This window comes from Thermobia domestica, chromosome 9, assembly GCF_964235325.1.
Source record: "Thermobia domestica chromosome 9, izTheDome1.hap1.1, whole genome shotgun sequence".
In the NCBI taxonomy this organism is placed as follows: domain Eukaryota; kingdom Metazoa; phylum Arthropoda; class Insecta; order Zygentoma; family Lepismatidae; genus Thermobia; species Thermobia domestica.
The window spans coordinates 14,211,440-14,345,413 of NC_137462.1; the positions used below are offsets into that span (position 1 = coordinate 14,211,440).

The window sequence follows — 133,974 nt, forward strand, 5'->3', positions numbered from 1 at the left end:
ATAACCATCCGTTAGTCAACCCTGTAGTATGGTGTTAATCAGACGTCAAAACGACTCTGCATAAGGCCCAATGTCTCTAACAGTGCAGTAACAAAAACAATGATATTAAATAAACAATTCAGGAAGAGAAATTGGATAATTTATACGGTTTGCTAAGGTTCATTAAGTATAGGGGAGTCAGTTAGGCAGGTCAGGATGCCAGAATGGAAGACAGTAGGAATGTTCTCAAGATTTAGCTGGAAACCAATCGGAAAAGGACAAGTACGAAGATCTAGGTGCAGATGAGAGGACAATATTAAGATGGATCTCGCATGAATAAGAATGCAAAGTAGATAGTGGATGAAGTTGGCTAATAAGAACAGAAGCCAATAGCGAAGTTTTATGAATCTTGAGTCTTCGTGTTTAGAAAATGAGAAAATGAAATGAAATCTTTGAGTTTTACGTCCCACGGTTAAGCCGGTTAGGCTAAAGGAGATGGTGATGATGAGTAATGAATGAAATGGTGGAATGAAGAAAGTGGGAGGAAACGGGAGAACCCCGAGAAAACCCACGCACACGGTCTTCGTGTTTAGAGTTAGCTAAATAATTTTGAGAATAGGAATGAATGGCTCTAAACTTTAAATTACGGAGCTCTTCAGTTAATGATTGTATGTATATCTTTATTTTCCAGAAAAAAATTCTTCCTGTATGTTTGCTTGTATTTACGTTTCAAGGGAGATGAGGGCTTAGCATTACTCCTACTTCTGGCAGTAATAAATGTAAATACGCAATTGTATGTTCTATATTGTAAAACATCTGTTACTTAAATATAGTTTTGCAATAAAAACTACTTCAAAAATATCATTTTTCGTTTTCCCCTAGTTTCTCTGTTTCTCACCTGGCCTTGAAAATATAATATTAATATTTTTTCTTCAAAATTTCTGATTTTTTTTGATTCTTCACAATAACTCTGTCTATAGCGGATACCTTTCATTTACGGAGAAATAATCATATGTTATCGATGTCCATTATTCAGAGGTTTTATTGAAACTTCGTATAATAAAACATGAAATAAATGACGATATACGAAGAAACTAATATACGTTACGTTCCTCAAATTATTTTCTAAATTCGTCCCTGTATGATACATAAATCCAACATTGGGAGGGCAAAAATTCAGTTCATTTAGTTACCGAGTTAATACACTTTAAGATCACAAACACAATAGTTTCACTATCTTTTAACTACCAGGTTCATTTGTGTAAATTACTAGATACATATGTGTTAATTGGTTTGCTAATTGTCAAGCTCATTGTTATGATAGACACTTAGAGACATAGTTTATCAGAGGCAGTACTATCCTGCACTAAAACCGAAACAGTTAAGTTCTTTGAAGATATTTGGCTTTCTTTGGATAGTATAATATGATCTTTTGATGAACTGCAATATATTACTTAGTTAAGATGGCTTTCCGAGCTGAAATCTCCGTTTTAGTTCTTCTGTTCGTTTCTGGGTGCTGTATTCTGCTTGAAAATAACAACTCACAAAATGTACCACCATTAGAAGCGATGTCCACTACGGCTCCAATAGGTAAGAATTGTTTTTGTTAAATTATTTTAATATTAGTTCCTCAATTACTTGTAGACCCAAGCTGAACTTAAAAATGATTGCCAATTCAACCGTAAGATATTGTTTACCATACGACGTTTGTTTATAATAGTTTTATTATGCATAATACATCTATTATCAAAGTTGTGCAAGACAGTAGTTGTTATTTTGGCAGTATTATTAATGAAAACATGAAGTGTGTAAGTGAAATAAAATTTGGGATGCGAATGGCGAAAGAGATACTTTGGAAGAAGTTTTGAGCACAAAGTAAGGGAAGAGGTTCATTAAATCCTTAGTGGTATTGTGCAGTGAGGGATAGAAAGGTTGGTCACTACGCGAAAGTGTCTAAACACGATTAAATGCATTCAAAAATGTTGGTGTGAACAGGAATAGACAAAAGTAGTAGGGTCGAAAGGGAAATAGGGAAAAAGAACAAAGATGTAATTTATGCACGTAACAGTGTCATGTGCACACCAAGTAAAGGAGTTTGGTTTGTATTATGAAATATCTTCTTGAATAGTATTGAAACCGGGAAGAATAGATTTCTAATGTTGTTTTTAGTAGAAAAGTTAGAAGAGATGTTATTCTTTGCACGCGTAATTCGTTACAGAAAACAACTATTCGCTATCCGTTACCGCTTTACATTATAGTGATCAAAGTTTTATACCGGAAATAGTTAATTTCTTCTATTTCCGATTTAAATAAAGGGTTAAAAAGGACGATGGTGCTTATTCTTAAAATGCTGAATACATTTAAAGCAATAAATTACTAAATAACAAATAAAATGAAATGAACTCTCCTCATTGTCTCTGATTATGTTTGCTCTATGTTGATAAATTTTGAAATTGGAAGTTACAATGAATTTCTATCACTTTCGATTTTAGTAGAGAGTTAAGGATGGAGATGAAATATATTCTTCGGACTGTAGGAAACAGCTTCTCATACCTATTGCAATTCTGGATGTATACTGATGAATTGAAACCGGAAATGGTTGATTTCTAACACTTCCGCTTGCTTATCACCTTCTTCAAGAAATGCTTTTCCGAACTTCTGTCCTTCCACATTCTGGCCTAACTGACGATGATCCATGAAGTATTCTTAAAGTTTTTCTGACTCGCAAACGGATGGACAGAGATGGTAAATATACAGGGTGTTTCAAAATAACACCGACAACATTTGGGAGGTGATTCCTGACACCAAGATAGGATAAAAACTATAGACCGATCTGGGTGCACAAATGCTTCTTTTCGGAGTTATAGGTTGCCGAAAACATAAAAACGGGAAACTTTAAAGGTCCATAGCTCCAAAACTATGAGATCTATCGTAGTCGGGTCAAGACTTCATTTAGGAACTAATATGTGCAATATCTCAATATTCAAGTTTCAGAATCCTGCGGTACTTCCACTAGAATTTTTATAGAGGTAGTTGGTGGGTACTTCAAATTATATGGCCGTAGCTAAACTTCCTCTATAAAAATTGTTGCTCGAATACCTTTGGACTCTGAAATATGTATTTTTGGATAACGCACATATTAGTTCCTAAGTGAAGTTTTGCCCCGACTATGGTAGGTCCCATGGTTTTGGAGCTATGAACCTTTAAAAGTTCATTTTTTCATGCTTTTGGCAGCTTAAAACTCCGAAATGAAGCATTTGTGCACCCAGGTAGGTCTATAATTTTTTTGTCTTATTGTGGTGTCAGGAAACACCCAAACGTTGTCGGTATTGTTTTGAAACACCCTGTATAAAGATAAATGTTGCTAAACCAAACTCTTTGGAAGAAAAGAGGAACAAACAATAGAAGTTGAGAATAAGGAAAAAGAGGTAAGGGCCGAAGGGAATGTATTTGAGGAGCGGAATTAAATGGAAAAACAGTAGCATGTAAATGATGGGGTTGGATGAGGACCATAGTCCATGAAGGTTTTATGTTTTCATCCAGCGTTATATCTGAAATGGAGGAAACCTATAGAAATGATTAGTTCTTTTATATGATTTTACAACGATATTGTATATCTGACATATTGTATATCCAACATCTGTGAATTATTTTCATTTCTAATTGTAGCTATTTTGGACAACGGTGCTTTAAAGTGCACATCACAATATGTTATGATGAAGAAGAAGAAGAAGAAAAAAATGTAGAATATATGTTGAGATAGATTGATGTTCATGTAATGATAGTGGCTATAACTAGAGATAATTGTTTGTTTCGTGTTGCTATGACAACAAAAAGATTATTCATGAAATTTTGAAAATAAAAAGTTAGTTGTGCTATGCATTTGATGTGCCGAATTTTCAAGGTAGTTGGGCGGTGTTCTAACAAAAGAAGTGGCCTTCCTACAGTGAGTGAGGAGACCGTTGACCGTGGGAGAGAGTCATCAGTAAGAAGTTCGAAAAAGTCGTCGTTCTCATATGGAGGTCTGGAGCGACATAGATACTCATACATTAAAAAAAAAATCAGATATTCTTTCATATACATATCACATATACGCGACAGCTATATCACTTGTAGTTTTTGTGTGATAAATTAAGAAAAGTGTTACCGGACTTTTGGGACACGATGTATATACACCAATTAACATGTAACAAAGATAACTCTACGTTATTGAAACTGCTACGACTTACTTCAATGTCAGAAAAAAATATTAATTATTTAAGCATCCAGAGTCAAGATAGAAGTTACTTGTTAATTTTAATATTTCAATAAAAAACTACCAAGTATTGTTACAATTGACGCTTTCGTAGATATTTATACATATATGAATAATAACATTATTTGATTGCATCTTATTGAAACATAAACTAAAAATGTAACAAAAATTAAACAGGACGTAAAATAAATAAAACTTGAAACGAGCACCAAAAGTTAAATTGTTTTAATTACGGATAAGTTATTATTGTAGATATAAGGGATGTTTGAAAACTAATGATCCTATGTGTGAATACCTATCTTATGCGAAAAGGGCCTCTAAATAGTCGGGAGGGGAACAGGGAGAATCATTATTCATATTTAATTCAAGGTAAGTATCACGGCTGGGAATTAACCCGAGACCGAAGGGGCAGTTCTCTTAAATGGCGTTCTGTGCTATTTATTAAATGCATCTCACTTAGAACACTAAAAATAATGAAATAAATCAAAAGAGTGTTATACAAAAGACACAATGTTGTCAGTAGCTTAGCGTGGTATTCCTAAATGGGGATGCTGAAGTTAGTCAGTTGTGTGATACAATACTACTGCAATCAGCAATACGTAGGTATTCCGAGGGGAAACAGGGTTATAAAAAATTATTAGGCCAGCCCCTCCTAATTCCCGGCCTAGTAGGGCATGTGGAAGCAAATGTGTGGATTACATTAGAAGCCAATAAGCAAATGTCTCAGCTCCTTCTTGCCACTACCGTTTGTGACAAGAAAACTCGGCGCTACTGATGTATGGATACTGTTTTCAGTATACTTCCCTTCATTTCTTTCTCGTGAGCAGCTTATTTTTCCACATGCTATACTTCAATCTCGTTCTTTATATATATATATATATATATATATATATATATATATATATATATATATATATATTATTTGAAGATGCAAATATAAAACACTTAAAACAACTCTGTTTCTGTCTGTTTCGTTGTCAGATATCCAGATACTGAAGGACCCAAGCAATCTTTGCGAGACTTGGGGGGTGCTGGCTTTCTTGCCCTCCAGATCGGTGACCGTGATTCTACAGATGCTTTATATTTATGTTTATGTGTGTGAGCCCCTTCAAAGATTTTCTGGCTACGCCATTGGGCATACTATGTATTTATGATGATTATTGTTTTGCCTTTAATTACGATTACAATTACGATGCATTTAATTACGATTAAAGCAAAACTATTTTTATACTATCATTTTACATAAGCGACATGTGGAAAAAGGCGTTGAACTAATCATTTCTGTTTTGTTTTATTTCTTTGACGTTAGCGCTCGTACGTTCTGTACTGAAACTATAGCTTAGTTCAAACTAAACGGCATGACAAACATCTTGGCATTTGAAGGCGGCGCACCAAGTTCCCTTTAAATGTTGCTAGCAAATGCGAGGCCAGCGGTATTGCCAGGTTTATTTTGTACACATCCATGTCTATCCCCTATCACCTGATCACGCTCTAGTTTGTCAACTTAGCCATAGCCACGCCCCTTTACCATTTGGCAACATCGCGCCATAGCTTGCGTTTTATTCGTTTAGCTGAAATGCCAAGATGTTTGTCACATGCTTTAGATAGAGTTGGTAATACCTGCGAATACCCTAGCTTATATTTAAAGCAAATGTATGGTTGAAAGGAGGAGAAGTAATATACAAATAGGGTTGGTCATGCGTATTCGACAGAAAGCAGACGAAAACCTCGATGCTTGCAGTAGGTCTGGAAGCCCAAGGAACATAGCATACACGAGGAAAGACAGGTACATTTGAGTAACGAGCATGCGTAGGTTCCGCTTGCCAAAGCAAGGCGAGAGAGAGAGATTGCATCCAGAAAATTGCATTGGAAATAATTGTGATAATTACAAGCAAACAATATATATATGTAAACTTATATACGTACTTTTTTTTATAAACAGGGAATGCCGGGCATACCGGCGTTCCCTTATGCTACGCCGCTAAATATTATACTATATGTATAATCTTCATCGAATATTCTATTAAAAATGTAATACTTCTGTTATTGCTCCAGTTTGCGACAAAACCGAATTTGGTCCAATGCTGCTTCCGCCCGAGAAATGTGACCTAACATGTGAGAAGTTTCAAATGTTATTGAATAACCAAACCATACCTCCTTGCCATGAGGCAAAAGTTCTACGTTGTGGTTGTGAATTTTATCATGTAAGAAATTTCAAGAGTGGAAAATGTGTTCCAGCATATGAATGTGATTTACATTTAGGTAAGTAATATTTTTAATAAACAAACCAACTCAGTCTATGCTTAGGATTAGAGACGGAACAAGCAAACAAACAGAAACATAACAGCTTTATACAGGGTGTTTCAAAAGAAGACCGACAACATTTGGGAGATGATTTCTAGGTGCACAAATGCTTCTTTTTGGAGTTAAAGGCTACCGAAAACATGAAGAAATGAAATTTAAAGGTCCATAGCTCGAAAACTATGAGACTTGCCGTAGTCGGATCAAGACTTCAGTTAGGAACTAATATGTGCGCTATCCAAAAATACTTGTTTCGGAATTCTAAGGTACTCACGCAACAACTTTTATAGAGGTTGTTTGGCTACGGTCACATAACTTGAAGTACTCATCAACTACCTGTACTAGAGAAATTTTTTCGGAAGTATCGCAGTATTCTGAAACATGGAAATTTGGATAGGGCACATACTAGTTCGTAAGTGAAGTCTTGGCCCGACTACGATATGTCCCATACTTTTAGAACTATAGACCTTTAAATTTCATTTTTTCATGTTTTCGGCACCCTATAACTCCGAAAGTAAATATTTGTGCACCAAGGTTGGTCTATAATTTTTGTCTTAACTTGTTGTCAGGAATCACCTTCCAAACGTTGTCAGTGTTGTTTTAAAACACCCTGTATACTAAAACTGAAGTACTTTTTCCTGGAAAATTTTGGGCTTTGTGAATATTTCAATTTTAATGGAAAGATAACGATAAGTTGTAGCTTTATTTTCCTATTATAACACGAAACAAACATTTAATTACTGCATTCTGAATAGAGAATCCTGTCAAGATTCAAACGAAATTGGCCCTTCCATAGGAAAGGCAAGTGCAAACAGTTGGACGCAGTCGGTTCCAAGGGATTTCTTATAGAGCCAGTTTTTTAAAGTTCAACAAACAAAAAAAAATGATTCACTAAAAAGTATAGTTGTTAAGAACTGCTCTGGTTTTCAAACAAAAATTCATTCAAACAAAAATGTTTTTGAATCTTTTTTTTTTCAAATTTATTGTCAACCTGTGTTGTTACTTCTTTAAAATTTACTTTTTAATGTACTGTCTGACTCAAATATCTTGACGTTTAGGAGTATCCTCGTTTTTGCAATACCCAGTGAAACTTACGCGAGTTTATCTAATGCTTGGAAGAAATATTATTTGCACTCAGAATATCTTTGTTAATGGAAAATGAAATGAAATCTTTAAGTTTTTTACGTCCCACGGTTATGCTAAAGGAGACGGTGATGATGAATAATGAATGAAACGGTGGAATGAAGAAAGTGGGAGGAAACGGGAGAAACCCGAGAAAACCCACGAGCACGGTGTTTGTCCACCACAAAGTTCACACGGCGCGAGCTGAGATCGAACCAGGGACCCCAAGCACCGGAGGTGAACGCTCTACCTCTGAGTCACCGCGCCCCCCTCTTTGTTAAAGAATGTTACTGCATTTGTAAGAAAAAAGAAAATCGTTTCTAAATAATTAGGAGAGAAAAGCCTGATTCTACGTACAGTGGTTCATTATTTTATTGTAAGATTTTTTTTTATATACAAGTCAATTTAAATCAGTGTTTATTCTCCCATCTGTGTTTCACGAAAGAAACGTTTCACGCTGTAATATGTCCGACAGCGTCGCTCTTACGCGCAATTGGCTTTCGCAAAACGTCAAGAGGATTGAGCCGGACAGTAGCATTTCTATTAGTAGAGCACTTTAAGTAGACAGATGGTAGCATTAGCTTAAGGTACATGTTAATTGCCCATATTGCTAATGTTAAAATGAACGCACCTATAATGTGCTATTGAGACACTGTTGGGAATCTCCACCGCTGTTTTGATATGGCAAAACATAACCGTGTGTGTAAAATAAACACAAATTCAAAGCAGTAGTTAACATGTATTTTATCTCGTACTTAATGTGTCTAAGTCTGTGCTAGTGTAGCAAATGTCGGTTATGTACTCTAAAGTGTTTGACAATTCTCAGGATAGAAGAGAAGTTAACTGGATTATACGTGACGTAGATGATGGTTCCGATCAAATTCAAGAAATCCACTAGTTGTGTGCAACTATCTCTGAGGTACACCAGTCAGTCTATTCGAATAACTTTAAGAAATGCTTGATTCTAAATCTCTATGACTGATAATGACTGAGATTCACAGTGTACTAATAACTATCGTTGATAATAGACATATCTCTTGTCTGTCCAAAGTAGTGTAGTTAAATTTTTGTGACATTTGCGGATTTCGGTTTTTGAGAAATCCGGTTTACTGAAAACCGAAAACCACAAATGCGTTTTTTAAAACCGAAACCGCAAATGCGGTTTCTAAAACCAAAACTACAAAAGCAGATTTCCAAACGGAAACCACAAAAGCTCTTTTTGAAAGCGAAAGCCGCCCGAAACCGTGTTTGCAGTTTTATAAACGAAACCATGTTTGTGCTTTTCAAAGCAGAAGCAATGTTTGCTGTTTTTAATTACACCTTTTAACAATTGTGAAAGCATCTATCAACCGAGACAATTGTTTGATTTATATGTGTGTTTTAACTTTTTTATCTGCTCCAAGACTATTATGGTAATATGTGCAGCACTGTGCAAAAAGGATAGTTCGTTGGTTGTACAAGTCACGGCTAAATAGAAAATAAGATATATCGGTATTTAAGATCACTACACATGCAACTCATGAAATTCAATTTGAAATTTCGTCCACTTAGACTGTGATCTTTTATATTTGTATCGCTATCTGTATGAATTAGTGCTATCGAATTTTTGTGATATTTGCGGTTTTCGGTTTTTGGGAAAACCAGTTTTCAGAAAACCGAAAACCGCAAATGTGGTTTTGGAAACCGAAGTCGCAAAAGCGGTTTTCAAAACCGGAACCGGACATTTCAGTTTTATGAAATTTCACTTTTTTGAAAAAAACGGTTTTCGGTTTTTCCAGAAAACCGATTTCGACAGCACTAGTCCGAAGCTGACTCCAATTCTTACTTCAGTCAAGACCGACTGTGACGCAATAAACTGAAGTACTTCTACAACAAAAATGCTTAAATTGCAGTTCGTGGCTCCCAAATTCAAGTGAATATCATCATACGTATGTATGAGATTTCTCTGAAGAAATCTTAATTAACAAGTACTTCTTAAAGACTGAGCATCGTATCAACACTCAGAATTTTACATAACTTACATAACGCCGTCCGATACAATATGTTTGTGTTAAAAATAAAATATACAATTAGAAAAATGTTTGCATTTACAGAAAACCTTTCAGAAAAATGTTTACATTTACAGAAAACCTTTCAGACAATTTACAGAGAAACCTTTCAGAAAAATGTTTATATTTACAGAAAACCTTTCAGACAATTTACAGAAAACCTTTCAGACAATTTGCAGAAAACCTTTCAGAAAAATGTTTACATTTACAGAAAAACTTTCAGACAATTTACAGAAAACCTTTCAGAAAATTTTTTACATTTACAGAAAACTTTTCAGACAATTTACAGAAAACCTTTCAGACAATTTACAAGATTAACAACATTCATAGATTGTGCTTTTATGAAACTGAGATACCAAAACTAAAAAACAAACTTTGATAATCTTTCAAAATTTAAAATTAACATACACTGTATTTCCAATATTGTTATTTTCAAATATTAAATTACTAACACGGGACGCATGCGAACCATGACAGTTAGATATTTATGAAAATTGGTACTCTGAGTAATTGGTGATCGCTAATCATCGTGGTAATAGTCATTCGGTGCGGAAATACCTTGTTTACCCGCTATGCATGCCAAGTAGTGACTGGGAAAGGCTGTGTCCATTTATGCCCCAAAAACGCCGGAAAAAAGACAGAAAATGAAAAATGTATATAAGTAACCTGATACATACGGAAGGGAAACACGTGACCAAGAACACGACAGTAGTGCCATACAAGCAGTGTTGCCATCCCGACACAAATTTATAGTTTTTCAAATAGAACTATACCATCTTATGGCGTTAAAATAATTGGCATAAAACGTAAAAGAAAATAAGCAAAAGATGGGTTATCGGTGTTGCCAAATAAGGGAGATATGAGGCTCTTAAAAGCTGAGAAATTATGGGGTCCGTACAGAGAAACGAACAAATGTACAACAACAGAAAATGACGGCAGGAGGAATAAATGTACAGTAGGGAGTAAACCACAGTATGTACAGCATCCAGTGACTAACGGGCTTGATACGTCATATCGAGTGTGCGACTAGGGCGAGAAATGTACGTATTTCGCTGTTTCAAATATGCACATACAAAAGACATGCTATTTAATGTAATAGAAAATAGTTTTTCTCAGTTATGTCGAAAATTATGTATGAGAATTTATTGTCAAACATACAATATTCTGTCGATTGATGTATGTTTGATCTAAGCTAATAATAATAACTTTCGGGCATTTCTCATTAGTCGTTGTGTGCTATCGACTTTTTCTTGCTATTACCGTGCTCGTGGGTTTTCTCGGGGTTCTCCCGTTTCCTCCCACTTTCTTCATTCCACCATTTCACTCATCTCTCATAATCACCGTCTCCTTTAGCCTAACCGGCATAAGTGTGGGACGTAAAACTTAAAGATTTCATTTTTTTTCTTGCTATTCTCGGAAACCTCTCAAGAAGATTTACCTTGATCCCTTATCTCTTTGTTCAGCCCAATCAACATGTCGATTGGTGTGTATCAACTTTGAGTAATATTTTTTCGTTCTTCTTGCGCTAACAAAATTAATACTTTAAAATCTGTAATTATTTGCAAATAATTTATTAGAAAGAATTACCTGGGGGTAAACAAAATGCTAACATTTGTTTGTTTACTGTCCTTAGGATAACATTCTCGTTGTATTCTTTGTTATTCATTTCTTTCTTTCCTTCTTTCTTTCTTGCTCCAGAATGTCTTCCGAATGAGATTGCACGCTGGGGTTTCATGACAACATGTGACCCTACATGCTCTGACCTAAGGGCTGGAGATCTACATGGAATATGTCTTACTCCGCCAGTTTACGCTTGTCGCTGTCGGGAAGGTTATGTTAGAGAAACAATTGGAGGAAGATGTATTCCAACAATACAGTGTAAGTAATATATACATTCATGTTCATTAAAATTTTGTCATTCAAAAGTCATCTATTATTTAAACGTCTTCTAGTGACAAATGTGGTGGAGATACTTTAATACTTTCAGTTGTAGCAAACAGTTCTATTAGCCAAAGTAGAAGGGTCGTTCAAGGTTGACCGGAACTTTTATTTCTTTAGAGGAAACAGATAACACAAGAAGCACCAAACTATGTCAGCTTCACAAAGTATTCTCTGTGCGCGTCGAGGCATCGTTGCCATCGTTGTGGCAGCTCCCTGATTAGGCATGGGCGCGAGACCAAACGAGACGAGAACTGAAACAAGTCTCGTCTCGTCTCGCAAAATCAAAAGCTGTTCTCGTCTCGCGTCTCGTCTCGTCTCGCAGACCTAAGTTCTCGTCTCGCGTCTCGCAAAATTTTGGAAGTCTCGTCTCGCGGTATCGCGCGAGACTTCTCGCGTTGGTCTCGCGGTCTCGCAAATCAATACTGGAATAATGTAGTCTTCATTCGACCCTTTTAAAATAATGTATACTCAAAGTTTACATAGTTTTGTTTCATAGTTGCATCGTTACACAATGCTTATCCACTCATTCCGATTCACAATGTTTGATTTTACACTCCACATTCTCGGTATTAAAAAATGCCGGTTTTCTGTAGTCTGTCTATGTGAAGTATGAATGAAATTGGCATGTTACATTTGAGTAATCTTACTTGCAAGATAAAAGCTTTCAAATAACTTGATAAGAACGGTAACTCAAATAGCCGTATTTATAGTAAACATGCAGCGTTAGTATTATATATTTCACAACTTAAATGCACTTTCATCTAAACGTTTTCTTAACAATTGAGACTTAAGAGATTAATCTTTAATAACTATAAGAAAGACTACAATGAGCTTAAATAAAAATTTATTATTATTATTATTATTATTATTATTATTTTATTATTATTATTATTATTATTATTATTATTATTATTATTATTATTATTATTATTATTATTATTATTATTATTATTCTGAAATAATATTTCAAACTGTTTGCAATCTGAAACACTAGTTTTTTCCTCAAAATCAAAACAAAACCATAAAAAAGTAGTGGAGTACCGACAGCATTTTTCTCCCCCTCCTTTTCTGACGAATAAAAGCTAAGCAGATATCAGTTCTGGTTTTGGTGAGAGGATCCGTCTTGCAGCCATAAATCCATTTATCCTAAATTTATGTTTACGGAAAGAAACAACTGCTTTATTTTGACTAAAAAATTTTTCTTCTTAAACAAGACAATGGGTCCTTTTTCTGCCTTCATAAAACAAGTTACCGTAAGAAAACAATTTGGTGGGCAGGGGGAACAAATCTGTTCTAAACCCAGAGGCTTTACATCACATTGGAACTAAACACGTGTCTTTTTCCCTGTGTGTGGGTGTGTGTGTGTATATATATATAATGCATTGAAAATAGGAAGAAGAAAGTCAGAGTGTCAGAGAGACAGAAACAGAGAGAGAGAGAGAGAGAAGATATGGTATCCTCTGACCGACGCATCGAATTTCTGCACTGAAGGAAAAATCAAAGCGAGCCGTGTATTTTTGAACTAGGATATTTTTACCGAGGGTGCAATAACAGAAGACCGGAAACCGCAGCCGCGAATATGCAATGTTACCTAAGTTCATTGTTTCCGTCTACAAAATTTTCCGAAAAGACAGCTTTCAAATATGTCCTCAATAAAGAAATAAAAAAAAGTGTATTGTACTGGTGTTTGCTATCCTACTTTTATGATTTGTCAAGATGTTGTCTCATCATCAGGAGGAGGGTGAATACACAAGACAAAACGTGTTTTTTTTCCTATTTGCCTCCCCCTCCTCAAGAACTTTATGACCAAAGATCTTGGCTCACGACCCCAAAGAGAAAATAAAGAAAACAGTGTAGATAATGGAAGAATCTATTTTATTGCATTTTGGGGGAGTAGTGACAAAGAAAAACTAACACTATCTTTATTTCTTGAATTTTTTGTTATGAGGAAATCTCCTAAAATAACTAGATTTTGATTAACCTTGTTAACTTAAACCTATCATGAAATCAGTAATTGTGACAACCTGACCAAACCATTTCAAGAAACAAGAACAGCTAACTAAGCAACTATCAGTGTTGCCGAAAAGTCACAACACTTATCTCGTTAACTAGATACTTTGAAACTACCAAAATGACAGTAAAACATTAAAAAATCAATACAAATTTCATAATACAAAGGAAAATTGTATTTTTTTTATTTCCACTAGTCGACATAATTTATAGTAAATGTTCAAATAAATGCTAGCCCAAAAGTTTAGAAATAAACTATTAGTTACTGACTTGCCTTCGTCTGCGATTGACTCTACGATTTCAGGTGATGATGTTGTGTGGAAGGGATGTTTCGATAAGAACCATGCACTTCTAAGGTATCAATTTTGTAGAACATTAACATCTTTGGGGAGTTCATAATTATGACAGCATTGTTCCTTACTGCAAAGTACAGCACGAACGCACAATATTGATTTACCTTTTCTGGACCCATTCTGTTCGAGGGTTGGGGGCGAGCAAGTTCAAACAAATTTTCTTTAAATTTGGCTTCACTCGAAATAAAAATATTTTATACCCACTCGAGAACTCGGTTCAAAAAATCTCCAATTCGACTCGATATTTGCTCAAGTTTCGAGTAGTGTCGGGTCCAAACTAGTTTAATTCTATAGTATTAGTAGTTTTTATATTAACTAGTGATGCTCACGAGATGCGACAAGAGGAAAAATTAGTCTATCTTGAGATGTCGTTAATGTATTATCTCGAAACAAATGTGAACTGTTTCTTGAATATCACCAGTCCTGGTCACGAGGCGAGACAGATTTGATTTTGTCTCGCCCAGTCTCTATCTCTCGCCTCAAAAACAAGATTAAACAAAACAAAATACGGAAATTTAGCTGTTTGTTTAGGCAAATAGTAAACATTTTCACTTTCGGTTTGACCAGGCCTGAATTCAATTCATTTTTTGTGTTTATTTAGCGTGGTAATGGTACAGGAGGAGTTATATAAAGAATAAACATTCGAAATCAATGGACAATTTACTGAAGATATTTTCAGCAAAATAATTGTTGTTGTTCACCTTCTTTTGCGAAAGCTTCATCCTCAACCATATAAGTGTCTACACGTTCAGCCGAATCTTTATCGAATTCATCGTCTGAACCGTCTGAGTTCTTGTCAGCTTGTCAGAATTTCTCTCGAAACTGTTTTCGTATTGAAAACATGGATGATAAGTTCCGAAGGCTTTTGGCAACAACAGATCCTTTCATTTCTTCTTTGGGCAAATCATTTCATAAGAAAATGAAGACTTTGTCATCTGAAGCTGTAAACCTTTTAACTATTTCCAACACGGAAGCTGACAAAAATTTAGACGACTCAAACGAAGGTGATGAAGGGAATAACTTCCATGGAGATTCGGCTGAACATGTAGACAATACCTATAGAGTTATTCCATGTGGAAACGACAAATTATGCCAAAATCTTCGTGCGGTCGCATTCGAGATTTGAGTGTTTGTCTGAACACTTATCAATATGTGATAGGAAGGAAAATGGAATGGTTTGTAATGCACGCCATTCATGTTGAAGATACGGCCATAGTTGAATCTTAAGTTATGTTCATTTTCTTGGAGCTCTATCGAAAATGAAAATAAATAAATAAATAAATTGAAAATTGCACTATAGATATGTGGACAGTCCTTTTTTTTTTTTTTTTTTTTTTTTACGTAGTAGTGACGCAAATACACATTTTGGGTTACGAAATATTTGGATCTTTTTAGTCCAAGTCGATGAATTAAACCAAAATTATATTTTCGGAAGAAATATTGAAAAATTTGTTGTGTCAAAGGGAACGTAATTTTGAGAGAATAATAAGTATCATCTGTACTTTCTATAGAAAAGAAAATCATCTTTTGTGTTTCTAATTCCTATTAGTGCTAGTGGTATAAAGTATATAGAGCATAGAGAAAGGATGCTGAGCTATGCCCCCTCTAACTTCTGATCGGAAATGACTAAAACGCTCAAATTTGTGTTTCTGAGCCTCACTAAAGTATCTGTTTTCATGTTGTCACTTTATATTGTTGTTGTTGCTCCAAAATTCAAAAAAGAAGAAGAAGAAGAAGAAGAAGAAAGAAAGAAAGAAAGAAAGAAAGAAAGAAACAAACAAACAAAGAAAGAAAAGAAAGCAATACATATCAATCTCCAAAACAGATGTGACCATTACAGCCTTTTGAAGCTCCAACGCTACATCAAGATTGTTGTGTTGTCTGCATCCCAGGGTCTGAAACCGCTACAAACAAAATCAAATTTTGCAAGCAGTTACAAACAATCGTGAACTGAGTCTACTAAAAGGAGTGAAAACAGAAAAACACAACTCTCGTTTGTGATTGCATTCCTTTTTACACCCGGACTTTGTTTACAAGAATGTTTTTGTGGAATTTTAGAGTTGCTAATGAACGTGAAGCAGCAAGGAACGTGCAGCCACGTAAACACATGCCGGGACAGAAGTAAATCGAAATACAAATTGAAATTTTCACCACTTGTGGAGGAAGCATATATCTTGCTGGAATCAAAATATTGTTGGTATTCCTCTGTGCCTTTTTGTTCCACACAGTTTAGAACTTTATATATATTTCTGGTTATTATCATTCACATAATCGACCGTCTTGCTCGATTTTTCGCTTTCAGGTGGAATGACTCTATATGGTTGAGGACTAAGCTTTCGAAAAATAAGGGGGAGAAGAACAATTGTTTAACTGAAAAATTAAAATGACTTCATTAAGTTATATTTTAATTAAATGACTGGTAGATTGACTCTGTCCTAGCTATTGAAGTAGACAAAGTATCTTTCCTTCTCGAATCTCAAACTTTTTCAGACACAGTCCGCTATATGGATCCGCCATTTTGTATTTTTAAATTTTAATGTCAAATTAGTAAGTTTGTAATCAACAAAGTCAAATGCACCAATTTACCAAGTCCAGTTCGCCAATTTTACTTTTTCCAAATTTGATCCTCCATTTTTTTTATTTGATGTAAAATTGATAATTAACAAGACCAAAGCCTCATTATAGCAACTTTTTGTCCATTTTTACTGATTTTGAATTATGACCACGTTATAAGCATTTGATCCATAGTGTATCGATCTCTGTGCGTCGCCCTTTTGGTCCGTCGCTTTCCTGGCTGTCGCTTTCTTTGTGCGTCGCCTTTTGGCCCGTCGATCTCTTGGCTATCGCTCTCCTGGTCGTCGCTCTTTTGCCATCACTCTCTTTGCTGGCGCTCTACTGTCGGTACACCGATGTTTATTACAAAACTCGATCCTGACATTATTAACTATCTTCTCTTCAATAGGTATGATGGTACTTGCAAAAGAATACCATATCAATATCACAAATGTAAATTATGCGAGACCGCGAGAAGTCTCGCGAGATTTTTCGCGCGAGACTTGCTGAAGTCTCGTCTCGCGTTCTCGTCTCGCAAAATATATCAGGTCTCGTCTCGCGTTCTCGTCTCGCAAAATATTATAAGTCTCGTCTCGCGTTCTCGTCTCGTTTGCGAGACGAGACGAGACGAGACTTCTCGCGTTCTCGCGTCTCGCGCCCATGCCTATCCCTGATCCCTTTGGCGTAGAAAGAACTTGCTTGTTGTTGTAGCCACTGGAGGACATCGTTCCGCAGTGCATCGTTCCGCATCGTGAATTTCTTCCCTCCCAGGTGGTGCAAACAAATGATAATCACTGGGGGCTAAAACTGGACTGTAGGAGGATGGGACGAAACTTCCCAGCGCATTTCGGCCAGAGTTGTTGTTGTCACATTGACAGTGTGAGGGCAGGCATTGTCATGGAGAAGAATGAAATTTCGAGACAACATCCCAGGTTTTTCTTGTGAATGGATTTTTGTACATCACCACTCAACAATGTGGAGTAATAATGGGCATTAATTGTGCTCCCTTTGTTCAGAAAATCCACATGGATAACACCCTTCATATCCCAGAAGGCAACCTTCATTTGTCATCATTTCCCGCCCTTCGCGACTGTTCACATCATTCGTACACTCTTGTCCGTGACATCGTTTGTTTACCATACTGTGCTTGTAATCTTCTGAAAATCTCAGCTGGTTTAACTTTCTCCTTCACAAGAAATTTGATTACACATCTCTGCTCCACAGCCACAGACACACTGCTTGCGCCATGTTTGCTGCAACTGCTGCGCATGCGCCAAATACGTCATGCCGGGCGCTAGTTATTCGAGAAGGAATACATTACGTCACCCGCAAGTTTCATCATGATCTGGCTATTCATCGATTATTTATGTACGAAAATCCCGATCAATCTTCTACGACCCTTGTGTATTTAGCTTTTGTTTGTTTCTTTGCTTTTTTTTTTTTTTTTTTTTTTACCGTAGCATTCTGCTTGGAATTATGTGTTTGTTTCCATTTTACAAACTCTTCTGTTTATTTATCCTGAATTAGGAGTACCTAAAAATTAAATTAAATTAAATTAAAAGTAAGGGATGGTATGGAAACGAGACGAGACGAGACTTTGTACAGTCTCGGTCTCGTCCCGGTTGATAAATAGCGGTATTTGTCTCGATCTCGTCTCGGTTTCAGTCTAGTCTCGGTCAACAAAAGCTTATCTCAGTTTCAATCTCGGTCATGATTGCCAAGTCTCGGTCTCGTCTCGAAAGTCTCGAAATAAATAGTGTGAAATTAAAATTGTGAAGGTATTAGTATCGTACAGTCTGTCGTTTCCGCTTCTTATTTTTTTGCCTTTATTCTTGACTTAGAATTATGGTATGGTGTACCTCTTCATAGCTAATTTGCTGGCACTAATGCTTTCCATGCGTGTGTTCCAGCTTCAATCATCAGTGGCCATATCATACCTGGGATAAAACCCCAATAGTAATCCATTCTAACTTTCAGCAATAGACTTTATCGTATGTAGCCTCAGTACTGCCTATATAATTAAAGTCTATTAAATTAACTCCAGCACTATATAGTAGTTTATTTCCTTCCTTTGAATAAGAATTGATCAATACCTCTTAACGGAGAACGCAACACATAGCAGCACGAATGTGTTTAATCTTACCGAAATTGAAATTTTACAATTGAGCGCAACAGTGGTGTAATCCACATTTTTAAAAATGGAGAAAAATTAAGTTAAATATAAACACATGTGGTTTTTTGTACAATATACCGAAAGTAAGCACAAGTGGTTGAATATGTCATACATTGTACAGTCCGCGGCAAAAAACCTGCAACATGAGGATGTAAGTTTATTGTGAAACTACGCCTAACAGCACAGGGAATGAACATAACGTCTAAGTGGAACGAATCACGCCAGGATAATCCTCGTCCTCCTCCCGTGCACACTTATTTTGGAGCAAAAGACTTCGTTATTTCACAATAAACTTATATGTTCATGTTGCAGTTTTTTTTTGCCGCGGATTGTACATACATATATAGTACAAAAAGCCACATGGGTTTAAATTTAACTTGATTTTTCTCCATCTTTAAAAATGTGGATTAGACCACTGTTGCGTTCACCCCCTCAATTTCTCATTTACTATCCAATAATTCCACTTTGGCTGTCATTTTTAAAACAAGATATAACGTTCATTATCTTAACAAATATGATAAATTATTACTACAATATAATTTTGTTTGTAGTGTCAACGTTTCACATCGTGTTTAATTAACATTTTATAACACGAACTTCCTGAAGCTTGTGGTGGAAGCTACAACACTCATTTTTGCTATGTGTGGTCTTAGGTTGGATCAAGTTAGATTCAAAGTTCGCATAGTTCGCGTCTTATTTTGCTTTACATAAGCATCATATCCATTTACCAGTTACATTTAATTTCAGTTACAATTTGCATTTATATGTATTGCTGGAACGAAAACTTTGACATTAACATTATAAGTAGCCCAAAAACTATGAAAAACGCAGTCTTTCGAAAACATTCTTGGACCATAAGACAAATTACGAGTAATTTAAAAATATTTTACAGTTTAGCTACTTTTTTGCACTACATTTAAAATAATATTTAGCAATTTATTTAAGTTGGCAACACTGCTTAAAATAATGTAACTTTGACTTGTAATTAAAAATCACCAAAAAGCTATCGTTGTAATGTAGAAGCAAAGGAAAGCAACAATCATTATAAAAATGTAACACAAATACGTCATTTTAATCAGTATATCAATTGGTATTGGAAAGTGTCTAGAAGAATTTCAGACAGCAAAGAAGAGACAGCAAAGGAACAGAGGTGTCTGATCGTGTTGCCTTCTGGTCCGGAGTCAAATCATGTGGGACCCATCGACCCAACTTGTAGTGTTTCCCATGTTGATGGAGTTGCTGCCGAATGGTTTTCTGCACTCACACTGAATTGTAGTCCCAGTCTCTCAAATATGTGGCCACTGTTCGCCTCAATTGCTGCTTGAAGATCTCAATTTTGTACATGTGTTGGTCTTCCCGCACGTAGTGCGTCTTCGAATGTTTCATCACCGTCCTTAAACTTGTTAAGCTACCGCTGCACTGTTCGCGTAGTCACGATACCCTCACCAACGGCCTAGCATATATTCCGCCGCGCTGCATCGGCGTTTGACCCTAGTTTGAACTCATACACCATGCACTACCTTATGAATATCCTTCTGTGCTTAAGGAAGTGTTCATGGTGTAACTGAACTGCCACAACAACTAGGTATTATGTTGGATATACTCGCACCAACAACTGACCTTCGCCTTATCTCTATTTTCATTAAACGCACAGTGTGAGGGCCAGTGAAATACAGACATTCACCAAAAGCGTCAGAATGTTCTTAATTAGCTTTATATGCAGCGTTTTTCGTGTTGTATAGGCTTGTATGTGTCAGATTGTATTGGAAAGTTTCAAAAATCGCGATTTTTTAAAAAATTTTTAATGTGTTTGTTAGGTATTTATTTACTCTTAACGATCGAGTTTAGGATTTAACGCTAGTATCTTAAAATAAACAGATATTACGGTATATTCGTACAAGATTAACTTATTATACAATCTATTATTATTATTATTATTATTATTATTATTATTATTATTATTATTATTATTATTATTATTATAAAAACAAGCTGATGTTTTTTTCTACTTTTATAGGTTTTGATGCAAATCATCTCCTGTTACCTTAACATATTTTATTCTTGTTGGAACAAATATTATTCTCCTCCGAATAATAGAAAAGCTTTTCTTGATTTACTAATGTCAATATTAAACAAGTATTAGTTGTATAAAAATTGGGCAATAAAGAAATTTTAAAATATTTCTGTATGTTTATTTAAAATCCAAACTTATACACGTCAGTCTGAACGGCTTAAAACCACAGAACTAAATAAAACCACGTTGATAAGATCTAATTGGGAGGGTAAGCCGATCGGATTAACGAATGTTGTAATTAACTTAAGGTTGGTTTAAAGGGACAAGTTTTGTCGATAGATGGCAGTACAATCTTCGTATCTCTTCCATGTATTTTTTACCTTTCACGAAAATTCACGATTTTTGTTACAAATTTCAACCTACAGACTTCAAATGTTTAGAAAAGTAACTTCACAATCTATCGATGGCAATAATCCGTGCCGATTTTTTATTTAGAATTTTCTTCATTATTGAAATGGCTTGATTGTTGAAATAGATATCCAAACCTCTAACAATGGAACTGTTTCAACAATGAAGAAAATTCTAAATAAAAAATCGGCACGGATTGTTCCCTTTAATAGGTTATGAAGTTCCTTCTCTAAAACTTTGAAGTCTCTACGTTGAAATTTGTAAAAGAAATTGTAAATTTTCGTGAAAGGTAAAAAATACATGGGAAAGATACGAAGACTGTAGTGACATCTATCGGCAAAACCTGTCCCTTTACACTAACCTTAAATAACCTAAGAGAATTGCAAAATTTGTGTTAAAACTCTGTTTATAGAAACAAAAAATACTTATTACGATGCTGTTAAGGGTCATAGGCCTAAATGGACTATAATATAAAGCAATACAATATACACACTTTATGATTTGTATTATGGTAATGTGTCCGAAGGGCATGGCTTTGACAGACTCGAAACGGCGCATTTATTCTCACAAAATGTTATAAAGTGAGTCCTAACAGACTCGTAGCTTCTACGCACTGACTGATCAAGAGAAGCCTCTGCCACAATTCGGCGAGCGCTTCCACTGTGGCCCATGTGTCTCACAACTCAACTACTTCTTTCGAAAACTAGCTAGTGACAATGTTTTGGCTGGTCAGTATACAGTGTGTTTGAAGAAGAACTCCCTTGTTTTAATGTATCATAGAATCTGTACAAAGTGACATACACTATTGTAGTTTGTGGTGTTTGATTCATCAACTCTCCAAGTTTGGCTCCACTGCAGTTGGCAGGTGTGCTTGACCTTGAGACGGCACCAGTACTGTTTTTTAGACGTCAGTATGGTGGTGAACCACCTACAGCAAAAACTATTGCCTAAAGTCTTTCAAGGAAAGAAGTCTTTCAAGTGGAATGTTGTCTCGACGTGTGCAGGGCCACAAATGGATCCCACGTTGAAGTCTATCGACATTAAACAAAACTTGAATTCTCTTTCATGATATGTACTCATTAATGCAAGTTTTCATTTCTTTCCCAATTAAATTTATACTTACAACTAGGGAGTTCTTTTTCAAACACCCTGTACTATAGTGGTTGTAGTTTTCTAGTTTTCCAACCCTTATCAAAACAGTAAAATTTACGAATATTTTGGTGATTCTTTTACTTGTCTCCAAATCTGGTCCATAGCAGACGATAATAGCAGATTATAATTTACAACCTCGGCTGGTGGCACCATGTGGCATGTCCAGACGAAAAACAAAATCTAAGAATGGTGGGTATGTATGTGTGCGAATGGAAAAAATAATATTCTGATAAATGGTTGGATGAAAGGTTGGGTTTCTTGAGAAATTAATAACAAATACTGTATATTGGAAAAATATTCGGGAAATTTTCCTCTCAATAAATTACGAAATTCTTCGAGAACAATTATGATTGGAACAGAAAATTATAGTTGACATGATAGAAAGTGTGTGTTAATTGATAGTTCGATTTTCGTTACCTAAGAATATTTTAAAGTGAATTATGAATCACTAATTCCAGAATATACAACTTACTTCGAGTGAAGTGAATTGTGATATTTTTATAAACCGGACAAATATTAAAAGTTTCCATAAACTGTTCTCGTACCGTCATTCACTCGAATCGCGCATTTACGTTAGTGGGGCAAAAACGAAACTTAAAAAAATAATAATACGAACAATGTCAAATATTTTTTTTTGTAAAAACAAATATCTTATTAATTAAATAAATATGTGATACAAAGTTATTGCTGTCATGCCTTTCTCGTAAGCATTCAGTAAAATCCACTTTGAAGCAAAATTCTATGTTGCACAATCGTTCCTCCCTTAGATATTGAAATTGCGTGGGGTGGAATATCCCCCCAATCCCTTGAATGAGTACACTCAGAAACAAAACGTATGTGGTGTACGGTACGTAAAAACGTTGCTTACATGTGTAAATCTTATAGTTTTTGGACTTAACGTAAGGCAACTATATTTTATATGTAAAATAAATGAAATCTTTGAATTTTACGTCCCACGGTTATGCCGGTTAGGCTAAAGGAGACGGTGATTATGAGTAATGAATGAAATGGTGGAATGAAGAAGGTGGGAGGAAACGGGAGAACCCCGAGAAAACCCACGCACACGGTGTTTGTCCACCACAAAATTCACTTGGCGGGGGCTCGGATCGAACCCGGGACCCCAAGCACCAGAGGTGAACGCTCTACCACTGAGCCACCGCGGCCCCAATAGTAAACATAAGGATACCATATATCTATACAATATACCACTGTCTGGATAAAGGATTTTTCTCAGTGTATGTTGAGTAATTGTGACACATGTAACTAAACTTTGAGGGTGTCTCCACTTTTGTATCATGGCGTTCCCGGTATGTAATATTGATAACATTATTTCGTGGATGCAGCCGGAGAAGATTGCCCTGTAAAGAGTGACTGAGGGCTAGGCTCAAACCAATGTCTTTCCGAACATAAATGAAACTACGAAAACGGTTGTTTATGGAAATTTTAATAGATATACAAAATTCTCCAACCAATGATGATCTTGGACAACTTCGGAGAATGGCAGTTTTAACTTTACATATCCTTTTGTCATCTATCCTAATAGAAGACGAGCATACTAAGCTTCAAAAGGTCGAAAAAAAATTGCTTATTGAACATGCATGTCTTAATAAATATTACCTACTTGGTCCACAAAACCAGAGTTAGAAGGACCGATTTGTCCGAAATTGCTGGCGAAATCATTGTCAAAATATTTGACGGCGAAAAAACTATTCCTGTGATACATTCTTTATGGGTGCACGTCTTAATTGTGAGTGTTTATCTCCTGGCTTGCAGTGTGTATTTTACAAACAGAACGTTTATTTATTTATTTATTTATTTATTTATTTATTTATTTATTTATTTCTAGACACAACAGGCTATATAACCTAATTAAAGTGTCCGTTACATGTATTTTTACTCCTTCAGAAGCACATATGTTCTTCTCAAACTGATTTATAACACAATAATCGGTCGACTGTGTTCTCATCTCAATAAGACAGATTCTGCATCTCGAAGGTAAACATCAAGTAGCTGAAAAAAACCTGAGGCGGCAACCTGTGTCGAGTTTACAGACACATCGCTTCAGGGCTATTTAATTATGTCTTTCCATAAAGAGATCTGCCAATTCGTGTTAACGAAGATAGTCCTCCATTCTTTTTACAATAGACTAGCTGAACCTGCGCTCTCTATACAGCGCATCATTCGCATATGAGCATAAATATCCTTCTCATTTCTCACATCTGTACATGTCCGTTTACAGACACAAGTGAATGAAGTCTTGAAAAAAAAATCGGCAAGTCGTATCATAAAGGGGAGATTTTACCGATTATTTTTTTCTCAATAACTCGCACCGTTTGCAAGATTTGAGCCTACTTCCGGTTGGAGTTTCTAATTCGTGCATGACCAATGTTTTCTTTCTTCTTGCATGCAGTATGCAATAATCAAATACATTACATACACAGTTAATTATAATGGCAGTTATATACAGTGTTCATTGGGTTAAACACTGCAAAAATATTCACCTTACTGCTTAGGCTGGAGAAGTGGTTATCGTTCCTTTTTCATTATTACAGTATTTGGCCATGAATCAAACGCCTGATGCATATGCAACCCCCATATACAACATTGTGGTGTTGGAATGTATAAAGCGTAGGATATGGCGCTTTAGTTATTTTTTTAAAAAAATTCAACGTTTCCAGTGTACCATAAAAATGTAATAAAGAAATAATGGCCATGTTTCTTAAATATTCAGTTAGAACTGGACAATCTACTCAAAATTTCGAATCGATCAGTGAAAACGTCATCTTTCTAGAGCCTGTGGTTTCCGAGATCTCGTTGTCGAAAGGATTGACCACAAACATATAAACGTACACAACATATAGTTTAGATCATTAGCGTAAAACTCAAAAACATATAGTTTAAAAGAACTCGGAAGATGGAAGCTCAATTCACATGCATTGATTTTAGAGAAGGCTTATTAAAATACAAAGGCTTTGAACAATAATTTTACATCATAAACTTTATGAAAAAGATCTAGTTAACTGATTTGTTTAAAGTACTCGTACTTAAAATGTTTGTCTCTGTTAAACGTGAAATCACACATAACCGTAAATGAAAGATTTGAAAGCCAAAATTATAGGTTGGAGCTCGGGTGCTTTTAATTGCTATTGTAGCATTTAATAGATAGATATGCGTATTTTTACATAAGATCCAGTATGCATGACACTACCACAATTAATAAAGGTTCACTATCCACCTTCCAGATAAACACCACCTTCACGAAGACATTTTATACGTATGGTGGAAAAGATTGCGTACTACAGTGATATTAAGAGCTTGTCGTAGGTAGTTAACTACCAGAAGAGCCACCAGTACCGAATTGGCCTAAATAAAGTTGCAAGACGAAAAGTGGCAGTGAACAGCAGTTCTCCAATAGCCAAGTTGGCGGAAATCATAGTAATTGATACAGCAACTTGGACATTAGTTCCAGCCGTGGCCAGAATGATTATAACGGCTGGGATACTGCATGGCGAAAGGCAACGGAGACCACTATTCTACATTTTCCCAGTTTGCTGAAAACAGAAAAAGAACGTACGTACAATGGTCTTTCGCAGGTCAAAATATAGTTCCAGAGGTCAAGTATAACCATATTCGGATCTGCGGGAGAAGAATGTTTTGGGAAGGAGTCTTGCATGAGAAAGTAACAATGTAATGGAAGATAGATAGAGGAAGAAAGAAAACAAGAACAAAAGGTTTAAGATAAGGACATGAAAAGTACTACCATATTACAGCAAAGGAAGCTGAAAAATCTTAAAGAAGGAATGAACAAATAAAATAGATTTGGTAGTAGTTTGTGAAGTTAGATGGGAAGTTGAACAGCTTAGGATATAAAATGTGAGGTAATGAAAATGGAGGTTGTAGTGGCCTAGAAACAATTATAATTATTCGTAAGTGTTTGAAAGACAAGGTAGTGAAAGTAGAATTTGTTTATGATAGACTTATGATCTTAAGACTTGAAAGAAAAAATGAGAATATAATATTAATACAGATATACGCACCGACGACTTCCCTTACAACTGAAGAAATAGAGGAAAATTATGAGAAAATAGAAGAAATTATAAACAGGAAGAAGAGCGTTGCATGTGTAATTGTAATGGGAGATTTCAATGCAGTTGTGGGAGAAAACAGGAAGATAGTGTCGTATCAAATGTAGTTTAGGGAAAATAAATGAAAGAGGAGAGAGATTGCTCAGTTTCTGTAGACAGAATTTACTAGTAATTGGGAACTCGTGATTCAATCAACACATGGACGAGAAAATATACAATGGAAATCCATATAGACGGCCGAAGATATCAGAAAAATTATGTTATGATTCAGATTAGGTATCAGAATGAATTGAAAAACCCAAAGACCCTTCCCGGGGCTGATTGTTTCTCTGATCATAATCTTATGCTGGCCGAAGTAGATATTCAACTGAAAAATGTAGGCAGAAGAAAAGTAGACAACTAGACGTTGAATACTAAAAAATTGAAAAACGATGAAGTAAGAAATCTTTTAGTTGAAAAGTTCGAAAGAAAATACTAAAAACCGGGAAGGGATAGGTCAGGTAGTAACTGACGGTGGGGGAAAAATTAAATTTTGCATATCACAGACTGCAGAAGGAGTAGTAGGTTACCGCGAATACCAAATGGTTAAGAACCCTTGAGTTACTGTGAAGATGTTGCAGAAAATGAGGAAAAGGAAGGCGTGGAAACAAATTGATAGAGAAGAGGGTAGAAAGATGTGCAGGAAGGTAAACCATGAGTTACGAAGGAAACCAGACAGAATGAGGGAATGGTTTTACAAAACAAAATGCGAGGAGATAGAAAAATTAGAAAGAGTTGGAAAATATGAAGAAATGTAAAAAATGGTGAAATGTATGTAACTTCGGAGGAAACAATGGAATATTACAATGGCAGTAGAAAAGAATTATAGGAAAGTAGTCAGCGAGAGAAATTAAGTCTTAGGAAGATGGAAAGAATAATTTTGGGACTGATATGAGAGGAGAGATAGACCATGTGGCTTAGATAATGAAGTATGTAACGAAATACGTCAGAATGATAAAGAGTTTAGTATTCTTCGAGCTGAGTTTGAAAAGTTATACCCGAAATTAGGAATGCAAATACTAAATGAATTAGATAATATACCAAATTAATTCATTAAGAAAATAGGAGACAAGGTCAAGAGAAAATTATTCTTACTCTGGAATGAAATATATGAAATAGGAACGACTCCTTAAGACAATCGTGATACTGATGACTAACAAATCGAACCCAGATATGAGAACGTTACTAACTACATTATGCGAGGCCAAGATGACTTACAATAAAGTGTTACTTAGTTGTAGATATGTTTCATACATATAAATAATAGCAGTCAAGGAGTACCATCTATGAATAAACGTTACTACATAGGTAACAAAATAAATAGTAGTGATATATACGCACATCCCGCTTGGTAAACAGAGGATTAAGAATATTATACTGTATTTGCTAGCCAATGGGGAAACTACATCCCAAACGGTTCCAGAGACGTGTACTTCTATCCAAGTTCCACAGCAAGAGTTTCGACTGTATTAAAGCTAAGGAAGTCGGGGTTACCATCATAATACAAATCACAAAATATGTGTATTTTATTACTTTAGGTTTTAATGCATTTAGGCTTATGACCTTGAATAGCCTCGTAGAAAACATGTTTTGTTTCTATAAAGGTAACCAAGAAAGTTCTGTCCCTTTTTCTGGTGGTCTGTGCTCAATTGGCCCTCACACCATGAGTTGAATGCGAATGGAGATCAGGCGAAGATAAGTTTTTGCTGTGAATATATCCAATGTATTACCTGGCTGTGGCAGTTTAGTTACACTGTCAACTTGAGTAAGAACAGAGTGAACTTGGGACCTTTACAGAGTGTCATAAGGGCGTGTATGCTGTACGAGTTCAGACGGGTCAAACGCCGCAGTAGCCGGGTGGAAGATATGCTAGGCCTTTGGTGAGTGTGTCGTGACCACGCGGACACTGTAGCGGTGGTTTAACAAGTGTAAGGACGGTTACGAAATACTCGAAGACACAGCACGTGTCGGAATACCAACACATGTACAATCCGCGGGAAAAAACCTGCAACATGAGGATGTAAGTTTATTGTAAAACTACGCCTAACAGCACAGGGAATGAACATAACGTCTAAGTGGAACGAATCACGCCAGGATAAACCTCGGCCTCCTCCCGTGCACACTTATTTTGGAGCAAGAGACTTCGTCATTTCACAATAAACTTATATGCTCATGTTGCAGGTTTTTTGCCGCGGATTGTACAAAAAGGAAGATCTCCAAGCAGCAATTGAGGCGAACAGTGGCCAGAGATGTGAGAAACTGGGACTACAATTCAGTGTTAGTAGAGAAACCATTCGGCAACACCATCTACTTGAGAAGCACTACAAGTTGGGTCGACGAATCCCATATGATTTGACTCTGGGCCGGAAGGAAACGCGAGCAGACACCTGTGTTTCTTTGCTATCTCGTCTGAGGAAGAAGGGATTTCTGGACAGGGTATTGGCATGTTATTACACAAGGGTCCTGTACGAAGCTCCATGGCGGCAACATCGTTTGTTACCATTCCATGAACCAATTCCAAAACATCAGAAACCAGCACTGCACCAGAAGAAGGTCCTCCAGTGTGTTTGGTGGACTGCTCGCAGTATCGTACATCGGGAACTGCCATTATTCCCAGTTCAGCGTAAGCTCTAAACTCCGGTAAACAAAATATTTGTATTCTTCCGCTTGTCACAAATACGATTGGCTAGTGATGTATCACTTCCACTCCCGACGGGGAGGAGCAAATTATACACATGCATTTTGACAATACTATCTCGTGTTGTCCAGATACTTGCAGCAGCAGCAGAAAAAAAGAAAAAAAACTCGAAAGATTAAAAAAAATTGAATTTTACTGGTAAACAATTGTTGCTTAGTGAGTAAAGGTTTGCCTTGTTGGTGTTTCACAACAACACTCGCGGAACCGGGATTCATGCCAGCCGTCTTTCAGGCTTGAAAGCAGAACACGCGTCCGTCCACAGTTGAATTGGCGCCATAATTACTGCGCATGCTTAATGTTTATTTCTATTGTTTCATTAGCCATACTCGATTGCAGCATTATTAGTTAATCCTATTATATTTTAGTCATGTACTAGTTATAATAATGTAGCAGTTTATATGGAGCTTCATAGTAAAAGTAATAATCAAATCACATGAACTCTTTTGCGGAGGAGTACAAGCGTCGGTAGGCCAACAGCAAATCAACGAGATTTACTTTCACGTGGCTTTGTTTACCGCAGTTTAGAGCTTAGGTCGAACAGGGTTTAGTTGGTCAGAGCATTAATTGAACTGTGTACTGTCAGTAGTTGAGCCGTGTTCAAGAAAAAAACTGAAAACTCTAAAGCCAGCACTTGTGAATCGCAAAGGGGTCCTCCTGTTACAGAACAACGCTAAACTCCACGTGGCTAGGATGACCCGGGACACCATTCTACGTCTTGCACGGGAAAGACTATTACATCCACCAACTCTCGATAAATTACACAGTCCGATTTTCACATATTCCATCCCTTGGACAATCACCTTAACTAACTAACTAACTAACTAACTCTATGGCCTATGGAACCCGGAGGTTCAGTGCCGCGTTCACAAAAGCTCTCCACTGACTTCTATCCTTAGCTAATTGCATCCAGTTTTTACTTTGTATTCCTATCTCTGCGAGATCCATCTTAATATTATCCTCCCATCTGCGCCTAGGTCTTCCTAATGGTCGTTTTCCTATGGGTCTACCAGTCAAGACTTTGAAAGCGTTTCTACTTTCTTCCATTCTAGCTACATGACCTGACCACCTAAGCCTCCTAGACTTGACGACCCTAACAATGTTGGGTAAACCGTATAAACTATGTAGTTCCTCGTTATGAAGCTTCCGCCATTCCCCATTCTCGTTCCTCTTGGGTCCGAATATTCTTCTCAGGATCCTGTTCTCAAATACTTTCAGTCTATGTTCTTCCCTCAGAGTAAGCGACCATGTTTCGCAACCATACAGAACAACAGGCATGATTATCGTATTATATATTTTAAGCTTCAAATTCCTCCCTTACACACCTTAAAGGACGCCAATTCAAATCCCTAGTAGAGGTGTAAAATGCACTTTATATTTTTTTCGCTTTACGGCCTATCAAATTCTACCGCAGTTGAATCCATGGCCGTCCAGAACGTTGGCAGAAGGTCGTCGATGCTGATGGGGACTATGGTTGATTTTCCACCTACTTCTTCGGTTACATATCGATGTTCGAAGTTGGTGGGTGAAAAAGCGACATAACTTTCTTGGTTACCTCTGCTATTGCATTAGGTTATTTCAGCTAATTCATACTTTTATTAGTCCGGTCCGTTTATCATGCGCAATTAGTCCGTACTAATGATGTTTTTCTTAGTTCTGTAGTTGTCCAATCGTTCACACTGACGCTTATAAGTTTGAATTAAAGAAACCACACACATACATATATATTTTAATAGATATTTTACTTTATTGCTTAATTTGTGTATAATTCATACAAATCTACTTTTACATAGGTTTCACTAAATCAAGAAAAAGTTTTCTATTATTTGGACTATAATAATTTTTGTTCCAAAAGTCATAAAATATGCTAAAATACCAGGGGACGATTTAAATCAGAACCTGCAGAGTAGAAAAACTAACATCAGCATGTTAATAATAATAATAATAATAATAATAATAATAATAATAATAATAATAATAATAATAATAATAATAATAATAATAATAATAATAATAATAATAATAATAATAATAACAATAATAATAATACTAATAATATATTGCCATTTTATTTAATCTTATATGCCTATTAACACAGCGTAAATAACAAGACAGACAAACAGCCTAACGTTTACGCGATTTAACAAGAGATCGCAGTAATCGAGCACCAGATGGCTCTGGCAGTCTCATTTACGTGAGTAAATATTACAGAATTTTTTATATTTCAGCGTTCGGTCGCAGAGCTTGCTACTTCATTTCCTCATAAGGAAAACAATTAAACAAAAGTCAAGCTCCGCAGAACCGAAATTCCTGAAATAATGAAACATTTCAAAAGACTGCCAGAGCCATCTAGTGCTCGATTACTGCTATGCCTTGGTTACTCGCGTAGACGTTTGTCTGTTTACGTTAGTCCTCTATCTTTTTATTTTCTCTGTGCTATTAATATGCGTTCGTCTTAAGATTCTAGCATTAAGACTCTCAATCTATCGTCGAGAGTAAACAAATAGCTAATTAGCACATAAAAAATTCATAAAACTTTAATAAAAATGAATGTCGATTATTTTTAGGAAAATTTTCAAATCAAACCCTTTTAATTTTTTATACTCACAATATAATAAAAATATTAAACATAAAATGTACTACATAGACCTATAATATAATAATTTAATGTGTATAATACACATATTTTTTTTTGTTAGACTCTCATGTTGTAACCGAAGTTCGGCACCATTATCATTGAAATGTAGACAAATAACAAAATATTTAATAAATACGAGTATGTTTTGTTTCAGAATTAAATAACCAAGAGCATGGAAGGTTTATTTTTTTTTACAGGATATTCAAAAGTGGGTATTTTCTACGGCTTCTATTGTCTGAAGACCTTTTGCAATATTTTCATTTTATTTATAATGCAAAAGTATAGCCAGTCTCTGAGTAATGTTAATCAAAGCATTTAAGAGTTACGGGTTGCATACATATCTAGATGGAAATGTTTATATATTACTAACTCTTTCAAACTCTTTCGTTTCCAGACATTTATGTTATCAGTTGTTATCTCCTAAAACCTAAATGATGGCTTGAAAGTGATTTTTTTTTCAGGGAACAATTTTGGATCTGGTATAGTTTGAATGTATTGCATGGTATAGGCTACTAGTAAGAATAGTTATTTTTCTTGTACATTTACGTTTTATGTATTGTTATATGTCTATGAAATTTCGTATTGTCATATAACATTGTAAAATATTTCTTTCTCTTAACTATTCTAGATATTGCAATTTAATTCGCATTACCTATACCAAATAGTATTTTTCACAGCAGATTTTATGTTTCTGTAGCCGAAGCCACTCCAGAGGACGCGGTTTTTTTTAAAATAAGGTATTTTGGAGAAACATTTACCTTTTTATCTCAAATTCCCTTTCATTCGTATATTATGCACACATGTACATGGTACCATTTGAAAGTTTGTTTCATTCACAAAACATTGACATATGAGCCGTATTACTCGAATGATGAAAACTAAGATTGGAAATGTTTCTTTTATGTGTTACTTTCTTTTTATTTATACCTAGGTATATGGTATTTGGTAATCTCAAACAGGATTGAATAAATATTCTTTCTTGTTCGCAACTATTCTAGATAGTGCAACGGGACTCAAGCATATGCATTTCATATAAAACAGAAGTTTTCATTGCACATATTTGGTTACCTATTGAGGGATTGCTTTATGGGGATAAAAATTTAACAGAGGGATTTGTTTTGTAGAATTTTATTTTCACTTTACCACAAATTTCTCTTGCCTTGTATATCATGCACATATGCACATGACACCAGTTGAAAGCTTGTATCAATCTAAAGAGGAGTGCGAACCATTTACTGAAAAAAGCCCGTTCTCCGGACAGCGGTATATTATACAAATATACGGAATCCTCTTGCTTACTACAAAAATCAGTATTGAGCATTCGTTATCCGTATGCTACATAGACACTGCCCTTAGATGTTATATCATGTCTTTGCAAGACGTCTGATATCTAACAGTCTTCCTTATATTAGAGGAAGTTCGGGTATTATGGAATAGTCGGATAATATGGAATACCTCATTATCTCGCCTGTGATGTGTTGCTTCCAAGCGGAGAGCAAAGAAACGACTACCTCGCGTTCCCATAATGCTCTACAGTCAATCTCCTTGTGATTGTGACATTCGTTGTGTTGCTAGTTATGAAAATCTAATTTCTTATTCGTGAAAACTTTTACAGGTGTTTTACAACCTGTATTTTTTTATTGAAATATAATAGAACAACAATTTTTTGTTTACTATGACTTTAGATATACAAAGCGATAGTTTGATAAGCGCCATTATTCTATACGCCTTCGGATGCATTTAAGAGCTTTTCGTTTCCAAGAAAGCATGGAGGGCAATATGGAATACCCACAAGAAAAGCTTGGTGTTCCATATTCCGTATAGTATTCCGATTACAAAAATATCTATCGGTATTGGGCAATTAAACATACATTTATAATGACAACAATGCTAAGTGTATTTTTTATTACAGTAAATTTTCTGATGATACAAGGGGTGAGCTTGGGTCCAGCGTTCATCATGTTTAATGTGAGCACACAATGACTGTGCCGATCCAGAAGCAGAGTATTATATTTATGACTTTTGAAAGTAATCACATTCAGTTATGGCTTGGCATTCAGAATTTTCATATATTGTCACTGTATTCATTGTATGTTCAACAGAAAACTCATTTCTTTTCTATATAGCATTTGTATTCCATATTACCCGACTATTTCATATTACCCTCCAAAGTGGTTTCTTTACAAATTATAAATTTTGCCCAACCCTGTAACGAAACTTCTTTATCAAGATACCCATAAATAAAGCCAAATATGTAAGGCATATACTTGCTTTCCTTTTTGTTTCAATGTGCAATTATTAACTGAGTTATAAACGAAACAAAAATGGTATTCTATAATACCCGATCTTCCTCTACATACATATATGTAACCTTCGTCAGCTATATGTTATATACATTCATTTGTATGTGAGATCCTGGCCGTCTATATTATTTTATACGGAAAGTACATACAGATGGAACACTTATACAGAAAGTATTATAAAACATGCGCTTTCAGTTATACGTTTGCTGTACGTTAAGTCCAAAACTACAGTATTTACAAATGTAACATACGATTTTACGTAGGCCACATAAATTTTCTTTCTCAGTGTAGCTGTCCAAAGTCGCGAGTCCGACGCTCGCGAGCTCAGCAATGGCGCTCAATCGGGCTTGGGCTCAATGATTGAGCGCGAGCGCGACTGAGTCCAAAGCCTCAATGAAATAAGTGAGCGTGAGTCCAGTCGAGACAAGTTAGCGCTAGCGCTAGCAAGCCCAGTGCAAAATGGTCATGTATGGTATGAACCGTGATACTCAGATGAACAGTACGGAAGTAACAGCTGAACGTCGATATTTTCCTCCAGAACATGCAGGAATTTATAATCGTTAATGCTCATTATACGTAACAGCATGATCCCTTAGCCTCTCATTCATGCCAATTCCTTAAGTTGTCACTAGCTGTCCTGCCTGACCCCAAGAGATGTCGCTAGTGTGCAGTCGAGCCAAAGTCTTGGAGGAACTATAGTTTATGTAAAAGAAGAAAGAAAAAAATGAAATCTTCAAGTTTTATGTTCCATAATTATGCAGGCTAGACTAACGAAGACGGTGATGATGAGAAATGAATGAAATGGTGGAACGAAGAAAGTGGGAGGAAACAGAAAGCCCCAAGAAAACCCACGCTCACGGTGTTTGTCCACCACAAAGCTAACTTGGTGCGAGCTGGGATCAGACCAAGAACCCCATGTACCAGAGGTGAACATTGTACTATAGGCCACCACGGCCTACAAAAAGAAGAAAGAGTATTTCGTTCTAACTCCTTTTTTTCCCACTATATAATAATCCAAAATTCATTTATTAACTGCTATCTGAATGAAAAAAAAAATGAACATTTTGCAAGATCAATAAACTGAACCATTCCGTCTAATCTAATCTAATCTAATATAAATAAAATAAAGAGTTTGCTTGTGTATCAGTCTTTATGCGGCCTGGGGACCAAACGAGTGGATCGAGAGTTACCAAATTTTGGTCACGGGTACCTTATTCTAGGCCCCAGACAAAGACGAAGCGTTTTTTTTTTAACAATCGAATCACATGGGTCTCAGGGGGGGGGGGCGTTTACCGGGACATGTAAAAGTAGTAGAAAATGATCAACATTAGTGTCGAATTCATAGTTTTCGCGGTCGCTGAGATAAATGGTAACACTTCCATTAGTAATGACTCTAAAATTCAGCTAACATTGTATGCAGGTCGGGGTCACCTGCTAGGGGGGAGGGGGTTTACCGAGATATGTAAAAATAGTAGAAAATGACCGTTTTGTATTTCCTTTCGTTGTTCAGTTTCTTTACATAGATATTTCATCTGACCCATGTAAAGAATGTGTATTTCAGCTAGTTGAAAAATAATACTGCTAGCTTGCCAATTTATGATGTGCAATGGTGCTCCGACTCACTGTTCGTGGTATGGTGTCTTGTAAAACTATTATAGTGACAACTATTTACAAATAAACATATTTTAGTAGAAAGATTAATACTCTTACTATAACCTGCAATAAAAGTGAACATCCGCAGCAGTTATTTTGGTGAAAATATTATTCTGAAATGATAGAACTTTATTTAATCCAATAGGCTAATGTCAAAGAATGAAGTAGCAACATAAGGCCTACAAAATTTATCTTCTTCAAATCTTAGGGAAGTTGGCACATTTTACAGAATTTCAAATATAGTGACAAGTCGTCTTAGAAAGCTAACGGAAGGAAGGCGTTACAAACTCTTCATACGTGCGAAGTTTTAAATGAAGCATGAAATAAGTTCATTTCTACAACTTTAAAGATAATGTTTGTTCTTTTAATGCTTTAAAATAAAAGATTATTCAAAAAGCGCGTTGGTTTTGGATCGTCTGGCAAATTGTTGTTTCTCTGTTGCCGAGATTGTTCTGTATTGTTGCTCTACCCACAAATATTCCGATTGTCACCTTAGTCTAAATTTCTCGCATTTCTCTAAAGCGTTTTTCACAGTCCTGTGCACCCTCCAAAAGCAAACCGCGTAACTTGATGTTGTATCATTGCGCGCACGACATTGGATTGCTGATTGGTGAAGAGAAAATTGTTTCGTCTGTTTCTCGCAATATTTCTGCTGCAGCACGTGCGTGTATTTCTTCTACTACGATGTGCATTACTCGTCTTACTTTCACACCATTGCCGTGATATAGAGCAAAATACCCAATACTATATAATCCCCCCCTCCTTTAAGAGCAACTGAACATTGTTATTTTCCACCAAACTGTAATTATAGATGAAATTACAATGAGTTATGTCAACTTATCAAGTGAACAATAAAGAGATGGCGCTGGTATGTAACAGCAAGCATATTTATCATTATGGCAGATTATTTCTTTTTCATCTATTACCTAAATCATTATCCATGAAAAACAGATGGTACTTTTCCCCCTTAAGTTCAATTTATTGATGTACTTTCTTACATTGTATAGCATGCGAACATACAAATAGTAACTTCAGTACTATAAAGTAAGTAAATAAATAATGTATATATACTATTCTATGAGAACATGAAAATTAGGTACTTAAGGTCTTAATTTTCTTCAAGTGAATTAAACAACGTTGATATCGTTTGATAAACTATTTGATTTTCTTCTGCACTTATGGGCAGTGTTGCCACAGTCCTAGCTCTGGAGTGGGCTGAAAAATAGTACCAAATTGAAACAAAAAGGGCTGAATTCGTTATTTTATACCGTTGGGGGTAAAAGTGTCGGGGAATGCGGGGGGACACTTTCAGAAAATATCTGTGGTGTCCCCCACTTCTAAAAAATTACAATGGGCAAAGATAGGCAAGGGGACGGCCTGACGTCATGCATACCCCTACTTTTTCAGATCCATTTTTACCCTTGAGTGTAGGCCTAATACATGAAACATGAAAGTGACAAAGGTGAAGTTCTTTAACATCCCCCCCCCTTTTCCAAGAGTTTAAATCAAGAAAGTGTTTTTTTAATTAATTTTTAAAATCATCCAAATAGGACGACTAAAATTTCTACCACACTGCTTCTTTCTAGTCTCCTTTATGCGCGGCGCGGATGCGCTCATCTAGCGTCATTTGTTTTCCGATATAGTTCGAATTACGAATTTTCTACACAAAGTTCGTAGCGTTATGCAATATAACGTCACAGAAATGAATGTTCAACAGCATTTTTTAAGAGTCCAACACACAATATGAGTAACGTGAGATGTAGGAAAAGTCTTACTGACACTTTTGAAAAGTGTCAAGTATTTGTTAAATGGTGCTAAATTGGGTAGAATTGTACCAACTTTTTCACAAAAGGGGCTGAAAATGCCTGCGTGGTACGAACGGGCCGATGAATGACAAAAAGGGCTGAATTTGGTACAATTGTACCAAGTGTGGCAACACTGCTTACGGGTTTGCCTTGTTTATGTTTAACAGAATAACTCGGAGCAGCAGGTAATCTGCTGGCTTCCTTGGGCGACATCTTTAAACTGTGGCGCGCACTTCGCATGTTTTGTTATTTGTTGTAACAGTTTTCTCTTATAAATTGGATTTTGGTTAAAGATTTCGATCCCATATAGATACATACATTGAGTCGGATCCTATATGTTCTTACTGTACCTTAACAATACATTAATTACCATAATACACTGCATTTGTTGTGTACTATTTGCTCATGGAAGAATAAACTGTTATTAGTCTCATTTTCAATGTTGGTAACTCATAGTTATTTTTCAGTTTTTCACAAAGAATGGTTGTCAAACAGTTGAAGACTACAGGGGGAAAAGGAGGTAAGTCAAGATATGGTCGAAAATGAGTTAACAGCAGAATAATGTAGCCTGAACGGTGTAGTTTGCATGGACTAAATCTCACGGTAAACAGGAAATTAGTCACTAAGAAATTTAAAGCTAAAGACTTCGCCTACAGGGGAAGAAGTAGGTAAGTCAGTGGAAAAAAGTCAATTGTGTAAAATCATAAACAACTGACTTACCTCCCTTTTCCCCTGTAGTCTTCAGTTGTCATTTCATGAAAATGGGCTAAGAAAATGAAAAAGAGAAATCAAGTGAACTCACTGTTCTTATTGAAGATAATAATTTCTTTATAGTATTTTAGATCTTTGTTTCACCTTTCATTAGAGATGAGGAAGTAGTCAATTAAAAAAAAAAAGAAAGAGGGAGAGAGTGTGAGGGGGATAGAGAGATGTTAAAGAGAATAAAACCTGTTTTAGTGATTCATTACGAAGTAATAAGAGGCTAATTTTTTCAGTTATAATTTGTATGTCGCCTTTTTAAAATGCGATCAGAATAAATGACCATTTTTAAAAGATGCAAAAACCGAATATTCGGTGCCAGAAATGAAATAATGTACAAAGGAATCTTCAATATTTAAGAATTTTTATAATATTGGATAGGAATGTTCATAACTTTTGAGTTTTATTTTTTTCTGGCTGCAGTGAAAGAGGAGGTACTATGTGCATGTTAAATAATGTGTCTTTATTCCTATGTAGAATCTAAAAAGTTTCTTGGAATTTGTTGAGTAAGATGTCGATAGAGTCTTCATACTCTCATGACTGATATTAGTTTATGGCGTAACTTTTCTGTTAGATATCAAATGAAAGGATAAGTCACGAGGATTCAAAATATATTTTATAGAAATTTTATTGCATATAACAAAGGAAATAAAATAATAAATTCTCTATTCAATAAATAAGTAAACTCAGTAGTTTTCAAGTTCCTGCAGAATGAACAATTGCTTGTTCCAAACACTCGCTCGCCTGTAATGGAAACGTACAAGGAACTCAATTTTGAAATGAAATGAAATAAAATCTTTTGAGGTTTATGTCCCACGATTATGCAGGCTAGGCTAAAGGAGACGGCGATGATGAAAACATGAACAAAATGGTGGAATGAAGAAAGTGGGAAGAAACTGAAGGACCCAAAGGAAACTCACGCACACGGTGTTTGTCCTCTGCAAGGTTCACTTGGCGCGAGCTGGGATCGAACCAAGAACGCCATGTGCCAGAGGTGAACGCTCTACCATTGAGCCACCGCAGCCCCCCAAGAGCTCAATTTTGAATAAAAGTCGTGAGTACAACTGCACATTTCTAGATCTGATAATTAACTCCTTTATGGCTATATGATCCGCGTATTCGTCGTCGGGCGGGAGACCCGCGTTCGATTTCCGGAGGAAATTCATGTAGTTCGGATCACTCGTTCGGCTGTAGGTCCAAATCTCATAGAACCTTATTGTTGAAGGGGACGGTAAACTTTAATCCACCCATCCAACCATAGATCTGCTAGTAGGAACACTAAGTCATCATGTAATAGAGGCTCTGAATCCTAACATTTTAGGTAGATTCTCAGCTAGAGGAAACGTTAGGAGTGGGGATAGTAAGTTGTAGTTATAATTTACACTGGTAGAAGAAATTCAACGTTCTGCTTTTCTTCCTCCTGGTGCATGTCTGCGTTTACATAGTAGTTCAAAGATTCAGGAGAGCAGTGCGTATGCCACTGCAAACGAGAGAAAATGGTTCCTGATTCTCCTATCACAAACCCATGTCATTTTATTTTTAATCTCATTGTTTTTCCTCTTTTAGTTTGTTTACTCATTTCTTAGCACAAAATTGCATATAACATTGTTTGTTTAATTAGTTGGCAACATTTCTGCACTGCAGTCTGCATTGTTTACAATGGGTGCAAAGCTTCGTGAAAATCAGATTAGTGTGTCTAGCCATGGAAATGGGACACCGAATGAATCAACAGTTCACGTAGTTATGAGAAAGTCCATTGAAACGGGTTCAACAGTGAACATTAAAAGTTCTGGGCGTCGTCGTAGTGGTCGTTCAGAGCAAAACATTACGGTGGTTCGTGACAGTGTGGCTGTTAGTCCAAATAAATGGGTTCCTAGCCGTTCCGAAGAATTGGGCATGCCAGCGCAGTAGAGGCTATCAACCTCGTGCTTATATATTAAAGAAATCTGACGGTACAGTTCTCATTGATACGGATAGCATCTTCAATAGATGGAATGATTTTTTTTGACGATTTGCTTAACACACACCCAAAAACTAATGTGCATGGAGAAACGGAGATAACACCGCAGAACCGTATATTCCAGAACCCAACCGAATAGAAGTAGAAATCGCTATAAAGAAATTAAAGAAACACAATTCTCCGGGTGTAGATGAAATTCCGGCTGAGTTAATTTTAGCTAAAGGGGAAAAATTGTGGAACAAGATACACAAACGTATTCTCCTTATCTGGAACAAGGAAGAATTGCCACAAGAGTGGAAAGAATCAATCATTGTTCCAATTGACAAGAAAGGCGACAAATCTGACTGTAATAATTATCGAGACATTTCTCTTCTATCAACATCCTATAAAATCCTTTCAAATATTCTATTAGCAAGATTAACCCCCTACGTAGATGAAATTATTGGAGATTATCAGTGCGGATTTAGACGAAATCGATCAACTATCGACCAAATATTTACCAGCGCCAAATACTCGAAAAAAGTGGGAATACAATACACATCAACTATTTATTGATTTTAGAAAGGCGTACGACTCGGTTAGGAGAGAAACATTATACAAGGTTCTTACAGAACTTGGGATACCGAGAAAGCTAATTAGATTAATTAAGATATGTGATATGCCGTGTAACGTGGGTTCCTGTCACCACGGCATGGCGCGTCCTCAGGTTGCGGATCGAGGAGAAGGCCTCTAGATATAGAGGTTAGCTGCAAATATACTGAATAAGCAGTCGCGGACAGCCGACTAGGAGTGGTCCTCCAGCTTGGGGGTTTGGGTAAGGTTAACACCCTCATCCTTTAAAAAAAAGCACTTGTTCAGAAATATTCACATAAGCCTCGGACAAGGACTGATAACTTGGCACGACCTCAGCAAAAGAAAATGGACATGAGATTTGGAACATGGAATATTAGGAGTCTTTATAGGGCAGGCGCGGTAAAATCCGTAACTAGTGAGTTAGAGAAATACAAGATGGACGTAGTAGGAGTTCAGGAAGTTAGGTGGGAAGGAAATGAATCTGAGAATTCCGGAAATTTTACGTTCTTTTACGGGGAAGGAAACAAAAATCACCAGTTAGGAACAGGGTTTTTCGTTCATAAACGTATATTACCAGCAATTAAACGGGTTGAATTTGTCACTGACAGACTTTCTTTTATTACTCTTAAGGGACGGTGGTGTGATATTATTGTTTTAAATGTACATGCCCCAACTGAAGATAAGGATGACGATATAAAAGACAGTTTTTACGAAGAAGTGGAACGGATATTTGACCAACTTCCGCGATACCATATGAAAATTCTATTAGGGGATTTCAATGCGAAGGTAGGACGAGAGGATATTTTCAAACCGATTATAGGGAACGAAAGTCTGCATAAATAAAGTAATGACAACGGTGTTAGACTCGTAAATTTTGCAACATCCAAAAACCTAATCGTGAAGAGTACAAAATTCCCACATCGCGACATTCATAAATACACTTGGACATCACCAGACGGGAAAACACATAATCAAATTGATCACGTTTTAGTAGATAGAAGAAGGCAATCTAGCATAATTGATGTCCGGTCGTTTAGAGGGGCTGATTGCGACACCGACCACTACCTGGTAGCAGCGATAATACGAGAGAGGTTATCGTTGAATAAAGGTAATATTCATTGTCCGAAAGCGGAGAGATTCAATTTAAAGAAATTAGAAGAGAGCCAGGTAAGAGAGAAATACCAGATTGAAGTTTCGAATAGATTCTCGGCTTTAGAAGATTCGGAGTGCACTAGTGTTGAGGATGCCTGGATTGAAATTAGAGATAGCATTAAAATTTCAGCAAAAGAAAATTGGGACACGCGGAAATACGTAGGAACAAACCATGGTTCGACCAGGAATGCATAAAACTAGCAGAGAAGAGAAAACAGGCAAAATTACGCTGGCTACAAAATCCGAATGAAATAACTACACAAAATTTCGCAGATATCAGGCGGGAAACTTCCAAAACTTTTAGAACAAAGAAACGCGATTGTCTGAAAGCTAAAATTAAGGAACTTGAAGATAATAGTAAAAATAAAAACATCCGGGACATGTATAAGGGAATCAACGAATTTAAGAAAGGCTATCAACCTCGTGCTTATATATTACGAAATCTGACGGTACAGTTCTCACTGGCACGGATAGCATCTTAAATAGATGGAAAGATTTCTTTGACGATTTGCTTAACACGCAATCGAAAACTAGTGTGCGTGGAGAAAAGGAGATACAGACCACAGAACCGTATATTCCAGAACCCAACCCATTAGAAGTAGAAACTGCTATAAAGAAATTAAAGAAATACAAATCTCCGGGTGTAGATAAAATTCCGGCTGAGTTAATTTTAGCTGGAGGCGAAAAATTGTGGAACAAGATACACAAACTCATTCTCCTTATCTGGAACAAGGAAGAATTGCCACAAGAGTGGAAAGAATCAATCATTGTTCCAATTGACAAGAAAGGCGACAAAACTGACTGTAATAATTATCGAGGCATCTCTCTTCTGTCAACATCCTATAAAATTCTTTCAAATATTCTATTAGCAAGACTGACCCCATACGCAGATGAAATTATTGGAGATTATCAATGCGGATTTAGACGGAATCGATCAACCATCGACCAAATATTTACCATTCGCCAAATACTCGAAAAAAAAGTGGGAATACAATACCCCGGTACATCAACTATTTATTGATTTTAGAAAGGCGTACGACTCGGTTAGGAGAGAAAGATTATACAACGTCCTTACAGAGCTTGGAATACCGAGAAAGCTAATTAGATTAATTAAGATATGTTTAAATGAATCCCAAAGTAAAGTCCGGGTAGGAAAATTTTTGTCCACGAGCTTTCACGTCGAAAATGGCCTGAAACAAGGAGATGCGTTGTCGCCATTATTATTTAACTTCGTTCTGGAATACGCTATAAGGAAACTCAAAGATAGCAACCAGGGCCTAGAATTGAACGGTATTCACCAGATTATGGCATATGCTGATGACATAAATTTAATAGGTGATGATAGGAGAATAATAGAAAGAAATGCAGAGATCTTATTAAACGCTTGCAGGGACATGGGTTTAGAAGTAAATGCAGATAAAATTAAATACATGGAAGTGCGTCGGGACCGGAATACAGCAAATTATGGATGCGTTAAAATATTAAATAATACTGTTGATAAAGTGGATAGTTTCAAATATCTAGGATCAATATTAACAGACGAAAATCATATTCACGAAGAAATTAAATGTAGACTAAAAGCAGGGAATTCGTGTTACTATTCGGTTCAAAATCTCTTGTCGTCGCGAATTCTGTCGAGGAATTTGAAGCTTAAAATATACAAAACGATAATCATGTCTGTGGTTTTATATGGCTGCGAAACATGGTCACTTGCTCTGAGGGAAGAACATAGGCTGAAAGTATTTGAGAACAAGATCCTGAGACGAATATTCGGACCCAAGAGGAACGGGAATGGGGAATGGCGGAAACTTCATAACGAGGAACTACATAATTTATACGGTTTACCAAACATTGTTAGAGTGATCAAGTCTAGGAGGCTTAAGTGGGCAGGCCATTTAGCTAGAATGGAAGAAAGTAGATACGCTTTCAAAGTCTTGACTGGAAGACCAATCGGAAAACGACCATTAGGAAGACCTAGGCGCAGATGGGAGGACAATATTAAGATGGATCTCGCAGAGATTGGAATACAAAGTAGAAACTGGATGCAGTTAGCTAAGGATAGAAGTCAGTGGAGAGCTTTTGTGAACGCGGCATTGAACCTCCGGGTTCCATAGGCCATAGAGTTAGTTAGTTAGCGCAATAGAGGCGGTCATATGCCCAACATCATTCACCATACCTGAAATCGGAATGTGTGATGAACATATTTATGAATTTTGTTAGTGTGTTTTGAAAAAATAAAGTTCATAATTTTATGTAACAAAACCGGCGCACTTTACGAATAACTCTATACTTGTGCATATATACAGGGTGAACCTAAAAGATGTGCACAAAGTCCAGGAGGTGATTCGTGACATCGAAAGTTCTGTTGCATATTGTCGAATCTTGCGTCGTGTAAGAGGGATAATTGTGCCACCTTGGAATCGAAAATCGAATCGTGACAATTGAGACGGAACAGAATAAAAAAATAAAATAAAGAAATAAAACTTAAATATATATTTGTTAATAGAATTGTTTACTTTAAGTGAAAGTTTATTAAAGTTTGTCCACCACATTTATCACTAGAAGACGTTTAGATAATAGGAGACACGTGAATACTAATATTTAAATGAACATGACTATATACGTATTACTTACACTGCTCTCTTCGAATACATCTTCCACCAATTGTTTCCCTGACATAGCCTTCCCGACAGTGACAAGCGTAAACTCGTGGAGTAAGACATTCTCTATGTAGATCTCCAGGTATTATGTCAGAGCATAAAACGTCACATCCTGACATAAAATCCCACCCTGCAACCTCATTCGGAGGACATTCTGTAGAAAGAAACATGGAAGAAAAGAAAATAAAGAATACAGGGTGAATTTTATCCTTAGAGCAGTGAACAAACAAATTTTACCTTTCTTCTTAACTCACAGATAATTGTTTCTATTGTCTGTTTTAAACATTTTGTCCTTTCTGACAGTTGCTTTCCTCTGTTTTTTCCTTCCTACGCATGGCCACAGTGTTGCCACAGTCCTAGCTCTGAAGTGGGCTGAAAAATAGTACCAAATTGAAACAAAAAGGGCTGAATTTTATATCAGGGTAATACACGGCTCTATAACATGAAACTGAGAGATAATGCTCTAGAACAACCCCCCCCTCCTCCTCTTCCAAGGGTACAAATCCACGTATCGATATAGATCTATAAAACACAGAAATGTTCGGATATGTTTACATTTGTGAATATGACGTCACTAGTAAAAAAACTTAGCGCGCTAAGCCAGCAATTATGTCAATGTATTTTTCGTGCTATCATCTTTTGGTGTAGAAATTTGCAATGACATAAATTATATACTTTCTTGAGCACACGCTGGCCTTCTTCAGAATATTCAACACTTGCTTCTACGTTTTTTTTTTTTTTTTTTTTTTTTTAAGGGACTTCAAGATAATATTTCCATTACACTGTTTCCTTCTCGTCTGATTCATGCGCGGTGCTGAAGACCCCATCTAGCGTCATTTTTTTTTTTCAGTATAGTTCGAATTACGAATTTTACACAACAAAGTTCCTAGTGTTAAGCGGTGCAACGCCACAAAATGCAAGTTCAATAGCATTTTTTTAAGAGTCCAGCACACAATATAAGTAACGTGAGATGTAGGAAAATCTTACCAGCACTTTAGAAAATGTGACAAGTAATTGTTAAATGGTGCTGAATTGGGGAGAATTGTACCAACTTTTTCACAAAAGGGGCTGAAAATGCTAGCGTGGTACCAACGGGCCGACGAATAACAAATAGGGCTGAATTTGGTACAATTGTACCAAGTGTGGCAATACTGCGTGGCCATAACAATCACGCAAGAAGAACTGTTTCTATTGCAACAGCACGTTCAGCCAATTACAGTGGCTCATTTCTCTCGCGGTGCAACGGTAAACATTCCACCCTTTCAGCATGTTGCCAATTTGAATCTAAACAAATGCACATTCTTTTAGATTTATGTCAACTTCAGTAGTGGAGCTGCTGGTTATTAAAAGCATTCTTTTTAGTTCTCTTTTGTGTCGTTTAATTTTATAAAACTTAGATTTGCGTGCAGTAAATAATTTCGTGTTTCAATACCCGACGCAAAAGCTGGCAACACAGCATTGAGCACCAAATGTGCGCAATGAGCTGTCAGAAGGGACAAGTAGTATAAATTGCAGTATAATAAATTGTTTGAAAATAATCATAGATTTTAGAGTATTACTATAATTATTAGCATAATAAAAACGAAAGCACATCCAAAGACGTAGCAGTCGATAGATCGATTGAACCGAACGAAGAGATACTGGATGAGCGTAAATCTTCATGAGAAGTTTACCAATCGAGAGAATATCGAGGAAATTCGATAGTACAGAACTTCTAATGAGGAATATCCGAAAATTATTATTAGCTTAGATCAAACACAATCAATCGATAGAAATTGATATGTTTCAGAATAAATTCTCAGGCATGGTTTTCGAGATAATCGAAAGAAGCTCCTTTCCATTACACTGAATACTATGTATTTTGTTCAAATGTTAATTACGGGGCTATTATTCTGCTGTAATGCATTGTTTATTTGTTTGTATCACGCAGATAGGAACTTTAGCACGTTGCTACCCGTTAGTGCTTACTATAACCCTCAAGTGAAAGCAATTTTTAATTTTTTCTCTGGTAATAGATAGCTAGAGCGGTTATCTTGGCCAAATTCGTTAATAGTGTCAATTCTTAAATATCTTGATGAATAAAGGTGATATCCACATCTCATTTTCTACTTGTGGAACAAAGATAGTATAAAATACGTATCTCCATGTTAGGTAGTAGCAATCATCCTCCAGAAGATGATATCTACGTATAAAAATGAAACTTCTAGTAGTTGACCGTATTTAATATGTACAAGAGCTTATGTTCTTTTAAGGAGGGAATTTGATGAAATATCATCCAACAATATATGTGATATAATATGTTGTTATGTGCCCAAAAGAGTAATTTGTTCCTCGAAAGTAATGAAGAACACTTTAAACATTTGATTTAGGCAACCTAACTTAATTTTACGGTAGAATTTGTAATACTCTCCAACTTTCATGATTGACAAATCATTCACTGTAAATATATTTTTGTGAAGTGACTTATCACTTATAACCAATCCCAGTGAAGCCTTTACAGCATTATGATCGCCTGGGCAGATGAGTGTGCTTGGCTCCTAGGATTACATTTTACATTAATAGGTGTAATAAAAGCCATTTTCCTGGCAAGTCACCATTAGCACTATGCATTGAGACCGTCCTGGTCCACGCTATATAATGTTCATGTACCTTAAATACGGACGCCGAAATGATAGGTTTCCCGGGATGGGGGTTTTTAATCATAAAAAGCAGATTGTTTTAAATAAATTAACGGAAATTTCAGCTTGTTTCACTTTTTATGGCGTTTTTGCTCAAGAATCACTTTTGTTTCCTTGTTGTGGATCCTATAATTAAGAAAGTGTATTTTGAACATCCAGTAATTGTGAATACTGCGTTCAGTCCGAAGCTGGCTGTCTTTATTGGTTATCTAGAGCTGACATTGCATTTGTTGCCTGCAACTGTAAATTATGCAACCCACATGTCCCATGTGTCATTTTGGTTCCATGAACACACATCTTCATATACAGTAAGTGTTTTACTGATTGCCTAAGGTGAATCTGGTAAACAAGTAAAATAGAGTACAACCTAAGAAACGATTCAAAAACGTATTTGTTTTGGTATAAATTCTTGCTTACCTTTCGTTTACCGTTCTGGAAGGATTTTATCCTTAGCTTCCAAGTTCAGTTTACAAATTTAAAGCCATAAGCGAGCGACTGAGTATGATGTTAGTTAGCATGATTTCTGACAAAATTTCTTTTTTTCTTTGTCTTTAAATCATATCAAAAATTTTGAATAACATGCTTAAGAGAGCGATTTCTCTATCGTCACCGGCGCCACGACCTCAATAAATGTTGTATATAGTTATAATATAGTTTTAGATTCTTCGTACAGGGTTTCTCCATAAACTAATGAGACAGACCATCGCGCGGCGCTCCAGTCGGTAGTAGCACGCTCCCTGGGGAAGATTGTGATAAGAGGTCCAAGCTAAGCAAGGCACTGGGTAGCAGTCGTGTCCAAGCTCTGACGCAATGAGGATCACGCGTGTCACAAAAGCTGTTTTTGAGGTTTTTGTTACGGCAGAGAATGTGAGAAAGGAAGCGTTCGCTGAAGCAGCGCAACGCGATTAAATTTTGCTTTCACCTGGGCAAAACCGCTTCCCAGGCGCTTGCTTTCGTCAAGGAGGGTTACAGAGACGTCGTCTTGTCATGGTCGGAGCGAGCGGAGTTGAAAACATGGAGCGGACGATGGTCGGAGTAAAGGAGATTTGTCACCTTGGCCAAATTTTTGTCCGAACCACTAATTGAAGGGTGCCCAGAGCAAAATTTAATAACGTAGCGCTTCTCCAACGAATTCGCTCCATTCGCTCCATTTCTCCAACGAATTCGCTCTGCCGTGACAAAGACTCAAAAACAGCTTTTGCGTCACGCGTAATCCTCACTGCGTCAGACCTCGGACGCAACTGCTACCTAATGCGTTGCTTAGCTCGGACCCCCACCATAATGCCATAGGGGAGCGTGCTACTGGCGACTGAAGCGCCGCGCAGCGGCCAGTCCCATTACTTTATGGAAAAACCCTGTATATTTTAAATGATAATTTTGTTGCACGAAATCTATTGTATTTTCAGAAAAGTCACTGCTGACCCTATTAAAGTTTTTAGAAAAGCATATTAATCGGTAAAAGTTACTCTGATAGCTCTATAAACAATTAGTTGAAACCAGAGAACCGACTTCCAACTGTATCCGCCTATTTACCCTTTTCCTTTGCTATATAGTGACCAAATTTATTTTATTCTTGCATTCTTGTCAGCATTTTGTATTCACAATATCTTAGTTAAACGGCTTCTCCGTGATATAATTGGAATACAAAAATACAACATGTCTTTCCATTAAAATTGCAATATTTGCAAAACCAAATCCAAAAATATCCCAGGGGAAAAGAACGCGAAAGAAATACTTCGTTTTTTCTTCATATATTGTATTTTGTTATCTCCAATCCTAATTTATAGACTGAGTTGGTTTGTTTATTGAAAATAGTACTTACCTAAATGTAAATGACATTGATATACCGAATCACATTTTCCAGTGTTGAAATTTCTTACGTAGGACAATCTACAACCACAGCGCAGAACTGGAGGCTCATGACAAGAGGGTATGCTTTCATTATTCAGGAACATTTGAATCTTCTCACATGTTAGGTCACATTTCTCAGGAGGAAGCAGCGCTGGACCAAATTCGTTTTTGTCGCAAACTAGAGCGTTAGCAGAAATAATGCATTCTTAACATATATTCCACACAGCTTATACAATACATATAGTACATTATTATGTTTCTTGTATAACGCTGGTTTTATTTATTTAAATACATTTAAATAAATGTTAAATTAAGCTTAACCTAGTCGTGACATTAAGTTTGTTAATGTTCTAAGTAAGATGCATTTAAGAAATGGCACAGAATTCCATTTACAAAAATTGCCTCTCCGCAGTCAAGCTGTCTCAGGCTCGATTCCCTGGCATGATACTTATCTTGAACACAAGTATAAATACTGATTCTCCCCGTTCCCTCCCGACAACTCAGAGAAACGTTAAGGCACTATTCGCCAATGACATGTATTCACTCGTAGGTACATTAGTTTTCAAACATCCCTCATATCTATAATAATAATTTTATCTATAATGAAAACAATTCAATTACTGGTGTTCCATCCGGATTTCATTTATTTTATGTCGTGTTTTATTTTCTTACATTTCATAAGTGTATGCAATTTGAATAAGAAATAATCGAATATTATTATTATTATTTAGAAATGTATAAACTTGAACGAAAGCGTAAATTGTAACAATGTATGATTGTTTAATATTGAAATATAAAATACACATATGTGACAATTAGAGTTATACAACAATAAATTGTTCAACAATTTTTCCAATTAGTTGCACAATTATGCAAAAATAATTGTTCAACAATTTTTCCAATTAGTTGAACAATTATGCAAAAATAATTGTTCAACAATTCTTCAATTAGTTCAACTTTGATGATGCATACAGTCAGTGTATTTGAAACGTAAGTTGATATATGATGAATAAGGATTTGTAAATTTACCAATAAATCCTACGGTAATAACAGAATAACAATGATAACATGTTATATTAAATATCTAGGGATGGGCATGAGCGAGTTCTCCATTGAAACTCTTCTCGACTCGAAACAGGCATATTTGAGCTCGACTCGAGAACTCGACTCGAAACATTTCCTGCAACTAGACTCGAAACTCGACCCGAGTCGGTGGTTCATCCAAACCAAGCCGGCTCAAGCAATTCGCTCAGTTGAAGCGAACCGAGCCGGTTGACATCTTTACTCGGGTTGGGCGTAAGCTTGGGCTAAAAAATTCGACCGCGCAGGTCTTAGCCTTGATGGTAAGAACTACAATATATACTTATATTGGTGTTCACGACACTTGAAGCTGTCTCGTTATAAAAATCTATTGTCATCTCGTTATCGAGACAAGACGAGACACACTAAAAGTACCTTACAAGGTGCACTAAGAATACGAGACGAGATGCACCCCTGTCGTGAGCAACACTAAAATTATCTCACATTACTGCTTAAATTTCTCATGGTTTTCGCTTTCCAGTCTAATCAGGCCATAATTTCAAAATGAGTTAAAACGAGCTGAACGAGCGAGCAATTTATCAAACTAAACTCGACTCGAAACTGAACCTCAAAACAGTGATTCGACTTTCAACTTGACTCGAGATAATTATTTTTGACTCGACCCAAAACTCGAATCGAATTCAAGTGGAGTTGAGTTTTAGCTCGACTCGTGCGCATCCCTATAAATAGCTCAATAATTAATGATTAATAACCAAATGCAAAACAGTTAACCTTAATTTATCTGTAACTTGATTATATGCTTTTTCTTTAATTAACTTTTGAGATTAATTGACTCAGTCTTCTTAAATTATATATTTCAGTCCCTATTTTCTAAATTTTAACAAAATTACGTGCTGTGTTCGTTTCCTGTAAATTATTGGCTAGTTACAAATAGATTGAGTCATCCCTAAAAAAATGAACTACTTAAATTTCTCATATACACTGCCACTAACACATGTAATAATATTGTAAAACAACGTTTATACCAAACAAAGCAAGAATAAGTATAACGTTTCAGATTGAAACGTAACTCAATCTGAAATATAAAGCCTCCACACGCGCTTAACCTCCATTTATATATTAAAATTCTAGGTTTATATGTTTGTGGTCAAGAAAAGTTTATATGGTTTTGTATGTTTAGATATTTGCGGCCATTTCTTTTGAAATGGTATCTCGGAAATCACAAGCTCTAGAAATGTAGAATTTTCACTGATCGATTGCAAATTTTGTGTAGATTGTTCGGTTCTTATTGAATATTAGAAAATTGCTGTTATTTCTTTATTACATTTTTTAAGGAATATACTGGAAATATTGACGTTTTAAAAAGTAAAGCATTATATCCTACGAGTTATATGTTCAACACCAGGCATTTGTATATACTACGGTGTTGTATATCTCTCCGGTATTTGTTTCATGATCAAATGACAATGAAAAACGAATTATAATAATTTCTTCAGTCGAAGAAGAATCTTTATTGTATGGAGTGTTTTGCCCAATGAACACCATGTATCAATGACATTATAATTAATTGTGTATGTAATGTATTTGCATATTACACACTGCATGCAAGAAGAAAGAAAACACTGGTCATACATGGATTAGAAACTCCAACCACAAGTAGGCTCAAATCTTGCAGACAGTGCAAGATATTGAAAAACTAATCGAGAAAATCTCCCCTTTATGGTACTCCTTGCCGAATTTAATCAAGATGTCTTTCACTTGTGTCTGTAAAGGGACATGTACAGATGTTGTAAGGAATGGCAGGTTCACGCTCATATGTGATGATGCGCTGTGTAGTAAGCACAGGTTCGGTTAGTTGTATAATAGAATTTGCTCCTTCTACTTTAAAATTCATGTGACCAATAAATTCATAAATTTTCATACATTAACTTGTAATTACGAACTTATCCAACCAATCTTAGAATTAAGTATAAGTGGAAGTTTTAGGTTAACCTCACTGATAAGCATCGGCACAAATCTGTCTTCAACATCGTGTGTGTGTGTGGGGGGGGGCGGGTAAGAAGGTTCCCATAATCTTTTTTGTTTTAAAGCGATATTCAAAATATTTATGAAATTGAGAAACAATGCTGTGGAGGATCAGGGGAGCAGAGTTGTCTTCAACATCAGGGCCGTAACTTGTGGGGGCAGAGGGGCAACTGCCTCCCAGGGGAGCTCCCTGCGTTCGAGAGGGGTCATTTTAAGACAAAATTTTCTTTACTCCATATATGATACAAACATGAAATTGTAAATGAAGTATCAAACAGGTTCACTACATTACATAAACAAAACAGCACACAAAAAGTAAAAGAAACAAAAATGAGTCGTGGGCCCATTTTAGTAAACAAAATCTACTATTAGGGGCCATAGAAATAATATTTATTCGTATGGCTTTGAGATTTGTCAATATTGTCCGCTAAATTAATTCGTCATGTATGGAACGGGCCCAGCGGCGTGCGGGAGGGCCTGCAGGCTCCGGGTGTCCACAAAAAGTAAGAGAAAAAAAAGGGAAGAAGGGGCCTGTTTTCGAATTTTGCGGAAGGGCCCAGATATTAATGCTTGGCCCCAGAAATATCAAAATTACGGCACTGTTCAACATTGGAAGCCGGGCAGATTTGAAGCTTTTCTGTTTGAGGGAGAGATAAGTCTCATATTAAGGTAGATGAATCTGATTTCTGAGTTGAACCTGTTGTATCTTATACAGCAAGAGATATCAATTTCATCTCTCTCTGTTTGTGGTAGTCGGACACAAATCATCACATTTCTGGCCAAGAAACACATTTCGAATCGGATTATTGAGAAGGATGTTCCCCTCACCCTCCCTGGATTTGCGCCAGTGCTGTTAAGACATACAAGTTTGCAATGTTCGTTCAACAAAATAGAATAGTAAATACGTAATTAGATATTTCCTTCTTTTCAGATACAACTGAAAGACTTGGATCTAGAGCATTGCAAAGGACTGGAATTAATTTATTTCCCATATATATACAAATCAAAGCCAGACCTCCCGCGTATGTTAACTATAAAGCCACGAATAATATCTATTCTCATGATAGACTTGCCTTATGTGTAATGTAATAGCGGTATTTATATGTCTAGGTTCTTCATATTTCTATTCTGATTTTCAAATTAATTTTTCACGATTATCCTCCGAGGCTAAGGAAAACTGAGATAGCTATAATGAAGGAAATGGAAGGATGAAAGAAGTGGGAGAAAAATGAAGAAACCCCGAGGAAACCCACACACACTGTTTTTCTTTAGCACAAAGCCCACTTGGTGTGAGCTCGAATCGAACTCAGGATGTCTGCTGATACTTGAAACGCTGGAAATTTACTGAAAATTTGTATCGATACTGGAAATACTATAAATGTAGTGGAAACTATTATGTAATACTGGAGGGATGTAAAAATTTCCTTTGAGACCTTTCAAGATGGCAACTCCATCATCTGCGTGTGGTTGATAATAGGAATAATTGGCCAACTACTGAAAAAGTAGTTACTTCGAGAAAGAAAACGGAGAGTCTTTATAGTATAAGAGGATGAGTGTAGGCCAATACAAAAAAAAAAAAAAAAAAAAAAAAAGTGTTTGTAGATTGCAACAAGTATTCTGGAAGATACGATGTTCAGAAAATACTTACGTACTTTTGCTTCTAATCCAGAGCCCTGCACGGGCCGGGCGCGCCCGGCGCCCGGTTTGGCCCGGTAAGTGCCCGGCCCGGCTTGCCCCGGACACTCTGAAAGACGGATCGGAAACTAATGTTAGCCCATACTAATCATAATGTGTTTGGGAAACTGACTCTTTATTCAAAACTGCAAAGTACTGTAATACTACTATTATTACTACTTCTACTACTAATATTACTACTTCTACTATTACTACTACGACCCCTGCTAATACAACTGCTACACTATTACAACTGCTACGATTCGCGTCAGAATTGACATGTCTGGTGGTATCGAATTTACCTTCTAAGTACAGGAAAAAAGAAGAAATAATAGTAACTATGGCCGGTCTGCGTAGAATGTGAACCGATGCTTGATCTACGAGGGACAACGGTGGCTCATTCGGAAAAGCACTCACATCTCGTGCTAGAGGTCGTCGGATCAATCCCTGCTTGTGTTATGTGAGCTCTGTGGTTGACAAACACCGTGTGCGTGGGAGTTCCGGGGTGGTCCCGCTTCCTCCCACTGTTTTCATTCCATCAATTCATCCCATCATCATCATCCATACGCCCTGAGCCGTAGTTACCTAAAGAACGTATGATAAAGTCAAGTACTTGACCTACTAACAAGGGACATCACCCAATTGTCCGGCTCCGATTTCAATGAAATTTTTGTTGCTGATAGAGGACATGTATTCATTACTTGTGATGACAGAAATTTTTGCCATGGTGCATGTTTTCTATTTTTTAATAATTTTTAAAACTTGTGTTGTGGTTAGTAGAGATTACTGCAGAACTCCCTTACTACCTTTTGTAAACGGAGTGTTAATGAAAGAACAACCATGTAGATATGTATAGGGCCTAGGGGGAAGTCGTATGGTACAAATGATCTTGACGGCAGCCATCTTGAAATCCGCCATTTTGAATTAAGGTCAAGTTTTTTAAATGGGAATACAGTAATATGATACACAATTTCGGGCTGGAATTTAATCAGGAAGACAATAGTGAAGTTAGTTTTAAGATTCGCCCATTTGGTGAAAAGTTACAGGCATAATTATTGTTTATACTTACTATGCGTAAGTCCCTTACCTCCGCTTCTAACCCGCGTATTAATGATAATAAGTGGATAAAGGTTTCGGTAATACATATTATGCGTAGAGGGAAGTGATACGATAAGGGTATCATTGACGGCAGCCATCTTGAAATCCGCCATTTTGAATTAAAGTAAAATTTTGAAAACTGAAAACCATAGCATGTGGCACCAAATTTTAATAGTAAATTTTCCCCAAAAACCAATTGTATGCTTATTTTTGTTCCATAGTTAACCAGTATGAATTTATGACTCTTCTAATGTGCACGAAACGTCCATTATTCGATCTTTCAAATTGGCAACACTCCTAATTTTCACCGCATGTTTTAAGATTCCAACTGGCACTTTCCAATTGTTTCCATGGCTCATGTTTTCTAAATTTATTACATTTTTTAAGAGTTACGATTTGTCAGTTCATGAATAGTATTGGGATAAGCATCCAGCAATCTTTCTGATTTTTGAAGACTTGCCATGTAATTAATCATTTCATAGGCAATGTAATTATTTATTTCCTATACCTGCCCTTCATAAACTCGTTTACTGACATGAATCATCGCAGAACGAAAGAACTCCAACTTTGCATTCAGGTAATACCGGAGACGTAGCTTGTAATGGATAGTAGATGAGACGAGGAATAAATTGAAAATTCACTTCAAAAAAGGAAACGAAATATGATTGTTGTGTAAATCAATGGTCTTTTGTTTTGTTTTATATTTATTTGTTTATTGTATATTTATTTATTTAATTATTTTCTATGGCAATATTTTAGCTAGTCAGACAAAAAAGTCATTCGTTTTCTAGTGATTGTTGTCGATGGTTCATGTTTGTAAGATTTATAATCAGTATTGATCGGGAACTCGATTAAGTTACATCTCTTTATAAACTTACTTGTTTTCATATTTTGTTCACGATACAAACAGTGTGTTGGGAACAGTCATATTATGTCTCTTTGATATTTTCTTTCATTGCTGCTGTTCCTTTAAAGTTGTGAAGTTGTATTTATTTTTAAAAAAATACTGTTTGTCGTTTGTGCAACATGTAGGCTACATTTTATGATAATTTTGAGTTCGTGTTACACCAATTTCTTATAATTTCATTTGTATTTCTTTACATCACATAGGTCCATAGGTTCCTCATGTACTCTGGGTTAAAATAAATAATTACACTGTCTAGGAAATTAATAAATAATTACATGGCAAGTCTTCAAAATTCAGAAAGATTGCTGGATGCTTATCCCAATACTATTCATGAACTGACAAATCGCAACTCTTAAAAAATTTAATAAATTTAGAAAACATGAACCATGGAAACAATTGCAAGGTAGCAGTTAGAATCTTAAAACATGCGGTGAAAATTAGGAATGTTGCCAGTTTGAAAGATCGAATAATGGACGTTTCGTGCACATTAGAAGAGTCATAAATTCATACTGGTTAACTATAGAACAAAAATAAGCATACCATTGGCTTTTGGGGAAAATTTACTATTAAAATTTGGTGCCACATGCTATGGTTTTCAGTTTTCAAAATTTTACTTTAATTCAAAATGGCGGATTTCAAGATGGCTGCCGTCAATGATACCCTTATCGTATCACTTCCCTCTACGCATAATATGTATTACCGAAACCTTTATCCACTTATTATCATTAATACGCGGGTTAGAAGCGGAGGTAAGGGACTTACGCATAGTAAGTATAAACAATTAATATGCCTGTAACTTTTCACCAAATGGGCGAATCTTAAAACTAACTTCACCATTGTCTTCCTGATTAAATTCTAGCCCGAAATTATGTATCATATTACTGTATTCCCATTTAAAAAACTTGACCTTAATTCAAAATGGCGGATTTCAAGATGGCTGCCGTCAAGATCATTTGTACCATACGACTTCCCCCTAGGTCCTATACATATCTACATGGTTGTTCTTTCATTAACACTCCGTTTACAAAGGGTAGTAAGGGAGTTCTGCAGTAATCTCTATTAACCACATCACAACTTTTAAAAATTATTAAAAAATAGAAAACATGCACCATGGCAAAAATTTCTGTCATCACAAGTAATGAATACATGTCCTCTATCAGCAACAAAAATTTCATTGAAATCGGAGCCGGACAATTGGGTGATGTCCCTTGTAAGTAGAATTTGGTACGGTACCATTAGACTACGGAGGCCAAAACCGTGAACTGGCGTGCTCATAAGATCAGCGCAATTTGTAGTAATCTTCAATTAGCAAGGGAAATACCAAATGGTGTTACATGTTCCTGTATCGTTTATAGTATGATACTACAAATATAACAAAATATAATGATCAAATAAATCACCAAGACCCCAGGGTCGATTAGGTGTTCCTGGAACGGTGGCCCAGTGGTTGAGCGTTCACCTCTGGTGCATGGGGTCTCTGATTCGATCCCAGCTCTCGCCAAGTGAACTTTGTGGTGGACAAACACCGTGTGGGAGGGGGGTTATCGGCGTTCTTCTGTTTCCTCCCACTTTATTCATTCCAACATTTCATTTATTTCTCATCATCACCGTCTCCTTTAGCCTAGCCGGCATAACTGTGGGACGTAAAACTCGAAGATTTCATTTTCATTGTTTTGTTTTCGTATTACTAGTAATAGCAGTAGTAGTATTCGCTGTCGTATTAGTATAGTAATGAGTAGTAGCAGTAGTGGTAGTAGTAGTAGTAGCAGTGGCGGCAATAGTGGAATTAGCACTAGCATTCGTAATTGTAATAGTAATACTAGTATTAACAGTAGTAGTTGTAGTATTAGTATCACATATGGTGTAGCAGTTTTACATATCTTCTCTGTTACTCGTAATGCATTAATGAGTGTAGTATAAGACCTTTACGTCCGTGAGCTGTATTATTGTATAATAAACATGGCTGGACAGAGCAAGCACAGATAACACAGGGATATAGAAAACAAGCCTTGGGTAACCTTTCACACGATTTTCCCATTGCAGAAGGACAAATAGATATTGCCATATTATGACGACACATTTCTCATTTTCCATTGCATATTGAAGGATTGACTTGACTTATCAGACTTAGTTGTTCTCAGGCCGGTTACGCCCGGCCCGTTTGTGCCCGTCCCGTTTAGAACGCGGCTCGTTTGTGCCCGGCTCGAGATCCGGGCTGGGCCGGGTCGAGCCGGGCACAGAATACGGATCCATCCTGGCCGTCTTCGGGCCTGGGTTTGCAGGGCTCTGTTCTAATCAACAAACATAAAAAGTTACTGAATTCTTCATGTATGTCTGTGTGTTTATATATATATATATATATATATATATATATATATATATATATATATATATATATATATATATATATATATATATATATATATGTGTGTGTGTGTGTGTGTGTGTGCATGTATATGTGTGTTCAATTTTGAGCCCTGCATTGGATGGAGCATAAAAAGTATCTCATAGAAGTGATGGAATTTTTGGCGTCATTCTTACCGTTCCCGAGATATTGGCCAAAAAAGTTCAAATTTTGGGAGATTTAAGGAACCCTGTTAATATGCTGGAATTCTCCAAGGCAAATCCAGTAGATATTCTGAAATCAATGACCCACGCTCAAGAAGTTTGTGCTCAATCAGTGAACTATTAACTGTAAATCCCTACATCTATCCATGTATATTTGTTCAGTGAGGGTTGTTGAAGGAACTAACATCTAAAAATTTAAAATTTAGGCCTATCGTTACAACGTTAGAGGAGGACATTTACCTAACTCTTTTACCGATGTTAATATTATCAATAACCACCACTGTATATCTTGTTACGAATTTGAAAGAAAAACATGTTTTCCTGAACCTACCTTTTAATCTGCATGCAGGTTTTTTTTTTATTTATTTATTTCTGCTCCTCAAATGTAGTCTCTTCCACTCCTTCCTTCTTTTTCCTTACAACCACCTTCTATTGCTTGTGTATGCCTTCTTCCTAAGAGTTTGGTTTATAGCGAAACTTATGTTTACATATTTACCCATTTCTGTCCGTACGTCCGCGAATCAAAATAACTCAAGAATACTTGATCGATCTGGACAGATTGTAGAAGTTGGATAAGTTTGGAATTGAATTCCCTCATGGAAGGGATATAACTTTATCGTTATTTCCCTTCGACCATACCTCTTTTATCTATTCCTCTTCACACCTACATTTTGAACGCATTTAATCGTATTTAGTCACTTTCACGTAGTGTCAACATTTCTGTCCCTTACTGTACAATACTGCTAACGAGTATACTCCCTCACTCTGCTAAAACTTCATAAAGAGTAGTTCTTTTGTCATTCGTATCCCTACTTTTACCTCAGTTGAACACTTCATTCTTTCACTAATAAGACTTCTAAAATAAGGACAAGTAGTAGTCTTTCATAACAAAACTATTCCTGCCGGTATCATTTAGCTACAAACACCTATCGTCTGGGAAAACAATATCGTACTGTTGAGGCGATAATATTTTTAATTTTAGATTCTTCTTGAAAGTAATTGAGGAAAAAAACATTAAAATAATTTAACAAAAATAATTCTTACCTATTGTAGCCATCGTGGACATTGCTTCTATTGGCGTCACATTTTCTGAGTCGTTGTTTTCAAGCGCAATACAGCACCCAGAAACGAACATAAGAACTAATATGGAGATCTCAGCTCGGGAAGCCATCTTGACTTAGTGATGCTTTACTGATCATCAAAACATCATTTTATACTATCGGAAGAGGAAAAAATGTTCTTCAAAAGACGAAACTGTTTTGGTTTCAATGCAGAAGAATAGTGCCTCTGGTGAACTCTATTTCTAAGTGTCTGTCACAATAACAATGTTGCAAAGTAACAAACCTATCAACAAATAGATATCTAGTTATTTTCGCTAATGAACTTGGTAGTTAAGAAATTTTGTGAAGTGAAATTTTTGTGCTTGCTATCTAAAATAGTGTTAACATAGTAACTTAATGAGCTGAAATTTTTTGCCTTCTGGATATCGGATTTATTTTATCATGAAAGAGCGAATTCAGAAAAAAAAATTCTGGAACGTAACGTTCTTCCTATATCGTGTTTTTTTCATGTTTTATTATACGTAGTTATAATAAAACATCTGAATGACGAATTGCGATGGGACATGATTATTTATCCACATATAAAGGATATCGATTTGTGATTGATAACACACATTTGAATTATTGGTAGTGTTGTAAGGGGTCGGAAGAGCCGGAAATTTTGAGAACAAAACCAAACATGTGTCTAATTTTCTCTTTCCAAAGCCAGGAGTAAAAAGTACAATTTTGGGAAAATAGAAAAATATAATATTTTAAAATTTTTTTAGCACTTCTTTGTTACATAGTCGTTGCAAAACTGAACTTAATTAAGAAATGTTCCACAATATATAATAACCTACTGGACACATTTACAGTTATTCCTGCCAGAACCTAGACTCACGCTAAAACCTTGTTCCCCTCAAACCTCAAACATACATACCAGAAAACTTACTTAAAATAAAAAAAGACTTCTTTCTTGCAAGCAAAGATATACTATTCATTAGCCGAGAGCTTATTATTTAAAGTTTGGAGCTAATTTTTCATTTTTACATTGAAATTAATTACCGGTAACTAACTCTATGCCCTTTGGAACCCGAAGATTGAATTTTGCATTGACAAATGTTGCCCATTAATTTCTATCCTTAGTCAATTGTATCCAGTTTGTACTTCGTATCTTTACTTATGCGAGATCTATCTAAATATTGCCTTCTAATCTGCGCGATTTAATATGACCCCTTACCTCTTTTAGGGTCACATTTCGTAAAACTTAATTTTATGGTCAGTCTACATGAGGATGAAATTTCGAAGTTGACGACTTATATTAGTAGGAGAGCTTCTTCGTAGCTAAGCTGTAAGCGTACGCGTCTTTGGCGTGAGAGACCCGGGTTCGATTTCCGGCGGGATCTCATGTGGTTCGGATTCGACGTTAATCAGTAGGTCCATGTCTCATATAGCCTCGAGGCTGAACAGGACGTTAAACTCAAAATCAACTCAATTGTTTTAATAGATTCGGAATTTGAACAGCAGCAACAAAAATTCACTCGGTGGTTTCTATGCTATATACGGTAGCTTGAGGAAAGAAGATTCAGTATTTGCATATATTGCTATCACATATAACTAAAAGAAAATAAGTTTTGAGTCACAGTATGAATCTACGGTAGGCACCCAAATATTGCAAATTCACTACTCAAACTTGAAGTAGTACATCTAAAGTTACTGTTTGCAATAGGGAAATAAAATAAAAATAGCTGATGTTCCTCGGATATTGAATCAATATTAAAAGGCCATTAGGCCTTTTGTGCTATTGCGATAAACGTTGAAATTCAAAATAGTTAATTTCAACAAGTTTTGGTTTGAATTAAGAGTTTTAAAAGAGAATACATGATCTAATCCTGGACGCTGAATCGATTGCAACAAATCGCTTCTCGATATCTCTTACGCTAGTTTTAGACGGAAGCATTTATCGTAGCATTTCTCGTAGCAAAAATCGTATCATCGATATCCTACCGTGAAAAGCAGCTAATGCTACAGCATTTCCCATGCCATGGCATGTCCTATAGCATTTCTTGTGGATAGAACCTGCTCTATTTCGTAGCATTTTCCCCAGCATTTCTGGTCTGATTGCAGCGCCGTGGTGGGTTAAAAAGAAGCGAAAGATTTTGTGCCAAATATCCATGCTCTTTGTTTTGTATGGGAAATTAAATTGTAGTAAAGAAAAATGAGTTGGAGTAGGGATGCTCTTTGTCCACATACTTCTTTGTGATTTTCATTTTTTAATATTTCCGGCGAGAACTGTTGTTACGCTTAATTTCGGAGCCATAATTGCGCTCTTCTCCAGTGATTTGTTTGCTACGTCACGACAGATGCTTATCAAAATGCTACCGTTTAAAAACACCATATCCTTTTGATGCCATAGAATATTATATGAAATTCTTGGCAGCACATCTGCTACGATAAATGCTTCCGTCTAAAACTAGCCATACAGTTTTTGCTCTGTGGAAATGAGATGTGAAACTAGAAATAGTAGTAAATTTCAAGCATTTCCGGTTTTGTAGAATATTGGAACTTGAGATAGAACATTCTCTTAAGTCGTTCCACCGATTGCGGAAACGTATTATTACCGTTGTTCTCTATGGTGGTAAATGATGAATTGAAGCCGGAAATGGATAATCTGAACCACTTCCTGTTTGAATAGAAGGTTAATGGAAAAATTTAAACCTTTTCTTGGGAAACTAAGTTCATTGCAAGAAATCATTTCTCCATGTCTGTCACCGCTTTTACTCTATGAAAATCAGTATTGAAGCCAGAAGTAATAGTAAATTTGAACCATTTCCGGATTTGGCAGAAGGTTGCTGTTAGTTACGATGTGTTGTCTTGAGGCGCAAAGACTCAAAAACTAGTGTTTCTTCATTACTACTATGTCTGTCTGTCTTACTGTGGACAGTTATGAGAGCAAAACCTATAATATATCGTGAAGCAGTTTTTGAAATCGATACAGCGTCCGATGGACACTTTCCATCTCATCCTTTTCAATTTAATTAAACTGGGAGTAGTACAATTGGATTATTCTAGATTTGATTACACTAAAACAAAGATTGTAAAATATAATAACAAGCTGCTTTTTATGGGGAGGCGGGGATGTAGCGTCATAATAAAACAATAACATCTTCACGGACATCTCTCTTCCAAACCAAAAGTAGTAAAAGAATTATTACTTTTCGATTCAATTTTGATTGCCGTCGAGCATAAACACAAAAATATATCTTTTGTGGTCTTTTGGAATCGATCCAATGTCCCCAGAATAGTTTCCAACTTTTCCGTTAACTCTCTTTTTAAACCAGAAGTGGTAATAATCAACCATTTCAGGTTTCAATGTTGGTTGTCCTGCTCTTCCTTCTTCATCTACAACGTATACGTTATAGACAAAGGTGAGAAGCTTCTGATGTTAGCGCGCAACAGAAATAAATTTCTAACAGTAACGCATCCAAGTTCTGAATGTGGAGAGCCCGTACCCCAAGGAATCGAACAGTGAAATCACAATTAAAGATAACATGAAATCAAAGTTATAAAATGATAATTAGGATTCAATATATTATTGTATTGAGAGCACCTGTAATAATATTTGTTATTACAAAATGTAAATATACAAGACAAGTACGATATATGTAAATTATAAGTCAAAGAATGCCATCCCTAATTAAATATTATTCTTTCGGTAGCAACGAAATAATTACAAGTGACATGTGCCCACATCCCGCTTGGTAAGCAGACGGTAACGAATATTAAACTGTATTTGTTTGTCAATGTGGATACTACATCCCAAACTGTCCCAACAGAATAGGGATGTGTATTTAAAAAAAAAAATCTTCCGTGTGAAGAGTTTCGAGAAATGCAGAACCAGGCCTTTTCGGCAAGTCATCATTATACAGGTCGTAAAGTATATTGCATTGTTATTTAAGTATATAGTAATGCATTATTTAGGCATTTAAGAATATCATAACAAATGAGCTTTATTGGTGTAAACTTAGTTTAAATACACTTTATGCAGTTCTTTTGGGCAGGGACGTACGCAGGAATTTATTTCGGGAGGGGTCCAAAGCTTTTCGGGAGGTCCAAACACAATTTCAGGCTAAATTATATTAAAAATTGCCCCTAAAATTAGACTAAATTTACAAAAAAGTCTGGATTTCGGGGGGTTAGGACCCCCAGGACCCACCCCCTGCGTACATCCCTGCTTTTGGGTTATAGCAGTAATTCCGACATTCGGTTATGCAGTCGACTTATCCCACTAATTATTCCGGATTAACGTTGTTTTACTTAGTTGTGTGGTTTTTCAGTCGCCCAGACTGACGTTTATACTTATGAAATAATTAAGAAAAAAAAAACCCACAGATATTTTAAAATTGCTTTATTACCTAATTTGTTATGCAATTCATTCAACTTCAATATTGTCTCCATTGAATCAAATAAATTCTTTCTGTCTCACATAATAATATTTGTGCCGAAAAAATAAAATATACTGAAGTACCAGAGGATGATTATTTACATCAAGAACCTGTAGAGTAGAAGATAATAACATAATATTAATAATAATAATAATAATAATAATTATTATAATGGCGATATTACTTAATATTATATGCCCGTAAAATGTATCTACTTCAAGACACCAGCGGTTAAGTCACTCGATCAATCATTGAATGTCAATAAATACTTAACTAGCAGATTGAAATTCATTTTTTTTTTTAAAAATAAAAACGAGTGGTTATTCTTGTCATGAAAATTTTAATATGAAACCCCTGCTCAATTTTCTTTCATACACACACAATATACTATATAATGACTAAGTTTGTGACTTAATAACTCTTGAAGCACCCGACCGATCTCGATCCTTTCAACATAGATGAGGTTCGGGCCTCGGATGTTTTTTATCATCTCTTTTTGACGGTCGAAAATGACCGATATTAGTCTTGAATCCAAGTGACACTTCCGATGTCTTTAAATTCAAATTCAGCCCCACAACATGGAGGAAGTGGAGGGGAGAGATATATAAAAATGATCGAAAATGGAGATTAGTGTCGAATTCATAGTTTTCAGGATCGCTGAGATAAACAGTGACACTTCCGATGCCGTTTAAATTCATTGAGGCTCCATTCCTGTCTATGTCCAAGATGAAACGTATAATTCCCGTCCGAAGAGTGGGTAACCTGATACTACTTACACATTTTTTTTTTTTTTTTTTTTTGGATTCTTATGTTGTATTTGAACTTCGACACCTTTATTATTATTCATGCCCTTATAGAGAGAAACAACAAAATGTTTATTAAATATGCTATGTTTCAGAATTAGATATCGAAGGCTACAAAAAGTGTATTGCTTCCAAATATAGTACTGTAGTGATATTTAAAAGTGGATACTTTCTACGGCTCCTTTTGCCTGAAGAGTTTTTGCAATATTTAAAATCGTTCATTTCAAAACATTTAAGTTACACTTTGCATAAACATGTAGCTGGAAATGTTTATACATAATACTAATTCTTTTAAACTCCTTGGGTTATGCGTATTTACCCTATATATATATATATATATATATATATATATATATATATATATATATATATATATATATATATATATATATATATATATATAGATAGATAGATAGATAGATAGATAGATAGAAGACGTTTTAAAACAAAACCGACAACGTTTGAAAGGTAATTTCTGACACCAAGATAAGACAAAAAGTATAGACCAACCTGCGTGCTTAAATGCTTTCTTACGGAGTTATAGGCTGCCAAAAACATTAATAATAATAATAATAATAATAATAATAATAATAATAATAATAATAATAATAATAATAATAATAGAGTAAGGTGACCGATGATGGTCACTCGACCTATGATGGCCACCCTTTGATATTTTCGCATAGACACAACAGGTAGCAGTAGTAATGCAGTGTGGAAGAAGGAAGTGACACTCGCACAAAGCTGTCAAATTTGCGGGCAATTCTGGTAAGTAGTATTAGAGTAACTGAGTTATGAAGTGCCAATAGTTATATTTTTCGGGTACGTTGTAAAATGAGACATGAATTCATTGCGTGGTTTTAGGCGTAATTTGTGTTACACATCATTCTTCCATTTGTGCCATTCTTGCTGTTACCAGAGTTTCAATGTCGACTTAGAGTGGTGTTCACAAAGTCACGTGTGTGCAGCCGGTGACGACAAATGAGAGGGAGATTCTAGAATCCCTATGATGGTCACAGTGAGGGGTTCGTATGATGATCAGCGTGGCCAATGTGTTGCAATGCAAGTGGTGATTTCATAAAACAGTATGTTATTTTTAAGGGTAAGAGAAGACCTGAATTCGAAAAGGGGGTTCCCCCTGGGACTTTTATTGAATATTCAGAAAGTGAATACACAAACGCTGCGTTATTCCTCGCGTGGATACAATTCTTTCGTTACAAGTGTACTCCTGGGCCAGTTCTTCTTCTTCTTGATGGACACACTGCGCATATAAATCATCTTGAAACGCTAGAATTTGTTACAGAAAATGAAATACATCTTCGCTGTTTACCTCCCCACACCATACACTGGCTTCAGCCATTAGATAAGGCTGTGTTTAAGTCATTGAAATGTCACTACAATGCAGACACAAACAACTGGATAAGACACAACCCTGGGGTGAACTTTTCTAAAACAGATTTTGGCAGTATATTTTCTGAAGCTTGGTTGAAGGCTGCCACACTTCAGAATGCTGTGAGTGATTTTGCTGGATGTGGAATTTTTCCTGTAATGCCAAGAAAAATTCCGGACCATGCCTTTGTCGCAGACTTCGCTGGTGAACCATCCCCATATTGCGCTGCACATGAAGAAAGATTTTCTGAGGCTCCTACAACTAGTTCCCATCATGAAATTGCTTAAGCGTGTTCAAGTGCAAGTGACAGTGTTAACCCTTGTTATCCTATCTCGTGTGAACCCGACCAAGTTGTTAATTCTCCGTTAGGTAATGACAAGTACATAAGCTTTTCTACGTTGTTCCCTGTTCCATTGATGAAGACACAAAGTATGGCAAGAAACAAACGTATGCAACCGCATAAATTCAATCATGTTTTTCCAAATAAACTGCAAACGCTTCGCGAGAAGCAACTTAAAGGAGATCGCAAAGGCACACGTAACATAGGCAGTGGCGATCCTGCTTCTCAACCTACTACGGACAACGTGAAACAAGCAATTCCGCAAACCCGTGGTGTTATATCTAGTTATTTTGCTCGTACCACTGGTAAGAAATTTCCTGCTAGGAAAAAATTAAGTTGTCAAATGATGATTCTGATCTTTGTGTGTGTTGTGGCAAAAATTACTACGAGAAAAGTGCTGTGAACAAAGTTGATTGGAATCAGTGTGTTTTGTGTAATCTCTGGGCCTACGAAAAGTGCTCACAGTCATATGGTGTGCTGACGAAAACAAAATATTTTTGCGGAAGATGTTTTGATGTGGAATAAACTAGCCATAAGATATTGTGGTATCCAGGAGAAAGAGTGGAATGTTGAAAAATGTTATGTTTAATTACAATTATCTTTAAACTGTCAAATAATACAATTGAGATTATGTACGCGTAAACTCGAAATGTTAATGTTACGCTTTAACTTAGAACAAGACATTTAAGTTTCTCATGAGTTTTCAAGTAGGATGCACTAGCACTACTCACTGCTTTTGAACTAGCAGCTGTATAATTCAACTATTTAAAATGTAATCTCTTTAATGTGGCTTCAAATATTAGACTACAAATATCAATGTATTTTCAATATCTTATATATTATAGTGTGTTGCCAAACATACATGTGACTATTTGTTTTTAACACATTTAAGACTATTCTTCTTTCAATGATCATCATAGGCGATGAAGGTGGCCATCATTGGGTATAGTATTCCTATGTTGGTCTTTTTGAACACTTTCACATTTCCGCTCTGTTCTCCATAGATACTACAGGATGATTCATTATTTATCTGATAATAGTAAGAGGACAGAGCAATGGTTGAAACCCACCCAGCATGATAGTTTTCTCTTCAGCTATTTTGAAATTATAAGGAAAAGTTGTTAGGGGTGGCCATTATCGGTCACCTTACTCTAATAATAATAATAATAATAATAATAATAATAATAATAATAATAATAAACTTTAAAGGTTCATAGCTCCAAAACTAGAACGTAGCATAGTCAGGTGAAGACCTCACTTAAGAGTTAATATGTGCGTTATCCTAAAGTACCTGTTTCAGAATCCTAAGGTACTCACGAAGCAATTTTTATAGAGGGAGTTTTTCTACGGGCATATAAATTGTACCCTCCAACTACCTCTATAAAAACTGCTGCGGACGTACCACAGGATTCGAGAAACTTGAGTATTTGAATAGGGCACATACTAATTCCTGAGTGGAGTCTTGACCTGACTACTGTAGGTCCATAGTTTTGGAGATATGATCTATATTTTTGTCTTATTTTGATGCCAGGAATCACCTCCCAAACGTTGTCGGCCTTGTTTTGAAACACTTTCTATATACCGAGCAAGTCAAAAGTTCCTTGCCATAGGCCAACTCGGTAACTATTGAAGATATGAAAAAATGATAGAAGACCATTTTGATTGCCAATTGTGGCTTGTCTTGGCCCAGAGTATTTCACGCTCCAAATTATTTCATTCCATCTTGTCCTCCACAGGGTGGGAACGTTGCATTTTTCTTTATTACTGAGGGCCGCGGTGGCTCAGTGGTAGAGCGTTCAGCCCAGCCCCCGGGTTCGATCCCAGCCCCCACCAAGTGAACTTTGTGGTGGACAAACACCGTGTGCGTGGGTTTTCTCGGGGTTCTCCCGTTTCCTCCCACTTTCTTCATTCCACCATTTAATTCATTACTCATCATCACCATCTCCTTTAGCCTAACCGGCATAACCGTGGGACGTAAAACTCAAAGATTTCATTTCATTTCATTTTCTTTATTACTGAGTGCTATACCAAGGTTGAGCTTAAACGGTTGGTCCGCTATACTTTATATATGGTCAAATAGTGTTGAATGCAACATCTAAGCAAGTGAATTTTCGATACAACTGATAGAATTTAAATTACAACAAACTTCAAAATAGATACAAAATATTAACATTAACTAAGTAATATATGTATATATAAAGAACTTACCAATTTACTGTATAAATTGAATAATAGGAGATCTTCCAAAATTCAACCGAGTATCACATGTTGATCACAATCAAAATGGTCAAGAATAATGAAACTTACGTCGATATCCTTTTTTACTCAAACACACTTCACAATAAGAAGATATTAACTTTCATACATTGAATTGTTCTATATAACCATTCTGGAAGTAACTTCACGATTAATTATACTTGGAAATCTCAAATATCTAAAATTGTAAAGACAATTCTCCGCCCATGTTGCACCTACTATATTCAGCCCAACCCCGAGCTTTCAAACGTAGAACGAGTAATTCCAAAAATTACCGTTGGCGCTGACTGCTAAGCATACGGAGTCACGACACACTCAGCTTCGTCTCGACAGTAGCTACAAACAGTACAGGGTAGGAAACTAAGCTAAATTATCAAGACTCTCAAGAGTCCCCCCTTCTTTTTTTTTTTTTAACTACAGAATAGAGATTAGATCTCTAACCGTTAGAATGTAGTTAGAATTGTTAGTTCATGCGTTAAAAGATAACCTGTGATTTTCTTTTGCTGTAAGATAAAAAGTATAGAGGCCTATATAGATTTTGTGTTTTTAAATCTGTTTCTGTATACAAAAGAGTACATATTATATATATATATATATATAGTCTATATGGCAGAAATGTTTGGTGTGTATTCGTTAGACCTATTTGAAGAATATGACATAAACCCACCCGATGTACTACAATTCTTTCCCAAATTGAGGTGAGTATACGCTTAATTGTATAATTAATGGGTATACACCCTGTATATTCCCCTATACCCTTCATTAATCCTTGCAAAGTAGTTGTATATGTTAGTATTTGATTCAATAGAACAAGTAGAAATAGGAGTATTAATTTCGAACATCAAGTTTGAAGTTATTCAAAACTAAAGGCACAAATGCCGACATAGATTGTATAACTTACTCATGCAGACAAACAAGGCAACGCCAATTTAACATTAATGAAGATAATAAACTTTACTTGACTGAACATAATACAGTTTTTCTTGTAAAATTTAATGCATGAAATATAAATTGTGTATGAATGAAAAAATAAGGAAAAGAAAGCAAACTGTGAAAATTTCTGTTCTTTTCGGAAGAGCTCTTTTGTACAGTCTTCTTCACAAAAACATATTAGGGTATGGACTTTCTTCTATATGTCATTTTCCACAACCGTACACATAGAATTTTGATTCTGTAAATTGAAATATGCATCTTAATTGGTTACAGAATATTCACTCTTGTATTATTAATTTTAATGTATGAATAAAAACACAGAACTTTTGAAAGAGTTTTTCTTAATCCTAGATATGTTCCTCATCAGGATTTTGCCGCCTACAGTCGGACAATTTGTCCATGCCGACCAAATGCCGCGGTCGGATTGCCGACACCGGACACCGGCGCCTTTCAGCGTGATTTTCAACCGCGGCGAATAGTTGCCTTGCCGAGCAGTCGGCAAATAGCCGGTAATGATCATTAAATGCGTCGGCACCGGCATAAAGGGTCGGCAGAGGGTTGGAAAGAGCCCTTATCGACTGTTTTGCCGATTCTGACGGTCGGCAACAGTCGGCAAAGAGTTGGCAGAGGGCATTTTATTTTACGATTTTCGACCGCTTGTCGCCTCGGCAAAAGGTCGGCAACTTTGAGCAAGTAGATTGTTGTGCCGCCACGGACGGGTGCCGGCTGCCTCCGGCGGCCCGCCACCGTCGATGGCGGCAATCCCTCTTTCCGACCGCGACTTCCTGATGGGGTTGTTTCTAACAAGACTGTGCATAGGTGTATACCGAATTCTTCATTTCACAAACTCGAGACTGTCAAAACTTTAATTATAGTCATAATTATACGAGGGGCGCGTTCAGAAATTTTTGTTTGAAAGTTCCAAGTTTCTGGGGGACGTCTAATGCTACAAGCCAGTAGTATGTCTATGTAGTATTGAACGGGTTTTATTCTGCACTCGAAGAGACAATAAGTAATTGTAAAAAAAAAAAAAAAAAAAATCTACTTTTTCAGAATGAAAATGATAGAAATAGATTGTTTTTATAACAGAAAAAGTGCAGGGTACATCAATCATTTCCCGGCTAAACAAATATAACTTTAGTGTTCGGACAACAAACAGGCTACGTACAAAAGTATGTTGATTTAGGAAATTTTGGGGAGTGCGGACTAGGTAGACCACCCCCGTGAGTACGCCTCTGAATAATACCAACGCCTGGACCACACTGGTTAAAAGTTCGTGAGATCTGCGAAGTCAAACGCTGCTGGGTATGGACAGAACAAAAGTACTCACCAGATGGCGTTGGTAGTGCAGACCACACATCACACCAAAGCCATGACTGCCACAGTATGCCTTAATTCTCTTAGGGCTGTTACACCAGCACTTTTAATTTTATATTTTAGATAGTTTAAATTTACAACAGGTAAATAAATACTGTGTAAAAAATGGAAACAAAGGAATAAATAAAAGAAAGAAATAGGATTTAAAAATTATTTGACTAATAGAGCTGTTTACTTCAAGTGTAGGTATTGAAATTTATCCACCACATTTATCACTAGGAGACATTTAAATAACAGGTGACTTGTAAATATCAAAATTTTAATGACATCACCGTGTAGACACACACACACACACACACACACACACACACACACACACACACACACACACACACACACACACACACACACACACACACACACACAGTATATATATATTACTTACACTGGACACTGCTCTACTGGAATACATGGTCCTCCAATTGGTTCCCTGACATAGCCTTCCCGACAGTGACAATCGTAAACTGGCGGAGTGGAACATATTCTATGAAGAGCTCCAGGTAATAGGTCAGAGCACGCTGTGTCACATGCTGATATTGAACCCCAGCGTGCAACCTCATGAGGAGGACATTCTGTAGAAACAAAGAGAGAAAATAAGTAACAATGAATAGAAGATAAATTTTATGCTTAGAACAGTGAACAAACAAATTTTAACTTTCTTTTTACAGAAGTAGCATAAATAATTCTTGCTAATAAGTTGTTTCAAAATAATCACAGATTTTAGAGTATTATTACAAGCTAGCTAAAAGAAGTTCTGGTAAGTACCTGTAGGTTTCGAAATGATATCCATCTGCATACAACACTTTTTGCCAATATTCCCACAGCTACACAATACCCTGGTGATAAAACTGGGCGGTGTTGAATGCAAAGAAATCCGTGAGTGCGTTCCGCCGTTCTCCTTATTTGCGAAGGATATCCCACGGAGATGACCATGAGGAAACAGGTGATAATCTATTCGCTCAAGAACCGGTGAATTTTGTGCATCGTACAGTGTTTCCAGACCAAGTTGTTGAAGGGTCTTCCGAGTCCTCTTTGCCATATATGGCTTGACATTGTCTTGCAGGAGCAGCACACCCTTGCACCACCAATGCCATCTCTTTCTGCCGCAATGTACGGTACACTATTTGCAATTTCTGAGAATAGAGGTCAGTAGTGGTGGTCAGACCAGGTAGAAGGAGTTCGTAATGCACCACTTGCTGACAATTTTACTATACAGAGAGCATAACCATTCTTGGATTGAAAGGTGTTCGCGAGATGTGAGGAACAGGGTTCACGTGACTACAGCCAATGTATGGTACGCTTTGGAGTGTCATAGAGAACCTGCTTTTTGTCACTAGTGAGCAAGCGATTAAAGATAGGTGTATTCAGTGTGTAGAGTGAGCAAGAACCAACAAGCTATCAATCGTTGTTCCTTGTTGGCTGCCGACAATGTGTGGGGTATCCATTTGCTTAACTTGTATGACTTCCTTATTCCATGAACATTTATTCTGACTGTTTCAACGAAAACGGAGAACCTACCTGTAGGTTCATGATATGTTAGACCATTGTCCAATTCCATGGCTGCTTTCAGGCCCTCGTCGTCTACTAGGTTTATCCGAAAGGTTCGCATCTCCCAAACGGAATTAATGCCTGGACGTACGCGGTGACATGATGTGGCAGCTGACAAGGTCACTTGAAAGTCATACAACAAACACAAGCGAGGTTCTTTCGATACCTCCATTTCTCTTCGACACTGGACAACCTGTGTGCGGGCAACGTTCCTCTGTTACTGAAGATCGATGATGAGAATAACTCGTAATCGCTTGACCTCGCTTCGTTTCCTCTTTGTGAGTGCATGATAAATGGGACGTCAAAATCGGCAAAAACTTTGTTTTTGGTTTAGCGTAATCTAACTAACTCTATGGTCTATGAAACTCGGACGTTGGATGCCGCGTTCACAAAAGATCTCCACTGACTTCTATCCTTAGCCAACTGGATCCAGTTTCTACTTTGTATTCCAATCTCTGCGAGATTCATCTTAATATTGTCCTCCCATCTGCCCCTAGGCCTTCCTAATGGTCGTTTTTCGGTTGGTCTTTCAGTCAAGACTTTGAAAGCGTTTCTACTTTCTTCCATCCTAGCTACATGACCTGCCCACCTAAGTCTCCTAGACTTGATGACCCCCGCCATTCCCCATTCCTGTTCCTCTTGGGTTCAAATATTCGTCTCAGGATTTTGTTCTCAAATACTTTCAGTCTATGTTCTTCCCTCAGAGTAAGTGACCACGTTTCGCAACCATACAGGACAACAGACATGATTATCGTTTTGTATATTTGTCATTTTAGCGTAATAAGAACGAAAAAAGAAAGATTGGAAGATAAGACATGGCAATCGATAGATCGACTGCGTTGAACAATCGGATATGATGGACAGTGGTCCTATTCTATCTTTCAACAAGCAGTTGTCTCTCTCTCTCTCTCTCTCTCTCTCTCTATCTATCTATCTATCTATCTATCTATCTATCTATCTATATATATCTATATATATCTATATATATATATATATATATATATATATATATATATATATATATATATATATATAGAGAGAGAGAGAGAGAGAGAGAGTAGATCGATAGATATAACTCTCTTAGGAAACAAACCATATAAGGTAGGCAAAAGCAAAATATTTACTAGTTACCGCAAGTGTCAAGTAAGAGCCCTACACAGCATTATAATACAAGGTGGTGTGACGAAATTAGGTATCACTGCAAATATCTTGGAAACAATTTGTCCAAGGTAGATGGTTGTTGAAAAGTATTGGAAAAACCTTCATCCAGCAATGGATCAACAAATGAACCAGCGCGTTTTTTAACAGCAGAAGTCCAGCTTTTTTGGAGGGGGCACGATATGAGTTATATATATCGTTGTAATCATTTAACTGAGCTCTATCGTTTGATTCAAAATAAAACAGGTTTCTATCGTTTGATTCAAAATAAAACTGGTTCCTCTATCTTCCACAGGGTACTGACGTGTTGAATTTCATTAGCACACAAGTCAATGGATCTGTGTTGTTCTGGAAGCAAACAGCTGACACGAGGGAGGCACGCGCACCAAGAAATAGCGGCTATTAAATGTAGTTAAAATGGAGCAAAGTTTATGATTGAAAATTTTAAGGATGTCTTTTTTTTTTAAAAAAATTAAAGAATCGTTTCCACTTACTAAAACTCAACAAGAAATGTGGGAAATGACATTTTATAAAATAATTCAATACAGATCAAAAACCATAACTGCAAGCAAGGCATCAAGCGTCTTACTTAGTTACAGAAACACTCATAATGACAGGAAAAGCAAAAGTTGTTGCGAAAAACTTGGACAGAGCATAGGCTACAGAGCTGAAATTTTCCTGAAAGCTCCTAAAGCCAGGGGTATTGAAAAATACCTGTCCTCAATTTTACCTGCAGAACAACCTTACTTTCAGAGACTTCACGACCAGTATGGTAAAGATTAGACTCCCAGTACTGATGAATCAGGAAGTGAAGTGTGAGAGTCTGACAAGTTCCCTGGCACATTACAAAAAAAGTATGCTTAAAAATACCCCTGCTGGCACATATGTGTGCCTCTATGTATTTCACCAGATGCCAGTGGCACATATAGTATGTGCCGTTCAGTTACCCGGTACATGATGGCTGGTAGCTACAATGTCAAGGTCTTTGTTGTTTAATGACGGCCTATTCAAATAAGCTACCTGGCACATACATGTGCCATTTGGCAGCGAACGTGTTAAGTAAAGGAAAGATATGAGTAAACTAAATGTATTCTTTGTTATATTACATTATTGTGAAAATAGGGACTGCGTTTATGCACAGTGACTGTTTGTTTTTTCAATTCCAGATATTATTGCTTAAACATTAGTATTCCAGCATTCCATTTCTAAATCCAAGTGGAGAGTCCACGAATGAGAACCATAATAACATAAGTCCAATATTTTCATTATTTTACTATAGACAAATTACTTGTAATGCTCGGTTTTTTAACACTTACACGTGTTAGTGACATTTGTTATTCAGCAAAGATGAAAACAATCTGATTTCCAAGTTCACATTTCCAAGAAATATTCAGTTATTATTGATTTTCTCAATATCTCTTCAGCTAGACTTGTGTGGTTATGGAAATCACGTCTTCATTGTTGATAATGGTATGTATGCCTTTCAAATATAAAGGACCATCACTACTCCAATCACGTGAACCCTATTCTCATTTTGTGGGCCGCGGTGGCTGAGTGGTAGAGCGTTCACCTCTGGTGCTAGGGTCCCGGGTTCGATCCCAGCCCCCGTCAAGTGAACTTTGTGGTGGACAAACACCGTGTGCGTGGGATTTCTCGGGGTTCTCACGTTTCCTCCAAATTTCTTCGTTCCACCATTTCATTCATTACTCATCATCACCGTCTCCTTTAGTCTAAGCGTGGGACGTAAAACTCAAAGATTTCATTTCATTTTTTCCTGTTCTCATTCTTGAAATATGAGCATGTGAGATTAAGAAATAGATGTTTATATCTTGTTGTAAGAGATCATATGTTAAACTCTATAGCTATTATATTTCTATAAACAAAGATGGTTAAACTAAAATTTACTGTTCCTGGGTATAATTGGGTAAAATTTACTGTTATGTTTGGGTATAACAAACGGTTCTGCGTACTCGAAATATTTTAACCGGTTCTGGCGAACCGACTAAATAGCACCAATGGATATGGATGAACTTAAATCATCATAAGAAGCTTCCAAGAAAATCGGGGGGGGGGGAAGGTGATAATATCCGAAGATTATTATTACCTTATCGCAACGTTTTGATGCATTTTTTGATCATTCATAAAAGTCTTGGCTAAGATCACAATTTTTTGATTCATTTTTGATCATTCCTAAAATTCTTTTTGTTAGTATTTTGTATTCAGAATGCAGTAATTAAATATTACTTTTTCTTGTGATAATAGGAAAATAAAGGAGCAACGTATAGTTATCTTTTCCATTAAAACTGACATTTTTTAGCCCTAAATTTCAAAGAAAGAAACGCGAAAAATACTTAAGTTGTTTTCCAAAATGCTGTTTATTTTTTAAAGAAAGAAATCTTTAAACCTAATACAAAGATTGACTGGGTTTGATTACTGAACAAATTACTTACCTAAATGTAAATTGCATTCATCTGCTGGAACACATTTTCCAGTGTTGAAGTTCCTTACATAAAATAATCTACAACCACAGCGTAGAACTCTGTCTCCATGGCAAGGGGGTATGGTTTGATTATTCAGTGACATTTGAATCTTCTCACATGTAGGGTCACATTTCTCTGGCGGAAGCAGCGCTGGACCAAATTCGTTTTCGTCGCAAACTAGAGCGAAAACACGAAAGATATATTTTAACAGAACACATATAGATAGTACATGATTATGTATCTCGTATAATACTATTTATTTAGTTAATTACTTTTAAATATATGCTTAAATTAAAATTTAACGTATTCGTGACATTAAGACTGTCATGTGTCAAGGCCCTATTGGCCTAAGACAAGTATTCATAAGTAGGCTCATTAGTTATCGAACGTCCCTTATATCTATAATAATAATTATATCTATAATTAAAATAATTCAATATTTGTTATTTCATCCGGGTTTTATTTATTTTATTTCGTGTTTTATGTTGTTGGATTTTATAATTTTATATTTCAGTAAGAAACAATCAAGCATTGTTACTGTTAACGAATGTACAAATTTGAATGAAAGCATAAATTATGAGAATACGTATACTTGATTGTTTTATATGGAAAAAAATGAAATGAAATTTTTGATTTTTACGTCCTATGTTTATGCTAAAGGAGACGGTGATGATGAGAAATGAATGAAATGGTGGAACGAAGAAAGTTGGAGGAAACAGGAGAACCCAGAGGAAACCCACGCACACGGTGTTTGTCAACCACAAAAGTTTACTTTGGCGGGAGCAGGAGTTGAACCTGGAACCCCACGCACCAGAGGTGAACGCTCTATCACTGAGCCACCGCGGCCCCTGTTTTATACGGAAAATCAGTACTTGGATAGCTGGGGTCTCTGCTCCCAGACCCCTGTTTTCGTTTGGCCTATGGTCTAGCACCTCTTAAACAGACAATTCTACTGATTTTCAAGTTTCTTTTAGATTTTCTTTTACATTAGATAAAAGATAAGATTTTCTGTCCCAAGAAAACGCCCATTTAAAGAACATAGAGATCTTTCATTTTCGTTTTAGATCCCCTAAAAACTCAAAATATCAGTTGTGGCAATTTTCCTCTGGGTTACTCCCAAAAGTATACTACCATGCCAAATTTCATCATTGTAGCCCTACAGAAAGTGCTTGAACATTTTGGGGTGTAGAAGTTGTCCCATATATAATATATATATATATATATATATATATATAAAACAGTGAAAAGATTTTTCAGTTCCCCATAAAACCACTCTAAAGTTGGAAGATTTTATTTTATTTGATTTACTTAAGTAACTCTAACGAAAACATGGAAGCATACCGAATTTCAAGTTTTCATTACGATTCCAAGTATCTAAAATATTCCTCTTGAACCCCCCTAAACTTAAAAATATTCACTTTTGACAATTGTTCTGTGGATTAGTCCTGAAAAGCTACAATCATTCCAAATTTCATCATTATAGCCTTACAAGAAGCGCCTTAACATTTTGAGGTGTAGAGGTTGAGATGTCCCATGGGGAAAATTTTTAAGTTCTCCATAAAACCACTCCAAAGTTGGAATTATTTTTAGTGATTTTGTTAAATAATCCTATAGAAAACGCAGAAGCATACCGAATTTCAAGGTTTTATTAAAATTCGAAGTACCCAAAACATGAGATTATATTTCCTACAGAGACCCATTTGAATAACATGGGGAATTTGTTCCTCCCTCCCTATAGACTTCATAAAAAATTTAAAAATATTCACTTTTTGCAACCTTCCTGTGGGTTAGTTCTGAAAAGCTACAGTCATGTCAAATTTCAATTTTCCACGTCAACCGGGAAGTACCCGTTATTTAATGACAGTGAGTGAGTGAGTTCATGTGGTTTTATACATACTGTAGTTGGGATGGAAAAATTGACAAATGCAACAATTCATATTATACAACAATTCTGAAATTAGTTTAACTCTGATGTGATGAATACAGTCAGTATGCTTGAAACGTAAGTTGATATAAAATACATAAAACACAGTTGGAGTACCAAAAATTGAACTGTTTTAATTTCTCATATATGCTTTGCTTAATAATATTGTAAAATAATGTCTATAACCAGTATATACATGTACATTACTTCCTTTAACGTAATTTCTACCAAGAAGCCAGAACAAGTATAATGCCAAACCTAACTCAATCTGAAATGCAAAGCCTCACACCCACTCAGGCCCGTAGCCAGCCCAAAAACTTAGGGGGGGGCTGAAGTTAGGGGGGTCCGATCCAACCATATGATAGTCATCACCATATTATAGTTCTTTTGCAAGCCTACTGTAAAATTTTTAGGGGGCCAGCAAAAATTTAGGGGGGGCCCGGCACCCCTAGACCCCCCTGGATACGGGCCTGCACCCACTCAACCTCCATTGTATAATATATTCTACTCCTTAAATTTTAAAATTGCTGTGACCCATAAATTTACTAACTGTAAATTCAAATTACGGACTTATCCAATCAACCTTAGAATTGAGTCAAGTGGAAGGTTTAGGTTTAACTTCTGCTAAGGTGTAAAAGTTACAAATGTTCATTGTATAAGATAGAGTACAAAATACGTAATTAGATATTTCCTTATTTTGATCTAACTGAAAGATGAGAACCTAAGGCTTAAATAAGATCCGAATACATTATCTTCCACGAACGAATCAAAGCCAGACTTCCCTTGTATGCTAACTATAGAGCCACGAGCAAAATCTGTTCTCATCATAGAGTTGTATAGCGTTATGTGTATTTTAATAACTTCATTTATTTTTCTAGGCTGTCCATATGTCTATTCTTTCTTCAGTTGAATGTTCTACAATAATCCTCCGAGGCTAAAGAAAACTGTGATAATTATAATGAACAATATTGTGGATTGAAGGAAATGGGAGGAAACTAGTGAACCCCGAGAAGATCCATATACACTCTTTTTGTACACCACAAAGCCCACTTGGCGCGAGCTGGGATCGAACTCAGGGTATCTGGTGATACTTGAAACACTGGAAATCTACTGAAAATGTGTATCGATACTTGAAATACTGAAAGTGTACTGGAAATTGTTGTATAATGCTGGAGGAATATACATTTTTTTCCCCTCTGAGATTCTTCAAAATGACACCCCCATCATCTGGTGAGCATAGGTTGTGAAAGGGTTAAGTGGCCAACAATGTTTCTTCCAGATATGTTTTTTTTGGGAGGGGGGCACTGCCCTGCCTCCGGAGCTCTGAGAGTGCCACCCCGGAGGAAACCAAAATAATACGTCCATATATAATAATGAATAGAGAGTTCCTTCGTGGCTAAGCGGTTAGCGTACGCGCCTTTGACGTGAGAGTCCCGGGTTCGATTCCCGGCGGGAGCTCATGTGATTCGGATTCCATGTTAATCAGTAGGTCCACGTCTCATATAGCCTCGCTGCTGAACGGGACGTTAAACTAAAAAAATCAATCAATCAATCAATAATGAATAGAATAGTATGAGAAGTGCACCCTCGGAATACTATGGGTGCTCCCCGGAACATTGTTTATGAAAGAAACACTGCCGGCCAATCACTGAAAAACTAGCTAGTTCGAGAAAGAAAATAGATACTGTTTATAATATAAGAAGCGGAGTGGAGGCCAATTAATAAAAAAGTGTTTATGCATGTGTATGTGGTTGGACGACAGGCTTTCTGCAAGAAATGACGTCCAGAAAACACTGTTCAATTATTATTATTTTTAATTTATTATTCTATTTGTACCCCACATTCCGTCCATTCTTTCTATTATAATATGGAAGAAGACCTTGCTTCTTAAACATATTTTACAAGTTGTTAACAGGGGCGTCATTTAGGGGGCAGGAGGGGGCAATATCCCCCCCCCAGGAGTTTGAGAAATACATATACTTTAATAGATTGTCTACTAATATACTAGTACAAAACGTGAAAGTCTTATGTCGGTGGTGCTCTTGCTCCCCCCCAAGCGAAGTCTGAAATGACGCCCCTGGTTGTTAAATATCAAAGCATACATTCCTATGTAGGACTCATCTTTTATTTTCAATTCACTCTTGCACACTGGAAATTTGCTACCAGGGTATTGGAAATATACTGGAAATAACCAGTCAACTCCAGTAGACATTCTAAAAAGCAACGACATAACTCAAAATGTTAGCACTCTCTCACTGAGCCACTGCAGCCCCTTTATCTATCCATGTATACAGGGTGTTTCAAAACAACATCGACAACGTTTGGGAGGTGATTCCTGGCACCAAGATAAGACAAAAAGTATAGAGCAACCTGGGTGTACAAATGCTTCCTTTCGAAGTTATAGGCTGCAAAAGACATGAGAAAATGAATTTTAAAGGTTTATTATAGCTCCAATACTATGAGGCCAACCGTAGTCAGGTCAAGACTTCACTTAGGAACTAGTATGAGCCCTATCCAAATATCCAAGTTTCAGAATCCTAAGGTACTTCCGCAACAATTTTTATTGAGGTAGTTACTGAGTACTTCAATTTATATGCACGTACCCAAACTCCCTCTATAAAAAAAGTTTGCGTGAGTACCTTAGGATTCTGAAACATACATATTTGGATAGCGCACATATTAGTTCCTCAGTGAAGTCTTGATCCGACTACGGTTAGTCTCATAGAATTGGAGCTATGAACATTTAAAGTTCATTTTTTCATGTTTTCGGTAGCCTATAAGTCCGAAAGGAAGCATTTGTGCAACCAGGTTGGTCTATACTTTTTGTTTTATTTTGGTGTCAGGCATCACCTCCCAAACGTTTTCGGTGTTATTTTGAAACACCCTGTGTATATCTAGTGATGGCTCTTGACAGAACTAACATGAAAGAAAATAAAAAACGTATAGTTACAAGATAGTAGAAGAAAGTTTACTTAATGCATTTACTCTTATAAATCGCTTTTTGAATGTTTCTGTCCTAAATTTTTAACCACAACATTTTAATTTTACGTATGTGATTACTACCAAGAGACACCACTGTATATGGGGCTACAAATTTGAAAGAAAGCGTGTTTTCTTGAACCTAATTTAACAAAAACGTATTGATCATTTTCAAACCTTTTTTCTCCATTTCGAACAGATCAATGGCACCTTCGTGCACTATGGTACTCACCTAGCTCTCTACATGCGCATGCAGTTACTTTTCATTTTAATTCCGCTCCTCAAATGTAATATCTTCCGCCTCTCCTTCTTTTCCCTTCCGCCCAACTTATGTTGTTTGTTCCTCAATTTTTTTCCCCAAGATACGCTCTCTCTCCATCTGTGCGCGAGACAAGAGTACTTTCTGAATATTTGACCGATCAGCATCACATTTGGCCAAAATGCAGAAAGTCAAAAGTTCGGGTATACCTTCCTTGCTAAAAGGGTGTGGTGGACAAACACCGTGCTCGTGGGTTTTCTCGAGATTCTCCCGTTTCCTCCCAGTTGCTTCATTCCACCATTTCATTCATTTCTCATCTTCATCGTCTCCTTTAGCCTAACCGACATAACCGTGGAACATAAACAAAAAAGGTTTCCTTGCTAAAAGATGATATTCAAACGTATAGTTTTAACGTACAACACTATACATTCAAAACTGTAATAGATGTGAAAATCGGTTTCCTGCAGTTGATCAAGCGCTCTAAGAATATATATTTCATCTCCATCCTTAACTTTTTACTAAAACCGGAAGTTATAGAAATCCACTACTATTTCTGGTTTCAATATTGATCTACACAAAACAAACATGATTACAGATAGCGAGAAGCGTTTGTTTTACTTTATTTTTTGTTTCTTCGGAATAGATATAGCTTTCTAAGGAAAGATACCAAAGTCTCTCTTAACCATGCACTAAAACTTGAAGTAGTAGGAATGAACCACTTCCGGTTTGAACGTCACATCGTCATACAATAAAAACGGTAACAGATAGCGAGAAGTTCTTTTCTGCAGTGAATTACACGTCCAAAAAAATATGTTACATTTCTATTGTAAGTTCTCTACTGAAACCAGAAAATTAGAAATCTACTACTATTTTTGGTTTCAATACTCACTCAGAAGATATCACATTATAAAAACCAAACTCCTTTACGTGGTGTACACGTGACACTGCTACTTGTTTAAATTTCAACCTTGCGCTATTTCCTTTACTACCTTTATCTATTCGTTCTCATATAGGGCCGCGGTGGCTCAGTGGTAGAGCGTTCACCTCTGGTGCATGGGGTCCCGGGTTCAAACCCTGCTCCCGCCAAGTGAACTTTGTGCTGAACAAGCACCGTATGCGTGGGTTTCCTCGGGGTTCTCCAGTTTCCTCCCGCTTTCTTCATTTCATTCATTTCTCATCATCACCAGCTCCTTTAGCGTAGCCGGCATAATCGTGGGACGTAAAACTCAAAGGTTTCATTTTTTTTATTCATCTTCATACCCACGTTTTGAATGCATTTAGTCGTGTTTCGTCACTTTCGTAATTTCTATCCTTTACTATATAATACTGTTAACTATTTGATGAGCCTCCTCTGCTACTCTTTGTTCAAACTTGTTCTAAAGTAGTAATTTCTTCATTCATTTCCGTACTTCATACCTTAAAAAAATGAAATCTTTGAGTTTTACGTCCCACGGTTATGCCAGTTAGGCTAAAGGAAACGGTGATGATGAGTAATGAATGAAATGGTGGAATGAAGGAACTGGGAGAAAACGGGAGAACCCCGAGAAAACCCACGCACACGGTGTTTGTCCACCACAAAGTTCACTTGGCGGGGCTGGGATCGAACCCGGGACCCAAGCACCAGAGGTGAACCACCAGAGGTAAGTTCAGTATTCGTTCAAACGAATTTAGGACAAAAATATTATAGTAATTTAACAAAAATAATTCTTACCTATTGGAGCCATAGTGGACATCGTTTCTATTGGCGACCCATTTTGTGAGTTGTTATTCTCCAGTGCAATACAACACCCAGAAACAAACAGAAGAACAAGAATGTAGATCTCAGCTCGGGAAGCCATCTTAACTTACTGATATTTCGAAGTTTATCAAAAGATCATTTTATACTCTCCGAAGAGGGCCAAATGTCCTTCAAAAGACTAAATTGTTTTGGTTTTAGTTCAGAATAACAGTGCCTCTGGTGTCATAATAACGATTCTGCCAACAAGCAAACTAATCAACACATAAGTATCTTCTGATTTACACTAATGAACTTGGTAGTTAAAAGATAGTGAAACTTGTATTTGTGATCTAAAAGTGTGTTAACACGGTAACTTAATGAGCAGAATTTTTGCCCTCTCAATATCGGATTTATGCATCAAGCAAAAACGAATTTAGATGATAATTTGTGGAACGGAATGCATATTATTTTCATCCTATAGTCTGTTTTTTTTTTCATGTTTTATTATGTGTAGGCACAATAAAACACCAGAATAAATGGCAACGATGTGACATCATTATCTGTCCGTAAATGAAAGGTATATCTTACCGAGAGATCACACATATTTAGATTATTCACAAGGTAGTTGTAAAAGATCGGAAAAATGGGAAATTTTGAAAAAAATCTTTATCGTCCTTTTTCCAAGACTAGGAGAAAAACGTAAAATTAAAAAGAAAACAACGAAAAATGGTATTTTTTCTCAGTTCTTTCTTACAAGGTCGCTGTAAAACTAAATTTCAGTAACAAAGGTTGGTTCTATAATATAGAACATACAGTTGTGTACTTAAACATATTGCTATCTGGAGTAGGGGACATACTAAATTCCCATCTGCCTTGAAAGATACATAGGAGTACACATACAGAAAGAAAATATGTTTTTCTTGAAGTAAAGATACACATATATTCATTAACTGGGAGCTTTATTATTTAAAGTTTGGAGAAAGCTATTCCTTTTTACATTAAAATTATTGCCTATGGCCTGAGAGAGCTATTCCTTTTTACATTAAAATTATTGCCTATGGCCTGAGAGAGCTATTCATTTCTACATTAAAATTATTGCCTATGGCCTGAGAAAGCTATTCCTTTTTACATTAAAATTATTGCCTATGGCCTGAGAAAGCTATTCCTTTTTACATTAAAATTATTGCCTATGGCCTGAGAGAGCTATTCCTTTTTACATTAAAATTATTGCCTATGGCCGGTGATTCAATGTTGCGTTTACAAGAGCTCGCCATTGACTTCTGCCTTAACTAGCTGGATTCAGTTTCTGCTTCGTATTCCCATTTAGCCGAGATCCATCTTAATATTGTCCTCCCATTTGCGTCTAGATCTTCCAAATTTTGTTTTCCCGATTCATTTCCAGTTAAAATCTTCAAAGCGTTTGCACTTTCTTCCAGTTTCTACATGACCTGCCCATCTGAAATATAAAATGTCTCAAATGACTAGGATTAGTGTAGAATCCATAGTTTGTGGGATCACTAACGTGCTAGATGAAAATCTGCACACATAGAAGACGGACGTCCATGAGACGTCCGAAACTGATTCGCTATTGACAACGGGATATTCCGGGATCATTCGAATTTGCTCCCGGGATCTTCACAGGACCTCCACGAGATATCCAGATGCTCCCTAATATTCCGGAAAACAGGATATTCAACGGGATCTCAAAGGGATGTCCACTGACAAATCGTGAGGTAATGTGGTTCTTAGGTATGTGCTGCGTGGGATTTCCCTGGAATCGCCTGTCCCATCCGGGACGTCCCGTGGAAATTCTAACAATTGAAAATCAGCGCTCCAATAGAAAACTCCACAAAATGTGAAATGCGTGTGTGGCAGACCATCAATTCAGAAGTCTACTGTGAAACGTTACGACAACTCAGACAAGCCATCCAGAACAAGAGTCAGGGAATGCTGACTTCCGGTGTGATGCTAGTACGCGATAATGCTCGCCTACTGGACATACTCAAAAACTTTTCAAGCAGTTCTACTTTTTGATCATCCTCCCTATAGTTCTGATTTGTCGCCGAGAAACTATCAGCTCTTCAGGCACACGAAAAAGTGGCCTGCACCGCACCGCATTGACAATGACAATGCGCTTCAATATGCTGTTAGCGGGTAACTTGATACCCAGACGGAATATATATATATATATATATATATATATATATATATATATATATATATATATATTTGCAGAAGAAATTTCAAACATTGTAAAACGTTATGAAAAGTGCCTCAATTTGAATGGTGAATATGTTGAAAAGTAATGCAATGTATATAATAAAAGTTCTGTATCTGTGATTGTATGCCATTGATAATCAAACGGCTGTTTCATTTTCTGAATTGCCCTCGAAGAATAGTTAATTCGACATTTGCAAAGTTACTTGAGAAATCACACCTACATTTTTTGTTTCGTAAACTTTAATTCTTTTATCTTCTATATGCTTCTCGTTTTTGCTTTTGTTTTGCGTGTTTAAGCCTTAAGTTTCAAATATTTTCTTCTTAATCAGTTAAAGAATATGAAATTATAGTTTTCATTACTGAGCAATTTAATACTGAATTTCATTTGTTAGTATATTAACGAAATTGTGATTGGTTGAAACGTAACGTGCACCAATTATCTGGAAAGTCAAATTCGCATCAATTTCCTTGATTGGTTGCATTGATAAGTGCCTATACCCCTTTAATGACTTTCTTAATAGATTCTAAATGCAATGAGTACTAAACATCGTTTGGTTATATATTTTCTCTGGCCTTCAAAGGTTTACAATGGCTACTATTGTAAGTAAGAGTCCAAAGAGAACAAACTGTTTCTAAACACAAATATTCTGCCCTGCTAAGCGAAAAGGCCTTGACTCCATTTCAGATACTTTCGAGAAAATAAGCAAAACGTGTTTTGGCTTAAGCTGTACGTTCAAATTTGTATTTTAGTAAAACTTTATTAAATATATTTTCACGATCTAAAATTTTTGTGGCAATACAGTTAAATATTTTTGCTTATTAATTGCCAATTATGGTTTTTTTGCTTACTTTCAGTTACAGTTTTGAACATAAGGTAAACACTCATGACGTCATTACCCCCTACCTATTGGTCAAACCACGTCAATTTCACTTTAGATAGATGCAGAATTGTACTACGAACATTCCCATATCAATATCTCGATTTTCGTGGACACGGGTAGTTTTTTGTTTTTGTTAACACTCACAATATTTAGTCGATCATCACGAATTCACGTAAAGTACATATGCTTTCTGGTGAATCCAAATTACCTTCTAGTTTCGAGATTAGGTTCTTTGTTGTTTCCTACGAGTTTAAAAATCAACTTGTTCATTTTATAAAGCATTAATGCCATGAAAAGTTAGATTGTTAATCATTATTAATGAAGCAAACGTGTTAATTCTGAATCGTCTTTGAAAACAGCCGAGTGAAATTTTACAACACTTACAAAATCGTACCGGGCACCGATAAAGACAATAGAAATTTAATATTCGTAAAATTAGACAATTATGAGTGATCATGTCGTAACAAAACACAAAGAACAAAGAACTACTATGTCTTTTATTATCCGTCTAAAATCTCTTTTTCTCAAGGCTTTTGTTCGCTTTAGACGTGGATGAAAAACTAAAACACTGCACACAAAGGTTTTAGAGTCTGGCGAGTGCTGTCTACGTTAATTTGGTAGAGCGGAACCCCCCTACGTGGCGCTCATATCGTGGACTATTACAATACGCTATTGTTTATCAGGAAGAAGATGAATGTGCGTAAATTTTTCCTAATCTATTTGGTGATTTTCGTGGTAGTTGCTCTCGAGTCTTGCCTTGTGACTGGTGCTCCATCTAACAATCGAAGTGTAGCCAAAAAGAGTAATTCCCAGAAGGCAAAGCACGGAGCCAAAACAAAGATCGGAGGCAAACAGAACAAAGAAACCAAGTCGAAGAACGAAATCGGAGCAAGAATTATAGTACTACCAGTGGAAAACCCTTGTCCACCCGGAACAAGGAGAAACCGCAAAACTGGCGAATGCAAACCTCGTAAGGTAATACATTATCAGTAGTATTAGGTCAGCATAATAAGCCCATAACTGCTATTTTGCATTTCATGTTAAGTGTGTTTTAGGTTATGATATTTGAAACGAATTATGATAAAATTCAATATAAATAAATTAGCCTGTGGAATCCATAGATTCAATACCGCGTTCACAAAAGCTTGCTGTATCCCATTTAAACATATATTAATTTGTCTAATTAGCTTTTTCGGCATTCCAAATTCTGTAAGATTGTTGTATAATGTTTTTCTCCTAACCGAGTCGTAAGGCTTTTCTAAAATCAATAAATAATTGCTGTACCGGCGTGTTGTATTCCGACTTCTTTTCGTGTAGGCTTATTTGTCGAATGGTAAATATCTGGTCGGTACTGGCTTGCTTTGCGTTTAGGATAATCATACGCGGCGATTCTTCGTGATTGTCCCATTTCGAGAACACATCGTATTGTTTCGACTTCTTTTCTCTTAAAGACTAAATAAATCAATCAATAATCAATATTTATAAAAATTAAATAAATCCCTAATTTTATTACAACATTTATAATCGTTATAATTTAATTCTCGCAAAGATCAATTTAAACTTATCAATAAACATCGTTTTAGGTACCAATCGGGAAAGAGGTTCGAGATAGTTGTGTCTGCTGTGGTTTAGTATTTAAGTTGATCTGATGGGATCCATAAGTTATCTACATTTTCATGGACCTTGTTAAGAAAACTGGCATTATTGCTGTATCGCTGGACCACACAAGAAATCGAAAAAAGTTCTAAAATATAGGTAAGAAATGTACTAAGGTTAGGTTAGACCAACAAAACTGAGGCGTGTAAATTTTCCCAGGAAATCAAAAAGGCTATTATTTAGTTTCTCCCCAAAGTCACTTGGTAGTGACTCTGGCTGAAGTACTGGCTCCGGATCCGCGGATGGGGGTGTGGTCTTACATTCCTCTGTGCATATTTTAGGAGGACTTCAGTGTACGTACGCAATAAGAACTGTTGCGAAAGAGACATCAACCAACTTGTCTTAGGTGGCTATTAAAAAGCACGAATGCTATCTAATCGAGTTAAGACAGAAGCACAGCAGGGTGGCCCGAGCGGAAACGAGCGTCCGTAGAGAGCAGGCGCATCAGCGACGGTGGGTATATACATAAACGAGGATAGCGCAAAACATAGTAAATGGCACAAAATACATTATATGTGAATTTCGGGGAGATACTAAATGTGATTATCAGTGGCGTAACAATGGCATTTGGCGCCCCTAGGCAAAATCCCTAGTGGTGCCTCTCACCCATCGAATAGGCTCCATGTTTGACCATCTATCTATAACTTATGCGTACGGATTGACCTTTTTCTTTTTGTATTATTGTGATATGTCTTTTAAAAATGAACTGGACAGAGTGTTCTGTTCATTTAAAAATACTCAAGTAAAATTCGGACTTTTTTTTTGCAGTGGTAGTGTAAATAAACAGTAATATATCAACAAGTACAGTGTATTACCAAAAGGATTTCAAATGAATTTATCTATATAGTATGTTACGATTTTACATAATTATAAAATAAATAATAAACCTTGTGAAACCGCTTTTAACTCTTTTTCTATTTTCAGTTTTTAAATCGACATATTGTATATAAAATCAGAAGTGTTTCTTTCTCACTTTTGCTCCCGCAAATTCTTTTATCAGATCAGAGATGTCGAATTGATGAACAAAATTTTCAGCGGGTCAAAGTGTCTTTTTGGCGCCTCCCCCCCACCTAGTTCTAGCCTATATTTTACATTTTATGACAGTGATATTAGAAAATACATTCGAAAATTTACTTTGGGGTGTTCGTTTGGGCGCCTTTTGACATTGGCATCCCAGGCAGTTGCTCGGTTTGCCTGACTCTTGGTGCTTGTGCCTGGTTCTGTGTAGCCGCGATACGTTGCAAATGTGCTGTACCTCATACTCATAGTAACACTTTTAATTCGTTTTAATCCTGATTTTATAGGTCATAGAATTTTTCATTATTGTTGAAGTTTGTTGCGCAGGGGAATTTTATTTAAAGTTAGCAAGCTTAATACGTATAATATAGGATTGATATCGTATTAATACAGGAGGATTGATTTCTTAATCACACAGTACTATAACCTCGACGAGTTTACAGTAATGCCAATAGTTTGATACGCAAATGTAATAAACTGCGAGTGAAGTGAGCAGGAATGTTTATTCTTACCATGTTCGGAAATGAAGATCGCGAAAACTAGGGGCTCCACCATTTATATAATTAGCTTCTTTTTTATTAAAAACCTGAGGCGCTCTTTAAAATGTATACCGAAACGCTCTGCGCCCGTAGGCAATGCCTGTCTACCCTATTGCTACGCCACTGGTCATTGGGGTCATACTATTTTCCAATTTTGAGTAGAAAACCGTGTACAATCGTGTAGAAATATACGCGCCATTTCCATATTGCCTTTTTCGCGAATAATAACAAGTATTCCTCTCCGTCAAATATTCGCTTCCGCCTCTGTATACAGTTCCGCTTTCAACATCAAAAACAACCACTTTCTTAACTTCAGCTATTCTCCTCACCTGACGTTCACTTACTCTTCCTAACAAACCGAAATAAATTCTCCAGTTGACCAGGTAAATTTCCTAAAAATGGACCGACGATACAGCAATTAACCCAGAAAACTATTAGGTTTGTCAGGAGGTGAAGACACTATTGGATGGCTAAAAGATAAAAATATTGATGTAGATGAAAGCCATTATTTAGAAAAAATGTTCTTATGGATTATTGGGACATTTTATTTTAATTTGTTGCTTAATTCATGCAATTTAAAGCAGCCATGTGCAACAGCCAGCCCACGGGCCATACCCGGGCTGCCTAAATCTGTCTTGCGGCCCGCTGGTTAATTATTGAAAACGATAATTATTATAATTTGTTAAAAGCAAAATTTGTTAAGAGTGGACTAGAAGTTTTCCATCGATCATGCAGTGAAAAGTTGACAGCGCCGTGAAGTCAAACAATTCACAACTGCGGGTAGTTCGAGGAAAATTTCCCTCTTTACAAGGATTGCTAGATGTTAAGAAAAAAATCTTGAATTGACAACACCGACCTCGACCCACTAGAAAAATAACGGCTCATGGCAACGCCAGTTGGTTTCTTTTATTCTCCCCTGGATATATGTATTTGCACACTCTTAACGACTTACTTGTGTGTGCGGCAGTGTTAGATGACTGTACGGGCTATAACAAAAATAAAGGAATTATTAGTTCGAAGAAAAATTGATATCAGTGACTTGTGTTTTTTCCATTGTATTTTACATCAGGAGAATCTTTGCGCCAACAGATTGAAATTTGCCCATGGTTTCTTGTCCGAACTACATAAAGTCTAAACTCAATCACCGCCAATTTAAAGTCTTTCTAGACGAACTGGAAACGGAGAATGAAAATTGATCTAGTATTCTGAAGTACGTTGGTTGAACAAGGGAAACATGCTGCAGCGTTTCTATAATCTGGTAAAAGAGGTGGCAATTTTCTTGGACATAAAAAGAAAACCTATGTCCCAGTTAAACAATGAAAAGTGGATGTGTGACCTTGTATTCCTTGTGGATATTAACTGTCACTTGGCTCATGAACTTTATGGACATGTCGAATCTTTTCTAAGGAAGCGGAAACTTTTTTAAAATCAAATGTGGAATGAAAGTGCTTCCCACTTTCCAACCCTGTTACAGCGTGACAAATCATTCTGTAACTTCCCTTTCTACAAAAACTCATTGGCACATTTGTTTGAAGAATTTAATGTCCGATTTAGAGACTTCAGTAAGGAGGAAGTTAAATTAAATATTTTCTTATCACCATTAAGCGTTGACGTTAGTAGTACTTCTGACAATTTGCAGATGGAGGTCATTGAATTTCAGAAGAATGTTACTTTGAAAGGGTTATTTCAGGTCACCTGCTACCAAGACTTTTGTTACAAATTCTTTCAATTCCACAAAGTATAGCAACTTAGCTCTTTTCAACATGACGACTATGACATTGTTTGGCAGCACATACCTATGTCAGCAACTCTTTTCTCGCGGATGAAGCGGCTCAAGTTCAAGGTGAGGTCAACAATAACACATGTCCATCATGAAAATTGCCTCCATGTTGAAACATCTAGTTATCCCCACTGTTGCCAACAAGTTGATACAAAAAGTCGCTAAACAGGAGATGAAATGACTCCAATTTGTAGTGAAAAGTCGCTAAAAAAATTTTCGTTTGTTTTTGCCACTTTCATACATATACATACATACATACATACATACATACATACATATATATATATATATATATATATATATATATATATATATATATATATATATATATATATATATATATATATATATATATATATATATATATATATATATATATAAGATACCTGATCAATTAAAGTTCTACTACTATATAGGCTACAAGAACGTATATGAAAGACTCATATATAACTAACAGTAATTTCACTTTTATATATTTTTAACTTTATGATCAATTTTGCTTCAACGAAATCAAAAATGAGTTTAGAAAAACGAAAAAAATTAAAGGTCTAGAAAAAAATCTTACTTCACTTCTACTCACGCTTCTACAGATAATCAGTTTGCTATCGGTAATGTATTATTTGTGCTCTGTAAACTAAAGGACATTAAAAGCTGTAGTTGGTCCCCGTTAGAAGGTAAGAGATAACAGTAATAAAAGCGGGAATATAGAGATAAATATTATGTACTTTCACAGCTCAACATCTGCACTGATTCAAATAAGCAAAAGGAAAATAAACATACTATATCTGAACTGATTCGAGCTAATAGTACTTATTTTAAGACAAATTGTTCGAAGCACAAAAGTCGCTAGATTTCTAAGTAAGTCGCCAGATCGTCACCCCAAAATCACCAAAAAAGTCGCTAATCGGAAAAATTATTTTTTGTCGCTATCCTGGAAGACGAATCCCCTAGATGTAGCGACTTTTTCCCCAAATTGGCAACACTGGTTATCACTTAACACTGAGAGATTGATTCAGGACATGAGGGGTCAAGTTTCCCACCAAAAATTGTTATAAATAAACACAATATTCTGCTCCTATTTAGTGAGTAAATATTTTAGTTAATATTATAATAGTTGTTTTATGTTATTGTGTTATTGTGATATAAATTACGATGAACATGTTCCTTCATTGAATGCGATACTATTAAATTGTCGCAATAATGATATACCAACAGTATGGCCCACGACACCAATTAGTGCTATGTGATTGGCCCACCCACCTTGCGTCCTTCTTGTAATATAATTATACGTTAATATTGCTTTATTATATTCTACTGTTTTGTTTTACATTTATCACTTTGTGTTACCATTTTACTGTGAGATTATTAATTTATTCCAAAATAATATATTTTTCAAAAAGATTTCCTACATTTTAATGTTGATATTATGGTCACTCTAGTTGCGTTGCAGTTTACAAATTTTTGCAACAACTGATACAGTTTGCTGCCTCTTAAATACATAAGATTAATTATTTTTTTCTGAAATCTTTTCTTAATTCAGTAAAATATTGTATTTTGTTAATGATATCTTCGTTGGTTAACATTTGCATAAGGGGATAGCTTTCATCGTCCATTGCTGTGCATAGGCATAGGTTGGGAAATAGTGTGGGAATCCTATAACCAAGAAACCTCCCGACCCAATAACAAAGAATATAACGCTATGCGTTATATTTTGCACTATATTCTATTTTGTTTCATTGCGACAGATTACGTAGAAATTGCTCTTATATTGTGATAGTATTTATTGATTTTCTTCGTGTTTTAGAGTTAACGCTACAATGTATATTGTATCATATTTGATACAAAATAAATTATGGCTAGTATTATTGTTTAGGTCGTGAGCTATATCACAAATACATATTAAATCATATCTGATATTTGTCCTGAGCACATAGTTCACCATATGTCAGGAAAATGTTGCTTCAGTACAGAGAGAAAGAAGTCATGCGCGTGCTTAGTGAACGTGAGAATAAAAGAGTTTATGGGTCGTTTACTCTGAAGGACAAAGAATAGTTTCGAAGTTGCAAAAATTCCAAGTTCATGAAGTAAGTTACCTAATTCTTTTTACGTATGCTATAATTTGATTTTGTACGAGAGAGGAACACGAACTGTTGATGCATAATGTATCATAAGTGATACAAAGTGTTTTTATATTTTAGCACGAAAAATTACTTTGGGATATTTTTCTATTCGGATATTTTTCTATTCGGATATTAATTAGAAATGTCTTATCATATGCCTGTATATTATTTCACTTAAATACAAAAAAATCATGCACTGTAGGATTAAGTCCATTTAATAGGTGATCATTTACTTCTAACACAAGACTACGCTTAAGAACTATAGTTTCAGAAGTAAAATAACGACTTTCGTGTTAGACCATTCTCATTCTGAACCCTATTTGATGGCAGGAACGAAAGGTTCAAAAGACCTCAGAACAAGTTTCTTTTAAAAAATTTTTTAGACATTTTTCATCTCTATAATGTTCTTCAATAATTCTTTCTCATGTAGGGTGAGCCGAAAAAAAAACAACAAAATTACTTTCTAAAGTCGCAATACAGCAGAAAAGTTGCTAATTAGAGCCAAAAAAGTAAAAAAAAAAAAAAAAATAAAAATAAATAAATAAATAAAATCCGTTTATATCTTCCCGTCGCGCATGTGCTCTAGATAACATTTGCCGAATTTGAAAAAAAAAGTGTACAAGTTTTAATCTTACTTGACTTGTGAATATTTAAATGTAATAGCCCTGGTCGAATACTACTCGAATGATGATGATTATTTTTTTTTTTTTTTAAAGAAAGGATTTGTTGAACTCGGTTAAGGTATTCCGCTCGTACAACAGCTGTCAATTTTTAACAACGAACGCCTGAATTTCTTACAACGGAACATTCCGATTTGGTGAATTCAATAGCTGAAAATGACTGCTAGCACTGGATTCAGCACCAAAAGAAACAGAGAAAAAGTGGGTGTTTAGTGACAGACCATATGCAGGGTGCGAGATAAGTGAGGGCAAAGTGCGAAGATAGAACGTAGAAAATGTCTAGAAATGCCATATTAATTTTGAAACGAGTAGAGGGATTGAGGTTAAGTTGAACATGAGGAATGCATGTAGAGCTTCACTGAATAGACTTAATGTGAATCATGGAGAGCATCTGAAAAGCCACCATGTTGGAATTAGCACAAGAAGGAATATACAGGAAAGGGATCATGTGGCATATGGTTCTTGACGCCAGCCGTCTATTGAAATCAATAGTGGCCAATTGCACTGTTATATGTTTATTTGAAACTATTATGGAACTTAAAACTAATTGTGTGGTTGATACAGGAATGCAGACAACAGTGCGCACATTTAAAAAAAAAACGATAGAGATGGATAATCAGGTTCGTCACAGCTGTCTCCGGTATTGAAATTGAAGCAGTAGTCGACAGGTGTCATGAATGAGCCAGGTGCTGTTTGCAAATATTCAGCTTTGCAGAAAGCATATCTAATCATAGCTTGGAATCTTGGTGATGTAAACTGGAAGTGAGTGAGTCATAGAAAGTTAATGAAGTTGCCCTGTTGTCATATTTTGAAATCAAATGATAGAAAAACGATGTTTGTTATATATTTTACGAAATTCTTGTACGGACGGAAGAAGAACAAATCGAACGGTTGTATGAGTGGCTTGCAACCATCAGGGATAAGGAGTAGGGTAAGTCCTACTTGTCCAGTTTCTGGACTATCTGTTCATCTTTATTGGTTCTCCATGAATCAACAAGCAGCAGCAGTTGTGCTCTATAGAAGGCCAGAAAACGTCTGTCATGAACTCTTTCAGGTTGTCTTTTGTCATATTTGCACTTTTACCAGCATATGGATGAATATTGAGTGGGCAGAGATGTTTGTTGATTGCAAAGTGGCGTCATCACGTTTGTGGTTGTTTCTCAATCACGTCACATTTGTGACAGTATTGCTACATTGCCGTAGCGTGGAACGTGTTACAGAGATCTTAAACTGTATTGGCCACTGTTGATTTCAATAGAGATGTGCGTCGAGAGCCATATGTCATATGACCCCTTTCCCGTAAATTCTTCTTGCGCTAATTCCAACATGGCGGCGTTTCAGATGTTCTCCATGATTCACATTACGCCTATTCAGTGGAGCTTTACAGGTATTCCTCACATCCAACATTTGACTTCAATCCCTCGACTCGTTTGAAAATTAACATGGCATTTCTAGACATTTTCTATGTTCTATCTTTGCACTCTGCCCTCACTTATCTCCCACCCAGTATACGGTCTGCCAATAAACACCCTCTTTTTCTCCGTTTCTTTTTCTGCTGAATGCAGTGCTAGCAATCACTTTCAGCAAGTGAATTCACCAAATCGGAATGTTCCCTAGTTAGAATTGACAGCCGTTGCGTGAGCGGAATACCTTGACCGAAGGTTAGCCGCCTTAGAAAAATAAATGTTGACGAAGATAAGATAATCTAGTAAATATACCTAGACTACATTATGAAGACGTTAAAAGAGAATTTGAAACTAATTTATTTATTTGTAATTTTGTCACTAAAATTCAATTACAAACATTTTGTTACATCTAGTGTTTCGACGTTAAATTTTTTAATGGACTCATTGTCAGATAAGTTTAACTTGATTACTTGATTTTGAGTTTAACGTCCCTTTCAGCAGCGAGGCTATATGAGACGTTGACCTACTGATAAACGTGGAATCCGAACCACGTGGGCTTCCGCCGGGAATCGAACCCGGGTCTCCCAACCAGATAATTTTAAGTGAATATTTGTCCACGCTCTCATAAAAATCAATCTATCTATTTATCTCTAACTACAATCTGTAACCTAAGTGCTGTATTTTCGACTTATATGTGTGTTATCTTTTAAAAAACATAAGAATTTAGACAAGTGGGAAAACACTTCAAAATATGTGATAGTAACTATTAACATTTTTGACGGCGAACAGGTTAGTTGTAGACTGTTGAGTTTGGAAGCTTCTCAAAGTGACGACAGAGTACCTATGATGAAGATGACGATGAACAATTAATCAAGGAAAGATGAGAACATAATCCAAATTAGTGAAGTGTGCAGTTAATAAACTACTTAATTGTGGTTTAATTTACTTCAAGGAAGTTTATCACGAAAGAGAAACATTTGTCTTCCGTTGGTTTTTAACAGGCTTAAAGAGCAGTTTCTCAATTTGACTGAGAGTCTTCGGATTTACACCATTAAATTTCTTAACAGATAGTAGTGTTAATACTGTGTGTATATGTTTACGTAATTTCTTAACATGTAGGCTGATTAATGTATTGTAAAATTAGCCTTTTAAGGTAATACGTGAGTAATTTACCACACTGGATTCGCTTTTAGTCTCACATCTCTTTTATACAGAAAATTTCTGTTATATACAAATATAACTCACAAAGTCGCTATAAATGTGGCCCGAAGACCAATACAAAGTTCTGACCAAGACAATAGAAAGTATTCCCAGCCCCCGCCAAGTGAACTTTGTGGTGGACAAACACCGTGTGCGTGGGTTTTCTCGGGGTTCTCCCGTTTCCTCCCACTTTCTTCATTCCACCATTTCACTCATTTCTCATAATGACCGTCTCCTTTAGCCTAACCGGCATAACCGTGGGACGTAAAACTCAAAGATTTCATTTCATTTTCAATACAAAGTATACAAAGGCCGATACAAAGACAAGTTTTGTATCGATAGATGGAATAGGTGTGAGGGGAACGCATGTATTGTTTTACAAGCTTTTCCCTCGCATCTATTCCGTCTATCAATATAAAACTTGGTACAGTCATTTCTTATCCCCTATAATATTTTTCGAGATACATTTAGATTGTGTAATTTTATCCGGGACCACTCCAGAGGGGTCCAAAGTTAATGGGAGAGATTTCTGGAGGGAATTTTCCCGACATTCTCCCAATTTTCCCTGTTCAAGTACGTTCTGAGCCCCAATACATAGCACCTCTGGAAAGCTTGTTTCATGCTGAAGAGAATGAACTATAAGCCATGACTTTCCAATGAACAGTGTTGATGCAATAACTATTTCACTGCGAGTCTACGATTTTTTTTATACTAATAGGGTTAATGGGCCCCAGGGACTTACTCCTTTGTCCATGGAATCTATTTTTTTCTGCATGAATATATCTTCGTTATGTTAATCGAATGGACTAAGTTTGATTCGGATCTCTAGATGACATATTTATATCCGTTCCTTGTTGGGTTAAAACTCTTAGAGCTCCAAACAAGCTAAGACAGCAGGAATGTCGAGCTGAAACTGATGTCAATGGAGACATTTCACGCTGTTTTATTTCCTCTTGTGGACAACAGTGGCGCTAGCGTACCTCTTGTCACATGACCTGAGGATGAGAATTCCTGTCGTCTGGTTGCTTGTAGTAGATGTAGTAGGAGGGAACGTGGTTTTGTTTGCAAATATAGATCATAAAAGAATATTACAATATATTTTGTAATACATGTTTCGCAGACTAATTAATTTTATAGTAAGTTACTGTCTTACCTATTGTTTAGCGTTTAATTAAGTTACTGGGGTAAACCAAAATTTAAAATAATATTAAATAAAACTTATGAGAAAAGTAACAAACTCCAAAAATGCACGAAAAAGCAGAAAAATAAACACTTGCAAAGAACAATATTAAACAATTTCAACCTAAGCGCTAAGAGAGTAGAAATAACGAAAGTTCTAAAAGCAGAAAATAATAAATGCACATAAAGCAGAAAATAACTTTTTTTTAAAAAAAAATAATAAAATTTTACGAAAGGGGTAAAACGTAGAAAGTAAAACCTCTAAAAAGCAGAAGTAATAACTTTTTTTATATGAAAAATATTAACCGACTTCAAGAAAAGGGCCAAAAATTAGAAAATAAAACCTCTAAAAAACAGAAAATAATAAATGTGCTAAAAGGTAGAAAAAATAACCTTTTTAAAAATTAATATTAAACCGACTTCAAGAAAAGGGCCAAAAAGTACAAAATAATAAAAGCTCTAAAAGGTAGAATATATAACTTTTAAAAGAAAAGATTATTACCGACTTCAACAAGAGCGCTAACAGTGAAAAAAAAATGAAAAACTGTCGAAAGCACGAAATAATAAATGGGCAAAAAAACAGAAAATAATATCTTTTAAAAAATATATTAACAGATTTTCAACAAAAGCGTTAAAAATAGAAAATAATAAAAGCTCTAAAAAGTAGAAAATAATTAAAACTCTAAAAAGCAAATAATAATAATAATAATAATAATAATAATAATAATAATAATAATAATAATAATAATAATAATAATAAAAGCGCTTGAAAACAGAAAGTAATTAGTTACTATATATATATATATATATATATATATATATATATTATATATATATATATATATATATAAATTTGAGAGCTGTATTAAGCTAAATAAATTAATGTTTATTGTAAAATTAGTTCATTTAGATATTAATTTTATGATGCATTCATTTATTTGGCTTGTAGTTAATTAAGAGCTAATAGAAATTAATTGCTATCTGTTCTCAAACGATATAGATTATAATAATAATAATAATAATAATAATAATAATAATAATAATAATAATAATAATAACTGCTGCTTTTTAGACCTTTTATTATTCTCTACTTTTTGGCGCTTTTGTCTAGTTTTCAGCGACGATAGGAGATAAAATGATATGATAATAGTGAAAATAAAATTGAGTTTCTAAGGATTTAGCAGTTTCATGATACTACAAGCCGAGAAAGTGATTTTAGGATGTCCCTCCATCTGTTAGAGTCGAAGTAAAAATATTCACTTTTCTAAAGGCTGTACCGTTTAACGCGAAACATACCAAATTTTAAACATAAAGTTTACATAAGATTTTACAGGGAAGTTTTCGAATTTTCTTCCTATTTCTGAAATTAAGGTTAATATGCTGCAGGATAACAGTTTTAAAAGATGCGATTTTCTTAAAAAAGAAAAAAAAGGCCACAGCAAGTTTGTTTATATTCTGTACTTCAATATTTCATTAGCAACTCCACAGTATACTGTAAGTAATTTCGCTCGGGAAACTGAGCTCCTTCGTGGCTAAGCGGTTAGCGTTACACTCCTTTGAAGTGGGGGATTCCGAGCAGGAGGCATGGGTACGATTCGCTTAGGGAGCTCAAGTTGTTCGGATTCCATTTTAATCAATAGTTGCATGTCTCATATAGTCTCGCTGCTGAAAGGTACGCTAAACTCAAAGTAAACTCAACTCTCTCGGGAAATTCCAGAAGGAGTAGTTTGCTCTGGGTGAGATTTTGTCGGACGATTTTCTCGAGAACGACACACATAATTTTGTTCATATGTCATAAACAAATGTTGAAAACTTAAAAGAATCGTTACTAAATTCTCTGTTTCTGTGTGCATGTTTCTGTTATCTGTGAATTTTTCAGTTCTGAGCCCTCCATTCGAGAGAGTATGAAAAGCTATCTGAGAAAGAGATGTGATTTTTGCGTCAGTCTTACTGTTCTAGACATATTGGCCAATAAAGTTCCGATTTCGGGAGATTTCAGGAGCTATATCTCGGGAAACGTAAGTCATAAAGACATAATATTGGTGTTGATCAATATCTAAGAGGATAGTGAACAGTTTGGTATCAAATAGTAGTCTGTAGCCAGTGCCCTACTGACCACCGTTCACCAGATATGGCCAGAACAGTTGGGATTTCGGGAGATTTAAGGAGTCATATCTCTGAAACCATAAGTCATAGCGAGAATGTTGATTTTTTGAGAATTTTTCAATTTTGAGTATGTATCTTCGTAAAACAACATATCATAGAAAGTTTTAACAGTACTCTTGAAAAAACATGTGGAAAAAAATTTAGTACTCACGGAAATTATAAAAGGATAGATATATTACAAGAATTGTTTAATGAGTATAATAATAAAATACATAGAACAATTGGTTTAAGGCCTGTAGAAGCTAATAAGAAAAATTAATTCTTCTTAAATTCGTTCTGGCAATGCTCTTGGAGCAATCTTAGTTGCTTTATTACTAACCTGGCAATATGCCATAACTCAGTTGTACTGAAAAATTTCACAAGAGCTAGCTTACTTTTAGGGTGAGTTTCTTTCAGGCGATTTCCGCCCCCAAGAAAAAGGAGGCCCAGGGGATTTTATTCACATTTCATAAATAAATATTTCATTAGTAACCTGACAATGTGCTATAACTAACTTGTTCTGAAAAAAAAAATCCAAAACGGGATTTTACTCTTGACGGTAAGTTTTTTTCGGGTGATTTTTTCAAAAACGATCCAGCCGATTGTGTTTGTATTTAATAAATAAATATTTCATTAGTAACTTGACAACATAGCATAATTCGTTCTTGCTGAAAAATCACAAGGATTAGTTTACTTTTGACAGAGTTTCTTTTCGGATGCTTCTCTCAAAAACTACTAAAACAATTCTTATGATATTTCATAACTAAACGTTTCTTTAATAATCTTTAACTTTGCATAAGTTTCTTGTCATTAAAATATGCAATAGAGGTAGTTTACTTCTTTCGACGAAGTTTCCCCAAAACACCTTATAATTTTACTCGTATTTCAGAAATAAATGTTTCAGTAATAACTGCATCATAAAGTGATTTTGTGCGGTTATGTTACGAGTTATCTATGAATAACATTGTTTAGGGACCTATGTGAGAGGTGTTGTACTCATAACAATAACTAAATACTTTTTAGTAAGTTAGATATTGATAAGTTTTACACTAATATTTATTTCACTCTAATATTTATTTAGAGTGAAATTAAATGAAATGAGTTTTGAAAAATGATTTTTAATGTGTATAATTATCTGTGTTTGTGAAAATGTTCCAAGTATTGTATCATGACTCGTTTGATGTTGAAGAACTTTTAAATTGTTTTATAATACAAATTCGGTAGATAATATGTAATGATATCTACCGATGATATCATGACTTTAGTAATGATAATTATAAATTTAATGTTTAGTTTGACTTTTAGCTCGATACGGTATTTACCCGCTACTCCAAGTCTAACGTAGTAATGTCACGACCTAAGAGTTTTTGTTAACAATCGGAGCAAGACAGTGAGTTTAGTGGCTAATTTTTTTTAAAAATGTAGCAAATTTTACATGGTTCCGCAAAATCTTATTTTTGTGGGACCTTGAAGAAAGAGTTGAGAAAAAAAGACTAATAAAATACTTCGTGTGGAGTATTATACTGTATGGGGCGGAAACATGAACATTACGGAAGAATGATAAAAACCGAGTGAAAGTTATCGAAATATGAGGCTGAAGGAAAATGGAGAGAATTAACTAGGTCGAGCGGAATATGAATGAGAGGGTGTTAGAAATGATATGGGTTGAAAAGAACAATTTTAGATATTAGGCCTACTAAGAAAAGAAAGAGAAACTGGTTAAAGCATTGGCTAAGAAGAAACTATATCATGAGGGACGTGCCAGAGAGTATGGTGGCAGGAAAGAGAAGGAGTAGTAAAAGAAAACTATAATTAATGGACGACATTAAAACAGAAAATTCATACGTGAAAACGAAAAGATAAACGGAAGACCGAGGAGCATGGAGGCTTCTCAGCTGCGGCGAGTGATCTGCTAATAATGGCAGAATACCTATGATGATGATGATGTAACTAAAGCCTACGACTTGGAGATTTATCTTGGTGCACAATCTCTACAAGAGGACTGGAATTTTTATTTCAATATATCATGTCTAGTCATCGTGTGGATTACCTCTATTCATTGCGTATAATCTAACAGATTCATGGCCAATAGCTCTGGAAGTAAGATTTGCATCTACATATCAGAATACTGATCATGCGTACTAAGTTTGTCTGGCTGAACGAATATACCGACTTCTGATAAGATTTATTGGAATCACACAATAAATAATATCCTTTCATTTAGTTCAAATCCTAATTTTGATGGCCAATATCTCTGGAACCAAACGTTTATACAATAAAATATTTCATATTCATACTAAACCCATCGAATTCCACTACTATATTGAGTTTGATCAAGATATAACGAGTTTGGTCCAGCGCATTTTGATGACATTTCTTGGTTTTATTGAGTCCAAATCCAACTTCGGTAGTCAATAACTTGGGAATCAAAAATCTGCACACTATAAGATCTCAGATGCACGCTAAGATTCACAAGTTCTATCACTATGTCATTTAAAAAAAATAAAATTAAGATCTCTAAAAGAAAAGGACATAATATTATTCTTTTGAGTGTAGTTACTTAGTTATCTATAGTGTAGGTATATGCATATTAATAGACAGTCCAATAGTTTTCGAAGGACAGTAAAGCCAGTACCGTATTTTCGCACTAGTTACAAGGCGACAATTTCCAGGAGCGACATATTAAAAAAAAAAATAAGCAGAGATTAAGGTGCCCGTTAGGCTAAAGGAGACGATGATTAAGGCAAGTGAATAATTATGGTGCAATGAGAAAATGGAAGGAAACGGGAGAATCTCGAGAAAACTTACGGACATGATGTTATCGACCACAAACTTACGTCGCTGGGGATCGAACGAGGGGGCCCAACCACCAGAAATAAGCGGTCTACTACCGAGCCACCGTGCCCCTTCTTTAGTTAATATTTAGCTACAAACTCATTTGAAACATATTGGCCATGAATTTACGCATTACTTGTTCAGTTGTCTGCGCCAATCCACTATTTTCTGACCATAGAATTCTTTATTTACTATTTTTTGTGATAAGTTATAGTCCGGAAGGTATAACGTCTTTGGCTTCCCGCCGTCGGACCTGCTCATCACTGGGGGTGTGGTAAGAGGGTAGCCAATCACCACCAGCCGTCTACTGCCCTCAGCGAACCACGAGTAACCAAGCTGGCCACTCTTCATAAACGTCACTATAACTTTTCGCGGGAAGACAACGATGTTATACCTTCTGTACTATAGTCCAAAATGCTCTTGCTTAATATCTTGCTCTATAACGACATACGGTGATGGCAGTTCAAATTTGGCGAGAAACATTTAGTGTCCCTGAAAGGAAAAAGATCTTGCATGAAAACAGTATTGGCTGCCAAGAGTAATTCTTAATACGGAGTGTCACAAAGTTTTTGATGCTTTTCTGTAGATCTATTACTATGATCCTTATGTGTTGTATTACGGACAAGGATTTCTCGTGTATGAGACAAGCTTATAGTTAAAAAGGTTGCGTTGACGAGGGTCTCGCGCAATGCTAGGCAATTCGGAAATAACAAGGTTCCTATTTCTAATTCATTATTGGGATTCAAATAATTCAGAGATAATGAATCATTATCTTGTTAAGAAGTTTTACGACTGAATTCTATTAACCTATTAGTGCGCAGAGTTCCCCATTGGTATTTTGAAAAGTTTTTTTTTTGTCTATATGGTCCTAATAGTACTCTGAAATAGATATTAGAATAATTTTGATTTTTTTTTTTTTTTTTGGAATGGCAACTTCAGTTGCCAACAGGCACATACATATTCAAAAAAGTGCATATTTTGAAAAGTTACAATTTTGAGGGAGAAAATACACTGCAAAAACATAACTATTAAAATCAAATCAATCCTTCCTTTACAGACCTTCAATCCTTCCTTCTGGAGTCTTTCAAATCAATCCAGTTGAGTCTTTCTCCTCAATACACATTGTACCAGAAAACAGTGCTAACCCAGCGTCAATATGTCATACAAAGAAAATGCAACGATGCTATGACGAAACAGACTCCAAAGTGACTTCATGGTTAAAACCAGCAATGCCAATCCATGAATTTCTGCGCTATGACGAAAAATTGCCATGGCAACTTACGTTGCCAAGGGGACGCAATGGGTTAATGTCGGGTAAGGACAGTCTTATGCTTTTTAACTGACTGAATCTTAAATAGATCTTTGTGTAACAGTTATGTGGGGAATGTATACGTTGGTATTCATCAAATAAAAGAATGTATCAAAAAAGTTTTCCATATGCAATTGTGCGCATAATAATTGATAAGTCATGCATTGTATTTAGGTTCAATTTTACGGACTGGTCAAAGGGCCCGGGGCCAGAGCGGTAAATTTCCAGGGAAGCCATACAAATGCCGAGAGTGATGTATGGTATCTGCAAAAAATAGGCTGTCCACAACAGAGAAGTTGAATGGATATCTACACTGAAAACTGATTGGTGAATTGCACTAGGAAACTTATTGGCAATATTGCTTTGTATTTTGTTGTTAAGTTGGTTTGTTTTACTTTTATTTAGTATTCCAAGGACATACCACGTACAATTATATTCTGTCTTTCATTATGTTTTTGCTTATACGCAACAGAATACGAACATATAACTGACAAGAGACGGAAAATTTCTTTTTAAGCCTACGGGCAGAAAATATCTAAATGAGAGTTTGATTCTATTGCACAGCTGTTTATTATGAAGTTGTCTGATATCTTAGTATTATTATTATTAGCTCTACTATCCTCTTTGTTGTAAATATTTAGTGGGATGTCACTATTCTTAAATATGAACAGTTTGAGTTTGCGCAAAATAATTTATTCTTGCTGGATATGGAATTCTAATGTACATCTTCAGTAGTGCAACTTAGCTTTCGCCGTAGGCCCTGCAAGTGAACTGGACGGCCTAGGGAGGTTAAGTAGTCTACTTAAAACTAATTTATACCTGAAATCTTGGGAATAATTGTGAAGCGTAGAAATACTTTTCCTTCGGTTATTTAGTAAGCTAAATTAAAAGTCCTAAAGTGCTGCCAAAATGTCTTGAGCTGTGGCAAAAATGGGAACTAAAGCTCACACCTTTGACACTCCCACGCGTTGAGCCAATAAGTGTTCAGCTGTTGCTAAGCGAGAAAGCCTTAGCGAAAGAGAAATGAAATGAAATGAAATTGTGAATTTTACGTCCCAGGGTTATACTGGTTAGAGTAAAGTAGACGTGATGATGAGTAATGAATGAAATGGTGGAATGAAGAAAGTGGGAGGAAACGGGAGAACCCCGAGAAAACCACGCACACGGTGTTTGTCCACCACAAAGTTCACTTGGCGGGGGCTGGGATCGAACCCGGGACCCCGATCACCAGAGGTGAACGCTCTACCACTGAGCCACCGTGGTTTCCCTCAACGAAAGGAAGTGGAATTCCTTCAGCTGATAGCAGCGCTTAGAATGGAAGAATAGGTATCAAGCCAATGTGGTGTATCCATAGTAAACTTACATGTATAGGATATGGATAGCCACATTAACGTCACCGTTACCAGTGAAAATGTTAACGCATTTATTTCATTAATGAACACGGTCGAGATAATTACAGTAAGAAAAGCAGCATATCCTTTTATCTTAGGCAACCAGCAACGCTTTGCTGCTGTTCAGGTAGCATAGAAGCTAGGAAATTATATATATATTATAAACGGGATATGGACAGTCGTTGTTGAAGTCGCCGCTACCTGTGAAGATGCTAACGGATTTACTTCATTAATGAACTCAGCCGAGATAGGTATATTTTGCAAAATAATAAACAAAAATAAATAAATAATAATGAATATAGAACAACTCTATGGAATCCGGGAGTTCAATGAAGCATTCACAGAAATTCTACATTAACTTCTGTTGTTAGTCAATTGGATCCAGTTTCTACTTTGTATTCCTATTTCTGCGAGATTCATCTTAATATTGCCCTCTCATCTGCACCTAGGTCTTCCTAATGGTTGTTTTCCGATTTGGATTTCCAGTTATAATTTTGAACGCGATCCTAATTTCTTCCTTTCTTTCTACATGACCTACCCACTTGAGCCTCCTAGACTTGATGACCCTAACAATGTTTGCTAAACAGTATAAACTATGCGGTACCTTGTTATGAATTTTCCACTCTTCCCCATTTCCGTTCCTCCTTGGTCCGAATATTCATCTCAGGAATTTATTTTCAAATACTTTCAGTTCTTCTTTCAGAGAAAGCAACCATGTTTCGCAACCATACAGCACAACAGGCATGATTATCGTTTTATATATTTTAAGCTTCACACATTTCCTCCACAGAATACTCGACAACAAACGATTTTGAACTAAATAATAACACAAATTCCCTGCTTTCAGTCGACATTTAATTTTTACGTGAATATGGTCTTCGTCTGTTAATATTGAACCTAGATATTTGAGACTATTCACTTTATCGAAAGTATTATTTGATATTTTGACGCACCCATGATTTCCCGCATTACGATCTCGACGAACTTCTATGTATGTAGTGATCTCTGCATTTACTTCTAAACTCATGTCCCTTAATAAAACCTCTGCATTTCTTTGTATAGTTCTCGTATCATTCCCTATTATATTTAGATCATCGGCATATGCCATAACCTGGTAAACACCATTCAACTCTTGACCCTGGTTGCTGTCTTTCATTTTCTTGCGTCAAAGTAAGCTACCGTGTTTCGCAAACGTAGAGTACAACATACGTAATTATCAAATAACATAAATTAATTTAAAAATCGCCTTTGTTCAACAGTTATCTTGTAGTGTAACGTACGTACGCATTAAGATTTTAATCTTACGCGCTAGAAAAAAAATATGTGGCAGCTGCGGACTTCACTAATACATTTCTGTGAAAATACAGTAGCAAAGTTAGGGGAATATGTTTCATATTTTTGGTTACATTTCAATTTATGATGATTGTAACTTCATGATTCTTTTTAGATAACCAGTTGAGATTATGATCAGAGTGGAGACTCCTGTCCACCTGGAGATCCGGAGCTATAGCCCCCCAAAGACCCTCCCATAATCCGGCCCTGCGTAAGCCTCATAAGTTTGGCGAGAACTTCTCTAGAGTCTCTCCCACCCGTCCGGAGACCTAAAACATTTTTATTTTATTTTCACATCAAATGAGTGTTACTATTGTAATATTCTACACGTGGTTCTTATTTATAAACAAAACTAAGTGCTTTTTTTTTTTACTACAAATACTACGAGAAAGGAGACGACAGATACTGCCACCATTTTTAAGTTGTGTGACATAAGAAAAGCACTAGCTGTTCAGAAGTGGGTATAAAACCAGCTGTAAAACCTTCATTGGCATTAGTTTGAGATGGTCATCTCCCTTTTTTTCTAGCTTGTCTGAAGCTGTAAAAGATCTAACCTTACCTAAGTCTTTTAGCTTGCCTAGAGCTTTAAAGTTTTCTGCGCACTTAGCTTGCCTGGAGCTCTCTGGTATCATTTGCTTGGCTGCCTGGGCCTTTTGAGACTTACCCAAACTACATAGAGAACATCTATGGGTCCTTGGACCACAATTAAAATAATTTTGAATGTTTGTTACGTTTGTATATAACAAAATATCAAAACTTGTATAATATAAGGTCGAAGGAGAAATCCATATATATATATATAGTCTTCTAAAAGTCCTGCAAAAAAGTAAAAAGCAGTAACTTTGAAAGTACTGCTTACAATTTTGTATTTTGTTTGTAATGTTTAGTGGAAATGTTAAAATTTTTGTTGGCAACAATGAACGGATGTAAACGTTGACGTCATTGCTGCAAATCACGTGACAAAGATGGCGTCTACTCAAGAGAAAGCGCAGTGTGTGGCGTGGTTTTGTGAGTTAAAATCTAGTGTTTTGGTGAGAAGAAAATTCCGACAAAAATATCAGAAACAAACACCTGTAGGTTCAAGTATCAAGAGATGGTACGATAAGTTCCTAGCTACCGGAAGTGTCTTGGACTTGCCTCGTAGCGGAAGGCCAACAACCAATGTTGATGTTATTCATTCCGTGCAGGAAAGCGTGTTGCCAAGTCCAAAGAAATCGTTGAAACGCAGATCCTTGGAGCTGCGAGTGCCAATGACAACGCTACACAATATCGTTCGTAAGAAAATAATACAGAAGTTTACAAGCAAAAACCGAAAGATGTTCAGGACCTCCGGAAAAAGATACGTGATGTGATTGGGAGTATTATTGATGAAGCACGTCGAAATGCCATTCTTGGATTCCCGAAAAGACTTCAGCAATGTTTGGACGTAATAGTGCTCAGCTGGAGGTTTAGCGTTGAAAAAATGCTTGGGAACAAAATTTCAGACTTTCTTACAAGTCCACTAAAAGTTTTGTACAAATACAATAAATGGTTACAAAGTTACAGCATATATATATACGTAAAATAAACTTGAAACAATTTTTAAATCGACGTATTTTCTTAATCAGAAATTTTCTTTTATCTTTCTAGGTTCAAGGGTCTAGATAAATTACACACGACATCCACGAGATTAGGCAGCAGGAGACAAAAACGTAAGTTATCCAATAAGGAAAATAATGGAAGCATAACATATACTCTCAAGCACAAATTTTCAATAATATAAAGCATAAACATTAATGGTCAATTCGACAGTTGTGTTGAAGTTTTAAGTTATAAATCTACTTTAAGTTACGGTATTTGATCATGACTTTATGATACTTAAATAATTTTTCAATTAACAAATTACGTAAGGTAATGGAAATGAGGAATTTAAAATAATTCTGGTAGCGAAAGGCGTTATATTCTGAATTATTCTGTTAAATTTCCAATAATGAAAAGCTACTTCCTGTTTATTGACAAAACAAGGAAATTGTATTAACTCCTTTCATGTATGGACAATAGTTTAATGCTGTATGTACAAAGACGCAAGAAAACGGGAAAATTTCAATTAACGTAAAATGCACTAATAAACACAGGGAAAAATACATTTAATGATGAAAATGTACGTACGCAATATGCAGTTAACAGTGTCACTGTTACTTGGATATCATTTTACTTCTTGGAAACCACATGGGAGAGATGTGTTCCATTTAAGTGTACGGTGACCTCTGAAGTCCTAGGTGTATCATGTTTCAAGGAAAGTTAGTGTTTTCTTCTTCAATCTTCTGTTTCAGTCGACAATGGTTGCAAATCGTGTTTTGCACGCTTTGCTTTTGAGATGTTCCCATGGATATATCACAGAAAGAAATCGCAAACTCCTAAATTCAGGGCATCTCGAAGGTCATAAAATATCACCACTACATGAAACGTTTCACATTCCACAAACACATTTTTCATACCACTCCAATGTTGAATCATTAGCAAAGGCAAAGCTTTCTCATCTATATCGCACTGGTCTCGAGCAAATGCTGGTGCTACAGTGTTTCTAAACTAGGCTAAAAATTTCCTGTTTCTCTGCTCTATTCTGTATATCACAAGTAGAATACCTATAACTATGCTGCCCAAAATGGCTTTCAAACGAGATTTTCGAGTTTTAATATCAAACTTCTTGGTTCCTGTGTTCAAAATTAGTTTCGGTGTTAGGTATATATACTGCAGTGCATATGTACTGTATATATGATGAATGTTCAGTTGCTGTTGAGTTGCTGTTGAGCTGTTACCTGAAGAAGGAGCCTAGTGCATTAAGAGCAAACTGAAACTCAAAGGTATTGTATTGTGGTATTAAATATAGTTGGACTTATTAAATATTTCAGAAGCGTGTACCCTGGTCCTATACATCTGACTGGAAGTAGAATAAGGTATATTCTAGGGCCAGAAGCACCCATCTCAGAAGATAAACCCTTCTAAATTCAAGTAACCACAGAAGTTTCTAAACATCTATAAAACAGAATAAGGTACCCGTTGAGTTAACTATAAGCCATTATATAGTCTCATCGTAGAAGGTAAATCTCAACACACCACACAACAGCCACCTTCCTAAAATTAATTTTCTTCTCTCACAATACGAGATTACTATTTCGCAATAAGAATGATTTCACATCTTTAGTTCCGTGACTAGGCCATAAAAGTACGCATCTTTGGTTCATGCATCATTTTACATTCGTTACTTTTCAGCACATAACACCATGCTCCGTACTACATAGTATAACATCACCACGTGAAATATCTTCCATCAAATAGAACAAGATAAACCACAAAGGCCTAAACACCTACGAAAGAGAGTAAGTTACCCTATCCGTAGGTTTATAAATATTTACGATAAAACTCATCTTAAATGTATAATGATAAAATCCTCGGAATTTCGATTTTTTAAAAATCTGTTAACCCTAGAAGTCCGCATGGGGTCAAATTCGACCCCACAATTGTGTTAGCAGCAATTACGTTTGGGTATTTATTTAATTCACTGATTTCGACTTAATTAAAACATTTTAAGTAATAGTAAGCATACATCTGCATAATCCATATAATTATCAATATTTAATCCAAGTAAAAGTGTGAGAAATATCATAAAATATATTATGTTGGAGTCAAAAAATACCCCCCAAGCGGACTAGTGTCAAAGGGAACAATCTAGAACCCTTAAAATTTCAGAATTACATACTTACACTGCAAATCCTTCCGAAAAAATATTTTTCGGAATTTCAAACACTTAAGTCGGATGGACCCATATGCCTCTTCCAAATTTTTGGTAGGAGTACGTACTCCTCACAAAATCAAGGTGTCCTTGACCCTTCTGACCTCATATCAGGTGACTATCACATGAGTGACGACAGCAAATCAAAGACGAATGTATTAAGGTTCTGGATTAATTGCTAATACGCACTGTAGTTAGGTAACATTGTTCTCTGCTGTGGCCAGTTGCAATCTGCATACTAATTTCAGCATGACGCAATTTCAGAGGTTGTGCCCATGCACTTACTTGTTGTACACTTTTTACTTGAAATGCATATTCCTCCTTCTCGTCTTGTATATTCATTTCCAACGCTTCAATTTGCTTACATATACCAGACGTTATTTGTGTACTCCTTTAATTATCATAATATATCTTATTTTTACAATCATTTCCCCTGAAGTTCCGCTTGAAGTGATCATTAGCAGGTATGCGATTCTTAGGTGGCCAGACGCTTCTTAAGACAGAGATTTCATTTGATTGAGATGAACCTTGTTACTACCTATTTAAATTATTTTCCTTTGTAGGCGTTTGGTTCTCTAGTTACGGAAGAATCAAGTTGGGATTTCGATTCAAACGAAATTAAAATAAATAAGTAAATAAAAGTCGCTAAACGTCCTCGGATGAACTTATTCGATCTTCATCAAGAATAGCAATAGAAGTTGACCAACTTTGTATGAATGTGAAGCTTACCATAGTGATAGATGTTGACCACCTTCGTATGAATGTGAAGCTTAGCAAAGTGATAGTTGTTGTTCACTTTTGTATGAATGTAAAGCTTAGCATAGTGATAGATGTTGACCACCTTTGTATGAATGTGAAGCTTAGCATAGTGATAGATGTTGTCCACTTTTGTATGAATGTGAATCTTAGCATAGTGATAGATGTTGACCTTCTTTGTATGAATGTGAAGCTTACCATAGTGATAGATGTTGACCACCTTCGTATGAATTTGAAGCTTAACAAAGTGATAGTTGTTGTTCACTTTTGTATGAATGTGAAGCTTAGCATAGTGATAGATGTTGTCCAACTTTGTATGAATGTGAATTTTAGCATAGTGGTAGATGTTGACCTTCTTTGTATTAATGTGAAGCTTAGCATAGTGATAGATGTTGACCACCTTTGTATGAATGTGAATCTTAGCATAGTGATAGATGTTGACCACCTTTGTATGAATGTGAGTCTTAGCATAGTGATAGATGTTGACTACCTTTGTATGAATGTGAAGCTTAGTATAGTGATCACTTTTGTACGCATGTGAAATACTTCCCTGTGCAGACCATTGGTTCCGAAATCATGGCCATAAAAGTTGGAGTTTGCACTTTGTAAACGTTTTTCGTAAATAATTCTCAATATGTTATTTAGAATAAACATACATGAATGAATAATGAATGAATTAATAAACATACATGAACAGCACAGCAACACTCACTCTGGCAGCAATCCCGAGAACATTGGATTAATAGTAGACGCCAGCAAAGCTTCAAGATCATATATACATGAATGAAACTTGATCCATTTTAATTTGGGCTAAAAGAAAGTAAATGACAGAATGGTGGATTAGTTAGGCTGTAATTTAGGCTGTCCTTACATTAAATATTTTATAAAATCAATGGGAATTTCTTTTATGTTTGTTCTGAAGAAGAATTTATCGGTAGCGATTTTTTATGTTACTGACTTTACCACCTGTAAACAAATATAAAAAATATTAATTACTATGGAAACTTCCTCAAAGTAGAACTTCAAAATGTCCGCCTTCCTTTCATGATGTTTTATGTGCTTCATTTCAAACCAGAAAGTACCAGTACTTTCCAGCGAATAAAAAAAATCATGCAAATATAATGTTACACTATTGTGAGCAATCATCCAATACATGTTAATGATACGAGTTGCAGAGAAGTGTTGAGGGGATACAATATGTCCCAAAATATCTTGCAAGTTGACCGCTAAGTGTCTGCGAGAACCTATGCAAAGGAGAAAGCTTCCTTTCTCCAGAGGAGGAATAGGATTTTTCTGTTTGCCTGGAAAACATTTCACGCCTCATTCCATAGCGGTTTGCGTCAGTACAACGTAAGATTTGGGTCTTAGTTTATGATAGTCTGGATAGCAGTCATAATTGCTTGTTGCATTATTTGAATTGCGTTGCGGTTCAGCTCACTTTACGAAGACTATTATAGATTGAGTCCTTTGAAACTGTAAGTAGACGACATAAAATCTACTGTTTCCGCCAACATAAATATTTCATGATATTCGCTAGTTAAATTTCTCCAGTGCTTGCTTTTAAGAATGTAAAGCAAATAATATAATATTGAAATCGCAGTGCACATGCTATTTTCATACTATATTTGCCCCTCTTTGTACATTACCCCCATTGGGTATAGTTGCTTTGAGAGGTTGACAGCTGTGGTGAGAAAGCAGGCAACCCATCGGACGATGGTTTGCGTGGCTACTGTATTGCTTCCTGGAACATGTCTGGATGCCAGTCGTGTCTATGAATGAAGTGACATTAGTTCCTTGCTCTGAAATTCGGTGTAGTTTCTTCTTCAAATGCTGCAGTGGCCCTGAAAAGGGACGGGAACTGGTGATGCTGGTTTCGTTTGCTGTTTGAGAATATTGAAAACCTACTTTCATTTCCCTTGATTGTTGTGGAGTAGTCTGCTGGGAAATTAACTGCTGTTCGTTCAGTGGCCTGTGATGACGCATGTACCACAGAACATCTTGTTTAGTCATGTATTGCAGATATCGTAGTGAAAACTTCCAAGTACGAAACACCTCCGTTGTTGAATACACTAGTGATAGGCATGTCCATAGCCGAAGCAGTTTTGGCATGGTTTTAGTATATTTGTATTTCCAGAGCCTTTAACTTTGCATTTCTTGGTTTCTAACTAGAGCTCACTGTCTCTGAGCTTGCGAAAAGAGCCCGACCAATGCTATAGACCCTTTGTCGTTTAGGATAAGTGTGACACTACTATTGTCAACAAGATGCTCATTAAAATCTTTCTTATTGTAGTCGATGGTGACGGCTCTGAGGATTCCTTTAAGTACGTAGGTGCGTGGTAGGGATCTGCTATTTCTGGCATTCTTTGTTGGAGGTGGGAATTGAAGAGAGATAATGATTTGGTGTCTAGGTTGAACGAATTGTTTTAACTTTCCCCATCAGTTTCTTCTTTGGGTGTTTCTTGCGTTATTTGAGTGGAGGTGGATATTCTTTGGATTCCAGCATCAATTTCTTTTTGGGTGATTGTTTGTGTTGGTGGATTGGGATCTTCAGACTAGGATTCACATACTCCTTCTTCTTCTTCTTCTTACCTTTCGTTGATATCTTCCATGTGCTCATCTGATGTTATATATGTATATGGCACCTAGTTGCAGTCCTAGTGCCTTGAAGTCAATCTCTTAGAAAAACCCATCTTTTAATCGAATATCAGGAAAGATGACAAAGTAAGCCTTTTTTGAAATTGAATTGAAATCTTTATCTTTAGCATCCCACAATTGTTGCCTTTAGGGGAAAAACATCCTAATTTTTCTCTAATTCCCCTTATGAGGTGTATGATACGAACATGCGAATGCTACTTTTTGGAAGGTTGGTTTATACTGAAGAGAAATAGGTACCGACCAAAATCGTAGGGTAAATAGTAATGATGCAGTAATTGCTTGTCTGGAAGTCTAAAATTTACCTTACCATCCCCAAATACCAAAAGGGTTAAGTATGTGTGTTGTTTTTCCATATCCGAACAAAAATTCAACCAAAGATATCCGGATCATTGGACGCCATGCATTTAAAGTACGATTGGGGAAACAACGAACAAATTTATGCGCTCTAGACACCAGACTAAGAAATGGATGATCGCTCCCATTCCAGAATTGACGCCCATGGTAAATACATGATTATTCATAAGTCAGCAGTTATATATATTATAAAACAACAAACTATAGTATATAATACAGAAATGTTGTATTGTAGATTGTTCAAATGTATTTTGTTCCTACTTCAGTACTAACTTTCTATGATCACTTCGTCCACATTATGTTCTGAACTTTTTTTCAGTTTTTTCCGTTTCACATTTGTATTTTTTAATAGCCAATTCTCAGTAAAACTTACTGTAATATGAAACGGAAGTGAAAATGTTGTCTACTGAAACATCCAAGAAGAATTAAGAGCGTTTATTACATTTTACCATGTGTATAAGTATGTATTGTACGTAATTGACTTCGTGGACACATCGGAATCAGATTGCCGTCTTGTTTGGATGACTCGGATTATATGGACCAACACGAGATGTCGGAACTTATTGTATTTGAAATATTCAATAGACAAACTGATACATTACAATATGCACACAATTAAACACATATTCGTAATCATCCTATCTGTTCATAAATACACAATACAAAACGACCGACCAAATGTCACACACATTGGAAGAAATGAAAGCGTATGTCATAACACAATATGATGTTTCCCATGAACGTAAATTCTCCTGAATTTACATCAGTTCATTTGAGACATTTTTTGTAATCATCTATAGCAAGACAAAAATGAGATGTTAATAATTGTTCAGTGTAAGTTTTAAAAAGTACGTAATATGCAATTGTTTATTTTTCTCTGGAATTCCATTGTGCTCTCACAGATGCTTTGTTTATTCATTTTTACATTGCAAAACAGTATCATAGAAAACTAGATTAGTTTTTCCATGCATGGTGATTAGATCCGCCAGTCTGCAGATTATTACGTTTGGCTGATTAACGTATCTGTTACAAGCAGGAAGAAGAAATACATATGCTCGCCTGAAAACAGTAATAATGAGGTTTCAATGACATTCGCAAAGGAATTTTACTGAAATATATATATTTTTAAACTTTTTCTTATACAGTACAAGTCATTAAAAAGCTAGTCATTTGGTGATATCAGAAACGAATTTGTGGTTTGAGTTGGATCGTTCAGTGACAAGAGTTGGAAATTAAAAGGAAAATCCAGATTTTCCAACGAAAATTGCCTTTTATTTTAAAAATGAAATACGGTTGAGCAGTGATTCAGGATATTTGAAACGACGTTGTCCGAAATTCTTTGGGCGAGGGAGGAACCTGTAAAATACAACGAACACTATATACTTTTCTAGAATTGTAATTGGATAGTCTAGAAATATAAAGACAGTTTGCATATAGTTCATTCCCTAATTTACATTTATTTAAAACACAGATCAGTTAACATTTTATTTAAGCAGAAATTAGGGCCTATGTTTAGCAGAAGGGGTCCAGCTCTTTTCTCTAAAAATGTTACTTTTTTGGTAATTTCTGTTCACATTCGGTTAGTTTAGGGTAGAGTTGGTTAGTTTAAGTTAGGTTAGGCTAGTTTAGGTTACGTTAGGTTAGTTTAGTTTATGTTATATTGGTGTAGAAGTCCCGCATAATTTTCCAAAAAAAATGATAGAATTTCGCTTATTTCTACTAATATTACGTTAGTTTAGGTTAGTTCGGGTTAGCTTACGTTAGTTTATGTTAGGTTAGGTTAGATTTGGTTACGTTATGTTACGTCTAAGTACTTGTATCACTCATCTCTCCTGTAAATTTTGTGTTTTTTAAGTGCTTCTGGACCCCTTGTACTAAACATACTCCGAAATTAGAAACCGTAAGAAAAATGCTGTGATAATTTGGTGTCTAAACTCATTATCAGAAGATTTGTTTCATTAGGGCAGCATAGGCGAGAACTAAGGCATTTTATTTATGTGCATTGGTGAACGTTTTAAATAGTGTACAAATGTATTGTACGAGAAAAAGAAATCGCATAACCTTTCTATACACTGAAAGAACCCAAACTATCTAGGCCAAGTACTGTTAAAGATTTAGGCGTTATTTTTTATCCTGAACTAAATTTCAATCAACACATAAATACGGTAACAAACAGCGTATATAGAAACTTAGGTTTAATGTACAGCATAGGGCAAAATTTTTTTCAGTGACACAACGTTAGTAACACTTTATTTTACGTATGTTAGATCAAAATTAGAATATTGTTCTACTATATAGACCCCTAATAATAAAAAATAAGATTGATTGTATGGAGTTGGTCTCGAAAATATTACTGTGAATTCCCACTTCCAAAACAAGAGTAGAGAATACAGGGACATTTTATTGTGCAAAAACCAGAAGCAATATATTATTTAAATCCCCTATGTGGAGGCTGTGTACGTTATATAATGACATTGTAAATACGCTTGATAAAGTGGATGTATTTAATTTATTAGATAAGAGGTTCCGATCATATGTGAAGCAAGAAAGTTTCTATAGAAATAATTAAGAATTTTATGTATGTAACATTTACTGTACGTACAAAACACTATAATTGGGCATTAAGTCTGTTGTGTTGTATATTAAATAAATAAATATTGAGTTGTCTTTTTTACTTTAAAATTTACCGATTATGTACGAAAGCTAACGGACGCGGTAGTGATGGATGATATTGATGAAACAACTAAAGTAAAGTTCAGTAAGGAAGCATGTCTACAATAAGTCTAAGTTTTCCCTTAGTTTTCCTTGATAGACCTAACCTTAAAATCATCTCTGAGTATGGCTTTTCCAAGTGTAAATTTCAAGTCATACTTAGATTCCAGATAGTTTTGAAGTATAAACCTTTGTATGCTTAGACCAAATGTAAAATGAAGACAGCGCAAGAATGCTTGTGTATTAGACGTAGCGTTAGAGACTCTCTGCACTGCTTTGCGAAGTGAAAATTTTAAGTCATGCATGACAGGTGTACTAATTTAAAGGAATTTTAAGGCTAGCTTTATATTATGTATTATTGTGAAGTCTGAATGAAGCTTGCAATCCAGGGTTGCCATATTACTCGATTTTCAGGTCCTTTATTCGTCCCCCGCTTAAATCATCTCTTAATTACGAAACACCACGCGCTTTTTTGGATTGGAGAAAAATCTAAGACGACTTTGTTGATAAAATGTTGTTGTATTCAACGTAAACCGCTGTCAATCTCAATCACGATTGAGTTAAATTTGGAATCAAGCTCAGGATGAACAAGTCTGTGTTTTTACATAGTCTATGTGTTCATCTAGTCTTTATATATTCAGAAATGATTGCAAATTGAAGTGCGTTATCCTTAGCATTTTGTTTAGATTAGATTCATTATTAATATATTTTTTAAAAAATGTTCATGCTACACTGAGAAAGATAAGCTGTAACCTACTGGAGGTTAATGGATAATTTGGCTGTCAAAACCAGTTAATAATTCACAACAACCCTTCTGAGATAAAAAAGGTTAATTGTGCGAGTTCACCGGTAATCAATCGAAGAAGGTTACTGGAAAATGAGTAGAAACAATACAGTACTCGGCTGTTATTAACCTACAAAGTAGGTTAGAAGAAGGTAACCAATTCAAGAAGGTTAATTTAATTTAATACCCTCTGTTATCAACCGATTTTCACACAAGCAACTTGTAATATTTACCAGGTTACTATTATTGACGCACTCTGTTTCATTAACCGAGTAGTCGGTTGTTCCAACATGCTGCCTAGGTGACGGATTGCAAGCTATGGTCGGTAGTGGTAACTATGTGATCGGTTAGCGGTATACCTGGGAGTAATTACACAGTAACCTAGCAATATTAACCTGTAACGCAAGGTTGCAATCATCTTCTCTGTTAACCTTTTTGGTTCGGTTGCTAGAACACATGGCTTTGTTGTTCCTATATTGACAAACTTACTTGGTTACTGTCCACCTCTTCCTTGTTCCCTAGTAACCTTTCTTTTTTTGCGTGTGGATTTTATATATTGTAAGCCGTGATAATTTTGTATGTTAGTACGATTTCAAATAACAATCTTTAAAAATAATTAGAAATTTTCTAAAGAGATGGATCAAGAATCGTAAATATGTTTTACCTTTCTTGTGATAAAAATTTAGAAATTATTTTGTATTTCTTAGAGAGAAAACCTATGAACAATATCTGCCATATATTGCTTGCTTTTCTTCTCTTGGAAAACTTGCCTTACAAATATCCTTACAATTACATATATCTTACTGTAATACTTACTTTACAATTTGAGACTCACATTTGTTGAACTTAATAAAACATTAAAGACAAAAACTAAATTAGCTTTACTTTAGTTTCATTTGAAAAGTACATTGGAAGTGTCACTTAACAAAGAAATCTCTTTAAAATCCGGTCCGAAGGATCCCAGATCAGTATTTGTAATATACAAGTTCGCATCAGTACTTACAGTTTAGAATCCCCCGCTTTTGTAATTTTAAAATATGGCAACCCTATTGCAATCGAGGAACTAGCAGTTTTGCTATAGCCTTGGTTAGATCTGCAGCCATGTAAATGCGAACTTGTGCAAGCCTACAGACTTGGCCTTCAAGGTAGGCCTATTAAAAGTCTGCAATGCTATTAGAGAGGGGGAGAAAATGGTAGTGCCCTAAGTATACCAACGCACATGGTGTTCGCGCATCAGAAAAACTACTTGGAGTGGATTTTTTACTATCAGGGTGCCGTTCCAGGCGCTCTACATGTGGTTATTACTGCTCAGACCCTTAAACCCAACAGGCTATATGGATGGGACATCGACTTGAGCACATTGAGTCGCACGAACACGCACTTTATTCTGCTTGAAGATGAAGTTTTGCAAGTTACCCACATATAATCGAGAGACAGGATTGACGATGTCATGAATGTATGAAGCACTACTCATGATTCCATCTTAGAAGAGCAGACATAAGCGCAATGTGTATCATATTCTCCTGACATGACATTGTTGAGTACAGATATAGCGACTGTCTACAGTACAGATATAGCGCTATACAGGTATAGCGACTACGAACACATGCTGGATTTCCTCTCTTGTCTATACATGTACGAACATGTTCATACTGTATCTATGTCTAAGATAGAAACGTTGTAATCTATGAATACCACTATCCTCTACTCGCCATGAGATTAACGTTTTTCTCAACATCACCAAAGCTATTTTCGATCGTGAGCGGATGTCAGAAATAATTGTAAGGAAGGAATGGGAAACAATTAAGTGTTCATGCTGTCACATATCGTATCATTGTCGTTCTGATAGCACGTCTAGTCGCAGTCTTCAGGACAACTGCAACAATCCTTCTGTCCATACAATCCCCAGTGCGTCACGTAGACACATCCTCTATTAAGAAAATAAAACTATATATTTTCCATCATGTACAGTATCGCTGGACCACTGATACATCACATCTCACGCTAACGCGAATGTTTCGAACGACCTGTCCCCTTCCTCAGGGGCGGACTTAGGATTTTAATGTTGGGTAGGAACGTGCCTACCCAACCTATACGCTAAAGCCGCCACTGCTCTCTCACATGTTAACTCGCGTTCTTGAGAAGAATGATTATGGAAACATAAGGCGTAGTTCCATTGTCTCTGGTTGCAAGTCAAAACAGAAGAATCATGTCAAATGGTATGCAACCGCGAAATGACCGTGTCATGTGTTACTGCAGATAGTCAAATGAATCTTAATCCAAAGAATAAGCAATCATGAACTTCTCGCCTTCAAAACTAACAAACTAAACAAGCTTGAAATAAATTGCATCTGGCAAACTCTGGTTGCTAATACCACTTAAAAATAATATTAAAGGCTTTCTTGTCAGACTATCTATGAATAATATGCGTTGCTTGTGCTTGTCGTAATATTATTCTTAACACGGATATTTCTTTCATAAGATATAGATAGCCTAAGAAGATTTCCTGTTAGGTAGATTTAAAAAGCGAGACATTTTATCAATGCTTTCATTTTAAATGTTGTTACAGGAAAATGGAAGATTTCACGCTCGCCTTGCTTCCTATAAACTTTACATCACAGTCATTGTTCTATCTTTTTAATAAACGAATTCCTAGTTAGTTTAACTATCGTGTGTGATCATGAAAACTTTTCAAAACAATTGTTCTCAAATTTTCTTGTAGTTTTAAAAGAGGACAAAGCGTACATACAGTAACAATTATTATATCCTTTGGTTTAACTGTGACATTCAGCCAGGAATGCCTTCGAAGTATTCGTCTGCTACTTACTTACTTTTGATAACTGGACTTTTCTTGGCCATAATGCCATTTCATATAAATGCTGCAGTAAGACTTCATGTAAAAACTCCCAACAGTCCATGTCCAGAAGGTCAAAGGGAACCCTATGGTGATTGCATGTGTAAGTTATAACTATTTATTTAATTATAGAGAATAAAATTAGTGTGAACTTCTAAAATTACTGTCATTTTTTATGAAAAAAAATAAAATTTGGAAAGAAGATTTTTTGAGTTTCTAGTTTTCCTTTCTATCGATATTTCGCGAGATCATGACGAGGACAAATAGCTTTGGTGCTGACGTCCCCATTCCACTGTAATGAATCAATCAGTCAATATTTGGCTTGAGTAACTTAATTGCAATAAATGAGATTAAATATTCGGCATTTTGGTTTATGTTCACTTTCAGAGAAAGGAACTGACAATTTGGAGGTCAACGCTAAATAAAAATCACCAAGGTTTTTCTTTAGATCAGGGACGTGCAATGGAAGATCAGCATTCGGACGAGAGTATAAGACGGCGTCCCCGTACATATGAGTGATGTGGACAGACCAGCAGCGAAGCGCCACTATGGTTGGCACGAAGCGAAAGAAAATTTTCAAAAAGAAACCCTGGTTTTCGTCGATTTTGAGGACTTTTTATTACTTTTCTTTCCTTCCATTTTATATACGTGCACATGCATTTTTCTAACATTAGTAACATTACAGGACCACTTCCTAAAGCAGGAAGAGGATTTAAGTACATACCAGTAATTTTCCATGTAAGTTTCCCTTTCTCTTTTTTCCTTTCCTTCATTTCTTTCCTTTTTTCCTCCCAAATTTTGACCCCCCTTACTTCCGCGCCCGACGCCATCGCCCCGTTCCCCTCCCAGCATGTAGTGCTTTAGATTTCCCACGAGCAAATAACTGCACAGTTCTCATGCCATAAAATACTTCTTATTTCCATATTACAAGTTTTGAATTTTAGTAATAATTAAACACATTTCATTATCTCGAATAATCTGAAAACTCGATTTTATTTGAACTTTGTTTAAGATCGAGTATTTCACTCCAGGGAAAAAGTGATCTGCAAACCAAAACATTATTCTGACCTATTTTAGGTCTACGGCAATAAATCACTATAAATGTGGTGTTTCTAATATAATATCATGTTTGATAGACGATTTTATATTTCTTTCTTTACATTAACTTTAGAAACACATAAGTAAAACAAATATAAATGCGTTATTTAAAAAATAAACAGAATACCCCTTAGCTATGGTAGGTAATTAAAGCCTGTGACAAACATCTTGGCATTTCAGCTAAACGAATAAAACGCATGCTCAGGCGCGACGTTGCCAAGTGATAAAGGGGTGTGGCTATGGCTAAGCAGACAAACTACAGCGCGATCAGGTGACAGGGAATAGACGTGGATGTGTACAAAATAAACGTGGCAATACCGCTCACCTCTCATTTGCCAGCAGCATTTAAAGGGAACTTGGAGCGCCGCCTTCAAATGCCAAGATGTTTGTCACGCCGTTTAGGTTAGCCTCGGTTAGTTAAGCTTAGGCTAAGTTTCATTAACTTAGATTCGATTAGATATTAGGTGTGATCAAAAAATACGGTAAATAATTTTATTAGAATCAAAGTATTAAGCTTACGTGGAATTTAATTTAACCTTGTTCTGTCTTTGAGTAGCAATGCAGTAATCTCAACGTTGAATCCGAGACTGGAAGCATTTTTGAAAAGCTTCTTTTGGAAGGGCCTTTACCTATTCTATCATGGCCCACTCAATGTCAGAAAATGGTGTCCAAACTTTTTCCTTCAAGCACGGTTTTAATTTTTGGGAAGAGCAAGAAGTCGCGTCATGTGATATCTGGACAGTACAATGGACGTGGACAGACAGGAATATTTTTTCCGACCAAAAACTCATGTTCGTTAGTCAAAAGTCGGGGAACGAATTTTACACTCAGTCTTCTAATTTCCAAATCGGTGGTTAAAATGCTTTCTACGGACCCGTAAGAGATGTTTAGTACTTTGGAAAGCTCTCGAAGCGTTATTCGCTTGTTTCAACGAACAAGTTTTTAGCACTTTTTGCACGTTTTCTTATGTTTTTAAGGTTAATGGGCGTGCAAAAACGGTTTTGAGGTGAATGAGCGTTGCACGTCTTCTACCGACTCATTACCAATTCTAAACCACTCATACTACTTGTAAACAGTCTTCAGAAATGAAATTCAGTTTTACGTCCCACGTTATGCCGGCTAGGCTAAAGAAGAGAAATAGTCTTCAGTCACAACATTATCGTCATACACCAATTTCAACATTTCATGAGTTTCTTTGAACCCGGCGAAATTAAAATACCGCTAATTTTACAGTAATTATGTGATATCTTCAAATAGATAAAATATAATTTAAATATGGAACAAGAGCGCCCTAGACAATATTATTTTGCGTGAGATACCTTTATCACAAGTCACCTAGTGCTTTTACGTTTTCAGCTGTTTAGAAACGCGAAAATAAATGCCAATTTTCAAAATGGCTCGAAATCGAAAGCAGATAAGTAAGTCGTGATAACGGTTTCTTATGTAAAATAATATTGTCTAGGGCGCTCTTGTTCCACATTTCGATTATATTTTATCTATTTGAAGATATCACATAATTAGTGTAAAATTAGCGGTATTTTAATTTCGCCGGGATGAAGACTTAATGTTCACGCGTTGCTGATGCCCGACAGACGCGGTAAACACAACCTCTCTTTAGCGGCTCTCAAGCTAACTGACAAGATAGAATGTGTTCTAACTTGACGCTATCTGTCTCAAGGAATCAGGCTATGCTACAAATCCCATCAATTGTTTGTAGCGTCAGCAGTCATATCTTGTATATTGCAGTTGGTAATATTTAACGCTAATTTACAATGTAGTCCTTCTTTCAGTTGTTCAATTTTGATTCTTGGTTGAAAGAGCACAAAATACAATCAAACAAGAAGTAAAGATCTTCAGAATACGATCTCATAGCTGAATGTCGCCAGTAATTACAGCCACAGTAGGCAATCTTGACTTCTTGAGTTTAGCTACACAGATATCAATCTTGGATTTAAGATTCATGTACATAATAACTATTGATGTACAACGTATATGGATGATTTACGTATACATCTGGATTAGCATAAGATTAACAATGTGCTTGCTTTTCATAGATACCAATCAGCGAATGAAGACTTATTATCTAACAATCGTTGGTGTAAATAGCAATCATGTTTATGTCTATAAATAGCAGTCAGAAGTTTAAAACATATACGTATCAATCACTTATTTATTTATTTATTTATTTATCGACGCAACAGGCATTACTGCCCAATTACAGTGTCTATATATGAACTTGAATACATAATATTAGAGCATAACGTAAAACTTGAATAATTAAACGTGCCTTCCTGCAGTAGAACAGATCACTACTACTTCCCTGTTTTAAGGGATGGTATTTTAAACATCTTCCTGCAGTAGAACAGACCACTACTACTTCCGTGTTTTGAGGGATGGTATTTTAAACACCTTCCCGCAATAGAACAGACCACTACTACTTCCGTGTTTTGAGGGATGGTATTTTAAACACCTTCTGCAGTAGAACAGACCACTACTACTACCGTGTTTTGAGGGATGGTATTTTAAACATCTTCCTGCAGTAGAACAGACCACTACTACTTCCGTGTTTTGAGGGATGGTATTTTAAACACCTTCCCGCAATAGAACAGACCACTACTACTTCCGTGTTTTGAGGGATGGTATTTTAAACACCTTCCTGCAGTAGAACAGACCACTACTACTTCCGTGTTTTGAGGGATGGTATTTTAAACACCTTCCTGCAATAGAACAGACCACTACTACTTCCGTGTTTTGAGGGATAGTATTTTATACACCTTCCTGCAGTAGAACAGACCACTACTACTTCCGTGTTTTGAGAAATGGTATTTTAAACATCTTCTTGCAGTAGAACAGACCACTACTACTTTCGTGTTTTGAGGGATGGTGTTTTAAACATCTTCTTGCAGTAGAACAGACCACTACTACTTCCGTGTTTTGAGGAATGGTGTTTAACCCTTTGGGGATCTCATGGTACAATTTGTACCATACGGGGTGTTTCATGGTACATTGCGTTATAACTCTCCTATTTGAGCTTTTTCGTCCGGTTCTTTTTTGCTTTACAAGTCCAGAAGCATTGCAGAAGACATTACGGATGGTTTCACACCTTCCTTTGTCGAGACATAAGAGGTGATGACGTCATAAGTCTAAAATTTATATTTTCGTGTAATACTTTTTGGGGGGGTTTATGTAAAGTATTTTTGGTCGGCTTATTTTTGCACGTAGAAGATTGAAATTTTGCACAGACATGCAGTCCACCGAGTAGTATTTACCAGATTTTTTCTTGAGATTTCTGCGTTAAAACAGGGGGGATCCAGAGGGTCGAAAATTTGAAAAAAGGAATATTTTTACCCCAAAATCCCGTTTTTCCTCATTTTCCCGCCTTAGATAAATGACGGAGACAAGTGAATGGTACAGCCTGAAAGGCAGTTCTATTCTGAAGAGAATGATGTGCGACACATGGCCTTAGGGTAATTAGGGAAGTGTCAGGGAATTTTTATCAAAATATACTTCTGTATAGGGGAATTTTGGACATTTTCGGCACTGTTTTTGTGCTGGCTTATTTTTGCACCTAGAAGATTGAAATTGTGCAGAAACATTCAGTCCACCGAGTATTATTTACCGGATTTCTTTCAGATTTCTGGGTTAAAACAGAGGGGTAGAGAGGGGCTAAACGTTGAAAAAGGGATATTTTTACCAAAAAATCCCTATCACGGGATTTTCCCGCCTTAGATACATAATGGGGACAAGTGAATGGTACCGCCTGAAAGGCAGTTCTATTCTGAAGAGAATGATGGGCGAAACATGACCCTAGGGTAATTAGAGATGTCTCAGGAAATTTTTTACCTGAGATCATGGTGTTTTACGGTAATTTGGGGCATGGTGGGAATTCCTGAAAAAAATTCTCCCGCCCTTGGTATTCAAGATAGAAACTTGAAATTTGGCACACACATTCAGTATACCTAGTACTATTTATCAGATTTTTTTTAGATGGCTACGTTCACACAGGGTCGCTCCAGGGGGCCCAAAATGCGAGAAAAAATTTTTCCCTTCGAAATTTTCTTTGACATCATTTTTCCCGCTCCTGGTATATGGTATGAGCACGCAGGTGGTATCTTTTGGAAGACAGCTCCATTCTAAAAAGAATGAGGTATGAACCATGATCCTAGGATAAATAGTGACGATGCAGTAGCTGCTTGACTGAAAGTCTAAAAAATAGCCCCATACCCCGGATCACTTAAGGGTTAAACACCTTCCTGCAATAGAACATCTCACTACTACTTCCGTGTTTTGAGGGATGGTGTTTTAAACACTTTCCTGCAGTAGAACAGCCCACTACTACTTCCGCGTTTTGAGGGACGGTATTTTAAACATTTTCCTGCAGTAGAACAGACCACTACTACTTTCGTGTTTTTAGGGATGGTATTTTAAAAACCTTTCTCGAGTAGAACAGACCATCACTACTTCCGTGTTTGAGGGATGGTATTTTAAACACCTTCTGCAGTAGGACAGACCACTACTACTTCCGTGTTTTGAAGGATGGTATTTTAAACACCTTCTGCACTAGAACAGACCACTACTACTTCCGTGTTTTGAGGGATGGTATTTTATACATTTTCCTGCAGTAGAACAGATCACTACTACTTCCGTGTTTTGAGGGATAGTATTTTATATACCTTCCTGCAGTAGAACAGACCACTACTACTTCCGTGTTTTGAGGGATGGTATTTTATACACCTTCCTGCAGTAGAACAGACCACTACTACTTCCGTGTTTTGACGGATGGTATTTTCAACACCTTCTGAAGTAGAACAGACCACTACTACTTCCGTGTTTTGAGGGATGGTATTTTGTACACCTTCCTGCAGTAGAACAGATCACTACTACTTCCGTGTTTGAGGGATGATATTTTATACACCTTCCTGCAGTAGAACAGACGACTACTACTTCCGTGTTTTGAGGGATGGTATCTTAAACACCTTCACGCAATAGAACAGACCACTACTACTCCCGTGTTTTGAGGGATGGTGTTTTAAACACCTTCACGCAATAGAACAGACCACTACTACTCCCGTGTTTTGAGGGATGGTATTTTATACACCTTCCTGTAGTAGAACAGACCACTACTACTTCCGTGTTTTGAGGGATGGTGTTTTAAACATATTCTTGCAGTAGAACAGACCACTACTACTTCCGTGTTTTGAGGAATGGTATTTTAAACACATTCCCGCAATAGAACAGACCACTACTACTTCCGTGTTTTGACGGATGGTATTTTAAACACATTCCTGCAATCGAACAGACCACTACTACTTCCGTGTTTTGAGGGATGGTATTTTAAACACCTTCTGCAGTAGAAGAGACCACTACTACTTCCGTGTTTTAAGGGATGGTATTTTAAACCTCTTTTGCAGTAGAACAGACCACTACAACTTCCTTGTTTTAAGGGATGGTATTTTAAACCTCTTCTGCAGTAGAACAGACCACTACTACTTCCGTGTTTTGAGGGATGGTATTTTAAACACCTTCCCGCAATAGAACAGACCACTACTACTTCCGTGTTTTGAGGGATGGTATTTTAAACACCTTCTGCAGTAGAACAGACCACTACTACTACCGTGTTTTGAGGGATGGTATTTTAAACATCTTCCTGCAGTAGAACAGACCACTACTACTTCCGTGTTTTGAGGGATGGTATTTTAAACACCTTCCCGCAATAGAACAGACCACTACTACTTCCGTGTTTTGAGGGATGGTATTTTAAACACCTTCCTGCAGTAGAACAGACCACTACTACTTCCGTGTTTTGAGGGATGGTATTTTAAACACCTTCCTGCAATAGAACAGACCACTACTACTTCCGTGTTTTGAGGGATAGTATTTTATACACCTTCCTGCAGTAGAACAGACCACTAATACTTCCGTGTTTTGAGAAATGGTATTTTAAACATCTTCTTGCAGTAGAACAGACCACTACTACTTTCGTGTTTTGAGGGATGGTGTTTTAAACATCTTCTTGCAGTAGAACAGACCACTACTACTTCCGTGTTTTGAGGAATGGTGTTTAACCCTTTGGGGATCTCATGGTACAATTTGTACCATACGGGGTGTTTCATGGTACATTGCGTTATAACTCTCCTATTTGAGCTTTTTCGTCCGGTTCTTTTTTGCTTTACAAGTCCAGAAGCATTGCAGAAGACATTACGGATGGTTTCACACCTTCCTTTGTCGAGACATAAGAGGTGATGACGTCATAAGTCTAAAATTTATATTTTCGTGTAATACTTTTTGGGGGGGTTTATGTAAAGTATTTTTGGTCGGCTTATTTTTGCACGTAGAAGATTGAAATTTTGCACAGACATGCAGTCCACCGAGTAGTATTTACCAGATTTTTTCTTGAGATTTCTGCGTTAAAACAGGGGGGATCCAGAGGGTCGAAAATTTGAAAAAAGGAATATTTTTACCCCAAAATCCCGTTTTTCCTCATTTTCCCGCCTTAGATAAATGACGGAGACAAGTGAATGGTACAGCCTGAAAGGCAGTTCTATTCTGAAGAGAATGATGTGCGACACATGGCCTTAGGGTAATTAGGGAAGTGTCAGGGAATTTTTATCAAAATATACTTCTGTATAGGGGAATTTTGGACATTTTCGGCACTGTTTTTGTGCTGGCTTATTTTTGCACCTAGAAGATTGAAATTGTGCAGAAACATTCAGTCCACCGAGTATTATTTACCGGATTTCTTTCAGATTTCTGGGTTAAAACAGAGGGGTAGAGAGGGGCTAAACGTTGAAAAAGGGATATTTTTACCAAAAAATCCCTATCACGGGATTTTCCCGCCTTAGATACATAATGGGGACAAGTGAATGGTACCGCCTGAAAGGCAGTTCTATTCTGAAGAGAATGATGGGCGAAACATGACCCTAGGGTAATTAGAGATGTCTCAGGAAATTTTTTACCTGAGATCATGGTGTTTTACGGTAATTTGGGGCATGGTGGGAATTCCTGAAAAAAATTCTCCCGCCCTTGGTATTCAAGATAGAAACTTGAAATTTGGCACACACATTCAGTATACCAAGTACTAATTATCAGATTTTTTTTAGATGGCTACGTTCACACAGGGTCGCTCCAGGGGGCCCAAAATGCGAGAAAAAATTTTTCCCTTCGAAATTTTCTTTGACATCATTTTTCCCGCTCCTGGTATATGGTATGAGCACGCAGGTGGTATCTTTTGGAAGACAGCTCCATTCTGAAAAGAATGAGGTATGAACCATGATCCTAGGATAAATAGTGACGATGCAGTAGCTGCTTGACTGAAAGTCTAAAAAATAGCCCCATACCCCGGATCACTTAAGGGTTAAACACCTTCCTGCAATAGAACATCTCACTACTACTTCCGTGTTTTGAGGGATGGTGTTTTAAACACTTTCCTGCAGTAGAACAGCCCACTACTACTTCCGCGTTTTGAGGGACGGTATTTTAAACATTTTCCTGCAGTAGAACAGACCACTACTACTTTCGTGTTTTTAGGGATGGTATTTTAAAAACCTTTCTCGAGTAGAACAGACCATCACTACTTCCGTGTTTGAGGGATGGTATTTTAAACACCTTCCTGCAGTAGGACAGACCACTACTACTTCCGTGTTTTGAAGGATGGTATTTTAAACACCTTCTGCACTAGAACAGACCACTACTACTTCCGTGTTTTGAGGGATGGTATTTTATACATTTTCCTGCAGTAGAACAGATCACTACTACTTCCGTGTTTTGAGGGATAGTATTTTATATACCTTCCTGCAGTAGAACAGACCACTACTACTTCCGTGTTTTGAGGGATGGTATTTTATACACCTTCCTGCAGTAGAACAGACCACTACTACTTCCGTGTTTTGACGGATGGTATTTTCAACACCTTCTGAAGTAGAACAGACCACTACTACTTCCGTGTTTTGAGGGATGGTATTTTGTACACCTTCCTGCAGTAGAACAGATCACTACTACTTCCGTGTTTGAGGGATGATATTTTATACACCTTCCTGCAGTAGAACAGACGACTACTACTTCCGTGTTTTGAGGGATGGTATCTTAAACACCTTCACGCAATAGAACAGACCACTACTACTCCCGTGTTTTGAGGGATGGTGTTTTAAACACCTTCACGCAATAGAACAGACCACTACTACTCCCGTGTTTTGAGGGATGGTATTTTATACACCTTCCTGTAGTAGAACAGACCACTACTACTTCCGTGTTTTGAGGGATGGTGTTTTAAACATATTCTTGCAGTAGAACAGACCACTACTACTTCCGTGTTTTGAGGAATGGTATTTTAAACACATTCCCGCAATAGAACAGACCACTACTACTTCCGTGTTTTGACGGATGGTATTTTAAACACATTCCTGCAATCGAACAGACCACTACTACTTCCGTGTTTTGAGGGATGGTATTTTAAACACCTTCTGCAGTAGAAGAGACCACTACTACTTCCGTGTTTTAAGGGATGGTATTTTAAACCTCTTTTGCAGTAGAACAGACCACTACAACTTCCTTGTTTTAAGGGATGGTATTTTAAACCTCTTCTGCAGTAGAACAGACCACTACTACTTCCGTGTTTTGAGGGATGGTATTTTAAACACCTTCCCGCAATAGAACAGACCACTTCTACTTCCGTGTTTTGAGGGATGGTATTTTAAACACCTTCTGCAGTAGAACAGACCACTACTACTACCGTGTTTTGAGGGATGGTATTTTAAACATCTTCCTGCAGTAGAACAGACCACTACTACTTCCGTGTTTTGAGGGATGGTATTTTAAACACCTTCCCGCAATAGAACAGACCACTACTACTTCCGTGTTTTGAGGGATGGTATTTTAAACACCTTCCTGCAGTAGAACAGACCACTACTACTTCCGTGTTTTGAGGGATGGTATTTTAAACACCTTCCTGCAATAGAACAGACCACTACTACTTCCGTGTTTTGAGGGATAGTATTTTATACACCTTCCTGCAGTAGAACAGACCACTAATACTTCCGTGTTTTGAGAAATGGTATTTTAAACATCTTCTTGCAGTAGAACAGACCACTACTACTTTCGTGTTTTGAGGGATGGTGTTTTAAACATCTTCTTGCAGTAGAACAGACCACTACTACTTCCGTGTTTTGAGGAATGGTGTTTAACCCTTTGGGGATCTCATGGTACAATTTGTACCATACGGGGTGTTTCATGGTACATTGCGTTATAACTCTCCTATTTGAGCTTTTTCGTCCGGTTCTTTTTTGCTTTACAAGTCCAGAAGCATTGCAGAAGACATTACGGATGGTTTCACACCTTCCTTTGTCGAGACATAAGAGGTGATGACGTCATAAGTCTAAAATTTATATTTTCGTGTAATACTTTTTGGGGGGGTTTATGTAAAGTATTTTTGGTCGGCTTATTTTTGCACGTAGAAGATTGAAATTTTGCACAGACATGCAGTCCACCGAGTAGTATTTACCAGATTTTTTCTTGAGATTTCTGCGTTAAAACAGGGGGGATCCAGAGGGTCGATAATTTGAAAAAAGGAATATTTTTACCCCAAAATCCCGTTTTTCCTCATTTTCCCGCCTTAGATAAATGACGGAGACAAGTGAATGGTACAGCCTGAAAGGCAGTTCTATTCTGAAGAGAATGATGTGCGACACATGGCCTTAGGGTAATTAGGGAAGTGTCAGGGAATTTTTATCAAAATATACTTCTGTATAGGGGAATTTTGGACATTTTCGGCACTGTTTTTGTGCTGGCTTATTTTTGCACCTAGAAGATTGAAATTGTGCAGAAACATTCAGTCCACCGAGTATTATTTACCGGATTTCTTTCAGATTTCTGGGTTAAAACAGAGGGGTAGAGAGGGGCTAAACGTTGAAAAAGGGATATTTTTACCAAAAAATCCCTATCACGGGATTTTCCCGCCTTAGATACATAATGGGGACAAGTGAATGGTACCGCCTGAAAGGCAGTTCTATTCTGAAGAGAATGATGGGCGAAACATGACCCTAGGGTAATTAGAGATGTCTCAGGAAATTTTTTACCTGAGATCATGGTGTTTTACGGTAATTTGGGGCATGGTGGGAATTCCTGAAAAAAATTCTCCCGCCCTTGGTATTCAAGATAGAAACTTGAAATTTGGCACACACATTCAGTATACCAAGTACTATTTATCAGATTTTTTTTAGATGGCTACGTTCACACAGGGTCGCTCCAGGGGGCCCAAAATGCGAGAAAAAATTTTTCCCTTCGAAATTTTCTTTGACATCATTTTTCCCGCTCCTGGTATATGGTATGAGCACGCAGGTGGTATCTTTTGGAAGACAGCTCCATTCTGAAAAGAATGAGGTATGAACCATGATCCTAGGATAAATAGTGACGATGCAGTAGCTATTTGACTGAAAGTCTAAAAAATAGCCCCATACCCCGGATCACTTAAGGGTTAAACACCTTCCTGCAATAGAACATCTCACTACTACTTCCGTGTTTTGAGGGATGGTGTTTTAAACACTTTCCTGCAGTAGAACAGCCCACTACTACTTCCGCGTTTTGAGGGACGGTATTTTAAACATTTTCCTGCAGTAGAACAGACCACTACTACTTTCGTGTTTTTAGGGATGGTATTTTAAAAACCTTTCTCGAGTAGAACAGACCATCACTACTTCCGTGTTTGAGGGATGGTATTTTAAACACCTTCCTGCAGTAGGACAGACCACTACTACTTCCGTGTTTTGAAGGATGGTATTTTAAACACCTTCTGCACTAGAACAGACCACTACTACTTCCGTGTTTTGAGGGATGGTATTTTATACATTTTCCTGCAGTAGAACAGATCACTACTACTTCCGTGTTTTGAGGGATAGTATTTTATATACCTTCCTGCAGTAGAACAGACCACTACTACTTCCGTGTTTTGAGGGATGGTATTTTATACACCTTCCTGCAGTAGAACAGACCACTACTACTTCCGTGTTTTGACGGATGGTATTTTCAACACCTTCTGAAGTAGAACAGACCACTACTACTTCCGTGTTTTGAGGGATGGTATTTTGTACACCTTCCTGCAGTAGAACAGATCACTACTACTTCCGTGTTTGAGGGATGATATTTTATACACCTTCCTGCAGTAGAACAGACGACTACTACTTCCGTGTTTTGAGGGATGGTATCTTAAACACCTTCACGCAATAGAACAGACCACTACTACTCCCGTGTTTTGAGGGATGGTGTTTTAAACACCTTCACGCAATAGAACAGACCACTACTACTCCCGTGTTTTGAGGGATGGTATTTTATACACCTTCCTGTAGTAGAACAGACCACTACTACTTCCGTGTTTTGAGGGATGGTGTTTTAAACATATTCTTGCAGTAGAACAGACCACTACTACTTCCGTGTTTTGAGGAATGGTATTTTAAACACATTCCCGCAATAGAACAGACCACTACTACTTCCGTGTTTTGACGGATGGTATTTTAAACACATTCCTGCAATCGAACAGACCACTACTACTTCCGTGTTTTGAGGGATGGTATTTTAAACACCTTCTGCAGTAGAAGAGACCACTACTACTTCCGTGTTTTAAGGGATGGTATTTTAAACCTCTTTTGCAGTAGAACAGACCACTACAACTTCCTTGTTTTAAGGGATGGTATTTTAAACCTCTTCTGCAGTAGAACAGACCACTACTACTTCCGTGTTTTGAGGGATGGTATTTTAAACACATTCCCGCAATAGAACAGACCACTACTACTTCCGTGTTTTGAGGGATGGTATTTTCAACACATTCCTGCAATCGAACAGACCACTACTACTTCCGTGTTTTGAGGGATGGTATTTTAAACACCTTCTGCAGTAGAACAGATCACTACTACTTCCGTGTTTTGAGGGATGGTATTTTAAACACCTTCCTTCAGTAGGACAGACCACTACTACTTTCGTGTTTTGAGGGATGGTATTTTAAACACATTCCTGCAATCGAACAGACCACTACTACTTCCATGTTTTTAGGGATGGTATTTTAAACACCTTCTGCAGTAGAACAGACCACTACTACTTCCGTGTTTTGAGGGATGGTATTTTAAACACCTTCCTGCAGTAGAACACACCACTACTACTTTCGTGTTTTCAGGGATGGTATTTTAAACACCT

At 36.3% G+C, this 133,974-nt stretch overlaps 4 protein-coding genes across 7 annotated transcripts in view; 2 read left to right on the forward strand and 2 right to left on the reverse strand.

Annotated features, from left to right (window-relative positions):
- The first annotated feature begins 1,427 nt into the window (after positions 1-1,427).
- LOC145694429 (uncharacterized) lies at positions 1,428-20,915 on the forward strand. Of its 2 annotated transcripts, none has more exons than XM_081770638.1 (3): positions 1,428-1,569; positions 11,404-11,583; positions 20,753-20,915. In XM_081770638.1, exons 1-3 carry the CDS (start codon positions 1,443-1,445, stop codon positions 20,782-20,784), a joined length of 339 nt encoding a protein of 112 aa, XP_081626764.1. In that variant the 5' UTR covers positions 1,428-1,442; the 3' UTR covers positions 20,785-20,915. The 2 variants fall into 2 exon arrangements, with proteins under 2 accessions (XP_081626764.1, XP_081626763.1); XM_081770637.1 differs by lacking the exon at positions 1,428-1,569 and adding an exon at positions 6,282-6,496.
- Positions 20,916-30,875: 9,960 nt separating this feature from the next.
- LOC145694430 (uncharacterized) lies at positions 30,876-59,792 on the reverse strand. Its single transcript, XM_081770639.1, has 4 exons — positions 59,518-59,792; positions 49,132-49,338; positions 44,606-44,785; positions 30,876-31,027 (listed from the first exon to the last, which is right to left on the reverse strand). The coding sequence occupies exons 1-4, from the start codon at positions 59,642-59,644 to the stop codon at positions 30,996-30,998; spliced, it is 546 nt and encodes a 181-aa protein (XP_081626765.1). The 5' UTR covers positions 59,645-59,792; the 3' UTR covers positions 30,876-30,995.
- A 4,114-nt stretch (positions 59,793-63,906) lies between these two features.
- LOC145694432 (inducible metalloproteinase inhibitor protein-like) lies at positions 63,907-83,274 on the reverse strand. Its single transcript, XM_081770640.1, has 4 exons — positions 83,117-83,274; positions 76,214-76,420; positions 71,443-71,629; positions 63,907-64,068 (listed from the first exon to the last, which is right to left on the reverse strand). The coding sequence occupies exons 1-4, from the start codon at positions 83,241-83,243 to the stop codon at positions 64,056-64,058; spliced, it is 534 nt and encodes a 177-aa protein (XP_081626766.1). The 5' UTR covers positions 83,244-83,274; the 3' UTR covers positions 63,907-64,055.
- A 3,550-nt stretch (positions 83,275-86,824) lies between these two features.
- LOC145694436 (uncharacterized) overlaps positions 86,825-133,974 on the forward strand; it is a 59,495-nt gene continuing 12,345 nt past the window's right edge. Inside the window, exons 1-2 of one of the 3 annotated variants that reach the window (XM_081770656.1) lie at positions 86,825-87,198; positions 108,442-108,503. In XM_081770656.1, coding sequence (XP_081626782.1) covers positions 86,914-87,198; positions 108,442-108,459 — 303 coding nt within the window. In that variant the 5' untranslated portion in view covers positions 86,825-86,913 and the 3' untranslated portion in view covers positions 108,460-108,503. Of the gene's footprint in view, positions 87,199-103,837; positions 104,083-108,441; positions 108,504-120,533; positions 120,803-133,974 lie in introns of those variants that run through there. The other 2 variants (XM_081770655.1, XM_081770657.1) reach the window with 2 other exon arrangements.

What these genes read in the sequence shown, in the direction of transcription:
- LOC145694429 (XM_081770637.1), top strand. Translation starts at nt 6,316, where the DNA reads ATGCTGCTTCCGCCCGAGAAATGTGACCTAACATGTGAGAAGTTTCAA. An exon ending in TGAATGTGATTTACATTTAG is followed by an intron (nt 6,497 to 11,403) that starts GTAAGTAATATT and finishes TTCTTGCTCCAG; the next exon opens with AATGTCTTCCGAATGAGATT. An exon ending in ATGTATTCCAACAATACAGT is followed by an intron (nt 11,584 to 20,752) that starts GTAAGTAATATA and finishes CTACTTTTATAG; the next exon opens with GTTTTGATGCAAATCATCTC.
- LOC145694432 (XM_081770640.1), bottom strand. Translation starts at nt 83,243, where the DNA reads ATGGCTTCCCGAGCTGAGATCTACATTCTTGTTCTTCTGTTTGTTTCT. An exon ending in GTCCACTATGGCTCCAATAG is followed by an intron (nt 76,421 to 83,116) that starts GTAAGAATTATT and finishes TTTTCGCTCTAG; the next exon opens with TTTGCGACGAAAACGAATTT. An exon ending in TGAATGCAATTTACATTTAG is followed by an intron (nt 71,630 to 76,213) that starts GTAAGTAATTTG and finishes TTGTTTCTACAG; the next exon opens with AATGTCCTCCTCATGAGGTT.
- LOC145694430 (XM_081770639.1), bottom strand. Translation starts at nt 59,644, where the DNA reads ATGGCTTCCCGAGCTGAGATCTCCATATTAGTTCTTATGTTCGTTTCT. An exon ending in GTCCACGATGGCTACAATAG is followed by an intron (nt 49,339 to 59,517) that starts GTAAGAATTATT and finishes CTAACGCTCTAG; the next exon opens with TTTGCGACAAAAACGAATTT. An exon ending in ATGTATTCGAAGAGAGCAGT is followed by an intron (nt 31,028 to 44,605) that starts GTAAGTAATACG and finishes TCTACTCTGCAG; the next exon opens with GTTCTGATTTAAATCGTCCC.